Source organism: Mercenaria mercenaria, chromosome 16 (genome assembly GCF_021730395.1).
Source record: "Mercenaria mercenaria strain notata chromosome 16, MADL_Memer_1, whole genome shotgun sequence".
NCBI lineage: Eukaryota > Metazoa > Mollusca > Bivalvia > Venerida > Veneridae > Mercenaria > Mercenaria mercenaria.
In genome coordinates this window covers 18,680,313-18,824,491 of record NC_069376.1, presented here as the reverse complement: position 1 = coordinate 18,824,491, position 144,179 = coordinate 18,680,313, and the positions used below count along the sequence as shown (strand labels likewise).

The window sequence follows — 144,179 nt, the reverse complement described above, 5'->3', positions numbered from 1 at the left end:
CTTTTTGGAATTGGTGGTCTCTGACCTATACATAAATTCACAAACACTGAATAGCTTATAATGCGCGAAAAAAAGAACTCATTAAACGCCTACGCACTATATCAAATTATTCCTCACCCTTATTTTAACACTGTAAAACACAGTTACGTGCTGACGTCACATCGACCTGCTATATTTGGCGCCATACATGTGCCACGAAATAGTGCTTCCCTATTTTATCCACCTCTTTACATGTAAAACATATTAGAATCAAAATGATATAATAGCAGAAACAACGTTACACGCTTGCGGAATAATTTCACAAGGGCGTCGTTTTATATAATATTATTGTCAATTTATTTGTATAAGAAAAGGGTCACATGAAAATAGAACCTTGATTTGCAATAATGCATTCGGCTCTCGTTGATTTTGCTAGGCGGGATCACACTCGGCACGAGCGCCTCGTTGAATCCAGGTCTGTTTAAATCTACTCGAGCCGAATACAATATTGCAGCCGAAGTTACTGTTACTGCTAAAACGTAATCAACTGACCTTATAAACGGCCGAGGTAGGACTATTTTCTAACTTTAATTCATAATTAAATCCCTACATGATTTAATAACAGGTTGGGAGCAAAAATACCTCAACGGTAGAAATCTCAAACCAAGTTTTACAATTTCAAATCCGGTAAAAGCCCGGATAGATACACTGTTTTGGTAAAGAATGTACAGACTGTTTTGCGTTGTACTATATATTAGCACGTATAGTCCTACATTTAGAGCACGGTCGATAAACACAGTAACCCGGCACTGCAGACGTAAGAATTATCACGACAAAGAATGTATCTACCGTAACCTTGCTAGTTCTACAAATACGGAAGGTCGATACATAGCATGTGATTTGTATTTAACAAGTCAATAACCAATTTGAAAGATTCAAATGCGCAATTTATAACTGAGCCGCGCCATGAGAAGACCAACATAGTCCATTTGCGACCAGCATGGATCCAGACCAGCCTGCGCATCAGGACCCATGCTGTCCGCTAACGGTTTCTCTAATTGCAATAAGCTTTGAAAGCGAACAGCATGTACCCAGACCAGACTGCTTCTGGTCTGAATCCATGCTGGTCGCAAACGCACTATGTTGGTTTTCTCATGGTGCGGCTCAGTATTATTCTTCATCACTGTACGTGTTGCTTCCTTTTTTAGCAAACTTATTACTCCCTCATATCATTCATTTACTGCGGGTTGACCGTTAAAAGATAGTGTACTGTTTAACAACAGTCAAAGCTGGTACAAGACCTGAGCTGGACTTCCGATACGATTCTCTGCCCCTCCACCCCCTTGACTGGCCGACATGAGTATATATCTAATTTTACTGTTTGACTGCACGGCGTGAATCACTCGACTAGTGGACGGAACACTAAATTTTGAACTCCAACAATAACTTTTGAATAAGGTTTCGAAAATACGCAACTAGAAAAAAGTATCATAAAAGACTACTAAAATTTCTTATAATTTATTTACTAAAATCCTACCAGTTTAAAAGGTACATACAAAAAAACATTGCATAATGATATTACAAACTGTTGTGAAGACGCACAGTCGTGTAGCAACTTGGTATTTTAGTTTTGTCAATCATTTCATTCATCATTTCCTAAAATGTTTAACCCTTACTCTGCAAACTTTCTATAATGAACTTATCCATCTTCCAATTTGGACAGTACCATTAGTTGTTATAAGGGGCGCTTACCAATACTATACCGACTGAATAGCGAACAGTGCAGATCTTGATCAGACTGCACGGATCTGCAGGCTGATCATGATCTGCACAGGTCGCAAAGGCAGAATCAATGGTGTCCAGTATGCTAAGGGTTAAAATTGCCAAAGTGAAACAAATGAAAATTGTGCGCATCTTTAGAAATTCGATATCAAGATTAACTATAAAACAACAAACAAGTGTAAACTTCGAAGTTGGAGACCTCGACTGAAAACATGGGAGCCTATCTATGCTCTCACAGAAACAGCACATAACACGATGATGAACCAGTGCGAAAATGAACGTACTAAAGAAAAGTTCTGAGATTATCCACTATCAACAGGGTGAGACAGTAAAAAGAATGCTCCACAACAAAATGCGTTGAAATATAGAAATGCGTAACATAATAATTGTAGAATGGTAAACAGACATATTATGAACTATCTTTGACATATAAGAACAGGACGTCGTGAATAATACAGTCAAAACAGAGCCAAAAACGTCAGTGTTGCCGAACAATCGCTCACCGCGAAAATCAATATGGCATACATATCAAGTGTATTGTGTACAGTATCAAAAACATTACACTTACTATGATATACTATAAATCTTAGAATTTAGTTTGCAGAAATACTAAATATCTGATACATATGGTAACATCATATGAAATTTGGATTTACTAGAAGGAATAAGGGAACATTGAAGTATGTCGCGAAAACTGAATACATACACAAACTAAAGTGAACGATTGATAAAGATGGCATAATACTAGAACAAAATGTTGGGTTGTCGTCCTGTAAATATAACCAAATGCAATAGCAAACTTCCTGAGTTTTCGTCAGTAAAAGCTATAACAATGAAAGTAAACAACCCGAGTGAATAAAAATAACGAATGAAAAGCATTACAATATAGCAGGCAATTGTACATATAAGTCTTATTTATGATTCTTCCATTCAATGAGTTAAAACGAGTAATAAATTAAGTATATTTGATTTAAACGGCATGTAAACTTAAGCATGTAAATATCTGTATTCGTGTTGTTTGAATCGATAAAATCAGTGTTTTCTGATTTTCTATCTACCAGCTTAAAATATTATGTGTGCTTCCCTATTGCATACCCTATAGAAATCACTTTTCAAATATACTTCAAAACTTATCTGTGTTCGACTGTCGTAGTAAAATTGATGTCGTGGAAGCAACATTCATCAAATTTGAAACCGCTATGCTGGCATTTCGTTTCTATTACACATGTAGATTCATTATTAGTATTCTGAATTTGACACACTGGACAGACATCATACAATCTTTAAAGGCACATGTCTACAGATAATTATTCATTTTTTATAATAAACCTACAAAGTATCATAATTAAGTGTTTGTTTACATTCTTCACAGACACGATGTCTGATCACACACATGTTAATACTGAATTTCGTCTTATTTTGTAATTGCATGTCACTGTTAAGTTTCCATAAACTGGACACATATCTGGAACGGTTTGATTTTTATAATTTCATCACGTCTTCAGATCTCCTATTCTTGAGATTTTTCCTCAAGATTTGATATGTCCTCTTCGGTTAGGTACTTTTGAATAAACGGATACGTTTCTTTCCACAGCGTCGCCTGTTTTTGCTCGTCACGTGACGTGCTAGATGGCGTTGTGATCTTACAATCTACCCAGTAACGGCCTGACACCCCGGCATGTTTCGGATTCGTAGCAAGGTCAATGCCGGTTGTGGCCCCTTCTAAACAGGTTCTCATGCCACCTATAGTTTTGCAAAAGCAAAGACAACATTTCATAAAGCATGTATCTGCGGGCCGAAAAATCTCCGTGTCAACCAATCCAGGATGAAAGCTGTTGATGGTAATGTTGGAATTCTTAAGACTTCGTGACAAAGCAATTGTTTGCATAACTTGATACAACTTTGACCGTCCGTAATAATCGAACTCTGGAAATCTTTCGACGGTGCCAGTGTAATTCATCGTAGCAACATCAAACGTTCCGTTTTCATGAGCTTTGCTTGACGTGAGTACAATGCGACAGTCGGGTCCTGACTTTTTCATTATTGGTAGGAATTTTGCAAGTATGATGCAATGACTTAGATAGTTGACCTGTAGCATGATCTCCAGTCCGTCTGCACTTCGTTTGCCGTGACTTATAGCGAGACCTGCATTACAACACAACACGTGTAGCTGACGGCCACTTTTCTTAAATTCCTCACAAAATTCTACCACTGACTGAAACGATGCAAGGTCCAGTTTCATGAATTCAAGCGCTAGTGTTGGACTATCAGTTAAGCCCGTTGTTCCTTTTTCTTTTTCAGTTTTAAATTCCTCTTGCATTCTTTCCATGGCTTTTCTTGCTCTGTCCTCTGACCGACAAGCTAGGATCACTGTAGCTCCCATCATGGCTGACCATTTAGCCATCTCATATCCAATTCCGGCATTCGCTCCCGTGATTAAGAAAATGCGACTTTTCGGGATCTGCACGACCGGAAACGAGGCGCTACCACCCATATTCTTATTAATCTAGGTTATCTGAAAAAAAGGCAAAATAAAATTATTACGGAATCTTTAAATCTATGGACGTTGCAAAGTTCAATATCTAATACATTGCATATATATATATTACTGTATTTATACTGGACCATTCAATATGCCACATATACGTCCAAAAATAGTATTTGTGATGTATGACTCAATATTTTTTTGTGATATCAGGAAGGTCTAATCGTATCAGTTGTTCCAGGTGATATGAAGTTCAATATGCCACGTATACGTCTAAAAAATAGTATTTGTGACGTATGCCTCAATATTTTGTGTGATATATCGTAATACTGATTTCATCTGGTAACATTTTTATTGTATTTTTAAATATAATATACATATGTAGTCGGTAAATAGAATTATATTTTATTTTATAATGTTCATATATGTCCTACAAATAATATTTGTGTTTACATAAGACGATACTATGCGGATTTCTTTGTTTTGGGTTTTTAATGCCATATGCTCCAGCTGATATGATCATACGGTGACTTTCCAGATTTTGTGATGGAGGAAAACGTCACCCCCGTGTTGCTACAACAACAACAATTAGTACGGAAATCAACGAATCCGTCCGGTAGCGATGTTACTGGATCATTGGTTTTATTGATCTTTATGATAGGTCTGTCCCGCTCTATTGGTTTAGAGATGTTACTAAAAGTTGGTAATGCGTGCCTCTTCTAGCATTATTTCAAGCACGAACGACCAGCTGGATAGAACCAGCTGGCAGAATGGCTTCCTCACACGAAAGATACCATATCTTACGCACGGGATAGTATGCTAACTACAACTTGTAGCGAGGCATGCCATTTGGCTGTCAAAGACTGGTATGAATATGCCCTGGAGCAATGGTCAAACCTCACTTTTTTGCAGACATTGTTTTATTTGCTAGAGGTCAAATATAATTACAGTCACATGTGCATATTCAACAGTTTGTACAAAAATGTGACGTTTGATCATTCCAGGCGAACCAGTAGAAAACAAACTTTGTGTAGTTTACAATTCTAAAGCATAATATTATAGACCTACTGTATTAAAAAAAAAATGTGTAATAATGACTGAGCACAAAAAATAACTATTACTTAATTGAATTTGAAACACCTGACACGCCATACTAAATCTTGGATTATTTTAATCGACGTCCTTTGTTCCTAAAACACTACTTTTAATTTTTCTTATATACTTACTTAATAAATACTAATCCAAGTATATATACATACATACAAAATTCTTACAGATTATATATTATACTGATATAAATACATGACCATTAATTTCAAAAAAAACTAATTTAATGTACTGATATTAATAGAAAGAGAAAAATAATTACCCAAATGTTTAATAGTCTCCAAATAAATATTTCAGATCTAAAACTCATTAAATATTGTAGTGATAAAGCACGCACCTGCTTACTTCATAACAATGTCCTATATATTCACCAGGATAATCCTACATAAGTATTTATTTGATACAAAGAAAACAGAGAATGGCAGTCTACAGTAAATAGAAAGAAATAATGAAAACCTTATCTGTACATAATCGATATGCACGTATGAAAATAATGTTCACAAAATGAAAAACCTGTAAACTGGGTGCATAGATGTCCTATAATATATTTACCTGGGTAATCCAGCGTAAGTATTGTTTGATACAAAGTAAACAGAGAATGGCAGTCTACTAATAGAACGAGATCATGGACACTTTATCAGTACATAATCGATATATATAAATTTACTAAATAATTTTCATAAGGAGAATGTACTGTAAACTGGATGCATAGTACGTACAATGTTTTAACTCTTACCATGCTGGACAGAATTGGTTCAGCCTTTGCGACCAGTGTAGATCATGACCAGCCTGCACGTCCATCTGTACAGCTATACTAATTATATCCTGTATGGCAGGTCAAGAGCGTAAGTTGATTAAAGTACAACCACTATTTTGAGTTGTTTTTATCAACCATCAATCTTAGGACGATAGACAATAAATGTTCTTTGTATCTTCTCATGTATTCGTCATATCTAAACACAGCAATAGTCTTACCTAATCTTAAACTCCTTTGAACATTAATGCTATGTATAACAATTCTTTGAAATGAATCACTCCGTCTGGACGATTTTAATGGCAACAATATTTACAGGTATACACATATATTATTATAGTACATGTATTAGATTTATGATATAGGTCTTTGATCTCCTGTTTTTGATGGAGAAAGTCAAATGTACGGATAAAATTTCCATGACACTGTTTGATTTTAACGTTTCACTCCAACAGTAAGGTTTCTATTTCTAACAATGATGGACTTCTAGCGAATTCGGAAAATGTCCAACCATTTTGGAAGACCCCTGATTGCTGTCTAGAATGGCCGATTAATTTCTTTTAACTGTGTTTTCTGTCTTTCAGTGAAAGAAGTTGTTGGGGTTGTCTTGCTTTATAAGAATACGGTTTGTACTGCCTTCGTGTTTTATAGTGTTCGTAGCGTTTAACATTGTCAATCTCGCTTCATTTCGTCCATTTTTTTTTTAATAGTTTGTCTGTTTATTTTGGTAATCAAACAATAAATCAAGAATATCATTGCTGTTTTTTTTTTTTTGTTTTTTTTTTTTTTTGGGTTTCAAGTTGTTTATCTTCAAATTCTTACCAATGACAATTTTTATTTACAGTAAACGCTTGTAATAAATGTCTGAAATGTTCTATTAATTCTCGTATCTACTTGAGCAGCACATCTACGCGTAGCTATTTCACGTCCTGTCTGATCAAAGTGTGATTTGTTGTTGCAAAATATATTTAATTGATTGGATTACTGAATTCTGTTACGCGCTCTTTAAGTGTATATAGGTATTTTTCTAGACACAATAGGACGCTTTTGATCCATATCTTACTTGTTTCTGTTGTTGCTTTTATTTTTTTTGTTAACTTCAGAGTTTCGCTGACTCACAGTAAGCCCTTATGGCGACTTTTCACGGTTGTTAATGTTGGAGGAAGACCCAGAGGTCCTTCCGGTTATGATCGGCCATCTAGACAGAACCAAAAACCTTCCATGTCCATGAGCCAGGTGGATAATATTCTACTTCCAAAGAGGGTTTTGAACCAACATCGGTATTGGGCAAGTGGTTTGAAGTCTATGGGACCTTAACCACTTTGTTACGGATACCCTCTTTGACCCGTAACTATGTTTTAATAAAGAATCTATGATATGATCACGACTTGGTGGAAACTCGTAATGTGACTATTTATCCACATTTCGTTTCACATTTGGTCATGCACTTGTGAAAAGTCAATATCTTCACCTCTGTATCTTTATAAATGATATTTGCTCGTTTAGTGAAACACTACATTTTAAGTGTATATTTGTGACCTATCTAAAAGTGAAAAATGGCCGTAAACAGAATGAAATAAAGTCAGTCGATTTTGTTGATATGTTAAAGTTCATGTTAACAGAAACATGTTTGTCTAAGTGTGTAATAAATTTAACAAATGTACTTAATGAATACCGCCAAACATATCCTTGTGGCGTTAGAAGTTTCGAGTAGTTTATATCAGTATTATACATACCATTCTTTGTGTCAAGAGCGATTATTTTGCAATGTAATTTTCCACATTTGAATGAGTTGTACCCAGGCCACAAAATTTCGTTGCTTTACAAACGTAGCGGCACAATTCCCGCTTTTGAAGGTGGAGGAGGACACCGGGTGCCGCTCCGGACACTTACGTTAGACATCTCCGGACACCTGGGTAGAACAACCGACCTGCCGTAAGCCAGCCAGATGGCCTCTTCACGAATTTAACATCACATGCTAGATTTCGAGCCAAAATGTTAAGAGGGTCAAGTGGTTGTAGGTCAATGACCTTAACTACCCGGTCACGGCGGGCCTTTAAAATGCGTATGCGTAGAAAATCAACGTAATACTAGTATACTGAACACAGACAAACTCTTAAAATTATGTAGATATACATATGTACGTCAGAACATTATAAACATTGAACAAAATTTTCCGCATGAAAACTTACATTATTTATTGAAAATATTGCAAAAAGTATTAAAACAAACTATAGTAAATGTACACAATAGGTGGTAAAACCAGCCAAACAAACTATAAAAATTAATGTTAACACGGATTAGAGAAACACTTATAAAGTCCATAAAGAATGAAAGGAGTTAAATGTTTTAACATTTATTGTATAATTATAATTAAATGACTAAAGTAATATATAAAAGCTAATATTATAGCTAACATAAAACAGATATAATCAAATTACATTAACTACGGCATTTTTGTCTTGCAGTTTACATGTATATAATGAAATGATACAATTACTAGTGAAGAGTTGAGGTAGTGGACCTATGCCGATGGGCTTTTTATGTGTTCTCCATACGCTTGTTTCGCACTTTCATGCTTTGCACAGAGAGTCATACGAGCATTAAGCGATAGTGCCGAATAGCCGAACGATAAATAGCCATCCAAACAAAGCGTTAGCGTCAATCAACTGGCAAAGTGCAAGTAGATATGACAGTATCCTAAGTAAAATAAGATGCAAACATTATATCCATTATTAGATTCCAGTTAAAAGTGAATTGAATATAACTAAAACGTCAATCGTTACAACTGTTTTCAACCTTTAAAAACAATGACATATATGCGAAGATTGTTGACTATTTCGCGTCCCATTCTTCAAGACGCACATTACTAAATGCACGCCAGTCGTCCATTATTACGTTCAATATCAACGTTTATTTAGTAAAAAAAAGTATGAAATTTTACAATGTATCATAAAAGTGAATGATATAAAGAACAAGGAAATAAAGATTTGACAGCATGAAATTCATTTCATTTCCATTGCCATTTCAGTTACAAAACAATGAATGCACCTTTTCTATACTTTGAAAGGCTTGGCATTAATTCCGCTTGGTAAACCATGATTACTCTAAATAAATTTCTATATTTCAAATTACAAACGGTTTGGGGATTTTCCTTCCATATCTGCAATTTCCTCTTCCGTCAGGTACTTTTGAATGAAAGGGAATGTTTCTTTCCACAGCATCTCTTGTTTTTGCTCGTCACGTGACGTGCTAGATGGTGTTGTGATCTTACAATTCACCCAGTAATGCCCTGACACTCCGGCATGTTTCGGATTCGTAGCTAGGTCAATGCCGCAGGTTGCTCCTTCTAAAGTATTTTTCATAGCACCACAAGTTCGAAAACACGCGAAGCAACATTTTGCAATGCCTGTAACATCCCTGAAAAATTCCGAGTCCACAAAACCAGGATGCATGCTGTTGACGGCAACGTTTGAGTCTTTAAACCGGCGTGACATCGCAAAAGCTTGCATGACTTGATACAACTTCGATCGCCCGTAGTAATTTAGATCCGGAAAACTTCTGGCATTGCCAGTATAATTCATTGTTGTCAAGTCAAATGTCCCACCTTTATGAAAGCCACTTGATGTAAGTACAATACGACAATCTGGTCCAGACCGTCGCATTATCGATAATAACTTTGCAATGATGATGAAATGACTAAGGTAATTAACCTGCAACATTATTTCAAGTCCGTCCGAAGTTTGTTTATAAGAATTGGCACCGAGACCCGCATTACAACACAACACGTGAAGCTGACGGCCACTTTTCTTAAATTCCTCACAAAATTCTACCACTGACTGAAACGATGCAAGGTCCAGTTTCATGAATTCAATAGCTAGTGTTGGACTATCAGTTAAGCCCGTTGTTCCTTTTTCTTTTTCAGTTTTAAATTCCTCTTGCATCGTCTCCATAGCTTTTCTTGCTCGTTCTTCTGACCGACAAGCTAGGATCACAGTGGCTCCCATCATGGCAGACCATTTAGCAATTTCATAACCAATCCCGGTATTCGCTCCCGTTACTATAAAAATTCGATCCTTCGCGATCGGTACAATCGGAAACGAGGGACTACCACCCATATTTCTATGTCACTCTATAATCTGGAAAAAAACAAGTGTTTAACATCAATATAACTGAATCGAATAATAGGCTTTTACTAAGATGCATGACTACGTACAAAACATGAGAGTTATTGATACTGATTAGTGATTTGAAAAAAGAAATCTTCATTTCATTGACACTAATTAATATTCGGAAAAGAACTTGATTATTATGATAGTGGTCAATATGATATTTGTACCGAGTCAAATAAAGAATAATCGGACATTTTCTCATGAATATTTCATAATGTACAAAACATGAGAGTTATTGATACTGATTAGTGATCTGAAAAAAAAGAAATCTTCATTTCATTGACACTAATTAATATTCGGAAAAGAACTTGATTATTATGATAGTGGTCAATATGATATTTGTACTGAGTCAAATAAAGAATAATTGGACATATTTCATATTTTTCTTTCCTAATGTTTTCACTTAAAAATGCCAATTAAGATTAATTCTCACAAAGTTAATACTGTTAATTCGTATTGTATGTTTATATGGATCATAACTCATACTTAAAAAGTTCACATTGATCATAGGTCGTACTTATAAAGGTCAAATTGATCATAAAATTTCATTTCATTCAAATTCAAATCGATCATAATGCATACTGCATCATAATTCACATGTAAATATCAGTACATATTAATCGCAGAAAAAACAACAACAAAAAGACACACAAACACTCAAACTATGTTGAAATAGCCACTTTCCTACAACCTAAAACAACTAAAACCATTAGAGTAGCGTTGTATGTACATGTATGTGTAAACGATAGCGATATAAAACATAGATCAAACTAAATAAATAAACAACAAGGTGAAGTAAAAACCGCCTTGGGACGGTTTGCAATAAAAAAAAACAAAAAAAAAATAAAACCATACACAAGAAAGCTTAAACCAATAAAAAAAATTGTATAATTTGTGCTGAACGGAACCTACACTTGTACATGTTGTAACGTTCATACTAATTACAAGTTATATATTTCTAACCGTTCTTAAAGCATCTTTACATAATTTCTTTCTGCTCAATACATGCAAATATATACCTGTACAGATATTTGTTAAAGACCTGCTCCCGTCCAACCTTTTAACCTTAAACTGTCACTCAAAAAGCATAAAAATCCTGACTATGAATAGTGCCGCCTGTCAAAATAGAGTCTATTTTATATTAAATTCTATATAAAATACCTGTGGTTTTGCGTGCAGAAGTGTGGCACGTGGCCGTTAGCTGTTACCTATTGTAATCATGGGTTGCATACACACAATAGAATTTGAATAGCCGCGGAGCAGATCTTTAAAATCAAATGGAAATAGAATATTAGTGCAAGAATTAAGCTACCTGAACGTTATATAACCTCCAACTCAAAACCTCCCTTGACACCGAGCGTACTATATTTTAACCTGTGTTGTCTTATATAAATGTAAAGATATCCAGTAAAGTAGTTTATTTTTAGACACTAACAATCAATGTCACGGATAACTGGGCATCCACTATAGTTTGGATCCCGAAGTGTATAGACGCTTTGATACTCGCCAAGACAGATTAGTGTAACAGACTACTGAAGTGTACTAACAGAACATTATAAACGCCAACATTAAATTGGACGTACTAATAAACTTTGATAATGTGGCAGTTGACATCAATACAATCGATACTGTTTATTTTCCAATACAGGTAAAGCCAATACTTGCTTTACAATGGATCTATGACGGATTATCTTTGAACACCCCTGGACTTACTCGACTCAACTGCCACATTAATTATCAAAGCTTATTAGTACGCACGTTCTGAGTGTACCATGTACAGACTAAAGGTTAGGGTTAGGTTTAAAGACCTGCTCCAGTCCAACCTTTTAACTTAAAAAGCATGAAAATCCTGCGCGTGGTCGTTAACTGTTACCTATTGTAATCATGGGTTGCATGCACACAATAGAATTTGAATAGCCTTGGAGCAGGGCTTTAGCATAGATTTAATAGTTTACGTTCAATGTGTACGTACACTCAAGTGAAGCAGATAAGGGGAGGGTAATCCGAACTAAGCATACTCTAAATGACGTCCCGGTGAGCTTAGATTTTGATAAGGCTAGCAATGTTTTGCAACAGATGAACGTATATAAATATCTGTATTGATAAGTATGATAAAACCCACACGATAACACAAAAGATAACATGTTCGATAAATATGATTTTTTTTCATACATAATATTACAGTATGCACTTAACTTCTATCATTGACAATTAACCTTTCATACTTCAACGATGCATGACAACCATAACAATCTAACAATAATGTAAAAATGTTGTCGATAAATTATCGTGCGGGAGAAGTAACTGTAAAATGCCTCAACACCAGACAGTACAGAATAAGTATATTGCACTGAGTTCATTATTGTGTTTAACAGCACACATAATAACGGGATGCTTCTTTTTGATCTAAAGAATTTGTGTAATCTCATTGTTTAACCTGAATTATGAAGTTAGTGTTACTACTTTATACCGATTCAAAGGTCTTACATTTATGAAGAGTTCTGATAGAGTTCCTAATTGGGGGTGGGGGGTAGTCTGTATTCAGACCGTATGTTTGTTACAATGAGATAACTCCTGAGGCTATTCAAATTTTGTACAATTATTTCCCTTGTCTTCTCAAAACATACGTAGATAACCAGAGCCAGGACTGATGAAGTCAGAATTTTTACAGAATTACTTTTTTCTAAACAAAAAAAAAAAGATTATCTAGTCGGTAGCCAGACTAGGCGGGGGGGGGGGGGGGGGGGGGGGGGGGGGGGGGGGGGGGGGGGGAACTGGAAAAAAACTTTATTTTTTTGAGTTGCTTTATTTTCTTGTGTAATTTCTAAGGCACTCTTTATTGTTCTTTTTAACATTTACATTTACAAAAATATATTCTGTTTTCACAACACAATTAATGTTGTTCTTATTCCCAGCAATAGCAGATTTGTTTCCTTCAAATTCGATTTGGATCGGGTCCTTTATTAACACCACCAATTGATCTGTGATAATATCTAACCATTTTTGAAATGAATATTAAGACAACCTCTGACTGGTATCATGCATCACAAACTCAAAGCTGAAAAAAGTGAAATGTAACTTTTATATCCAATAATTCACTGGATTAATTCTATTTCAGTTACAAAATAAAAATGAAAGCGTGCTTTCTACACTTTCCAAAGCTTGACATTAATACAGCCATGTAACACATTATTATCTACATCCCAAATTACAAACGATTTTTTGCATTTTCCTTCCAGATCTGCAATTTCCTTTTCCTTCCGGTACTTTTGAATGAAATGGAAGTTTCTTTCCACAGCGTCTCATGTTTTTGCTCGATACATGACGTGCTACATGGCGTTGTGATCTTACAATCTACCCAGTAATGCCCTGACACCCCGGCATGTTTCGGATTTGTAGCTAGGTCAATACCGGTGGTGGCCCCTTCTAGCGTGCTTTTCATGACACCACAGGTTCGAAAATAACAGAAACAACATCTTGCGATGTCTGTGTCAAGATTCCTAAATCTGGTCCAGACCATCGAATTACTGATAACCGCTTTGCAATTATGATGAAATGGCTTAGGTAATTAAACTACAACATCATTTCAAGTCTGTCTCCTCTTTGTTTATATCGCCAAAATCCAAGACCAACATTACTAAACAACACATGAAGCTGACGACCACCTTTCTTAAATTCCTCACAAATTTCTACCACTGACTGCAACGATGCTAGGCCCAGTTTCATGAATTCAATAGCTACTGTCGGACTTTCAGTTAAACCGCTGTTATCCCCCGCCGAAGGCAGTGGGATATAGTTTTGGCGTCGTCCATCCTTCCGTCTGCCTTTCCGTAAGTCCGTTCGTCCGGAGCCATACCTAGGAAGTGGTTTGGAATATTCAAATAAAAGTTCATATACATGTTTACCACTATGGGGAAATGCAGCCTGTCAAGTTGCCCAAGTAACACATAAAGTTATGACCCTTAGTAGTTTCTACTATATAGGATACTCCTCCCCCCACCCACCCCTACCCCGCCCCCTCCACCACTCCACAATTTTTTCTTATCATTTTTCTTTTTTCAATCTGAAACCCTCTCCCTACCTCGCTACACCACCCAGTTTTTTTTCATGTTTTTCCATCAATATCTGTTATTATTATTTTTATACCCTCACCCGGTCACCGCCCGCCCTCTCCCTACACTACCCCCCCCCCCCCCCCCCCACACACACACACAAAAAGATTACTTTTATTATGGTTTAGAGTCACACTGACATATTATATGTCATATGGCGACTTTTCCAGCTTTTAATGGTGGAAGCAGACCCCATCAAAAGTGAGGTTTCGAACCAACATCGGTTAGGGGCAAGTGATTCAAAGTAAGTGATCTTAACCACTCAGCTATGGCGGTCCCTCAGAATTCGTAGAAAAAGAACGTAATGCACAGAAAAACTCGAAACAAATTCTCAAAACTACATTGCACTTTACAACGTAGGAAATATTTAGAACAAGTATTGTCCGCATGACACTTTTTATTATTGATTAAAAAATTTGTTAAAACCGCAAAAACAAATTGTAAAACAACTTGTACAGTGAAATCCGTTCATAATGTACAACAAATCTTCTACACAGCAGATGGTATAATCAGCGGAACAAGTTGCAAAATGTAAATACAAATTTGAACAACCCTTCCAAAATCTATAAAAAGGGAAGAAATAAAATGCCTTTAATAAATTTGTTGTATATTAATATATTAGGGCTATAGCATGTAAAGTGTAACATACATAGCTCATATAAATGAATCATAGGAAATAGTTAATATCAACGTAAATTATTTACTTTGTTTTCCAGTGTACATGTAATATCATAACTACTGTAACTGTTATTGTGTAGGTGGACGGATATTAGATTTGAGCGATATATGAAACTCAGAAATGAATATCCGTGTCTGAATGGATAAAACTGTATTTAAATACACGTTAAGGTACGTATGTCCATACCGTCTCGTGTATTTCAAAACCTCTGAATGTTGGATTGGCTCTGGGTTGGCTCTTGTAGACTGCGTGTGTGCGTGTGTGTGTGTGTGTTCGGATTTAGCGTCTTTTTCAACGGAATATTTTTCAGTCAAATATTCGACGGTGTTTGCTTGTAGCAGTGAGCACTATGCTTGGTTTTATAGGACTGCCTCACTGGAATACCATGTTTTAGACACGTGACACCATACCCCAGTCACATTATACTGATATTGGGCTGTCCATGCCTATAACTATCCTCTTAACGCACTTGAAGCGGGCGGTCCACCACTGGCCTACTGGGGACGGTCTTTATTTTGTATCCATGCCTAATGTTTTGAACATAGTAAATTGTTCTTGAAGCTGTTCATATTTTATAATAATGCCCATTTTCTATTCAAAACATAGATAACCTGGACTGAATTTTACTAGGATAATGAATGTGAAAAACTACAAATAAAAAAAAAATATATTAAAGCTGATAGCCAGGCAAAGATTTCTTAATACACAAGAACATACATTTATACAATTTGGAAAAACAGATTTCTTCATCTTTGCTAGTTACATTGGCTTTCTTTTTTCCTTCCGGTTTCATTGTATTTTGTATCTGCCATACAGTTCACATACAACATCCTTGAAGAAGCGTACCACTAAATGCACCTAAGTTTTGTATTTTTCAAAGCCGGTATCAATATAAAAAAGAACATATATAAAAATGAAAGTACATGTAAACTTTAAAAGGCTTGCCCGCAGTGTAACACATTAATATTCTCCAACAACATATTTCCATAGATTCCTAGATCTCCAAACGCAAATGGTCCTGAGATTTTTCCTCCAGATATGTAATCTCCTCTTCCGTCAGGTACTTTTGAATGAAGGGGAAAGTTTCTTTCCACAATTTCTCCTGTTTTTGCTCGTCCCGTGACGTACTAGATTGCGTTGTGACCTTACAGCTCGCCCAATAGTGGCCTGAAACCCCGGTGTGCTTAGGATTTGTAGCTAGGTCAATGCCGGTGGTGGCTCCTTCTAACGTATTTTTCATGACTCCACAAGTTCGAAAACACCTAAGACAACATTTCTCAATGCATGTGTCAGCATCCCTAAAAAGCTCCGAGTCTACAAAGCCAGGATGCATGCTGTTGATGGTAACGTTTGAGTCTTTGAGACGACGTGACATAGCAAAAGCTTGCATAATTTGATACAGTTTTGACCGTCCGTAGTAATTCAACCCTGGAAAGTTTCCGGCAGTGCCAGTATAATTCATTGTTGCCAAGTCAAATGTCCCACCTTTATGAGCGCTACTGGACGTAAGTACAATACGACAGTCCGATCCAGACCGTCGCATTATTGACAATAGTTTGGCAATGATGATAAAATGACTCAGGTAATTAACCTGCAACATTATTTCAAGTCCGTCTCCAGTTTGTTTATAAGAACCGAAACCGAGACCCGCATTACAAAACAACACATGAAGCTGACGACCACTTTTCTTAAATTCTTCGCAAAATTCTACCACTGACTGAAACGATGCAAGGTCCAGTTTCATGAATTCAATAGCAAGTATCGGACTATCAGTTAAACCCATTGTTCCTTTTGCTTTTTCAGTTTTAAATTCCTCTTGCATCGTCTCCATAGCTTTTCTTGCTCTGTCCTCTGACCGGCAAGCTAGGATCACAGTGGCTCCCATCATGGCAGACCATTTAGCAATCTCATACCCAATTCCGGTATTCGCTCCTGTTATTATAAAAATTCGATCTTTCGCGATCGGTGAAATTGGAAACGAGGGACTGCCACCCATATTTCTATGTCACTCTATAATCTGAAAAAAAAAAACAAGTGTTTAACATCAATTATTGACAGTATAAGTGAATCGAATTATAGGATTTTACTAAGATGTAAGACCATCATTGCCAAAGTTGACATTCTTACCTGGACCGATAAAACGAAAGACTACCTACAAAACAGGACAGTAATTGACACTGATTTGAAAAAAATCATTCCGACACTGGTTAGTAATTTGGAAAAAAAGCACTTCATTTTACTGACACTAATTAGGGTTACTGGTTAGTGATTTTGTTTTAAAGACGCACCACGACCTAGAGAACTACTTTTCCTCCCACATGAACTTCGTGCAAATCATTCTGATAATACTGGTATAATACAGCTATTCTACAAGATGACAGGTGGACAATTTAGGCCCTCCCTGAATTAATATGTTTTCATAACTTCATCTGCAAACTTATCCAGCCATTTTCTTTTCAGTATAGCTTTATAAACATAGAATACTACTTTACACTGCAGAAACAAAGTGTGGTCTAAACTCACCTTAATACATCAAGTACTGTGCATACTACTACATTGACTTAATAATGTATTTAGACATTAAACACATTCTCTTGGCCTTATATATTTCAGAGTCAATTTGTAACTTAATACTTTTATTTCTCATTTTCTTCATGCAAAGTATGTATAATTACCATCATGGAAATACAAAAGAATACAGTTACTTTTTGGCGCGTCTTTAGAAAAAAAATAACTTTAAACTTGATTATTGTGATAGTGGTATGTGTGCTTATGATATTTGTATTGAGTCAAATAAAAAAAATGATCGGCCAGTTTCTTATAAATATTTCATAATATTTTTCACTTAAACTTCAAGTCCCGCGAATACAAGAAATGCCAAATCTCACAAAGTAAATATTGATCTTAATTCGTAATGTATGTTTCTATATGTCATAATTCATATTTATAAAGGTTACACTGATCATAATTCATACTTATAAAGGTTACACTGATCATAATTCATACTTATAAAGTTCACACTGATCATAATTCATACTTATAAAGTTCACACTGATCACAATTCATACTTATAAAGTTCACAGTGACCATAATTCATACTTATAAAGGTTACACTTATCATAACTCATACTTATAAAGTTCACAGTGACCACAATTCATACTTATAAAGTTCACACTGATCATAAGTCATACTTATAATACTTATAAAGTTCACACTGATCATAATTCATACTTATAAAGAAACGGTCATACTTATAAAGTTCACACTGATCATAATTCATACTTATAAAGTTTACACTGATCATAATTCATACTTTAAAGTTCATTCTGATCATAATTCATATTTATAAAATTCATACTTATAAAGTTCATAATTCGTACTTAAAAAGTTCACACTGATCATAATTCGTACTTATAAAGTTCACACTGCTCATAATCGTACTTATAAAGGTCAAAATGATCATAATTCTATTCATTCAAATTTAAACTGATCATAAAGCATACTGCACCATAATTCACATGTAAATATAATTCATGCTTAAAGAGAACATATTAATCGCAAAAAACTACACACAACCACAATCACAAATATGTGTGTGTGTGGGGGGAGTGGGGTGCGTGCGTGCGTGCGTACGTGCGTGTGTGTGTGTTTTCTACATCCTAGCCACCTAAACAGAACTAAATTAAAACATACAGTAGCGTATGTAAGTATGTATATGTAAACGATTGCGATATGAAACATAGATAAAGTTAAATAAATAAACAACAAGGTGACGACAAAACAAACACATTAGTGGGGCACCGCCGTGAAATCAAATATATACACATAACTGTTAAAGTCAAATGAAGGTAGAATATTAGTATAAGAATTAAGATACCTGAATGTTACATAACCTCCAATTAAAAACCTCCACTGAATGAATGTGTACTATATCTTAACCTGTGTAGTCCTATATATATATATATATGTGTGTGTGTGTGTGTGGTAAAGATATCCAATAAAGTAGTTTATTTTTAGACACTAACAACAACATATGAATGCAGAGCTATACAAAAGCAAATGTCATGGATAACAGAGCATACCTAATAGTACACTGTGAAACAGATAAGGTAGCAGGGTACACTTAGGGTCGAAAATTTTGGGCACGACCGGGCTTACATGTAACGAGTCGCAATATTGCACTTCCCTAATAAGCAGATTCAGGGTGGCCACTTTATAAAGTGCGTGCATGTTTTGTGCTTTTAATTAATGGCAAGATCAGGACTCTCATACAAGAATACAGAAAGTTATCAACACGCAAGTTTTACATATTCCATTAAAAATAGCATGCCAAAATCATCAATTCTGCACTTTTTGAACAGCCTGCAATGATCCCGCTGCAAGAACAATGCCAAATTTTATTGCAATTCTCATTTTTATTGTCCCTACTGAACTACAGGATATAAACGAAATGGGGGCCCATCCAGCTCGTTTTTTTTTTTACAAAATAGCGAAAACGTTCCTGAGTATCAATCAACAAGCACGGAACCTTTCCGTGATTTGAATTCCCCGCGCCAAGGTGACTCACCGATTCATACAAAGCTAGCAGCAGTTAGTTTTACAACTTACATCAGAATTTTACATGTATCGGCTGTTTAAATTTTCTAAAGAATTAACAATCATTTTCTCATACTTTAATTTATAGACATCCAAAATCACGAAGTTCTAATTATAACAAATATTCAAAGTGTACCCTGCTATTTCCCAGGTATAGAAGTACTTCCGGGTCGTTGTATACCCCGGTATTGAAGTACTTCCGGGTCCTTGTATCCTAGGAAGTAGTTCGTTCCCAATTTGAAGCCACCCCTACAATTCTAAATGTATTTATTGACACTGTGTACATTTGGTGTCATTTTTGATGTATTTAACAGTTGTTTTGTCTGTGTTATTCAGGACTACATTTCTGTGCGGAAGGGTTAAAAAAAACTACCAGACTGGCTGCTGTTGACAAATGTGTGTGGGAAATTTGAACATTGACTGAATACTTTGATGTGTAGCATAACAGTTCATCGTTGATGATAGTCTTTTTCTATGCTATATTGACTGGGACAGTGTTAATTTTCAGACATACAGAGCTGTCAATGCTGTAATTTTGTTGTGAAATTCACAATCCATGTCCAAAAGTCCTGGTTTTACTATACGACAAAGAAGGGCGCAGGTAATCCGAACTAAGCATACTCTAAATGACGGTCTGGTGAGCTCAGTTTTTGATCAGGCAGGGCAAATTAACTTATATGAATATCTATAATGAAAATCATGATGACTGTAAAATACCTCAACACCAGAAAATACAGAATAACTGCAACAGTTCTGTTTGCATTTAACATATATTGCCCCTAGAGTTCCTTTTTGCTCACTGTACCTGTTCCTTATTGTGTTTGCCAATTATACTGCTGTTTCTTTTTTTTTGGGGGGGGGGGGGGGGGGGGGGGGGGGGGGGGCTGGGTTTGTAAACACCCATGATGACGGTATGTTTATTTTTTTATCTAAAGAATTTGTCTAACCTGATTTATGACTAAAGTTATGCTTCTACTTTGAAGCCAGTTTTACAGTGATACCAATTCAAAGGTCTTAAGATTGATGATAAGTTCTTTTAAATCTCCTGTTTAAGGGGAAGTAACTGGAAAAAAAACTTTCACTTTCTGATTTTATTGATTTTCTTGTACAATTTCTACGGCACTGTTTTTTGTTCCTTTTTTAACTTTTTTAACATTTACAAAACTAATATTCTTGTTTTCCACAACACAATTAATGTTGCTCTTATTCCCAGCAATGGGGATTTTTTTTCTCTTCGAATTCGACTTAGAAAGGGTCCTTTATAAACAACACCAACTGACCTGTGATCTCTAACCATTTCTGCAACGACTTTTTAAGACAACCTCCGACTGGTATCATGTATCACAAACTCAACGTAGAAAACTAATGAAATAGAACTTTTACAGCCTGGAATTCACTGGATCAATTCTATTTCAGTTACAAAAAAAAATGTTAAAGCGCTTTCTACACTTTCAAAAGCTTGATATTAATCCCGCCGTGTAACACATTATTAATCTCCAACAAAATATCTCAGTAAATCTCTACATCTCAAATTACAAACGATTTTTGGATTTTCCTTCCAGATCTGCCATTTCCTCATCTGTCAGGTACTTTCGAATGAAAGGGAAAGTTTCTTTCCACAGCATCTCTTGTTTTTGCTCGTCACGTGACGTGCTACATGGTGTTGTGATCTTACAATCTACCCAGTAATGCCCTGACACCCCAGCATGTTTCGGATTTGTAGCTAGGTCAATACCGGTGGTGGCCCCGTTTAGCGTGCTTTTCATAACACCACAAGTTCGAAAACAACAGAAACAACATCTTGCGATACCTCTGTCAAGATCCCTAAACAACTCCGAGTCTACAAAGCCAGGATGCATGCTGTTGATGGTAACGTTTGAGTCTTTAAGCCGGCGTGACATAGCAATAGCTTGCATGACTTGATACAACTTCGACCGTCCGTAGTAATTTCGATCCGGAAAATTTGCGGCATTACCAGTATAATTCATGGTAGCGACGTCAAATGTCCCCTTTTTATGAAAGCTACTGGATGTAAGCACAATACGACAATCCGGTCCAGACCGTCGCATTATTGATAACAATTTTGCAATGATGATGAAGTGACTGAGGTAATTAACCTGCAACATCATTTCAAGTCCGTCTCCACTTTTTTTATATGGACAAAATCCAAGACCAGCGTTACAAAACAACACGTGAAGCTGACGACCACTTTTCTTGAATTCCTCACAAAAGTCTACCACTGACTGAAACGAAGCCAGGTCAAGTTTCATGAATTCAATAGCAAGACTCGGACTTTCAGTTATACCCTTAGTTCCTTTCGCTTTTTCAGTTGTAAACTCCTCTTGCATAGTTTCCATGGCTTTTTTGGCACGATCCTCTGACCGACAAGCTAGGATCACCGTAGCGCCCATCATGGCACACCATTTAGCGATCTCATACCCAATCCCGGTATTCGCTCCTGTTATTATGAAAACACGATCACTTGCGATCGGTACAATCGGAATCGAGGTGCTACTCCCCATATTTGTATATCTTTAAATTAATCTGAAAAAAATATATATCATTATTTTGACATCTGCTCAGTGATTTTAAAAGCTTGATTGTTCTGGCACTGGTTAGTGACTTCCAAGTGTACAAAAAATCTTGATTATTGTGATATAATAATTCATGTTAAAAATCACTCTTTATTGAATTTTCGGCCACCTGGCCGTTATGAAAACATGAAAAGTCATTCTTGCATAAAACCTTTGTTTTTTGCCGATTTCGGGCATGCAAGAATAGCGATAACACACGTTTGTTTCGTGAAACAATATCTGCAGAATCCCTCGGGCTATGTTGATGCACTCGCCCTACAGGCTCGTGCACCAACCAATCCCTTGGGATTCTGCAGATGTTGTTACACAAAAAAGCGTGCGTTAGCCCTACATTGATACAGCTGTGTAACATCCATTTTATAATTAACAAATAATCAAGGCCTTCGAGTGGTTTATCGTCTGATTTACCACGGCTCAGAGTTCAGATGCGTAGGAATTGACCTCGAGGGCGTTAGCCCGAGTGGTTAAATGCTGAAGCATCTGAACGATGAACCGTGGTAAATAAGACGATAAATCACAAGAAGGCCTCGATTAATTTCATTCTGACATGGTCATTGATATATTTTCATAAATATTATGCTGGACTTCATTTATGCGAGGAGTAATGTATCGGACGTCATGCGGCATTTTGACGTCATAACTGACGTCATAATGCTCTCTTACCGGTCCGCGCGTCATCCGTTGTTTATCGCAGAATATACAGAGCTTGATCTACGTTCCATATGTTTGGAGAGAATGATTTTCGATATACAGTCGGGTACCAGGCTAAAAATCAAATCGAACCATGTTAGAATACTTGTTTTGTCTCAATGACGTGACGTCATTTCCTGTAAACACGACGTCAAACGACGTAACGTCACTTCCCGTATTATTTCACATGTGTCTGTCACTCAATTTATGTGTTATATTTAACATTGCAACCATGTGGAAAATTGGTTCTTCATCCATTTCTCCTCTATTATCTGTCTGTAAAGGCGGCCTTCATGGTATTACTTTTGCAGTACTACCACCTGCAAGTCCCTTTCAGTATGACCTATAAAATGTCGATTAATAATAGGCTTGTCAACCTGCAGTCATACGACATAAACTAAGGCCCTTTTAATGCGTATTTTTTACTCAGACAAGAAACATAACTCTGGGCCGATTGTGTGAGATCCAAATTAACACACCAGGTGTACAACTTCGCGTGCTGAATAATGTGAGGTTTGATGGTTCTACCTTATGTTTTACTTAACCCATCAGAAAATGATTTTTTCCTTCAGCTTGAGTTCTGGAACTCTTACCACCAACAATTAATGTACTAAAACAATGGAAATTCTTACATTACTTCATTGAGTTCAACAAAACAATTTCAAGCACTAATATTGACATGTAATATATTGTATTGTTACACACTATGAATGTCCTGCCAAGATACTTACAAGAACGACACATACGAAGAATGAAGCGACAAAAATAACTTTGACAGATCGTAAAAACTAATGACAAAATTTGACAGGTGGAAAATGACTCATGACCTAATAAATGTTTTCTTCCAGTTCGTTTTTCTTAATAAAGCTTTTCTATATTATAGCTTCCAACAATGAATTAACACTAAGAGAACCAACTGGTAACTTACGTTCGTTTTTCTTGTCCAAGTCCTGAAAAAAGTCCTACTTTTCCAGTCAACTGACACTTGTTATTGCCATTCAAAATGCTGAGAATAAATAAAACAGATACCTTATTTTCACATGTGTATTGAGCATTTATACAACGTTAAAAAAGGAGCACTTATATAACGTTAAAATTTGAATACCTATTGTGTATTGTATCTCAGCCGTGGCGTTTAAAGTATAAATTTGCGTCTCTGATTTCAGGTTATATAGTTCTAACCGACCTTAAAGCATGCTTTTATGGTTCATTTTCATAAATCATCTTTTCAAAATACAAAAATTTAAACATCCATGTAATTATCATAGTTAAGATAAGGTATTAGTTACCTAAACGTTTTTTGTACTATATTTTAACCTGTGTAGTAATGGCGAGTTATACAGTTTTATTTTGGATCATGGGGTGGGACGTTTTGTTTGTTTGTTTTGAGTTTAACAAACGCCGTTTTTCATCAGTATTTCAATTATGTTACGATTGGCAGTTAACCTAGCCAGTGTTCCTGGATTCAGTGCCAGTACAAACCTGTTCTCCGCAAGATACTGCCAACTTGCCCACATCATGAATCAGAGGTGGAAGACGAATGATTTCAGTGACAATGTCTCTTATCAAATCGTCACAGAAAACACGGCCCGCCCGAGGATCGAACTCACGGCCTCGCGTTCCGTAGATCGGCGCTCTCCCTATTAAGGGCGGGTCATTGGATCTGACGTGCACATTATCAATCGGTGGTTTAAGCGAGAGAAGAAATGTGTTCTTCGGTGCAAAATAATATTTTTCTGATAAACATTAAATTTTCTTTTTCATCTATATCTATAATGACATGTCCATGTTGTGACAAAATAATTAATATCACCGACTTCTAACCAAGAGGTCTATGTTTTATGAAGGGATACAGGAAAAAAAATACTGTTTCGGTTCTAACAAGACATCAAGGACTATTACCTACATCCTTAACGACGTCAACCAAATTGTTGCATGTTTTGTTCACAGACACCCGTAGGTCAATGCCCTTCCCCCGCCTTTTCTCTACCCCTGCAAATATTATCGGCCAATATCTTTAATCTTTTAAAATACACTGAGCATATGTCTCAAACATTAAATATTTTTTATGTTTTAGAGATTACCATTTACTATCAATGCAATAAAAAAATATATCATGATGTGGAACAACTCCTTTCAGTCTAATTAAATCAATTAAGTATTAACAAAGACATATAGTTACATAGAGAATGTGATTTCAATAAATCAGCTTCCAAAATAATTGAATTGTAGTTGCATTTTATATCCATGTGTTTAATGTATAACTTCCACAGCGGAATGAAGTAACCGTGCAAGCAAAAATACATGCAAATAATGACTTTTTAAACTTTATTCTGCTGGCTATTATCACATGTTAAGAGCCACATAAACTACAGAAATTTTGTATTAATATGTAAATTGTTTATTAAAAAATATAATCATTAAATGTTTCCATGTCAGTTACAATTACCATTTTCAATACTGTATTTCTTACCAAATACTGTCGCTAATGTTCAGACTTACGTCTTATGTTTTAAATATTTATACATGAAAGTATGTAACAAATAATATGTACAACATTTTTTGAGAAGCATGAAAAGAATAATGGTAATAAGATGAGTTCTTAGTTATTTTATGTCAATTTGCTAACTAAAATAGTCAAGTGTAAAATTTATCATCATGTACTCGTAATACAAATTTAGTGGCGTGTAACCTTCTAGCTAATAATTGAAATCTTAAATGTATGTTTTATGACTAGTATTTCGAAATATTCTAGTTATACAGCCTCGGCATATTTCAGTTTAATTTGTAAATGCACTGTACTAACTGTTGTTTATGGCTGTGACGTAAAGTAAACATGTCTAATTAACGCACATGTTGATTTTCGTGACCTCGCAGACTGGTGGATACCACTTCGAATTTACTGTAACTGTATCCTCCTACTAGCAGTGGACAGCCTTATTGATATTTAATATTGATATAATTGTTTTCTTTTAATAAAAAGTTTTTATATGGTGAAAAATCGAAAAGAGGATTAGATTGCAGATATTACACGCTTTTAATAATATTTTTGACAAAAAGGTGACCTTTAACCTTGGAATTGACTTTGACATTGCATATTTTTGATAGGTATGGATATGATTGTCAAGTGATGTTCAATATACACACATTTAAAACAAATTTATTTACAATATTCAGACAAATAAATAACTAGTTACGATACGTATATTTGACTACTTTCCTCATATTTTGGCGGCCATCTTGGACGCCATCTTGAATTTCCGGATTATCCGACCGATTTGATTGAAATGAAATTTTGTTTCGTATTCTCCAGACCCTGACAAACATTTTGGTATATAAAAGTTACTGTTTACAGACGTAGACCAGCTGACCCCCCAAAATAAGCGTGATATGCTGGTTCATTTCCTACACTAATAGTGTAAGTGCATGAAATTACCAAAATTTCTTAGTAAAAAAAGGGGGCATAATTCATGCAAAATTGGTGTGAGAGTTACGGCTTTTGGGTCGTGTGAGGGTTTATTATGTGGAACAAATCCATATAATAATAACAGAGATAGAGTGAAAATTCATCAATACTTCAACCTGAAGTTTTAGGTGAAAAGGGAGGAAAATTCATGAGATAATGGTGCAAGAGTAGTGACCCTTCTGTCCTATGATGTGTGTGATGATGTGAAATCCATTTTGTTTTAAAGGAGATACAGTGAAAATGCGTCAAAGTAAACCTAAAGTTCTAAGAACATAGGGGCATAATTCATGCAGTATTGATACCAGAGTGATAGCCCTCGTGTCATATGATCATATAAATCTGGTATAATAATAATATGATGTAGGTGGGTGCGGGATAACTGTTTTAAGTTTGAATCAAAGCCATAAAGTAATTGCACCAAAACTAACCTGAAATTCTAAATAAAAATGGGTATAATATTCATAAAATACTGGTGCAAGAGTTGTAGTCCTTGTGTCATATGATGTGCGTGATGTTGAGGTATAAGTATTTCAAGTTTGAAGCAAATCAGTCAAGTAATTACAGAGATAAACATATAAAGAGAAAGAGCATAGAAACTGAAACAAGGGTGCTGACGTGGAAAGGGCGTCGAAACGGACGCCGATTCCCGGCCGAGTAGAATAGCTCGCCATATACTTCGCATAGTAGAACTAAAAACGTCAAGACCTAGATCTAGTACGGAGAGAGAATTTAAAACAATTTTAAAGAATCCGCATCAACTTTTCAAAGGCGAAGTTTTCTCTTATACCCGGTCTGTTTTCCGAAGTTTATGTAACACATGGCCCGAGGGAGGCACTCGATAAAATGTGAACTTATGTCCCACCATTAATGCTAGAAAATCACTATATGGTAACCTTAATATTGTCGGCATGACAGGGAAGGAGCACAGTAAATACATTTTACATCATGTTAATCTAATCGATCTACTTGATCAAAGTATTTATATTTACCTACGTAATACAACCACTTACAAACAAGGCACATATAGGTTCATATCGTTTATTTACATGAAACATTTACATCCACAAAAATATAAGATATTTCACAATCATTTTTTCTAATTTATTTATTTCCTGTACTCTATATACATTATCTACAAATTTTTGATAAGATAAATATCTAAAACATTGAGTTTCATTAAAATATTTGCATATCCTATTTTTTAATAATAAAATATTCATATATTTTATTGTTTTAATAAGAAAATATTCATATCCTCGTATCTTCGTATATACAGTTATGTACATGTAGCACTATTTTGTAATACATTAAAACTTAATAAAATCGTTAACAATAAAAACAGACGTCTTAAAAAAGGTAAAACTTAAAAGTTTCTTTAACACTAAAACGATTTCATGCAAGCAGACTTGTACAGACTTTCCTTTCTCAGAATATTTCTGAAATCCCATTTTATATTGTCCAAAAAAAGAAAAAGAAATATTTTCTAAGGAAGTATTGGCATTATTTTCCTCTTGCCGAGACGAAATGCAAGAGAAATATACACCATACATTGAAAGGCAACCAAGACTGGTCGCGGTTGATAGCTAAGGCATACGTTTGTTCTGTCAATTAATATACAGTCGAGACTGTTTTAAGAGACCGACTTTGGGAAGCAGCAAAAAAGGTCACATATGACAGGGAGTCTCTTAAAACAGTCTCACTTAACTGGATGACGTTGGTTTCATATATTTTTCCAGTTAAAGTATATGTATATCGGATACTTATATATAGGCCTCTTTTAAGGTAGGAGTGAAAAATGATTAAATACTATTTCTTTAATTGCATATTGATAAAATATAAATTTCAAATAATTTGCATCATTCATATGATGTTGATAAAACAAATATAAGCTCATGATCAGGCGAGAAAATAAAGGGGAGCAGTAAAATATAAATGTTCCATTAGAACTATTTTACAAACTGAGGTTTATGATATTTATATTTTTGTGTATTACTGGTTCATTGACATTTATCCGTTTATTGACTGCATCTTTAATCCGTGTTTTCTTCGTCGTTTCCTGCTAAATACCGCCATCTTTTTGTTTCACGAGGAACATTGTTAATTTATGCACCGACTCCGAATTCTTCACCGCCTTTATACGCTGGTTTTCCCCAATCGAGCAATTCAAGTGCCTTAACACGCTGTTCTAATGTCAAAACAGTTCTTTTTTATGTTTTTCATCCGCCACTTTTTGTAAACAAATAAGTTCTCGTCACAAACAACTTCACGCGAGATAACGAACGGTAACTCTATCGTGTAAAATCTTGCGAGGGAGCGTCTCAAAGTCGCTGAAAACGGTCTGATAATCGATTCGGGAGCCTGATTTCACAGTCGCTTGTCGCGTAAGGCAAGGGATTGCTTAATTAAGACTCTTTTAATAGTAAATTGCGTCCGGAGCATAAAAAAGGGTCGCATATGACAGGGAGTCGCTAAATTCAGGGGGTCGTTAAGGCAGTCTCGACTGTATTAACGTCAACAGGTGAAATATTTTTTGTCTTGCTAATATTTCTTCCTTGCCGAAAACGTACGAAACACAAGGAAATTGATAAGAGCAAAACAGTTTTCCAAAATATATAGTCTACATTGAATGCCAATCCCAGCTTCGAAGTCCTTGCATAAATAAAATCAAAATTCATTGCAAGGAAATCTTTAGGATGGACTGAGAGAGAAAAATATCGACCATATTGAATAATTAATTATCTGCTTGTATATTCTGTTTAAATACGAGTAGGATTTGAGAAACCTTCTGAAAAATGTCAAGTCTAGAGCTGTTGCATTATTCCTTTTCCTCTAACAGAAAGACGCCCAGTGTGGTAATATGGCTGTTGAAAACATGCCGTCGCCATTTACAAACAATACTGGCGGTGTTGGTGTGATTCTCTGTCCGTAATTTTGTGTTTGTATCGAAGGTTGGTACATGTATCTACACTGTGAGGCCGGGGGCACCTGATCTGCGATCGGTGTGGAAACATACATACGTTGTCCAGCACAGTGTGGAGTTTGGGATAACACGTGACTTTTGGATGCCTTTTCCGGCGTAAAGTTTAGCTGTTCAACGCTTTCTCTTGAGTCTGAAAAATCACTGAGGCTGAAAGGTGACAGATCGAACTGATTGAAGTCGTATTGATTGTTACTTAACTGGTTGGCGGTGTATTGTTCATGGACATTTAACGGCGATGTCGAATATATGTCGTGGTTTTGCTTTTCACAGTTGTTTACAAAACTGCAAGAGTTATTGTTCGTTGAATCAGCATATCCACTGTCAGTACAACTATAGGATGTACATGGCGGCGTTCTCCTATCCTGTCCCGAACAAATGAAGCTTGGTTCAGGACTAGAAACAACGAATTCAGGAAGCCATGGGTCTGCAGCACGTGGCGGCGTGGTCCGGTGCCCAAACGATGATTGGATGTGCGGTTGTATTTCCGGTATGCGCATGATTGGTGAAGAGCTCCGCGTCTGTGTATGGTAAGAGTGCAGATTAGGTGATACCTGCGAATGCGCAGGGGGAAGTCCAGTGTCTGGCGAATGAGTCACATAATACCCCGTGGATGAGGCAGATGATTGTGTGAACTCACAATTTCTTGACTGTATGTTCAAAGTCACGTGTGGCTGGTTTTGCATTCTTTGGAATACTTCCCGGTGTTTTGGCGGTCGATTTTCGGACTGAGTATTTTCCTGTTTCCATGGAATCAAACATGTCTGAGATTCGAATATTTGTCCTGGAGTGTTCGATTCCTCAAGAGTTTTCCGGAAGTCCGCCATTTTGTTAGCTATGTAGTCACCTACAGAGTTCCAGAAAGGCTCAGAGTTCATTCTGAAAATAAAAATTGAAGCAATAAAAAACAGAACTGAAAAAAGCAAAACAGAACAGAACATAAGTTTTATTGTAGACTTAAACATTATGCCCCTTATTCATATAACATGAAACAATGAACTTCAATATCAACAATATCTTTACAAAATATTACTTACAGGTCCTAAAGAAGATAAAGGCATAATATTAATATTCAGTTGTCATAGTACAGAAGGTATAAGCAGGAATATCTTAAGTATAATTTTGGCTACATACCTCATCTAATTTTTAGTAAAATACGTAGATACCAAAGAAATGATTTAATTCAGAAATATACTCGATCTTAAAACAAGAGCTGTCCGTAAGACAGCCAATCTCGACTATTCGAAATATTGTCCCAGAAGCAGGAAAATATTACCCAAAATGTTAACTATCAAAAGAGTTTTAAGTTCAAAAGGGGACATTATTTGACCAAAATGCATATCAGAGTTATAGGACTTGCTGCTATCAACTAGTTTTATAACCCCGAAGGCACATTTGAAGTTTCAATTCAATATATGCATTAGTTTTGGAGATAGTATCTTGCATGTAAAACTTTTACCAGAATTTTCTAAGTCCAAAAGGGGGCATAACTTGCCCAAAATACATGTCAGAGTTATGGGACTTGACCAAGTGAGGTTGGTAATTGATCTAGAAAATAAAAAAAATAAGTTTCAAATCTATATGCCTTTAAGTAATAGCTGTAAGTAATTGCACACAAAACTTTAACCAGGATTTTCTAAGTCCAAAGGGGGAATAATTTGGCTAAAATGCAGGTCTGAGTTATGGGACTTGATACTATAACTAGTTTATAACCCCAAAGACGCATGTTAAGTTTCAATTCGATATCTGCATTAGTTTTGGAAATAGTAACTTCACTAACTTGCATGTAAAACTTTAATCAGAATTTTCTAAGTTCAAAAGGGTGCATAATTTGCTCAAAATACATGTCAGAGTTATGGAACTTGACCCAGTGAGATTGGTAATTGACCTAGAACAAGAAAAAATAAGTTTCAAAACTATATGCCTTTAAATGATAACTGTATGTACTTGCATGCAAAAACTTAACCAAGGTGTGACGCCGACGCCAACGCCGACGCCAGGGCGAGTAGAATAACTAGACTAGTCTTCGAATAGTCGAGCTAAAAATGATGAGAATGCAATAAAAAATAAATTAGATTGTCTATTGAGCCATTAAATTCCGAGTAAATATCGAAATGTACCAAACATTAATTGTATCAAAAATTACACGTGGTCGTTTGAAACAAAATACAATGTAGTCGACTTAGGTATAGCGGCATCATTGTTTTGTTAGTTTATACTAATTTATTTCAGTCGACTGCGACCAAAGCTTCAAGCTTGTATGTGCACTTCCAGTACTGATGTCACCGTGATGAGAAGATATGATCATGACCCCAGTGGGACTCGAGCCCACGACCCCCGGGTTGAGCCGCCGACCCTTAACCAATAGACAGCCGCTCCCATTTCTTAGTTGTTTAAAAGCTACATAATCACGTATACTAGAATTTTAGTGTTTGTTTGTTTCTTTCTTTGTTTGTTTTGGGTTTAACGCCGTTTTTCAACAGTATTTCAGTTATGTAACGGCGGGCAGATAACCTAGATTCTGTACCAGTACAAACCTGTTCTCCAAAAGTAACTGCCAACTTCTCCACATGAATCAGTGGTGGAGGACGAATGATTCAAGACCCAATGTCTTGAATTTTAGTGTTAATATGGTATCTAAACTGATGTAATCCCTAGAATGACTTAACTGAAACCAGCACAGCACATCTTCACAATGAATGGTGATTCTGAAATTTGGCCCCCTTTTAAGCCTAATTGAATGAAAATCACTGGAAAAAAATAATGGTGTAAATAAAAAATAGTCGACGCATTGTTAAATAACTTCTCATGTTTACCTGAAATACGCAGACCTCAAAGTGTTCGTTCCAGATTCTTTGTCTATTGTAGCCCGATAGTCCCCCCTTGCGAAGCACGCTATACTGTTTGGTAAGATGCACCATAGATATGTAGACCTCGCCAGTTTCTCATTGTTGCTGGCACCACGACCTGAAACACAACAGCAAAGTAAGCCGTGAGTATTGAGTTTGTTTGAAGATCGGTAGTCTTCCGGGAGAGTTTCGGCAAAAGTCGGACCCTGGGTAGTACTTACTATGCATGTCTGTAAAATCTGAGAAATGTCATTTCTACAATAACTTAAAAGCTTTTATATTTAAACCACATTTTTACCTTAATATCCCTTTAATTAAGTCAATAAACGTATATCCACTATTAAGGCTGATATTTAGATAGAAATAAGATATGATGTTTTGTGCACCATAACACATATCTTATATAACAAGAGTTGTCTAATGACAGCTCACTACTCTATTTGAAATCCTTCCACCTTATATGAGCTTACACAAAAGCTTTAGGCGTAAAAAATTGTTTGTTTCCGGTATCCCGACCTACCCTAAATTTTTGGCCCGACCCTAAATGTTTTTATTGCCTCGGTGAATATTTTTTTCAACTTTTTAACAAAAAGTTTTAAAACTTCACCTTTTATGCTTTAAACATGGTCAGTGATGTTAGCTATCAACTTACTGATGCTCTAAAGGCATAACTCTCTCATTTGTATTCATTTTTTTTACATAAAAATAATTTCCGAAAAGTCTCACTTAATAAAAAAATAATAAAAAAATTCCGACCTACCTACCCTAATTTTTTTGAGCTTTTTACCGGAAACAATTTTTTTAGGCCTTAGCAAAATTTTCTCAGTAGAGGAGGGAGTATATTTTTGACAAAGCAATAGCTAGAGTTATGTTATTTGTTCCATGAGGTCAGCTAATGATGCTTAATAGCTTGTGGAATTTTAACACATTTGGGCAATTAGTTTTGGAGAAAAATGCATACATGCAAAAGTTTAACTTGAAATTCTAAGTTAAATAGTGGCATAATCTGACAAAATAAAAGCTCATCCGATTCTTTTGTCTCTATATAATAGAAATATTGTCATACCCATGATTTTCTATGTCCAAAAGGGGCAATAATTCATGCAATGTAGAGTTACGGAAGTTGCTGCAAATAACTGCTCCAAGTTTTAAAGCAACACCTTTGATGAATTAGGAGAAAATTTGACCTAAACATAAAACTTAACCAAGAAATCTGATATATTCTTAAGTCCAAAAGGGGCCATAATTCTTGCAAAAAGCAGGATGGAGTTATGTGTCTTGCTGTACAGAGTCAGCTATTGATAGTGAATAAGTGTTGCAAGTTTAAAGCAATATCTTTGATAATTTAGGAAAAAAGCTGACCTTAACATAAAACTTAACCAGGGAACATCTACGCCGGCAACATCTACGCCGGCGCCGACGACGATCAAGTGGTGTCAATAACTCATTTTTTACCAAAAAAAATCAGATGAGCTATAAACAAAAAATGCTGAGATCGGGGACTACGGAATTGAGCGGAAAATGCCGATTATCGTTACGGTTTCCATTACCTTGAATAAATCTAAATAATAATGTGACTTACCAACTTGTATTTTGGAGAAACACAAAGTTTTCGCGAGGCTATGTCTCACTGCATTCTTCCAGTGTTTTCGAGTAGAGTTTTTGAAGAACTTGAACCGACTTTGTATGTAGCTGAAAATGAAAGTAATATGAAGAAAAAGATAGTTCGTGCATTTTGGGTAGTTTTTTGGTGATATTCAAATGCAAATATAAAAACAAATACATACAAAAAATACAACAGACTTTCTTCTCTTTAAAACTGTAACTAAACCGAAACATGATATAGAGTGACTATCATCTGAGGCAAAACTAACATGAGGTCGGACAGTGGTTCAATCCGGCTACCCGCCCGAATTTGAAAAAAATGCTCGAATGGTAAAAGCTAGAACGTTGTCGAAAGATCTCTATCTGTCGGTGTTACCTAAACACGGAAAAATTAGAAATGATGATTTTAATCGACACGTTTTACACATAAACAATATGTTTGACATTTTTTGTTTGTTTTGGGTTTAACGCCGTTTTTCAACAGTACTTCAGACATGTAACGGCGGAGTTTGACATTTTAGCTGATGTAAATGGACGTGGGTCGAAATCGTGGGCAGTTACATCAAATGCAAAATCTAATCAAAGGTTCTGACGTTAAAAGAAAATATTATAATAATGAGCGGTTCCATGAAAAAGAAATCTAAGTTAAGATATCAAAATATTTATTAACAAGAGCACCGCCTTGCGGGTGCTGACGCTCATCTGATTTTTTTGTGTAATAGAAATATTGTCCTACCCATGATTTTCTAAGTCTAAAAAGGGCCATCATTCTTGCAAAAAGCAGGATAGAGTTATGTTTCTTAATGTTCAGTGTCCACTTATGATGGTGAAAAACTGTTGCAAGTTTTAAAGCAATAGCTTTGATAGTTTATGAGAAAAGTTGACTTAAACATAATACTCAACCAAGAAAATGATTTTCTAAGTCCAAAAGGGGCAATAATTATTGCAAAAAGCCGGATGGAGTTATGTTGCTTGCTGTACAGGGTCAGCTTATGATGGTGAACAAGTGTTGCAAGTTTTAAAGCAATAGCTTTGATAGTTTAGGATAAAAGCTGACCTAAACATAAAACTTAACCATAAAAAAAAAAGTTTCTAAGTCCAAAAGGGGCAATAAATCTTGCAAAAAGCAAGATGGAGTTATGTTTCTTGATGTACAGGGTCTGCTTATGATGGTGAACAAGTATTCCAAGTTTCAAAGCAATAGCTTTGATAGTTTAGGAGAAAAGTTGACCTAAACATAAAACTTAACCAAGAAATCTGATATTTTCTAAGTCCAAAAGGGGCCATAAATCTTGCAAAAAGCAGGATGGAGTTATGTTTCTTGCTGTACAGGGTCAACTTATGATGGTGAACAAGTGTTGCAAGTTTCAAAGCAATAGCTTTGATAGTTTAGGATAAAAGCTGACCTAAACATAAAACTTAACCATAAAAAAAAAAGTTTCTAAGTCCAAAAGGGGCAATAAATCTTGCAAAAAGCAAGACGGAGTTATGTTTCTTGATGTACAGGGTCTGCTTATGATGGTGAACAAGTATTCCAAGTTTCAAAGCAATAGCTTTGATAGTTTAGGAGAAAAGTTGACCTAAACATAAAACTTAACCAAGAAATCTGATATTTTCTAAGTACAAAAGGGGCCATAAATCTTGCAAAAAGCAAGATGGAGTTATGTTTCTTGATGTACAGGGTCTGCTTATGATGGTGAACAAGTATTCCAAGTTTCAAAGCAATAGCTTTGATAGTTTAGGAGAAAAGTTGACCTAAACATAAAACTTAACCAAGAAATCTGGTATTTTCTAAGTACAAAAGGGGCCATAAATCTTGCAAAAGCGAGATGGAGTTCTGTTTCTTGCTATACAGGGTCAGCTTATGATGGTGAACAAGTATTCCAAGTTTCAAAGCAATAGCTTTGATAGTTTAGGAGAAAAGCTGACCTAAACATAAAACTTAACCAGGCAACGCCGACGCAGACGCCGACGCCGACGCCGACGCCGACAACCGCTCAAGTGATGACAATAACTCATCATTTTTTTTCAAAAAATCAGATGAGCTAAAAAAGAAAAACATTCTTTTGCCTTTCAATTGTTATCTTTACTTTTTCAAGTTGAATGACAATACATAAGTCATCGAACGTGTTTAGAAACATGATATGACGTCAAGAACGTCATGAAATCAGTATGACGCCGTCATGCATGACGTATACATTGCTTGACATTTATGCCACAAAATTACATTGTATCTATATCATTAAATTTTATCATGTGTTTGAATATTTAGAGACTGTTTGAAATTACCTTTTCCGAAAAATAACGTAACTGTGTATTTTTGGTTTCTTCACAAGTGTATTAATATTTTTAATTATAAACCATTGTCCTCTCATGGTTCATGAGTTGCTTTGAATTTCGGTTGCCATGAGAACATATATTACATTTATTTTTAAAATAGGGTAGAATTTGCTTTGTCTTGGATAACTAAATTACAACTAGTTTCTAGTTTCTGCATAACAATAACAAAAACAACGATTTTCCAGTATCTTAAACTATGTATGATTTATAATTAAAAAAGTTGAATCATGTCACTAATACTAGTTTTCTATGTAATGCGTAATGCGTGTTTAATGATTGTACATATATCAAGAGCAGTCCGCAAGACAACACGCTCGACTTTTCTCATTGCTTGACTCTGAATTAGAGCTTTGCCAGAAAAAAAAACTTTATGAAACTTTAACCAAAAAAAATATCTAATTTTAAAGGGGGATAACTCTGTAAAAATTCAATTCAGAGTTATTGGGATTGTTTCTCCTGGTGTAGACTTTGATAGTAAATAAATATTTTCAGTTTCAAGTCAAAAGCTTTGATAGTAACGGAAATATTTGACTTTATCAAAAACTTTTACCAAACAATTCTAAATTAAAAAGGGGCATAACTCTGTCAAAGTTCAAATCAGGGTTATGGTGATTGTTTCTCATGGTGTATACTTTGATGTTAAATAACTATTTTAAGTTTGAAGTCAATAGCTTTGATAGTAACATAGATACTTGACATTATCAAAGACTTTAACCAACAGGGACAGCGACGCCGACGCCGACGCTTGGGTGAGTGCAATAGCTCTCAGTGACTTTTTCTTCGAAAAGTCCCGCTTAAAAATGAAATAAGTATCAGTTACATTTGCACGATAAAACAACATATACTAACCTGTATATTTGTCCTATAGGCAGGCAGAAGTTTGGTGATCTTAGCATGGCAAGGTAAGCCAGTTCCGAATAACTGTAGTTGGGTTTTACATCCGGGTTATCGGTCATGTCAAGTTGTTCATAGACACTGACAAAGTTGTCAATCACGTGACGGAGTTCGTTGTCGGCTGCCGGATTCGACTGTAAGGTAGTCGTCGGAATTCTGAAATAAAAAAATACATGACACTGACATGACGCGTGACGGCAAAAGTTGCTATTTTACATTCGAATTAAAATTTTCCGTATATGAAGAATTATTTAACATGATTATAATTTTACTTTAAAATCTGGCTGTATATATATAGTGGGCCTACGTGTCCATGACTGTAAACGAAATTACAGAAGATTTAGAATTTTTCCCAATTTTTAATACAGTGCACAATATGCATACGGTTCCAAAACGTGATCCTAGGCTTCATTCAATTTCTATTTCATTAACGCTTCAATCTCATATGGCCTTATCGAAATGATAAATGAGCCGCGCAATGAGAAAACCAACATAGTGCATTTGCGACCAGCATGGATCAAGACCATCCTGCGCATCCGCGCAGTCTGGTCAGGATCCATGCTGTTCGTTAACGGTTTCTCTAATCATTGCAATAGGCTTTGAATGCGAACAACATGGATCCTGACCAGACTGCGTTGTTGGTTTGGTTTTCTCATAGTGCGGCTCAAATTTCAAGTAATTTACAAAACGTTAGATTCCTGGTATTATTCTATACTTGGCGTTCATTGAATACAACAAAAATGAAATACAAATGATTTATCTAGGTTTAAATTTAATGCTAATTATGTGTGCGGGTATATCCTGTATTGACACTATACCTCCACCGCCACAGCAACTGAAATAACTCATTGACTTATTTTAGTAATTTATTTTATTCTTAGGCTGAAACGGCTGGAGATATTTCGAAAGAGTACATCTAAAATCACTTTAGAGCAGTTAAACCTTTATCAAGCGGTTAGCCATTGGAGCGGTACAATCTGACTGCTTAAGCATGTTAAGGCAGGTAGTTCCTTAAAACATGTTAAAAGGCTAGAGAGATATTAAACATTTTGTCAAGAAAGAGGCAGTACCCTTTGTTCAGTTTCTCGACGAAATGTTGAATCTGTCTTTCGATCACTTTAATTTTTTATCACATTTTCGAAAATTCAAAGTCACCCATATCTGCCGTAAAGCACAAAGTGTCGTCATTTATACATACAGCCTGACATAAAGCCTACAGCCTGTAAATCGTATATTCTGAGTTAATTAAAGACACTTTCTTGTATGAGAGATGGGGAAAAATTTCCAAATAATAGAATTTGTTAAAGCTTTGTATATAGTTAAAAACAGAAATACACAAAAAATGGTAGATAACTCCTGATCAAGCATGGTGACCTTCGATTTTTCAAAATTCTGTTTCTAACATGACACTGTGTTCATATACAAAGATTACTGGGATTTTTTTACGTCTTTAGATTATAATTTCAAGAGATTTCATATATTTACAATTGGGAAATCTATGGGATGTCCAAATATTGAACTGACAGAATGTTTTAAAAGCATCGATACTCTAGACCTGCTGACTGATACGCCCAGTCTGCATATATTTACCAGTTATATCACAAACTTATATACTGTTATAGGTTATGCCGACAAAGCGACAATAACTCTCCGCCGAACGTTAAATTAAACATTTGACTGAAAAATATCACCGAAAGTTGTAAAAAAGGCAGACATCAAATTTAAAATTTCAGATCCCTAAATATAAAATACTGTTTCTTTGGCTACTTTAAGTTCTTGTACAATTTTAATGGTAAAACTAAGCAAAAGAAATGCTTCTCACCTGCGTGCTGTTGGTAATGTACATTGCCGTCTGCCAACGTCAGAAACTCCCTGCGGCGTGGATGCCAGTATCGGCCGTCCGATCTGTTCCGGCGACGTTCCGACAACCTGATAAACAATGTTCTTGGAACATGTTCCTGCAACCGTCGGCAACATTTTAGTTGGATTCTGGAGAAACACGTCGTTGGCGTCCTCCAACTTTCGTTTCATAGTTCACGTTTTTTGAATTTTCTCTGACACAAGAACTATATTCTAGAAATATCTCAAAACTCTTGCTTTAGTTAGTGTTCACTTCGAGCCAAGCTTTGTGTACATAAACGATTTAAATACATTAAAATATAGCACTAATTCGTAAAATATATATTTCTTTTCAGATCTCTCTAAATTTCTCCAAAAGCTCAAACAGCTTTACCAACCTTCTTTAGCAAAGAACTTCTCAATTCTGGTTCTCAACATTTGACATAATTCGCTCACTATTATTCAATATAGTAAAACGATTTGCCCGTGCATTTTTGTGAAATCTTTAACATTTCTTATTGTCATACTTGAATAAACGGTATTTTTGACATCCTTGAGCACATTTTGAGCAAATGTGTTTGCAGAGATTGTTTTCAAACCTATCAACTCGGAGATTATCCCATTAAAGTGTTAAAAAGTTGTTAATTGTTTGCAAATCGATTAATCAATTTATTGACTGGCTTTATCGATGGGAAAATAGATACACAAATCAGAATTTGATCTTGAAATTAAAATGACACGAGTGAACTATGTTTTAGACTTCATTAATATTAATGCCACCTAGCTGATATGCTAAAAATAGAAACGCAGAAGTCTATGTAGCTAATGTCGGGTAGTTTCAAGGTCTAATTATATCTGATGACAACGAAATATACACATTTTTCTAATGTGAGCTGTAATTGAAATAAAAAAAAAACTTTTTACATATTAATTTTTTTTTCTAGATCGAAAGTTGCATTTTTTTTTATTCCAGATATTTTTTAAATCTCTTTATTAACATATTTTTGATCAGGTAAACATATAATAACTAGTGCATAAACTTTTTTTTCTTTCGGCAGAATATAAGCTATAGAAGTTTTGCGCCGAAGTGCTTAAAAACTTGACAATTAGAAGATCTTACTTTGTCTCGACACGATACAGAAACTGCTCATCGTGTGAGTTATTTTTTGTTTGATTTCCTTCATTTCCATAGTAATATCTTTTTGTACAATATGACTACGAAATTGACATGTTGCTCAGATTTCCCCCCCCCCCCCCCCCCCCCCCCCTCCTTTTACGTGCACATTGTGCTATCTCGTTTATTTATCATTACTATTTTTACGCTCTCATGAATTGTGTTTTATTTTTATTTTCTATTATATTTTATCCTACACTTACTGAAGTATTTGTCGGTCAATAATCAAAACTATTGCCCAAAGTCCGAAAGTCCGAGGGCCAATAGTTATAACTATTGGCCGGCGAGCCATTCAGTAAGTGCTTTATTGTATAATATAATATAACAATATTAACACTTTTAATTTCAAAGTTTGGACGAGTTTAAATAGCTAAGTAAATATTTGTTGAAATATAGAGTTTTCTTACAGCAAAAACTATGGACAGGAATCGTGTAACAGTTGTAAATGTCTTATTATTATTATACCAGATTTGTTGAGCGCCCTTTTCATATGAAATATACGTTCAAGGGCGCTTTACAATTAAACATGTGGCATATCGCAGATATGTAGGAAAATCACACTGAAACATAACATATGGATATGCAATCATAAAACTGAAACTGACACTGAAATCTTATTCAAAACAATTTCAGAGATCGATGAATAAAAATAAATAATTATAAATAATAAATATAAATAAATAACACCGATAAAAAACTGTTTAATTGCTCGTGTAATTGCTTTATTCTTCCGTGAAATCGTTTTTAGGTGAGGCGCGGTGCACGTGAAACTTGTGCTGACTGGTAAGTAATAACTGTCTTTAAAATTACTAATTAATAGATTAAAAATATAAACGGTTAAATTAGTGAACATTTGAAGCAATTATTAGGAAAGTTGCCTGATATTATAAAATGGCGAAAATATTAATCCAGGAAAGAGCAAGAGCGATTGGTCTCATAGAAGGTGGTGCAAGTTACAATGTTGTAAGTGTTTATTTGTAGGGATAACGCATGTGTTTTGTATTATAACGTTTGCAGAATCCCGAGGGATTGGTTGGTGCCCGAGCCCGTAGGGCGAGGGTACCAACGATACAGAGGGATTCTGCAAATGTTATAACACGAAATAAAAATGCGCTAACGTTATTCTAGCATAAAACGCGGGAAAAAAACTAATAAATAAATACATTCTATCTCAACGTCATTAAATTTCCACGAAATGCGCGGAAATATCCGAGTTGTTATTTTTTCACGTTGACGGCATTTCCATTTCAGTTATCCGTTTTGGGGCCGTACGTATACAGGTCGTGTACGAATTTACCGAAAAAGATGAGTGATGTAGAGATATAATAGGGGCATGCGATTGATGCAGGATGGGGCACCTTGCCACACCGCACGTCGCACAGCGACTGTTCTAGCTACAAACAGGGTAAATGATCTGCCAATGTCATCCCGTTCACCGGACCTCATATCTGGGATGTAGTCAGTAAGGCTGTCAGAAGAAAAGCTCCACGGAATCTGAAGCAACTGGAACAGTTTGTCTTGGAGAAGTGGAACCATGTTACTCTGGTCATTTGTCAAAATTACGTCTTGCCCATGCGCAGCAAATACTGGGCATGTATCCAAGCAAATGGTGGCCATACCATGCAAGTATTATAGTTAAATTAATCCTGATAGTAGGTGATTGAAACACTGGATATTTTTAAATATTCAGTTATGCAACGTTTAGCTTTAAACAAGCTTTAAAGTTGTAACTTTAGTACACTTACTAAATTTAGTTTATTTAGGAAATAGATTTTAGTTTTGCGTGCATTGTTGGCAAATAAAACACGGTTTTGAGTTCAGATGCGTAGTAATCTAATCACGAAGACCGAAGGCATCTGGACGAAAACAAACGTGTTTTTATTTTTCAACAAAGCACGCAAAACTAGAATTTATTTCCATTCTAACACGTTCGGATTACACCAGGAAGGGGTACTAATCTGGAATCCGTAGACGCATTACCAAAAGTAGGTCATTTTGCGAAACGTGTTTTAATCGAGAAAACAATACACGATAAAATTCTTCTTTGTTTATTTAAAAAGAAAATCTTAAAAGTGTTACAATGTGTAATATACGACAGGCGGCGTGTTGTATCATTTCATTCGTCAGAATATCACGCGTCATATGGTTGAAAATTTTACATTTACATTGCCCAAAGATTATGATAACAATTTACATTAATATTATTCTTTGGGTCATCTATTTCATATATAATAGGGTTATTATAACAGTAGCTTGATCTGGGATGCAGTATTCGGCTCGAGTGGATTTTGCCAGATCGGATCTCACGAGGCGCGCAAGCGCCGAGTGTGATCCTACCTTGCAAAATCCACGAGAGCCGAATACAAAGTCCCAGATCCAGCTACTGTTATAATGACCCTTTTATTATATAACTATACCATTTTGATTCTTGTTTTGTTCTTGAACGAAATCTTCAATATGTATCGATATTAAATGAAACTTAATTAGTGAAGTTTATATGTGCGCTATTTATAGAACTGTGTCAGGTCATGCATATTAATGAAAATAGTCCGGCAGCATACAATACGGAATTTAAAAGGTACAATACGGAACTTTTGTCTGTCTGTTCATATTTAATTGTGAATACAAGCCGATTTTTTACAGAATTTATATAGGTATATAATAAAAGCTTGTTCAGTACATCCTTTGAGAATATCTCCGGCCTCAGCTTTATTTTCGAACTACAGTTTATGTGTACAGTTTAACTTATAAATAGTCTGTTTTATATAAAAATTGTTCTCTTTTTTATCTGTCATAACTGTTAGGTTTAATTTGACTGTTATTGGAAAATGTGCAGATTCTCCTCTTTCAGCTACACAGAAATTATTTATTAGGTTTCAATAACCCTTGAAAACATACAATAACCTATAACACTATAGCCATTTGTTGATGTGTATGTAAAGTTACCAATATCTTTATCTTTACCTATCCTACCATTCATGATATGTAATGAAAATATCTTACATAATTCTATCGATAGTCGGCCTTGTGCATTGAAGTTTATATCAGAACTAAAATACTTGCAGAGTGACATGTCTTATTGCATCTAACCAGGTTCCAGATCTAACATATTTTCCATCACAAATGATGAGAAATATTATTTTCGTGTATGATAAAACACATTATATAGATAGCACTCATAGCTATGTTTTAAACTTCATGATAAGATAACAGCAGGTGTTATATATATGTGTAATTAAGTTTCTAATTTTATGTGAGTTATAACAGTTTTAGGCTATTAATGTTTAATAATTTAGTGCTGTAAAATCTTTTTTCCTTCCATTATAACAATTAATAACCAAGATATATATACATTACGCCCAGTTCTCCCATTTACGCTTCATTACGTCACATTTTGCATCATTACTTGCATAAATTAGGCACCCGTGTCCGATACAGTAATCGGATACAGAACGTTGCGGCTACGGGATATAGCCGCACCAAAACGGGATTAACCTCCCCTTACAATCGTCATAGGTAGCGCTTTATCCGCCATATTGGGAAAACGAAAATTTTCAAGACAGAAGTTTACACATCAAATGGAAAATGTTTCCAATTCAACCAGGTAATAATGTGTTGCCTGTATGCCAACTAACTGTCCGTCTTCTTTTTGACATAATTCAAGAATAGCAGCGACAGCTAGGTTGACAGCGGGAGTTCGAAAACAAAGCCATCGCATGATGATAAAAAAAAATTGAGATTGGTTTCCGAGCGTCAGGGTTTGATATAGGCAGTTGAACATACAGTTATATATTCATACAGCAGCACATACGGTATTTAACACCTTTGGGCTGTAAAAATGTACTTGTATTACTGTTCTCCTTGATGAAATTGAAAAGATAGAAAGATAATCTTCTAGTTTTCCATGTCGTCAATTATTTTTTGATAAATTTATGATCATCATCAACAACAGTTCCAGCAACAGTCTGTTTCTTTGTAGAGCAAATTTGTCAGGTCTCGCTGTGAGTCACACCATCAGCTGCACACTTGCATGGAAAATTATTCTCAACACTAGTTGCAGTACGGTCAAGATCATTGCAGCCTTACTATTTGGCTTATTTTATGATTTGATATTTTATAGCTGTCATCCCTCTAAGCCTTATCCATATCTGTGTTTTGCAGTTAGGAAAAAGTAAACATTAAAAAAGACATGAAATACTTACTGATTACAATAAATTAAACATTAATATTCATATAGAATCTTCAAGCGCCAAACTTCAGATAGGTTGAATATAACATAATTTTGAATAAGAGACCTAAGTCTTTGGAAATATGAATGATGTGAACATGTGTGAAAAGATATTTACCCTGACACTGGTTTCAGTACACAGCAGACTGCCGATGACACGAAATTTCAAAAACAAAACACAAAATATACATTCAAAAAATGTCATCGAGATAATTTTATGCTTTTCCTAACAGAAATATGCAGAATAAATTTGGACATGACAGGACTGTGAATCGCAGCAACAGTCAAAAAATTATCACGCTGTCCCGAAACGTCCTGTGATTTGGACTAAGATCATTGAAGATAGCCAGCTAATGAGTTTTATAAATTTACTAAAGAGGGTATGAAAATGTTAATTTTGTGCTAAGCGATATTTAACTGACCTTGGTTGCCGGCAATGTAACTTGGCCATTTCAGTAAAGTGCCTGTTGTTAGTTTTGTAGATAGTGCACAATATTTGTATCAAGTGGTAATGTTTTCTCGGAAAACCAATTGGGTGCAAACCTTGCGTTAGACAGAGGTCTTCGTTGTGATTTGTCGAAAGAAGTATGTCTAAAGTTATTTGTCTTTATGGGTAATCTCAATAATTTGCAGACAGGTAGCCAGTACGTAGGAACAACGGTAAAGGTTAAATGAAAACCAATACATAGACTGATGTACTGTTAATAATAGAAACCCATATTAAACACTTGAACTAGCTGTCATAAGTTCAGTTCTGCAGGGTTACTCTACGCTTTTGGTCAGCTGCTTGTGTTCAGTGTGAAGCAAGTTTTAAACATTGTTTTTTCATTTGCAGATTTATGCTTACTGTAACATTATTTAGTTTAAGGAGAGTTCAGATATAAATTAACTTATGTTTTAATTTCTTGAATGTAATCTAGGAATCACTGTCAGCCAGCTGCTTTTGAATTGTTGTTCGCTGAATGTTTAGTTTGTATTAATTAGTTTATAAAGTCATATTTTGATATTGCTTTATCTACTTGAAGGTATAAGCTCAAGCTTGATGACCGGTCAGATGAATGGCTCGGTTGGTGGTACGTAAGTGACCAGCCAGGGGCTCTTGAAGGGACATTTGGCATTACGAACCCCTTTTTTACGCCAAACAGGCCTTTTGTGACAGGCATTTCAAATGAACTGATCCTCTTTTAAGACCTGTCTGAAAACATTTTTGTACTACATACCTTTTCATAAGAAATGGATTTTCAAAGGTGGAATATATTTTTGTGTTGCTTCTTTTATCAAATCAGAAAGTTTTTTGCTAGTTTAAGCATATACAGTTGCAATTTGACTGTTTTAGATATTTGGGCACACCAAAATCAAGCCTATTAACAGATGTAGGATAGATTGATTAATTTTCTAACACGGAAAAATCTTACTAAATTCTTAATCAAGTGCAACCAGTTGCTTTTCTCGATTCTGATTTTTTTCTTTTCTTAAAATAGACACTCAGACAGCCAAGCTTGTAAAGAGCAGTGTTATGTGTTAGGACTCTCTGTTATCAATAGTACAGCAGTATGGATAACTCGACCCTACCTGCAGACATCAGTCCTCTGTTGTATTTCTAACTGAATTTTTTGTGTAGACTCATCAGATGTCTAATGATAAGTTGCACTTTTGTTGCTCTTAAAATGTCCAACATTGTATGCATGTATTTTTTACTGGCATGTCTGTTCATTTTGATTTTCGCCTAAGACAATATCAGTTTCACGCATTCTCGTTAGCTGCGTATCAAAAATGATATTCTCTAGTCTAAGTTTATATTGTGAAAGTAAACTGCTGACTTCACAGTCAGATCTCATCCTTGTTTTCATCTAAAATCATTCATTTAGGAATATTTATCAGTCTTGACTGTTTAAATTGATTTTTTTGTAACAAAAAGGTACATTCTTTCTTTTTTACAGCAAATTTTTGCAGTGTGACTAACACAGTGGAGTCTCCGAGACAGCCTGCCGAGAGCTTCTCTTTGTATTTTATAGATTCCACAAGTGTTTTTATTAATACACACTGCCTTGAAGCACTACAGTATATGTTCTTGTGTTTCATTTACAATTTCCGCACAACAAAATGTACTTTCTAAGTTTCGAAAAGTCTGGAGGGGTGTTATTTCAAATATGCCAAACTCCAGGCATTAGGTGAATAGAGAAATTTCAAGAGTGCTTACTGACTGTTTGATAATTTTTCTGAATTACACTTCTCTGATGTCATACTGCATTGTGTACAATATGAGTGACAGATAATGTGTTTCAGTGCAGTTATCTGAAATATGTACACAAATATTTTACACATACTTGCGCACACCCTAGCTGGTGCGCATGCTGCTTGATAGCTGTACTAATCCACCATACTGCTGCATCATCTAGTAGAGTCTGCCATTTGCATGCCTCATTCAATTTAAACAATACACTGTCAAGGCTGCTGAATGTCTCCTGCTTATGTATATATATGGAATTTTATATACCAATGTTAACGGCAATGGAGTGCCTTTAGTGGTTGGTAGCATGATTAAATCTATATTTACATGAGGGCTTTGCCTGTGTGCCAATAAGGGCTTAAGAGTGCTAGTAAGCATGTAAGGCACGTCATTGACACTTAGTAAGTTGTTTATTACGTACCTAAAAACACAAGGTATTTTAAAACAAGAACTTGTTATTTAAATTATTTAAATCATGTTTAAAGTATTGAACAATGTTCATGAACTTCTTAATATGGCAACACAGAGTAAAACGATGTCAGAAATGACATCACACATTCACAGCAGTTATTAGCCAGGGTTACAAGATTCTGTACTATGCAGTTTTGTAACTTTTGAAAGTAAGGTATATAATTAACTTTGTTGATAATAGGTATTTTGTAACGAAAATATATAGTTTTACCGAAATTGATATATTTACAAGTAAGTGCTTGAAATTATCAGAACATTTTGAAGTTTGTAAAATACAAGTAATTTCTAGATAAAATATTCAGGAAAAACATGGATGTATTCTATTTATTTCTTGTTTAGAACTAAATAAAATTGGGTGAAAAACTGACTTAAAGTCATACCATGTTGACAAAAAAATGATACACCCATTTCTGTGAAAAGTGATCAATTTTTCTGCAGCAAAAATATAGTAGTTCCATTTTTGTAATGAAATTTTAGTATCATATATAGATCATTTAAATATTGTATAAAGGCGCTTTTTATAGGTATAAATTAAGAAGCTGGTTTGTTTCAAAAAATGTTAGTTGAAAAGAAACAAAAATAGATGAAGAAAGCCCTTCCAGAGCCCTGAGTTACTTGTATAGGGATCACCTCTTCAGAAAATGCAATATTTTGAATTCAAATCTGTTATTGTCAGCACTCCCATGTTATTGTCCTGTACTAACTCATGCAGTTATATTCTCTCTACTTTGATCATTTTCCACATGCGTTGACTTTCTGTTCCCGCTTTACAAGTTTCGCAAAGAATTTGCCAACATGGGCATGAAGGACAGGTTCATTTGGATAATATATACATTTGTATCAGCCTACTATCCGGGCCTCCCCAGAGTTTCATTCTGCAACAATGGCATACTGCAGATAAACAGAGGAAAATGCAAACATTTAAAAGAAGAATTTTGTCAGGAAATTTATATATACAGGCAGTATAAACTTAATTAGCATACTTCTGAAAACAAATTGGTACATTTTATTCACTTCATTTGAAATCGAGGCATGCTATGTTATGGCCTTGCCAATCAGTTGTTTTCTTTTCAGAACTCTTTTGTATAAAAGCTTTGGCTTTCAGACTCGTAACCCTAGAGAAGGGTCCCTTTTGATTTTTTCCCCCTACCCCAAACCTACATTTTTTCATCAAAAGGAAAGGATTTTTATATTCCAAGTGAGTTGTCCAAGACACCACAGGCCACAGCAATGTGTGTCAAGTGATTCATAGTCAGCGACCTTAACCACTCGGCTATGGAGGTCTCTGACCATAACCTTTCTTGTCAAAATTCAAGCCCTGTATTTTTAAAAGTATGTGTTAAATTTTAGATTTTAAAAATTTTCTGTATAGAAACAGTAAATCAGTAGAAATGTAATCATAGTTGATCATTCACTGGCTAATGTAATTTATCTTCAGTGAAAAGCAGCTCTTGTGGAAAATGCATTTTTAGGCTAATACTACATGGAAGACTAAAAAGCCCATTCTTGCCTTTTAAGTTTGTTTCTTTTAACAAGCCTTTTCCAGCAAGAATGGTATATAAACATGTTTACAACAAAAAAATACTGGTTCCTGGCAGAAATTGTATTTTCTGTACAAGAATCTAAAGTTGCTACAAAAATAGAACAAAGTGAATAAAGTCACTTGTCTGAATTTTCAAAATGTTGTATTAGTTATAATATAGCTTTAACACTCTGTCAGTAGAGATACATTGTCTGGCAATTCAGTGTTGTTATTATTTCTCATTAAATTTTAGCAGCTAGAATAGTTCTAGAGAATTATTACAGTGGATGTGTTCTTGTAATACATCTGTGAAAAATGAAAAGAATGTAACTAGACTGATACAAGAGTAGTTGTGATTTCATAAACACCATTCAGAACATAGCAAATTATTAGTACCACACGTTCAACTTTTAACACTTTGCTTTCTGTCAGTAAATTTTAAGTGAACACCCTTTGGAATGATAAATGGTATTGCCCAAATTGAATGATGGACAGGTCCATTTTAGAAATTAAGCAGGCTAAGGGTTAAACATATTGTTGTAGAGGGATTCCAAGTTAATTGGACAATTATTGGCAGACACTTGCCATATTTACTCGTTTATAAGACAAGGGTTTCCCCCTTGAAAGTCGGGCCTGATTTGTTGTTTCATCTTAATAGCTAGTCTATGTATTTGTAGAAAAGTTTGATACCCGCCCGCTTAGCTCAGTAGGTAGAGCGTTAGTCTACGGATCGCCGGGTCATGAGTTCATTCCTTGGGCGGGCGTATGTTCTCCGTGACTATATGATAAACGACATTGTGTCTGAAATCATTAGTTCTCCACCTGATTCATGTGGAGAAGTTGGCAGTTACTTGCGGAGAACATGTTTGTACTGGTACAGAATCCAGGAACACTAGTTAGGTTAACTGTCCACGGTTACATGACTGAAATACTGTTTAAAAACGGCGTTAAACCCAAAACAAACAAACAAGAAAAGTTTGCAAAATACAGCATATTTATGAGGAACCTGTTTAATAAAGGCATCATCTAATCTTATACTGTATAATCATTTAATTTCATGGGCATGAAATTTCGTGGTTTTGGTCAAAATGGCAATTTCGTGGAGATATGAATTCGTGAATTTCAACTTTTGATCACAGAATTATTGGGAATTTTACTTGTTCATTGGGATTTAATTTCGTGGATTGACTCAACCAAAAAATCCACGAAAAATAGTCCCTCACGAATATTAGTGATTTCACAGTATACTGATAAAGCAGTATTATATGAATCACAACTTCTCTGTACACAAGATTTAGATACACATGTACATGTAATAGCTTTTTTTTTTCAAACAATGCAATTGCCAGAAGATGTTTAGCTAGACTGTGTAGAACTTTCCATTTTGGTGCTGATTTTTCATATACTCTAGAGCTAAACCTTTGGCATTGGTGTTCACTGTGGTACACTTTTGTCTAGCATAACGGTACAAGGGTTTAAGAATGGTGAAATGTTTAATTGTAATTAAAACTTTGGTTTAAGTTCCATTGGCTGCTGCCTGAAAGCTACGCAGACTTGAACAAACTCTGTATAACAGCTTTATGAATTGCAGACAGGATTTTCAATGCAAGAAATTCAGTTAAAATCAATTATTGCAATGTGACATTAACAAATACAGTTTACAAAGTGTTTTTATTTAAAATTTCTATACCATGTATATAGGATTATGATATTTGTTCCTCTTTTGTTTTTGTGTTTCATGAAAATGGTAAGTTTGAGATAGGTTGCGTTTGAAAAGCTTTTTTCCCCTAATAATTCATCATTCTACGTGTATGTGTTTTGACATTGTTTCCATATATATACTCTTTTGATATAAAGAAAAACAGCAACAATTAATATTCTTGAATAACTGCTGTCTGCTGCTGCTCTGAAATTTATCTTAAGCTTAAGACAGGATGTTTTTTTTTATACCCCCACAAACAAAGTGTTTGGGTGGGTATATAGGAGTGAGCTTGATGGTTGGTCCATTGGTTTTCATGGTTTCCTGACAATTACTCATGAAAGGCTTGACAGATTTAAATATTTTTTTTGTACAATACAGGTCAAGTTCGACTTTGCCTACGAACCATGAATTTTTGACGTAGTTATGGCCCCTTTCCAACTTAAAATTTGTCAAACTCATGGTTTACACACTGTGACACAGGTACACCTTCTTGTGGCCATTACACACTGTGACACAGGTACACCTTCTTGTGGCCATTACACACTGACACCCAGGTACACCTTACTGTGGCCATTTCTCTAATAGTTGCCATGCAGTATTGTGGTGGTATTATTCCTCACTCTGTGACAGCTCTAGTTCCTTTTGTTTCAGTTATTACAATCATAGTAATTTCAATTCTATAACATTTCACAACCTCAGTACAGAAACTGCATAACTGTTTCTTTAAGTGAATGCAATAAACATTTTCTTGTGCAGACATGATAAATTAATCTCATGTAAATAATTTTAAGAAAGTTGAAATACAAAACAGTTCCAAGAAAAAACACTTGTTTTTAGATAGAATCTATATAAGTATTGTGTGTTGAACATTTCTAAGTATGTATCAAGTGACCAGAGTGAAAATGTTCAAAGACTTATAAATTTATACATTTATTAAAGAAGCACTTAGCAGAGTTTTGCTTGGTCATATCATGCATATACAAATACGATATTGTATGTTCATTGTAAATGTGAAATCTTGTCACTCTGTGGTTTACAGTCAGTGATGGTAGTTCTTTAATTTTATAAGTTTTCTTCCTTTTTCATGAGTTTTCATTTTCAGGAATGATCTAATCTATAAATTTCCTTGTTCAGAAAGATACTCCGGTGCATGCTATAGATTTAACTTACATGTATAACTGTAGCCTAGCTAGCTTAAACTAACTGTACAATTTTTAAAGATATATTATGCCCAAATCTGATACTATACTTAAAAATACGAATAATTATTATATGATGTGTAAACATGGAATAATAATGTTGTATTGTGTATAAACTTGAGTTACAAATACTACACTTGTATAATATTATGTATATATACTACAGAAATGTAATGCCACTATAAAAACTGGAAGTTCTTATAATGAAAGGCTGTAACTAAATAACATTTTTAGCTCATCTGATTTTTTGAAAAAAAATGATGAGTTATTGTCATCACTTGAGCGGTTGTCGGCGTCGGCGTTGCCTGGTTAAGTTTTATGTTTAGGTCAGCTTTTCTCCTAAACTATCAAAGCTATTGCTTTGAAACTTGGAAGACTTGTTCACCATCATAAGCTGACCCAGTATAGCAAGAAACATAACTCCATCTTGCTTTTTGCAAGATTTATGGCCCCTTTTGTACTTAGAAAATATCAGATTTCTTGGTTAAGTTTTATGTTTAGGTCAACTTTTCTCCTAAACTATCAAAGCTATTGCTTTGAAACTTGGAATACTTGTTCACCATCATAAGCAGACCCTGTACATCAAGAAACATAACTCCATCTTGCTTTTTGCAAGAATTATTGCCCCTTTTGGACTTAGAAAATCAGTTTTCTTGGTTAAGTTTTATGTTTAGGTCAGCTTTTATCCTAAACTATCAAAGCTATTGCTTTATAACTTGCAACACTTGTTCACCATCATAAGCTGACCCTGTACAGCAAGAAACATAACTCCATCCTGCTTTTTGCAAGATTTATGGCCCCTTTTGGACTTAGAAAATATCAGATTTCTTGGTTAAGTTTTATGTTTAGGTCAACTTTTTCTCTTAAACTATCAAAGCTATTGCTTTGAAACTTGCAACACTTGTTCACCATCATAAGCTGACCCTGTACAGCAAGCAACATAACTCCATCCTGCTTTTTGCAATAATTATTGCCCCTTTTGGACTTAGAAAATCATTTTCTTGGTTGAGTATTATGTTTAAGGCAACTTTTCTCATAAACTATCAAAGCTATTGCTTTAAAACTTGCAACAGTTTTTCACAATCATAAGTGGACACTGTACATCAAGAAACATAACTCTATCCTGCTTTTTGCAAGAATGATGGCCCTTTTTAGACTTAGAAAATCATGGGTAGGACAATATTTCTATTATACAAAAAAAATCAGATGAGCGTCAGCACCCGCAAGGCGGTGCTCTTGTATTATACTTGCAGCTCTTTAAGCATAATTCGTTTAGATATTTAGCCCAGTTAAATATATTTGATGAAGATTTTCTAGATATAAAACCAGGGCTTGAGCTAGGGAGCGACTTGAGCGAAATAGTCGCTTTGTAGCTCCCCACTTCGCTCTAATCCAACATCAAAGCGATATTCAAGTCGCCCGATTTTATTATCCACACTCCTCCAGTTATCCGCTATCGGCCTGTTGACACTTGACTGGAATACACGATGGCATAATTTAAGCTCCGCCTACTTCAGATTACGGAGAAGTGCGAAGGTGCCACTTGTTTTGTAAACTGACTGTTGATAAACAAAGCAGTAGGGATTTATATTACATAAGCTTACACATTCTTTTTGACCTTTAGAAAGTATCTTACCGTGTTTGGCTCGAATAATTTCCTTAAATCCACTTAATTTTACTCGTATTTTTCAAAACCCAAACTTTAGAAACATAATATTATCACTGACACTTTCTGTGACTAAAATATTAACCTAACTGAAATTTACACAAATTTTTGACACCTGCCATCAGAAACTGGGTTAAACCTGTTTGACAACTGTTTCTTTTAATGTGTGCCGACACCAGTTAGCCTATCAAAGAGACACCAGCAGATCAAAGAAGACGTGTATTCAGTGTGATGTCATAGTGATGTCACCGCTATTGACATGTATTTAATTCACATACTTGTTACTTTGAGTGCATTAGCACTGGGAGCTTGATTTATTTTTTTTTTTGCCGATATGGATTAAAAAAATTTTAATTGTATTCATATTTAAAGGGTTTTCTTGGTTTGGACAATCATTGCAAGAGTGAAAAAAAACTTGAATTTGCAGTTTATATAATCACATTAGATTCACAAGGTTAAAAATGATAAGAAAACACAATCACTGACATTTTCAGTGAATTTGTTATTTCCTTTAAATTAATAGACTTTGTAAAAAAGACAGGGAATAATAAAAATAGTAACATTATATTAAGCATATTTAGTTCCTTTTTAAGCTTGCATGTCATGGTGTTAAAATCTTTCCACGTTTTCCCTAAAATCCCGCCACTTCTCCCTAAAATCTCTCCACTTCTCCCTAATCTTACCTGAGGGAGAAGTGACTTCTCCCTAAAATCTTAGCCTAGCTTAAGCCCTGATAAAACAATATCCTATGATCATGATGACAAAATATCTTAGAGAAAGATGGGCATAATATATGTTTAATGGTAAAATTTGCGTGTACAATCATGTTAGGTAGGATGGAAAATTGAGTTTTCCATTGTTTGAACAGACAGATATATTCAGCCTTTCTTTAATTGGTTGACATACAAAGAAATAATGAATTGTAATATATAGCGTCACCTCGATGCAAAAAAGTGGATAACTCCATTGACATAAAGGGACACCTGGTCCAGTCCTGTCTTGTCCACTTTGTGCGATGTGATAACAAACCACATAAATGGGCTGAGTGCAGAAAAGAGGGTTTAATAGTTTGGGGCCTGAACTCTTCAATACAGCCTGCACATCTTCAGTTCCGCACTTATGATTGTACACACGTTTACATAATATAGATTTTTTTTCTCATCTTAAGTCTGTAAAAAACATTGTGCCCTTTTGCTGTTTGTAAAATACTTAGAACTTTTGCCTTGCCTCATAATCATGACAGATAATTTTTTTCTTAATTTTTAGAAATCATATTTTGATATGATTTACATTACAGAAGTATTTTTACACAGTTCCTAAGTCAAGATCTTGCTGTATACTAGTATTGGATTGTTAAAATTTAATTTGGGATTATTTACTAATTGCGTTGCTGTTGTTGTTGTTTTTCAGGCCAGTCACCATTTGTGTTTCCTCCAGTGCAATCAGATGGTATGTAGTTGGTTTTAAGTTGGAAATGTATGATTTTTAAAAACTTTCATTCTTGTCTCTTGTGATTGCTGAGAAAATATGTTTGAATGTCTTCTTTATAAATTATATGGGCAAAACAAAAACCTATTTGTGTTTAAGTTTAATCAAATGTAATACTGTTTAGTTACCTGAGAATGTTGAAAGTTTTAATGTAACCATCCCACTGGCTTGGCTCAGTAAGAAGACTGGAGATTTCTTATCATAGGGCCATGTGTTCTATATCAAGGCAAGTATTCTGTGACGATTTGTTAGAAGCCACTATGAAATCATTAAATTTTGTCCTCCACCTCTGATCGTGTAGAGAAGTTCGCAGTTGCTTACTGAGACCAGATTTGTACAGGTCACGATTCCCGGAACACTGGTTAGGTTAACCGTCCACCTTTATGTAATTGATACACTGTAGAAATAGAAAAACTGTGCAAAACAGAAAACAATCTTTGAGTGCCAGTGTTAGTTCTGTTTTTATGTAACTTGACGAAAATTAGTTTTATTGCTTCCGTTGAAATGTAAATTAGTTTGAGCCGCGCCGAAAACCAATATAGTACATTTGCGAACAGCATGGATCCAGACCAGCCTACGCATCCGCGCAGTCTGGTCAGGATCCATGCTGTTCGCTAACGGTTCCTCTAATTGCAATAGGCTTTGTTAGCGAACAGCATGGATCCTGACCAGACTGCGCATCAGTCTGGTCTGGATCAATGCTGGTAGCAAATGCACTATATTGGTTTGTTCATGGTGTGGCTCGTTTATTCTGTTGCAGTGCTTACAGTTTTACCTTATAACTTTGAGGCCACATGGTAAATAGGAGAACCCAGTGTGTAACATCTAGAAATAGTCATTACTTACTTATTTACGTAATAAATTAATTACTTTTTTTAACACATTTTGTCAGTAAGAAGACGATTTGAGCTTTCGTAGTATTGGTTTATGCTGTTTGTTATAATTTCAGTACCACCACCAAGTCTGCCATTCCCTGGGCTGCCGTCGGATATGCTTCCACCTCCGGCACCAGGCCCACCTGGACCACCAGTTCCTGCACCACCAGATTTTACCTGCCCACCAAGACCCAACACTGGGACTGATGGACGTCCAATCCTTCTACGTGCTAACCATTTTCAAGTGAGAATACCTAAAGGTGTCATTCACCACTATGACATCTCCATCACCCCAGACAAGTGTCCCCGTCGGGTCAACAGGTACCGTAATTACTCAAAATGTTGATGATCTTCAAAATATTCATGAGCTGTTTTTTGAACTGTGAAAAAAATCACTAAAGATTCATGCGGGCGAATTTTCCTTGAATTTGTGACGGTATCAGTCCAGAAAATTATACCGTTTTGAACACACAAATCCCTTTTAATTTAACACTGAAAACTTAAAATCCACAGATTCATTACCCTATTTGATAGCCATTTCAGCCAAAACTATAAAACTTCATGCCTACGAAATTAAATATTTTCATGATAATTACCTGTATTATTCCAATAATTGAAAAGAAAGTAGGGTGCTGTGCGATGAATCAAAATTTTGTTATTACATTTCAGAGAGATCATTGAGACAATGGTAAACGCATATGGAACAAAGATTTTTCAGGGAGCTAAACCTGTATTTGATGGAAGGAAAAACCTGTACAGTAGAGACCCACTGCCTATTGGCAAAGATAAGGTAAGAGGCAAATTACTGGCTCTCAAACTTTTCTCCATTGAGAAAAGGCTATTTTTCCTTTTCTCTCGTGAGGAAAGATAGTATAGAATTTCGAACTAAACAGAAATGGATCAGTCAATATAATGGACAGAAAAAGCCTTGGATTTCCAATGAGATATGAAAAAAAAAGATGCCCGAGTCGGGAATCAAACCTATGCCGCCGTGGTAATAGAAACTTTTTGGCTGTCTTGACCAATACACCATAGAGCAATATATTTAACGATCATTAAATATTTATAATTAAGGCAGTTTACATCCAAACAGCTTTTATTTCCTGATAGCTAAAAAATTTCTCCTTTTTGTTGCCATTAAGAAATTTGTCTGTTGTATATTGATATCAAGATAGTGTTTCTACAAGGGAAGAAAGTACATATTACAATTTTCATACACTTTCATGGCATTCAACATATTGTACATCTTACAAAAAGAAAATACTTGCCATATTTGTGTTGAGCCCTTTCATTTCATATTTTCCCAGTCGATGAATTTGAGCTTTTAAGATGCAATTTTTCGGGGAGCTTCCATCTGTTTTACCAGTATTTTCTTGTTTGTTTATATATTGGGATCAGTTCCTGAGGTCAATAACTAGGTTACAAGGTCAAATCTTAGAAAATAATTTTAATGAAATTCTTCCTGATTTTCATGAAATATGGTCGGATTGTTTTTGTGTGAAATTTTGGTCAGGTTTGAAAGCATGTTATCTAAAGAAAAGTGATTTTAAAGAAAAATCTAATGTACACTGGTCAGGCCACATTTTCTACCAGCTCTTCATCTACAAGTCTTTGTCAGAATATTTGTCTCTATGGCAGTTAGTTTAAAAATAGGTCACCTTAGGTCTGAAACTAGGTTATTTGGTCATATCACAGAAAAACCTTGTTAACACACTTGAGGCACATGTTATACCTAATCTTCATAAAACTTTTTTCAGAATGTGTGTCTTTATAAAATGTAGGTCAAGGTGAAATATTTTAAATATTTACAAAAAAATTGTTGGTCATCCCTCTTATAAATCTTTATATTTCAAAGGTGGCGGGTAAATGCTGAGAATATGGATTGGTTTGTATGCGATGTATGTATTTCATTTCTCCGGGTGTAGAAGAAAATTATACTGGACACGATTATAGGTTAATAGATTTGTAACGAGAAATATGCACAAGTTCTGCAGCAGAGATATTGCGCAACTTGAGAGTGTGGTATCGTTCCGCGAGAGAAATAGTGCATATTTCTCAATGCAAAGCTAATGATCTTTTTATTACATACGCATTTTCTCGTTTATGGTTATATCATAAAGAGGAATAAATCGTCCTATAGCCAAAGTTGAAATGAAAATTATCGCGGTAGATAAACAACTCAACGAGACGACACATAAAAACGACGTCACGCACCAAATATGAAATTCATCGTCAGTATGGAAAAATACTGACATCTCAAGTCCTATTGTGAATACACAGAGATTGAAAATACGTATGTAATAATTGCTGTTTCTCTGTTTTTCCTTAGATTGAGCTTGAGGTTACGTTACCCGGAGAAGGGAAAGACCGGGTGTTTACCATACAAATAAAATGGATGGCGCAAGTTTCCCTATACGCACTGGAGGAAGCCCTCGAGGGCAGAGGGCTTCCCATCCCTTTTGAATCTGTCCAAGCCCTTGATGTCATAATGCGACATTTGCCAAGTCTAACGTGAGTAACTTCCCTTGTTTGAAAACCTCACACACAAAACACTAACAGCTTGTGTTGTTTGTCGTTAAGTGGTTGTTTGTTTTATGTACATTTTCTCAGGTGGAACTTGAGTTAACTCTCCCGGGGGAAGGCAAGGATAGAATTTTTAAAGTAACAATACGATGGATTGGTCAGGTTAGTTTGAGTGCATTGGAGGACGCACTAAATGGGCGGTGTCAGAGCATCCCTATAGAGTCGACGCAGGCACTGGACGTTGTCATGCGACACCTCCCGAGCATGAAGTAAGTCAGGTGAAATACATATGAACCAAGAACACTGTAACTTTCTCATTTTTTGTATGTAAGTGCTTGTTTTTTGTCACAAATTGTAATGGAAACTACAATTTTCAAATGAAAGTTAGTGTTAAATAGCCTGCAGATATGGCTTAGTGGGTTAAAATATCTTGTGTTTGCCTTTTCTGCTTAGTATGTTAACCACAAGACCACCAGACAGCAGGTTGTGGGTTCAGATATATGTTTTTAGTGACAACTGTCTGACACCATGTCAAGTTCATTTGTTGGTGTGCAGCATTTGTATGTTACAGGAACAACAAAAGTACAGGGAAAGTTGCCTTGTAATAAAAAACTTTCTTGATTAATCTGTTTTTAAATGGAATTTTTGTCAACAATGGGCATAAAAAGTTTTTGGAGACAGAATTGGTGCCAAATTAGGCCTCGGTAGACTAAAATAAATACTGTTCGCTCATTTGAAAGTCTGGTTTCCAAAAGTGAATGTTAAGTATATATGTATGTTATGTTGCATGTTATATAGTGTTACACATTACTAACACAGCTGATTGTTTGTTCTCATATTTAACTATAATTAATTAATATGTTTCATTTTTACCCACTACTTGCTGCTGTAGTGAATTCCATACATATATTTACATGCATATCGAGGACTTAGAGCGAAACGGGTCTATCTGTAAATAGAAATAGTAGCAGATATCGCTCTAAGTCCTCTATATGCTAGTATGCATATCCTAGCATTGGCAAGTTCGGGAATTAGGATTTTGTCCACTTACTGATTGGAAACGTGTTTGTTAGAAAATTTATATTGAAGAAGAGGGAATGCCTCTGACTTGTCCAAAAGTTGGCACATACTAAGATCCCTCAAATACAGACATTACGGTCGAAGTCAAATTGAGGTCAGGATTGTCATAAGATTATATAATCCCATAACTTTGTCAAGCTGGGGGGGGGGGGGGGGGATTATTTTTAAATAATCAACCATACCGTATAGTGCTTGATTGCTCGAGGTTGTGTGGAAAAATGAGGAAAAGGATTGAGTAAGTCAGGGTTTTTTTTGGGATCTTAAGATAGACAGCTTTGGGCCACATGAACTGCCTGAGCCATCAATGCTGGAGCAAGCGGTATTTCACTGTACAGATGCACTATATGCTTTGCATGGCGGCCATTATTTTTTTATTCAAAATATATGTTATTGCTTTGGTGTAGATTTAATCATGTTTTTATTGCAGCATTCTGTCACGTGGAATGACTTATTTTAACAGCTAAATGTAACTTAGTTGAAAATCGTAAAGAAAAAAGATATCAAAATTTAGTTAGATGTTTGACACGGTTGGCTATTTCTTCTGACTGGTTCATTATTTCTGCTGACTGGTTCACTAGTATTCAAGATATATGTCCAGAATAAGGATTCCAGAATACACTTTTGACTTTTTGCTCTGAATGTGCAAACAAACCTCATAATAATGGGCACACCAAAAGGTGAAAATCACTCTTAATCAGTGGTTTGTGTAACAATATACGGCCGATCGCATTGATTAGAATAATTGACCGAGAGTTAAAGAAACTTTCAACTGTTTTAAATGCAATTTATTTATTAAAGTAGCCCCTGAAAGAAAACAATAATGATAATAATTAGAAACACTAAAATTTAAAACCAACATTTTATCACCGTAGGTCAGGTCCCTTTCGGTCCGGTACTTGCTTTTAGACCCAGCTGATGAAAATGCTCTTCAGTAGGAGGTAATCAAAAATATAAACACTACCGGCTGACCAAAATTTGTCTGGCGTTTGCGGTGTTTCAAAGCTGGGAAAAACTGTTTGACACCCTATATGACACACTCCTTAGTGGAAATGGGAAAATTGGTAAAAAATGTGTGTATTGTAATCGAAGGATTACGGTATATGTTTCAATGTTTGTATATTTTAGTTACACACCAGTTGGCCGTTCGTTTTTCTCACCGCCAGAGGGCTACGACCATCCCCTAGGAGGTGGCAGGGAGGTGTGGTTCGGTTTCCATCAGAGTGTACGGCCTTCACTGTGGAAAATGATGCTTAATATTGATGGTAAGGTTTCACCATTTATAATAACCAGTATTTTATTAAGCCAAACACAAAAATACTAGGGTTTACCCAAAATACCTTAAAATTGAGAGGAACCTTAGTGGTCAAGTGGTTAAGTTTGCTGACTTTAAATTATTTGCACCTTACCAATGTGGGTTTGAGTCTTGCATTAGGCATAGAATTTTTTGTGCGAGGAAGCCATCCAGCTGGCTACAGGTCGGTGTTTCTAAGCAGTTACTCTGAATGAAATAATGTCTGGAGGGGGCACCTGGTGTCTCCCTCCACCGTCAAAAGATGGAAAGTCAATATATAACCACTAAATATGTCAGTGTGATGTTAAATCCAACCAAACAAATTAATATTGAGCTCTGACCCTATTGTTGCTTTTTCTGTCATCTTGATTTATTTTTCTCAGAAGTGAATTTTAGATATGTTTTGGTATAATTTGTTAAAATCCATTCATAGAAGTTGATTTATAGCTCATCTATATTCACCTTTTATGACACTTTTTCCATGAAGTAAAAATTAGAATGAAAAAAAGGAGAAAAGAAAAAATTACATGCACACCTACCCAAATTTCAGTGGGTCAGGTAAAAGAACAGTACTTGGAAGGTTATTAACTTTGTGTGTTTTTGTGTTTTCCAGTGTCAGCAACAGCATTTTACAAAGCACAGCCGGTGATAGAGTTTATGTGTGAGGTATTAGACATGAAAGATATGTCAGAACAAAAACGTCCACTCACTGATTCACAAAGAGTGAAGTTCACTAAAGAAATAAGAGGTAAACCTATTTTGTTATCAACTTCCAGATTTTCAGTATTTTCCTGCTAATTGTTTGTTCCTGTTTTCTGCCCAGATTAACCAAAACACATATATTGAAAGGCCTGCAAGTGAATAGTCAAAACTATTGCCAAAGATCCAAAGGATTGAGGCCATTAGTTTGGATTCTCAACCGGAAATTTATACAAAAAAGAATGATAAGTGTTTGTTACATGACATAATAAATAAATTCAAGAGCATATTAGTTTTCAACTGTCCGTCAGTTCGTTAGTTTGTTTGTTCGTTCGTACGTTTGTCACAATGTTAACTTTTTGCATGAAGACACTTTACTAGCGAACCACTGCACTCAGGACCTTCAAACTTCACATGCTGATAGTACTTATTAAGTACACGATCCCTGGTGACTTTGGGGTCACCAGATCAAAGGTCAAGGTCGCAGGGGCAGTTAACTTTTTGCATGAAGGCTCTTTACTCGCGAACCGCTGCACCCAGGACCTTCGAATTTCACATGCTGATAGTACTTATTGAGTACACTACCCCTACTGACTTCGGGGTCACCTTGCAAACCACAGGACTTTCAAACTTCACATGCTGATAGTACTTATTAAGTACACGATCCGTACTGACTTTGGGGTCACTAGGTTAAAGGGCAAGGTCACAGGGGCCAATGTTAACTTTTTACATGAAGGCTCTTTACTCGCGAACCGCTGCACCCCGGACCTTCAAACTTCACATGCTGATAGTACTTATTAAGTACATGACCCCTACTGACTTTGGGATCACTGGGTCAAAGGTCAAGGTCACAGAGGCCAACATTATTTTTTTGCATGAAGGCACTTTACTCGCGAACCGCTGCACCCAGGACCTTCAAACTTCACATGCTGATAGTACTTATTGAGTACACGGCCCCTACTGACTTTGGGGTCAAAGGTCAAGGTCACAGGGGCCAACATTAACTTTTTGCATGAAGGCCTTTTACTTGCGAACCACCGCACCCAGGACCTTCAAACATCACATGCTGATAGTACTTATTGAGTACACAACCCCTACTGACTGGGGTCAAAAGTCAAGGTCACCAGGTCAAAGATCAAGGTGCTGCAGGGGCATTTGTCACCATTAGTGACAGCTGTTGTTTCTTCCAAATTTTGAGTTTAGCCAAGCAGAATTATGTATAGACCAGTCAACAACAGTGCTTATTGTCATGCATCTCTTAATTGACAATACATTGTCCCCTAAGTGTAGGAACTAGGTTAAGGAATAAAAATTTAGAAACAGTTTAACGGAAACACAAAAACGACCTGTTTTTGCTGGGATGTGATTCTCCGTCTTTTAAGCTGATTTCCACTTTAGGAAAGCAAAGATATAAAATAAATGTCAAGATTTGGTCAAGTATATGTAAAAATAGTAATTTTGTTAAAAGTTTGAGGTTTTTGGTTAATTTCATCCCTATGTCGGGAAATTGAAAAGTACTGTGAATATATTACAGGTTTGAAGGTGGAGATCACACACTGTGGAAACATGAAAAGAAAGTACAGGGTATGCAATGTAACACGTAGACCAGCACAGACACAGTCGTAAGTTCAGTTTTGGTTTTCAGAGTCTGATACATAGCGAAGATGCTGTCACAAATGTAGATTCAGATTTGTAAGCAGGTTATCCCCGTCAACTCGGTCGAAAATGCACAAGACTTCAGAGTGAGGTCACCAGTTGGATCCCCAAGCAAGGCAGTGTGAATGTTTCTTGTTTGGCATGGATAGTTGACTAAAGTCCCTATCTGGAATAATTGGAACAACTTGATTCCAGTCAAGACACATCCGTAGGTGTCATATATACCTCACCAGCATCCAGTCTAGGCTGAAACTACAACAAAAAAGTACAAGTTTAAATAAATCAGCTGCCAGTGAAGCTTGGATATCGGCAGCAACCACAAACCAAACCTTAATTGCTGGCATTTGTAGACCAGTCCAGGAACCACTGAACCTCCTACTAAGGCATACCTATGTTCCTTGTGGCCATTTGACAGAAGGCAAGATTTGTCTACCTCTGATTCTATTAGATCCAGAAATAGTAGTCGAGTTAAATACCAGCCATTCACAACTGAGATATCAGAGGAGATCAGATTTATACTTATACAAGAATGTATATTGTACAGGAGATTATTCTATTGCATTTTAATGAGCATCAAATTTGATGTGCCAAATTTTAGAATATCATCGTTTTTATCCAGTGTAGGTCTACATAAATGTAGGTAAAACTCTTACCAAACATTCTGTTCATACCCATGTATATTGAACGAGTAGGGAGAGACCTGATTAATTCACCTGACATTTTTTTAGCAGACACCAAAGTGACATATAATTATATTTAGAATATACTAATATACATATATTAAAAATACCAACTAGACTAAAGGAAGAATCTTGAATATAGAAATATGATACAGTTTTTTGTCAGCACTGAGAATGTTCGAAGGGCCAGTTAGAAGGGGAAAATCACAATTAAAAACAATTAAAAAACAGGCGAGAATTGCATTGTGATGATTTGAAATTTTTGTTTCAGTTTCCCACTGCAGCTGGATTCAGGGCAGACTGTGGAGTGTACAGTGGCCAGATATTTCCTAGAGAGGTACAAGATGAAGTTGAATTACCCACATCTACCATGTCTACAAGTAGGACAAGAACAAAAACATACATATCTACCCCTTGAAGTAAGCCATCTTAATCCTCTGTTCCTTGATTTTTGGTCAGTTACACTAATGAAGGGGTCTCCGTGGCCAAGTGGTTACGGTTGCTTAATTCAAATCACTTGCCCCGCATCGATGTGGATTCGAGCCTTACTCCGCGACGTTGAATTCTTCATGTGAGGTAGTCATCCAGCTGGCTTACGGAAGGTCGGTGGTTCTACCCAGGTGCCCACTGGTGATGAAATAATGCAGGGAGGGACACCTGGGGTCTTTCTTCACCAACAAAGGGTTGCTTCCTTTGCATCTGAACTCTGACCCATTGTAAATCAGATGAGAAATCACTTGGTGGCGATGATTGTTTAATAAGTAACAAACAGAGCCCAGTTGTTCGAAACTTTAACAGGCGATTAAGCTTACAGTCGATTAACTTTTAGAGTTATATTTGACATTTTAGAAAACTTAGAAAAACAAATGTACGAGTTAAGGATTATGAACACTAAAACGTCTTTACAGTAAAATGAAAACATACTAGTGTTTCCCACCAAGGTTAGCAGGGCTCCGGAAATTTTGGTAACTCAATCGGTCCGAAACGAAAATCCTGACCCCACCCATCGCATTCCCAATATTACATATTTTGTAAAACGTGATAGGGTAAAGAAATAAGCATGTCATGCATTAAAACTGAGTTACCAGTCACCGCGCTTTACCATACGATGAAGACAGTTATTCAGTGTTATGTGTGATCGTTACTTTGTTTAAATTTCGATGTTTTTCCGAGATAATACGAGGCATTGACACCGTGTGCGTAACTAGTCTAAAAGCCAACGCACGTGACTTCGATACCTTATACACGGCAGATACTTTGTGATGTTTCCTCATTCTTTGACGGAATTCTATAAAATACAATGTGTCAAAGTGAGTTACACGACACATATTCTCTGCTAAACAGCCTCAGTATTTAAAGAATACTCTGCCGCGGACCGAATGTGTACGTTATTTGAACGCTGAGATCAAATTTCCCGCATGTATAGTACCAACACGTCACGCGGGTTGGCCACGGATATTTCTTTTCACTTACGTTGTACTTCAGTAAGCAACTACATTTTGTTGTTATATGTGCTCTTCTGATGTAAACAAAATTTCATTTTGAAACGTTTTTTAAAAGACCGATTTGATAAACAGTGCCACTCCAGTTTTCTTTATCATTCGTGGTTGCCCGTCCATTTTTTTCTTTTTTGTACAGTTGGGTTGCAAAGACGATTTTCTGCATTTGTTTCAACAGGAGCCCCAACAAATGAATCATGTAATTTTTTCAAATCAAGTAATTATAAAAATTATTTTTATCGGTTTTCCGTGTGATGTCTCATTAAATCAAAGACCTATAATGTACAATTATAGCCCTTTGATTAAATGCAGCCACCATTTGTTTGTTACCGCAAAGAGCTATAAAAAATAATGTATTTTATACTTCTTTGATTACCGTGATCAAACATAGCCTTTTGAAATAAACCATCCGTCGGATTCTAAATAAAAGAAGTGGATCTCCGTCGAAATGATTTGGATCCAGTCAGAAACGTTAGGAAACCAGTCAAAAATGTTTAATACATCGCAGTCGGCTGTCTGCAAACATTAAAGGATGTGCCGCGCGAGCACTGATTGCGTCACGCGCTAATTACGGACCGATTATCAAAGTGACAATCAGACCGATTGACTTGTTTATTGATTATCTGAAGGTGCGACCAACAATTTCCTACTTGGCAGGTGATCGTGTATTGAGATATCAGACCGAAATTTATACTTTTCTCCATTTTTACGGGACCGATTTTTTTCGTTTTTTCACTTCACGAATCGGTCTGAAAAGTCAAAAATCGGTCCAAAACCGACAAACCGGCAAATTTCCGAAGCCCTGAAGGTTAGTATTTTGAACATATCGCCTCGGTAGCCTAGTGGTAGAGCGTCCGCTTCGAGTGCGGGAGGTCGTGGGTTCGATCCCCGGCCGCGTCATACCAAAGACGTAAAAAATGGTACTAGCAGCTTCCTCGATTGGTGCTCAGCATTAAGGGGATAGTGCTAGGACTGGTCAGCCCGGTGTCAGTATAATGTGACTGGGTGGGGTATCATGCCACGTGTCTACGGCGTGATATTCCAGTGAGGCAGCACTATAAAAATGGGCATTGTGCTCACTGCTACAAAAGTAGACACCGTCGTTTATATGACTGAAAAATTGTTGAAAAAGACGTTAAACCCAAACAAACACACACAGTATTTTGAACTGAAATTTAACAGGCGGTTAGTTTAACAGCCCGTTAATGTTTCGAACAACTGGACCCTGAGCTTTTTATAAGTTTATGAGGAAATAAATGTGAAGAGTTAAGTGTGATATGTAATAGTGGTTTTTGCAGTTGCTAAGTATGTCTTATTACTGTTTATAATAACTTAGCTAAAAGTGAAATGTTAGCCACTCAGTTTGTAGGGTACTAGTTCTGTTCAGAATCTGAATCATAAACATTCCCATACAAAAGATTTTGAGAATGATCCATAAACCTTGAAAATCTAGTACAATAAAATTTAGATTAATCAGTATAAAAACTTGTATAAAGCAGTCAGTCAAGGGAGCCGAGCAAACAGCCTGCTTAAATAAGGGCAGCTGCTTAAGTTGAAATTAAAACATATTGGGAAGTTAATTGACTTGCTGCTTAAGGCAAGTAGCTGCTTAACCCTTACCCTGCTAAATTTCTATAATGAACTTGTCCATCTTTCAATTCGGAGAGTTCCATTAACTGTTAAAAGGGGTCCTTGCCAAAAAGATACTGACTGAATAGCGAACAGTGCAGACTATGATCAGACTGCACGGATGTGCAGGCTGATCTTGGTCTGCACTGGTCGCAAAGGCAGAATCACTTGCTGCCAGCAGGCTAAGGGTTAATAAAGATGGCTGCTTAGACAAGTTCATCTGTTCACTAAAAGCAAAAAACAAAATTCTTTACAATTTTCAAGCATTAGCAGTGTCTGTAAATGTATTTCATTTGTATTTACAGGTGTGCAATGTTGTTGGAGGCCAAAGATGTATAAAGAAGTTAACAGACAACCAGACATCGACCATGATCAAGGTTTCTCAAATAAGTTACCCTTTAATCACAGCACACAAGTGATAGTATATTCCTATATTCTTTTAATTCTTTGATGTGGACACCCTCCGTCCAGTTAGAAAGGTTTTGTACTTCTTTTGGCATAATCTTGGTGTCTTTGGTTTGAAATCCTGATTCGAGATAAAATTCTTTCTCGACGTGTGGATACTTGGGACACTATCCGTCTGTCTTGAAAAATTGAGGTCGCGCTACACAGGTGCTTTACATATGTTCCTGCCCATGCTTAAAGATTTGATGCACATTGAATCTTCTTGCACATTGCTTGATGGCTGACAGAGTTCTGAACTTTGCCATAACCAATGTATATTGAAATGGCCTAAATATACACAATGTGAGTATAGTAACCTTCAGCCTGCTGGCAAGAAGTGATTTTGCCTTTGTGGCCAGTGCAGACCAGGATCAGTCTGCACATTCGTGCAGGCTGATCATGGTCTGCACTGTTCGCTATTCTGTCGGTAAATATTTAGTGAACACTCCTTTGAATAATAAATGCTGTTGCTTAAATTGAATGACAGAGCAGTCAATTGTACTAAATTATCAGGGTTAAGAGACTGTTCCTTTGAAATAATTTATATTTGCTTGGGTCACTTGAGTCATGAGCCTGTGCTTCTATTTACTTGGATTGCTGGGGACATGACTGTTTCAGTGAGTTACTGTATATTTACTTGGGTTGCCAGGCACATGACTTTTGTTTCTGAGAATGAATAGATAATAACTTGGTTCACCCTGGACATGACTTCTGCGTTTCTGTGGATTATTGGATATTAACTTGGGTTTGGGAGGTCCTGTTTCTGTGAGTTAATAGATATTTACTTGTATCACCCTCAACATTCTGCAATTTAATGGATATTAACTGGGTTTGGGCAAGTCAATACTCATTTTCTTTGAGTAAGTGCATATGCACTTGGGTTGCCAGGGTCATGACTGTTTTTCTGTGTGTTAATGGATATTTATTTTGGTTTCTTGGATCATGAATGTGTTTCTGTAATTTGAAAGATATTTTCTTGGGTTGCCAGCAACATAACTCTGTTTTTTTGTGAGTTAATACATATTCTATTGGGTCCCTTGGGACATTTCGTGTTTCTGTGAGTTAACGGATATTTACTTGGGTTGCCGGGGTCATGACTGTAATCTTCACTTACAGGTATAGTGTGACATAGACAGCTAGACGATAAATGCCAGCTAAGAGCTTAGAGTATTTTCTTTACCTTGGATTTTGTTGATTTGGCCAGGTTTTTCGTACTGTAAAAGTTTTACTTCTGAAGGCCTTGTATGTCTGAAGGGAGTTGGAGGGTCAAGGGTCAGAACCAGTTGGCCAGATGCTTGCATAGACACAGTGTCTTTAATACCATTCTCTCTCATTTGTTTCATCTTATGAGGTTTTGAGTTTCTAATACTTAGCAGGTGCTAGCTAGAGCTTCTTGGAATATAAGGAACATAGTGATTCTGCCTGTCAGATTGAAAACATCTCTGTAAACTCGCAGGCAGTTCAAGACAAAAAAAAAAAAGAAAAAAAAAGCAAGACCGATATTTATAACTAGTCATGTTCTCCAAGAAAGTTTTTGACTATTAACTTTGCAATTTAAACATCAAAGTTTAGGAAATCATACGAACAGTTTTTCATGTTGCCCATCAATCATCATATACGAGATAGACCTGTGATAATGCTAACTGATAGACCTGCGATAATGCTAACAGATAGACCTGTGATAATGCTAACGGATAGACCTGTGATAATGCTAATTAGATTGTGTGCTGTGATAATTTGCTTGTTTTTGCTTCTGTTTTTGTGTTGATTTAGTTGTATAGAGGTTCAACATAGCCAGCTGGCTTGCGGATAGTTGATGGTTCTACCCAGGTGCTTGATTCTGCCTGTAGTAATGCTCGGAGGGGAGCCCATTGTCTTCCTCCATCAAAAGCTGGAAAGTCACCATATAAACTTGTGTTTTAGTGATGTTAAGCAAAAAAAAAAAAAAAAACCCACAAGATATTCAACAAACGAAATGCTGAATCAATAATGTAATAAGAAAACAAACTAATTGATTATATATTTTTCTGTAATATTGCTTTGTTATAGAATATTTCGGGGCCTCCGTGGCCGAGTGGTTAGAGTCGTTGACTTCAAACCACTTGCCCCTCATCGATGAGGGTTCGAAACCTCATTTGAGGCGTAGAATTCTTCAAGTGAGGAAGCCATCCAGCTGGCTTACGGAAGGTTGGTGGTTCTACCCAGGTGCCCGCTCGTGATGAAATTATGTACGGAGGGGCACCTGGGGTCTTCCTCCACCATTAAAGCTGGAAAGTCGCCATATGACCTAAAATTGTGTCGGTGCGACGTTAAACCCAACAAAATAAATAAATAAAATATAGAATATTTCAACTTGTTTTTATTGCATCTTTTGAATGTGGTTTATTTTTCTTTTCTGAAACATTCTTCACAGAATATTATTTATAGTAACAAAATTGGTTTTTCTTTCATTGTTAAAAACTGTAGGAGTGGGTATTGTTTGCCTTTGAAATGACCTGTCAATGTAACATCTCTTTTCTTATCAACACTTCAGTAATTAACCAGTGAAAATACAGTTAAAATTTTGATACTTTTTTTCTTTGAAAAAATTCCATGTCTGTATTAAATTTTCAAATTTAACAGTATGTTGTGTTGCACCAAATGGACGTACGGTAGATATCCATGTAATATGTGCAAGCATGTCTGATACAGTTTATATGATAAATGTACTATATACTTTGTATTTTTCAAAAGCACAGTTTTGTGGAAAAAAAGCAACAACATATGACATACAAAATGTTTCTTCTTGTAATAATATAAGAAAGAAACACAAAGAGAAATAATTTTGATAAAATATCTCAGGAATGAGAGAGACACGTGCCTTTTACCTCATTAGTTTTGGTCATACTTTTAAAATTAAAACATGTTTGTTGAAAGAAGAAATCTGAATGTTCAAGTAAATGATGTTGCTTTATATAATATACCAATATTGTTGTAAATTAAACATTGAGCAAATATGCATGAACAAACTGATAAATAAAAGGCAAGGCAAATGAAGAGAATTTGTTTCCTTGCATTAGCCAGGGGAAAAAAAGCATCCCAGATTCGAGCCTGAACTATTGGGAGAAAACTTTTTTATCAGTCCAGAAGAAAAGAGAACCAAACTGAAAATAGTATAGATAATGTTTCTATCAATATATAAGATTTACCTCTGCATGCAAGAGTGCTCAGAAGTGTTAACCACCATAATGTATATGTTTATGTATAGCTAATTGTACGTTAATTAATTGTAGGCAACGGCCAGGTCGGCTCCAGACAGAGAGAAGGAAATCAATAATCTTGTAAGTTGTCTCTAAATCTCAATATTGTGCGGCTGACAAAACAGTCATTTTACGTTTAAATGAACAAAAAATTTCATGTTAGGAAATGAATTGGAGTGATGTTTTTGGATTGAGATTAATGATATCCAGTGCCCATCTTTCATTAGAATATTTTGTCTTTAAATATTTACTTCAAATGTAGAAAATTTTCATCAGATGTATTTAAATTTACTCCATATATAAATTAATGTATATAGAGCTACATAGCACTAGTTTCTTAGAATACTTCCTGTTGTTTAATGGTAGAACACATTTATACTGTATTTAGCTATACAGTTAACACATTTTTACTATCTTAAAACTGCTGCATTGTATTGATTATACACATGAACTTTCATATTTACACAAACTAGATGTAGTAATTGTCATATCTTCAGATATGAAATTTGGGTTTTTTATACCTTTAAATTTTGTGGAATGAGTAAGTGGCATCAAATTACACTGTCAGAGTGGTGAGTATACATAACCCTTTGGAGCTATCTTACAGGCTTTGACATGTATTATCTTATGGTGTCCTTTTGAAGATACATCTTACTGTATGTCTGTGGCCGAATCGTGAAGGTCACTGACATAGAATACTTGCTCCTGACTAATATCAGTTGGAAACCTCCTTGGGGTGTAAGATTCTTCATGTGAGGAAGTCAACCAACTGGCTTATGGAAGGTCAGTGGTTCTACTCAGGTGGCTTCTCGTGATGAAATAATGCACGGAGGTGCACCTGTGGTCTTCCTATACCATCAAAGCTGGAAAGTCACCGTATGAGCTATAATTGTGTAGGTGCGACGTTAAGCCCAACAGAATAACAAAATAATTGTTACTTGTTTCTTTGTGTAGGTACGTAAAGCAAACTTCAACTCAGACCCATACCTCCAGACGTTTGGCATCAGTATTATACCACAGATGGTGGACGTTCATGGCCGAGTCTTGAACCCACCAAAAATCCAGTACGGAGGAAGGGTAGGTTTAAATGTAAATATTGAAATAGTAACTTTATTAGCAGCTAAGGATTTTCTTTGATAATGAGATGGTAATTTTTATGTGAAACCAGAGCTTGAATTTAGCACTTGTATGCTAAAGTGGAAAATGAAAAAATGCAGGTAATATTTCCCTACATGTGCAGACTTTTGCAAGGGCAAAAATTGAAACGGAAATTCATTCCTTCAGCTTCAAGATTTCGATCTGCTTTTAATAGGAATTAATTGATGGTGTTTACAAAGTGGCAGTTCGATGACTTTTTTAACCAGTGTGCATACTGTTTGACTGGTTTGAAGATTTTAATCAAATGGTGATATCTAAAGTTTTTGATTACAGTCTTAATTTCTTTTTGACTTGGAAAAATGTCAGTGAAAAAAAATGACCAGGAGTATGAATTTCTGTCAAAAATGTTGGAACAATACTGCAGTAAAGTCGTTACCTTGCAGATTGAAATTTCTGGTACTAGCTAGACCGCAAGTAGAATATTCTAACCCTGTAAACCGGGGTTAAAGGTCATGCAGTGTTTCCTGTAGAAATTATGAAGGCATGTTGCAAAATGTTTGTAAATGTTACAGGTGGTGAATTTCATTTTTAGCTCATCTGATTTTTTGAAAAAAAATGATGAGTTATTGTCATCACTTGAGCGGTTGTCGGCGTCGGCGTTGCTTGGTTAAGTTTTATGTTTAGGTCAGCTTTTCTCCTAAACTATCAAAGCTATTGCTTTGAAACTTGGAATACTTGTTCACCATCATAAGCTGACCCTGTATAGCAAGAAACATAACTCCATCTTTTATTTTGCAAGATTTATGGCCCCTTTTGTACTTAGAAAATATCAGATTTCTTGGTTAAGTTTTATGTTTAGGTCAACTTTTCTCCTAAACTATCAAAGCTATTGCTTTGAAACTTGGAATACTTGTTCACCATCATAAGCAGACCCTGTACATCAAGAAACATAACTCCATCTTGCTTTTTGCAAGAATTATTGCCCCTTTTGGACTTAGAAAATCAGTTTTTTTGGTTAAATTTTATGTTTAGGTCAACTTTTATCCTAAACTATCAAAGCTATTGCTTTAAAACTTGCACCAGTTTTTCACCATCATAAGTGGACCCTGTACAGCAAGAAACATAACTCCATCCTGCTTTTTGCAAGAATGATGGCCCCTTTTGGACTTAGAAAATATCAGATTTCTTGGTTAAGTTTTATGTTTAGGTCAACTTTTTCTCTTAAACCATCAAAGCTATTGCTTTAAAACTTGCAACTGTTGTTCACCATCATAAGCTGACCCTGTAAAGCAAGCAACATAACTCCATCCTGCTTTTTGCAATAATTATTGCCCCTTTTGGACTTAGAAAAATCATTTTCTTGGTTGAATATTATGTTTAAGTCAACTTTTCTCATAAACTATCAAAGCTATTGCTTTAAAACTTGCAACAGTTTTTCACCATCATAAGTGGACACTGTACATCAAGAAACATAACTCTATCCTGCTTTTTGCAAGAATGATGGCCCTTTTTAGACTTAGAAAATCATGGGTAGGACAATATTTCTATTATACAAAAAAAATCAGATGAGCGTCAGCACCCGCAAGGCGGTGCTCTTGTTTATGCTGTAATGTCGGAAAATTTTGGTTACCAAAATTTATAAGATAAAGCTTAATGCAGAAAAATGTTCATTAAGAAGACCTGTTGCCTTCAACTTTTCCCCAAAAAACTATAGGAGCTACAGCTTTGAAAGTTTTCACACTTGTTTATCATCGTTAGAACAGTAAGTAAACCAAGAGCCATAAATGTAACATGCATTCTGTCAGAATTATGGCCCTTTTTTATCCCCCCGCCAAAGGCGAAGGGGATATTAGAAATGCTCTCCGTGCGTGCGTGCGTGCGTCCGCAACGATCTTTGTCCGGAGCATAACTCCAAAAGTACTGGAGGGATTTTCTTCAAACTTCATACACTGATAGAACACATTGGGAGGAAGTGCAGTGTGCAAGAACAATAACTCCACCTTGCCTATTTTTTGAGTTATTCCCCTTTATCATATTTTCTTAAACAATTTTGTCCGGAGCATAACTCCAAAAGTACTGGAGGGATTTTCTTCAGACTTCATACACTGATAGAACACATTGGGAGGAAGTGCAGTGTGCAAGAACAATAACTCTACCTTGCCTATTTTTTGAGTTATTCCCCTTCACATATTTTCTTAAAAAATTTTGTCTGGAGCATAACTCCAGAAGTACTGGAGGGATTTCCTTCAAACTTCATACACTGATAGAACACATTAGGAGGAAGTGCAGTGTGCAAGAACAATAACTCTACCCTGCCTATTTTTTGAGTTATTCCCCTTTATCATATTTTCTTTAAAAAATTTGTCCAGAGCATAACTCCAAAAGTACTGGAGGGATTTGCTTCAAACTTCATACACTGATAGAACACATTAGGAGGAAGTGCAGTGTGCAAGAACAATAACTCTACCTTGCCTACTTTTTGAGTTATTCCCCTTTATCATATTTTCTTAAAAAAAGATGTCTGCAGCATATCTTTTTCCTGCATGGAGGGATTTTGATATATCTTGGCACAAATGTTCACCACCACAAGATGGAGTGTCGTGCGCAAGAACCAAGTCCCTAGTTCCAAGGTCAAGGTCACACTGAGAGGTCAAAGGATACAAGAATGAAAACCTTGTCCGGAGCACTTCTTCTTCATGCATAGAGGGATTTTGATATAACTTGGCACAAATGTTCACCACCGCAAGACAGAGTGTCGTGCGCAAGATCCAGGTCCCTAGGTCTAAGGTCAAGGACACACTTAGAGGCCAAAGGTCAGATACAAGAATGACTTTGTCCGAAGCATTTCTTCTTCATGCATGGAGGGATTTTGATGTAACTTGGCACAATTATACACCATCATGAGACGAAGTGTCATGCGCAGTTCCCTTTTTAGCTCATCTGATTTTTTGAAAAAAAATGATGAGTTATTGTCATCACTTGAGCGGTTGTCGGCGTCTGCGTCGGCGTTGCCTGGTTAAGTTTTATGTTTAGGTCAGCTTTTCTCCTAAACTATCAAAGCTATTGCTTTGAAACTTGGAAGACTTGTTCACCATCATAAGCTGACCCTGTATAGCAAGAAACATAACTCCATCTTGCTTTTTGCAAGATTTATGGCCCCTTTTGTACTTAGAAAATATCAGATTTCTTGGTTAAGTTTTATGTTTAGGTCAACTTTTCTCCTAAACTATCAAAGCTATTGCTTTGAAACTTGGAATACTTGTTCACCATCATAAGCAGACCCTGTACATCAAGAAACATAACTCCATCTTGCTTTTTGCAAGAATTATTGCCCCTTTTGGACTTAGAAAATCAGTTTTCTTGGTTAAGTTTATGTTTAGGTCAACTTTTCTCCTAAACTATCAAAGCTATTGCTTTGAAACTTGCAACACTTGTTCACCATCATAAGCTGACCCTGTACAGCAAGAAACATAACTCCATCCTGCTTTTTGCAAGATTTATGGCCCCTTTTGGACTTAGAAAATATCAGATTTCTTGGTTAAGTTTTATGTTTAGGTCAACTTTTTCTCTTAAACTATCAAAGCTATTGCTTTGAAACTTGCAACACTTGTTCACCATCATAAGCTGACCCTGTACAGCAAGCAACATAACTCCATCCTGCTTTTTGCAATAATTATTGCCCCTTTTGGACTTAGAAAATCATTTTCTTGGTTGAGTATTATGTTTAAGTCAACTTTTCTCATAAACTATCAAAGCTATTGCTTTAAAACTTGCAACAGTTTTTCACAATCATAATTGGACACTGTACATCAAGAAACATAACTCTATCCTGCTTTTTGCAAGAATGATGATCCTTTTTAGACTTAGAAAATCATGGGTAGGACAATATTTCTATTATACAAAAAAAATCAGGTGAGCGTCAGCACCCGCAAGGCGGTGCTCTTGTTTAGAATTACTTCCCTTTGTTGTTACTTTAAATAGCTTTTATTGTAACTTTTTCATTACTAGTCGTAGGAAAAAATCGAGACCACTTTTCAGTAGTACAACATGCATGCTACATCCAATTTTGAGGTGTATTTTGACCAATCTCTACCTAGTAAAGATTTTTGTGTGGAGTTACAATTTTTTTTTGTTTTTTAAAGATTAACTTCCATTAGTTGTTACTATAAATAACTTATGTTGTAACATTTTTATAATTGACCACAGGGAAAAAACAAGACCACTTTTCTGTGGTACAACCTGGATGTTACTTTCCAATTTTAGGTGTATTTTAAGACATCTCTACCTGGTAAGGAGTTTTTTTGTGGACTTAGAAAAACAAAAGACTTACAATGATTACTAAACAACCACAAAATTAAAATTCCATTTGCAAATACAGCTGCTAGAGTAAAGAAATTTGCTGTGACGGGCATATATTGTGACATTCTGGCACTCTTTTTCCCTGTTAGCTTTCCATTCCTTCTTTTTACAGTAGCCATATAGAAAAACATCATACAGCTATACTGTTCATGAAAATTAATAAAATTTAGCAGTAAACCACTTCACCACTGAATAATTCTTTCCTCCACATCTTTAAAACCCGTGATGTGGACCACAACTAAACAGTTTTTCAAAGCTTCTCCCCAAAAAAAAAAAAATACTTTCAGACACAAACTTACCAGGAACTTTAGCCTTCAATTATTATATGCCCGGCGGGGGGATTGGCCATGTCTAACATGGCTCTTGTTGTACTTAGAAAGTCAGTATTTCTTGGTTGTTTTTTGTTTAAGTTCACTTTTCTGGAATACCTATACTATATCTCTTTTCTTAAATATTGTTGGCACCCGCAGGAGGTGCCTCTTGTCAGGCTTTCTAAGAAAGTAGTAGATGTTTCAGCGAAAACTTTGGTTGGAAAACCTGGGTTTTCATGGTCCAGCAGCACCCCCAGAAATGGGTAATACTGAACAGTATAACTTTGCAGGCTTTCCAAGACAGTAATAGATAATCAGGTTTCGGATTTTAGTGGGAAAAACCAGACTTTGCAAGTTCTAGATGAGATGCAATACACACTTAAAGTTTATGTAATACACATACATGATCCATGTTTCTGGTTTATGATGTTTAAGATGCATCCGCGCAGTCTGGTCAGGATCCATGCTGTTCGCTTACAGTTTCTCTAATTGCTATAGGCTCTGAAGGCGAACAGCATGGATCCTGACCAGACTGCGCAGATGCGCAGGCTGGTCTGGATCCATGCTGGTCGCAAAGCCACTATGTTGGTTTTCTCATGGCACAGCTCATATGTAAAAAAAGAAAAATGGTGCCATTCTCAAGAAGTTATGATATCATTAAGATTTTTGCATTCTACAAAGTAATGCTTTGCCATACAAATGTACTTGTATAAGCGTGTTTTTGGAGACATTATCATAATATATCCATTTATTGTGAAATTGCAGGCAGCAAAGAGTTGTGTGGACATGATTTCTATAAACAGTTGCATGGTATTATTTAAGTGTTTGTTGCCCGAAAGTTTGACCCTTCACTACAATACTTTCTTTAAATATTTGTACATTGTATTATTATAGTCCCAGATACAAAGTATAGTAGGGATATATTGTCTTTCGGTCTGTCCATTCGTAAGTCGTTTCCAGATTCATATGTCCTGAAAAATTTGATAGATTTTCAAGTAATTGCATGTAAACCTTCATCACTTATGATAATACAATCAAAATCAGGCATGACCCAGGTCACTACAACAAAGGTCAAGGTCACACTAGTCTTTGGCTTCAGAGGTGACATACATGTAGCTGCACCCTATCCTCTAAACCACAGGAAAGATTTTCATAAAACTAGTTGTAAATTGTTGATTGCATCAGTTTTGTACTGGTATAGAATCCAGGAACACTTGTTAGGTTAACTGCCCACCGTTACATAACTGAAATACTGTTGAAAAATGGCTTTAAACCCAAAACAAACAAACAAAGCTTCAGGATGAATCCGATGATGTGTAGTGCAGAGGGTGCAAACTTAATACACTAGATCCAAGGTCAAGGGGGCCTCCGTGGCCGAGTGGTTAGAGTCGTTGACTTCAAACCATTTGCCCCTCATCGATGTGGGTTCGAAACCTCATTTGAGGCGTAGAATTCTTCACGTGAGGAAGCCATCCAGCTGGCTTACGGAAGGTCGGTGGTTCTACCCAGGTGCCTGCTCGTGATGAAATTATATACGGAGGGGCACCTGGGGTCTTCCTCCACCATTAAAGCTGGAAAGTCGCCATATGACCTAAAATTGTGTCGGTGCGACGTTAAACCCAACAAAATAAATAAATAAGATCCAAGGTCAAGGTCTTACTTGGAGGTTAAAGGTCATGATGACAACATTTTACTTAACCTGAACAGAAGCAGCATCTAGGGGTATTACTCACCTTCAATAATAGCTCTAGTTGTGTGTGATAATCAAAATGGCAGCGTTATGATCCTTCAGCTGTCTGGTCATTGTGCACTTATACATGTGATTTCATGATGAGGGGACATTTAAGCATTTAAGCAATTTGTCTTATTTTAGATAGTTTAAGACTAATATCATATACAAGGACAAATGTTAACATAAAACATAGCATGTTGTATAAAATAGGGTTTTATATGATATTCATTGAGAAACAGTTTTACCAAAACAAAAAACACACAAAAGTGTGTTTTAAGTTCAACATGTACATTTTTGCAGCACTAACACAGGTATTATTCAAGCCTTTGGGTTTCGGCTTGGATTTATAGCTTTTAAACTTGCATGGGCTTTTACTTGGTGTCTTTTACTGTGTGGCTTTAGCGTCATCATTAGCTCTGAGAAGTCATACATAGCATATTTTTAAAATGCATTAACCGATAAAGCATTAGGTTGTTCTTTTTTTATCGTGCCAGTCATGATGGGAGGTAGTAGGGAATTGCCCTCAGTAGGAAATGTCTACAGAAATTGTCTTTTCTTTAATTTGAGCGTTTTTTAGCGAATTTTCTCAAAGCTCTGTCAGGATGTTTATAAGCATAATAATGTGACCTTGCTTGATAACCAGTCTCTCTGGAGTTACTGTGCTTGTTTAAAAATGGTTTGTTCTTTAATACATTCTGGAGAATGATAAGGGCTTTGCTCTGCTGAGTTATGGTTCATTGCAGTTGTATGGTATATATGGAGGTAATGCTACCATCCCTTTAGATCTGTGCCCCAAGTTATAAAACAAAGAGTTTGCAGATCAGTCTGAAAACTCCTACATCTGATTGGTTAATTCTGAGCTCTGTTTTGAAATTGACCAATGGCAAGGCTTCATTTTGAGACTGGTTTATAACCTTAGAATCAGGTTGAATGTTTAGGATGAAAAAGCACTGGAAATGAATTTTTCTTATATTTTCCAGTTAGAGATAAAGTAAAGATAAGATCAGATGTATTTATTTATATGAATCTTACCTCTAACCTCCAGTCAAATAGAAGACTACCACTTAGAAAATTAACAAGTCCACACCAAAATTTGATGTCACAGACTACCTATAGGATGCATCTGCTATTTTGGAACTAGTAACAAGAGAAAGATGCTCTGAGGGAACCAGCATTTATGTATTTTTATCATCTTTATTGTTCATTCATTGGCACATATATGCTACATGCTTCAAGTTGGTTTGGTTCATCATATATCACATAATCTGTATGCTACTATTTTTAGACCATATTTTTCATACTTTCAGTGGGTGTGGTACAGTATATCTCATGTGGTCTGTATTTTACTATTTTTAGACCATTTTCTACATACTTTTTTAGCCGATGCTCTACAGCTGATATCACTCACATGTTACTAACTTGAACCATATACTACCCTTAGAGTGGATGTGGTACAGCTTATAACACATGACCTATATGTTACTATTTTTGGACCATATCCTACATACTTTGAGTGGGTGTGTAACATCTGATATCACATGTTACTATTTTTAAAACCATAGATAGCTGTAGTACATACTACATGCTACTATTTTTAGACCATATCCTTCATACTTTGAGTGGGTGTGGTACAGCTGATATCACATGACCTATATGTTACTATTTTTAGACCAAGGCACAAGCCATTCCCAATCAAGGTGTGTGGGATATGAGAGGCAAGCAGTTCTACAGTGGTGTAGAGATACGTGTGTGGGCTATAGCATGCTTTGCACCGCAGAGAACCGTCCGAGAAGATGCTCTAAGGTGTGTGCTGGTTGGTAGGAGTAGATAGTAGTGCTGGATCTTTGAAGCTTACACTGTTGCAAAGTTCATTCCTGAATGTTTCTGTAAAACTACATTCAGATTTGACTTCGAAAACTTGCGAAAAATACAGTATTTAAGAAAGAATATTGCTATATCTTGTTGATTTCTGTGCACAAAATTTTGGCCATTTTTTCAGACTGATTTTATGCTTTATTGGCAAGGGAAGAAATCCGTATTATAGAAAGCTATAGGGAAAGAATTATTGCAACACTTTAAGCTTAGCAGACTATGTGTTGTAAGTATTACAGAGTAAAACTTGTACATTTTCTGTAGACAAAGTCACAAGTCCTACCGATGGACGGTGTGTGGGACATGCGTGGCAAACAGTTCTACAATGGTATAGAGATACGTGTATGGGCAATAGCCTGCTTCGCTCCTCAGCGAGCCGTGCGGGAAGACGCTCTCAGGTTGGTATAACCTAGCGTGCCCCCCGAATGCTTGCTTGGCACTGATTTGTTACATTGATTATAAAAATGTTTTGTGAACTTTTGTGCCTCCTAGTGTGGTTTCCTGTCAGGCATGTTATGACCCGTTGTTCAGTGAAAATTGTAACTGTGATAATTACATATTTTTAGGTGTTAACATATATTTTCCACAAAAAAAGTATGAGATCTTAAATGAAATAGAAATTTTTAAAAGCTTGGTTTGAAGAAAAGTTCAGTAGAATGTCTGTGGCAGTACTTGAAATTAAGGATTCCTTTCGTCTAAAAGCTTTTTTTAGCTCACCTGTCACATAGTGACAAGGTGAGCTTTTGTGATCACTCTTCGTCTGTCGTCCGTCTTCTGTGCGTCCGTGTGTGCGTCAACAATTTCTTGTCTGCACGATAGTGGTTTCATTTATGATTTAATTTTAACAAAACTTGTACACAACTTGTATCACCATAAGATCTTGGTTCCTTTCTTGAACTGGCCAGATCCCATTATGGGTTTCAGAGTTACGGCCCCTGAAAGGGCCAAAATTAGCTATTTGACCTTGTCTGCACAATAGCAGCTTTATTTATGATTTGATTTTTACCAAACTTGCACACAACTTGTATCACCATAAGATCTTGGGTCCTTCTTTGAACTGGCCAGATTCCATTATGGGTTCCAGAGTTATGGCCCCTGAAAGGGCCAAAATTAGCTATTTTGACCTTGTCTGCACAATAGCAGCTTTATTTATGATTTTATTTTAACCAAACTTGCACACAACTTGTATCACCATAAGATCTTGGTTCCTTTCTTGAACTGGCAAGATTCCTTTATATGTTCTAGAGTTTGGCCCCTTAAAGGGCCAAAATTAGCTATTTTGACCTTGTCTGCACAATAGCAGCTTCATTTATGATTTGAATTTAATCAAACTTGCACAAAACTTGTGTCACTATAAGATCTCAGTTCCTTTCTTGAACGGGCTAGATCCCATAACGGGTTCCAGAGTTATGGCCTCTGAAAGGGCCAAAATTAGCTATTTTGACCTTGTCTGCACAATAGCAGCTTCATTTATGATGTGATTTTAACCAAACTTGCACACAACTTGTATCACCACAAGGTCTTGGTTCCTTTCTTGAACTGGCCAAATTCCACCATGGGTTCCAGAGTTATGGCCCCTTAAAGGTCAAAATTGGCCATTTTGGCTTTTGCAACCTTATAGAGACTTCATTTATGGTTTTATTTGATACAAACTTCCAAAATATCTTCAACAACAATAAATCTTAGATTCCATGACAAATCAGATCCAATCGTAGGTTCCAGTTATTTTATATCTGATTACCTCCCCTGATTGTAATCAAAATGGATTTAAATCAGTAAGTACTTATAGGACTTATTTGAAATTTCATTATTGTCATTAGTTGGACTGAGACAATCAGGGTAGATAACTATGGACTGATTTCATGTCAAATTACCTCCCTTTATTTCAAATTAAAATGGGTATATCTCTGTAACTAATGAAGATACTGATCTGAAATTTCATTTATGTCAGCAGATGTATTTGGCAGTGCCTTCTTTTGTTCACTTACAATATTTATGTTTTTAATTACTTCCCTTTTACATTACTATAAATAGCTTATTTTTAGTAACTTTTTTATTATTGGCCGTAGGGAAAAACCGAGACCACTTTTCTGTGGTACAACATGGATGGTACCTCCAATTTTTAGGTGCATTTTGACATATCTGTACCTTGTAAGAATTGTTTTTTCATTTTGGTTAAATTTCTTCCCTTTGTTGTTCCTGTCCTTTGGACTTAAATATTTTTACTGAGGACCTTCTTGTCCTCAAGTGCAATGATAACAGGTGAGCGATATAGGGCCATCATGGCCCTCTTGTATATATTTATAAGTTTTTACTTGTTTTTAATTATTTACAAGGTTACAAATAATTTGTCAGTGTGTGGGGTGGGGGCTAAGTGAGTCTGAGTGGTTACGGTCACTGGCATAAAATCACTTACCCCGCACCAATATGTGTTTGAAACCTTGCTCTGGGCGTTGAATTCTTCATGTAAGGAAGCCATCCAGCTGGCTTATGGAAGGTTGGTGGTTCTACCCAGGTGCCCGCCCATGATGTAATCATGCACAAAGGGGCACCTGGGGTCATCAAAAGCTGGAAAATCACCGTATGACCTGTAATTGTGTCAGTATGATGTGAAACCCAACAAAAAAAAAGTGAGAGCTGACTAAAGAGGTAAAACAAATAAAACAGTATATGAGACGCGTCATGAAAAAACAAACATAGGGCGTTTGCGACCAGCTTGGATCCAGACCAGCCTGCGCATCCGCACAGTCTGGTCAGGATCCATGCTGTTCGCTGACGGTTTCTCTAATTGCTATAGGCATTGAAAGCAAACAGCATGGATCCTGACCAGACTGTGCGGATGCGCAGGCTGGTATGGGTCCATGCTGGTCGCATATACACTATGTTGGTTTTCTCATGGTGCGGCTCATATTATTGATGTTGTAAATGGTGTAATGTGTAAATAAAGTTGCTGTGAATCTAAAATTGTCATTGTTATGGTCCAAGTTTGTGATTGAATGTTAAAATTTTAGCAAACCATGAATCTTTTGACAAATGTTTTTTTTTTTTCTTACATGTATCTAAGGGTGTTTACAATACTCCCTTTTTATGTAGAAAGAAATCTCTGCCATAATAAGTTTCTTGTTCTTGTTTAACCATACTCAGATTCTAAATAGACAATAAAAACAATTGGAAAAACATTTTTTAAAGAATTTTTATTTTGGACAAAGTTAACTTTCAGTTCTTTTTACCTGTTGCATGCTACATGAGTCAAGAGTTACATTTAAATAATATTTGCATTCAGTTAATACATACATGTCCAGTGCTGAACTCAGTAGCTGGATAATATTCACATTCTTTATAGGTTATACCCAGCTCAGCTCTTGTACGAGAACTACAATTCCACAAGATCCATGCCATGGCCTCAAGAAGGTTGATGAACATTGTATGACAATTTAATCAAAAACTGTCTGAATTAAAGTTTACTCCTTAGTTTTATATGAGGAAATCTTCAGTTTCTTTTGGGAAGTCCTCAGGGTCTTGTGGGAAATCTTCAGCTTCATTTGGGATATCCTCATTGTCATGTGGGAAATCCTCAATTTCATGGGAATGTATGTGGGGAAATCCTCTATTTCGTGTAGAAAATCCTCAATTTCATGAGGATATATGTGGGAAATCCGCTATTTCATAGGGATATATGTGGGAAATCCTCAGTTTTCTGTGGGAAATCCTCAATTTCATGAGGATATATGGGGGAAATTCTCAGTTTCATGTAGAAGATCCTCAATTGCATGATATATATGGGAAATCCTCAGTTTCATAGGGATATATGTTGGAAATCCTCAGTTTCATGTAGAAAATCCTTAATTTTCATTAGGATATGTGGGAAATCCTCAATTTCATGAGGATATATGTGGGAAAATTCTCAGTTTCATATAGAAGCTCCTCAATTTTATGAGGATATATATGGGAAATCCTCAGTTTCATAGGGATATATGTGGGAAATCTTCAGTTTCATGTAGAAAATCCTCAATTTCTTTAGGATATTATGTGGGAAATCCTCAGTTTCATAGGGATGTATGTGGAAAATCCTCAGTTTCATGTGGAAAATCCTCAATTTCATGAGGATATATGTGGAAAATCCTCAATTTCTTGTAGAAAATTGTTAATTTCATGATGATATATGGGGGAAAATCTTCAATTTCATGAGGATATATATGGGAAATCCTCAGCTTCATTTGGGAAATCCTCAGTTTCATGTGGGAAATTCTCAGTTTCATGAAGATATATTTGGGAAATCCTTATTTTCATGTATGACAGTTGTATGGTGCTTGTTGAGAAGCAGGTATTACTTCAACGCCATTTGCCTTTGACATGACACTGTTGGTGCATCTTCATTTATTTTTGTGGCAAATTAGAGAGCCAAATACTCTTTTTTTATTCAGCCATTGATACATTCATAAGTATAAGAAACTTTTCTTTCATGATGAAACACTTGATGTCTGTTCAATGTTTTAAGTTTGTTCTGTTTGTATGACCAGGAATTTCACACAGCAGTTACAAAGGATATCCAATGATGCAGGAATGCCGATCCTTGGTCAGCCGTGTTTCTGCAAGTACGCCACTGGACCGGACCAGGTGGAACCGATGTTCCGGTATCTGAAGAACACTTACCAAGGTCTTCAGGTTATAGTGGTGGTACTGCCTGGCAAAACTCCAGTATATGGTAAGTGTTTCTGAACTTGTGTGAATAAACATACTATTATGCAAGTTTTTTTTAGCTCACCTGTCACGAAGTGACAAGGTGAGCTATTGTGACCGCTTGATGTCCGTAGTCTGTCGTGCGTAGTCAGTTGTGCATTGTCTTGTCAACAATTTCTAAAAAAAATCTTCTTCTTGAAAACCACTGGGCAGAATTACACCAAACTTTGATATTTGGTGTGTAGCATCATCTAGTGGTCCTCTACTGAAATTGTTCAGATTATCCCCCTAGGGTCAAATATGGCCCCGGGGTCACATGGTTTATATAGATTTATATAGGGAAAACTTTGAAAATCTTCTTGTACAAAACCACATGGCTTAGTGCTTTGATATTTGGTATATAGCATCATCTAGTGGTCCTCAATCAAGATTGTTCAAATTATCCCCCTAGGGTCAAATATGGCTCCGCCCCGGGGGTCACATGGTTTATACAGACTTATATAGGGAAAACTTTGAAAATCTTTTTGTACAAAACCACATGGCCTAGGGCTTTGATATTTTGTATGTATCATTATCTACTGTTCCTCAAATTATCCCCCTAGGGCCAAATATGGCCCCACCCCGGGGGTCCCAAGTTTTACATAGACTTGTATAGGAAAAAAAGTTTAAAAATCTTCTTTTCTGAAACAACAACACTTAGACCTTTGATATTTGGTTTGTAGCATTGTCTTATGGTCCTCAACCAAAATTGTTCAAATTGTACCCCTTTGGTGAAAAGAGGCCCTGCCCTGGGGGTCCCAAGTTTTATATAGACATATAGGAAAAAGCTTTAAAAATCTTCTTGTCTGAAACCATACGACCTAGGCTTTTGATATTTGGTATGATGCATTGTCTAGTAGTCCTCTACCAAAATTGTTCAAATTATGCCCCTTGGGTTAAAAGAGGCCCCGCCCTGGTGTCACTTAGTTATTATGTGAGTTATATAGGAAAAATACTTAAAAAATCATCTGATCTTATTTCCAAGACTGTTTAATTTTAATTACCTGACTGTTTAATTTTAATTACCTGATGACCCCAAGTAATATGATGTCACTTGACTTTGACCTTGACCTACTGACCTACTTTCTTGTTTTTTAAGATACAGCCTTGAAATTTTGATGACATACACAGTTTTGCACACAAATCTAAAACTGAATTTCATTGACCATGAATGTGACCTACTGACTTTCTTAATATTTTATCATCATTTTGACATTTGAAACATGTAGCTCATATTACTCAGGTGAGCAATCCAGGGTCATCATGACCCTCTTGTTTTATTTTTCCCGGCAAGAATACAGAGGCTGTGATTTTGTTAAGTTTATGTAATGCATAGGTGAAGTAAATTCCTATACATAACAGTGTGCTTAAGTTTTCTGGTAACTTTAATCAAGTCGCTCACTACAGGTTTGAAGTACAGAAATATGCTTTTATGGGACAGTTGACTATATATGGCTATATTTTGTGAAGGGCCAACCACGGCCAAGTCGCTGATTTTGAATCAGTTGCCTGGCTCTGCTATAGGTTTCAAAACTCTCTTGTGGTGCGGAATTCTTCATGTGAGGAAGTTATTCCGCTGACTTTTGAAAGGCCAGGGATTCTACCCAGCCAGGTGCCCACCCATACCTGAAGTAATGCATACAGAATTACCTGAGGTTCTTCCTGCACTACCAAAAGCTGCAAAGCTGATGTTTTATCCATAATTTTGTCATAGTGACATTAAACCAAAGTAAAGAAAAACAGAGGGGGCCTCCGTGGCCGAGTGGTTAAGGTCGCTGACTTCAAATCACTTGCCCCTCATCGATGTGGGTTCGAGCCTCACTCGGGGCGTTTAATTCTTCATGTGAGGAAGCCATCCAGCTGGCTTACGGAAGGTCGGTGGTTCTACCCAGGTGCCTGCTCGTGATGAAATAATGCACGTAGGGGCACCTGGGGTCTCCTTCCTCCACCATTAAAGCTGGAAAGTCGCCATATGACCTATCATGTGTCGGTGCGACGTTAAATCCAACAAAAAAAAAGAAAAACAGAAAAATAGCTATATTTTGTGAATAGCTCAATTTCTGAAATTTGCTGCCTCTTATACAGATATCTTATATGTAGGAGTAAGTTTGTTATCGCAACAGTCTCTGATTTTGGGAAATGTGGTTAGTGTACAACAGAAACATGTAAATAAAAAACCTGTTGCGAGGTGTAGTTCTTACAAAATACAAAAGAGAAAGCATACAAATAATTGAATTTGATTTAAAAGCTGAGAATGGGACATTCAAAATTTTGAATTTTATGACCTGTGCCATAAATGTAATCTGATTGCTTATTTTATTAATACTTATATTTGTAGCCGAAGTAAAACGTGTAGGAGACATCATGTTTGGTTTGGCCACACAGTGTGTGCAGGCAAAGAATGTGAACAAAACAACTCCCCAGACTCTCTCAAACTTGTGCCTGAAGATAAATGTGAAACTGGGTGGCATCAATAATATACTCTTGCCAAGTATACGGTAAGTGAGATATACTCATACCAAATAAATGGAAATAGAAATATATTATACATTAAGTGAAATAATACCTCTTCGAAGAGCAAGAAATAGAATTCAGCTAGTGGCTAGAATACTGAACCAGTATGGAGAATATTGCCATAATTAAAAGGGAAAAGAGAAAATACAGTTAGACCACTCTTGAGAAATCAGAAGTTCACACTAAATTGGTCTCTACTCTGGGGGGTGGGGGGGGGGGGGGGGTAAATTGATACAACTTTAAAATCATTAATATTCTTGAGTGAATATGTATCATGAATTTCAGGGTTGAGTCGCTAAATTTGAATTCAAACGAGTAAAATTCCCTTTTAAATACAGGTTCACACAAAATGGCGCTGGCCAAAACCACTAAATTTTGTGCCCATAAAATTTGATCATGATTTTCATCATGTATGGTTAAATGCAAAGAGAAAGTATGGCCGTTAAAAGCTTGTTCAGTAGTGGCCTTCATTCTGAGGTGGTCTTTAGAACAGGTTTGTCTGTATTTGATATGTGGTGTGTTACAGAAAAACAGTGGCAGATAATTTTTTAGTTCAGTAGAGTATCTTATTGAGAATACAAAAAAATAATAAGCAAAACCAGTCGAATTCCATTTGCTCAAACTCAGATTCGAACACCACTCTGAACTCGTTGCTCATTAAGGTCTTGGCAGAATCCTTAGTAAATGTATATTATTTGATGACTTGAACTTTGATTCCTCAAACAACTTTTGCCGGTCCCATCGCATTCAAGCGAACATAATTCGATTGCAGGAGAAACTTACTTTCTTGGACCTGGCCGGAAAAGTCAGTCATGTTATTGGTTTTAAACTGATTATGATATTGTTTATTATAGTCCCCCTATGTTCCGACTACCAGTTATATTTATGGGTGCCGATGTCACCCATCCACCAGCAGGAGATAAGTCGAGGCCTTCCATTGCTGCAGTAAGTCAGGAATGTGAGAATGAAACAACTCGGCATATACATTCATGTATTTCTTGTAGTTGTGACCTTACTCTTCAGCCTTCAAGGGCATTGCAACTCATGTTTGAAAAAAAGTTTAATTCATTTACTCTTTCTGTCTGAAATGCACCCACCTTTTCTGAATTCCAGCCGCACCATGAGAAAACCATAAGTGGGTTTGTGACCAATATGGATCCAGACCAGCCAGCGCATCTGCGCAGTCTGGTCAGGATCCATGCTGTTCGCTTTCAAAGCCTATTGCAATTAGAGAAACCATTAGCGAACAGCATGGATCCGAACAAGACTGCGCGGATGCGCAGGCTGGTCTGGATACATGCTGATTGCAAACACACTGTGTTGGTTTTCTCATGGCACGACTCATTTCTAAATTCTCTCTCCTTTGTTTGTTGCATCTCCTAAACTACCATTCTTATATTGCATCCAATTCTTTGTGGAACTCTTTGAAAAAATTTCATTTCTTATCAACTGTATGATATAATTGATACTGCTCCTTGATAGTGCTAGTGATATCTGAAGATTCTTTTCACAATCTTTACTTGCTGTCAGCTGTTATATTGACTTGTTAAGAGAATAGCACTGTCCAATGTCCATGCATTATACGAATATATATGCTTTCTTTGACGATGCATAATGTTATAATATCACTGTTTGACAACCCTATTTTGCATGTATATATACAACTGTGTGTATCTCGTGCTTGCAGACCTACAGTATTCCGAGAGCCTGTCATATTCCTAGGTGCTGATGTAACACATCCACCTGCTGGAGACGCTAGTAAACCTTCTATAGCAGCTGTAAGTATGAACCGAAGTCCCTGTCCATCATCCACCAACATTCGAATCTAAACATTAGACATAAATATTTTCTGAGCTTGCCCGTCTGGCTGAATAAGGAGAGTATAGATCTATAGGTCACAGGTTCATGAGTTAAATCCCCAGGTGAGATGTATGTTCTTCATGACAATTTGATGAAACACATTATGTCTGAAATCAGTTCTTTCTCCACCTCTGATACATGTGGAGAAGTTGGTAGTTACTTTCAGAGAACGATTAGTTCTAGCACAGAATCCAGAAACACTGGTTGAGTTTACTGCACACTGTAAACGTAACTGAAATACCTTTGAAGAAAATGGTGCATAGACAAAAACAATTTAACAAGCAAATAAATACATGTTAATGATAACCCTTCATCATATACTGCCATTATTAAGTTAGCCTAGATTGAAATGAAACTTTGTATGAATGTACCTTCTGCAGCTACAAATTGCTTAGCTACATTTCAGGTATAATAAACAAATAAATACTAAGTAAATACTTGGCACTCTTTTGTCAGAAAAATAGAGCTTTTTTGTTGAGGAAAAAAAAATTATTGACATGTCCTCACTGTTTTTAGTTTCCGCTATTTATGAAATAAATGGGAGTGTGGCAGTTTTTGTAAAAAAAAAAAACAAAACATGTTAACAAGTGATTTACATTTTTAACTTACAACACAGATGACTTTTTTTCAAAACATAAAGGTAGAGATGGAACCACTTAAAAACAGAAGTCATGTAATATTTTTGCATTGAACAGGTTGTAGCTAGTATGGATGCCCACCCTAGTCGGTACTCGGCCACTGTGCGGGTACAGCAACACAGACAGGAGATCATTCAGGAACTCGCTTCAATGGTGAAAGAGCTACTAATACAGTTCTACAAATCTACGAGATTCAAACCCACACGTATCATATTCTACAGGGATGGCGTGTCTGAAGGCCAATTTCAGTCTGTAAGATTATTTGTAGTGTTGTTGTTGTTAGAAAATTGCAGTTACAAATACAAGGAAGAATTGATCCATTTTTAGGCAACAAAAGCGTTATCTACTATTGCTTTTAAAAGATTTGGAGTTTTTTTATGTTGAATCATACATGTTTTCCATGCTATATGGTTTCAATTTTTGCATGAAAAATTGAAGTGCAAGCAAAACACACTAAACAAAAGTCCACAATGAAGACTATTTTATCAGTTCTATTTATGAAAATTTGATGGAATCAAGAGTCTATTTACAGAACTTTATTTTGCCTTGTATGCAGATTTTGTTCAATTTGTACTTGTTTAAGAGTGGCTAGTCATGCTAATTACGAAAATAAAATCCATTACATAAAGTTGCCCACCCATCAGTTCAGAACATCTTCAGGACTTGCTGAATAGCCTGAATGAAGCATCATGGGGCATCTCAGTATACTGATCATGTGATCGGGATAGCCCAGTGTTGTACGAATCAAGCCCACAATATTTTTATGAATCTCTCATTCAGGTACTGTCTCATGAGCTACGTGCTGTACGTGAAGCCTGTATGAAGCTCGAGGCTGACTACCAGCCAGGTATTACGTTTATTGTCGTACAGAAGCGCCACCACACGCGTCTGTTCTGTGCCGACAGGAAGGACCAGATAGGACGGAGCGGTAACATTCCCGCCGGGACCACAGTAGATGTAGGAATCACCCATCCAACAGAGTTTGATTTCTACTTGTGTAGTCATGCTGGTATTCAGGTATTTAATGGATATATCTTATTCTGTGTTTAAGTTGATAAGTTTATCAAGGTTTCTTTTCAGTAAGACAGATTTCCTGTAAAAAAATATTCGTTATGTGGTATAAATTATTAACTTTCAAACTTCCTTCCAAAACTAGCCTGCCCTCTTAGCTCAATAGGGAGAGCGCAGATCATTGTATCGCGGGGTCATGAGTTCGAGCCCTGGGCGAGGTGTATGTTCTCCGTGACGATTTGATAAAAAACATTTTGTCTGGTATCATTCGTCCTCCACCTCTGATTCATGTGGGGAAGTTGGCAGTTACTTGAGAACAGGTTTGTACTGGTACAGAATCCAGGAACACTGGTTAGGTTAAGTGCCCACCATTACATAACTGAAATACTGTTGAAAAACGGCGTTAAACCCAGAACAAACAAAATCCTTCCAAAACTTCGTCATGGTATACTTGGAGCTGTGTAAGTGTTTTGTTCTTTGTATATGTAAAACTGCTTAATTTGAAAAATGGAATTATAGTAGATAGTAAGTTAGATAAATTTAGTATTCTTGAGGAAAAATGTCCCTGTGATTGATATATTTACAGTTTATATCATGCCATCAGTAGGTGATTTGATTCCTTACAAGTGTAATATATGTTATATAGATCTAAAATTCAGTTTCATCACTGAACATTGTTATGTCTAAATGCTGGAAATGTGCATACTGTGGCATCAATGATAAAAATGTGTACTGGGAATCAATCCCCAAACATTTACTGCAGTTATAATAATTGTGAAATCATTGATGTATGTATAGCATTCATTTTTAGCTCATCTGATTTTTTGAAAAAAAATGATGAGTTATTGTCATCACTTGAGCGGTTGTCGGCGTCGGCGTCGGCGTCGGTGTCGGCGTCGGCGTCGGCGTCTGCGTCGGCGTTGCCTGGTTAAGTTTTATGTTTAGGTCAGCTTTTCTCCTAAACTATCAAAGCTATTGCTTTGAAACTTGGAAGACTTGTTCACCATCATAAGCTGACCCTGTATAGCAAGAAACATAACTCCATCTTGCTTTTTGCAAGATTTATGGCCCCTTTTGTACTTAGAAAATATCAGATTTCTTGGTTAAGTTTTATGTTTAGGTCAACTTTTCTCCTAAACTATCAAAGCTATTGCTTTGAAACTTGGAATACTTGTTCACCATCATAAGCAGACCCTGTACATCAAGAAACATAACTCCATCTTGCTTTTTGCAAGAATTATTGCCCCTTTTGGACTTAGAAAATCAGTTTTCTTGGTTAAGTTTTATGTTTAGGTCAGCTTTTATCCTAAACTATCAAAGCTATTGCTTTAAAACTTGCAACACTTGTTCACCATCATAAGCTGACCCTGTACAGCAAGCAACATAACTCCATCCTGCTTTTTGCAATAATTATTGCCCCTTTTGGACTTAGAAAATCATTTTCTTGGTTGAGTATTATGTTTAAGTCAACTTTTCTCATAAACTATCAAAGCTATTGCTTTAAAACTTGCAACAGTTTTTCACAATCATAAGTGGACACTGTACATCAAGAAACATAACTCTATCCTGCTTTTTGCAAGAATGATGGCCCTTTTTAGACTTAGAAAATCATGGGTAGGACAATATTTCTATTATGCAAAAAAAATCAGATGAGCGTCAGCACCCGCAAGGCGGTGCTCTTGTTCATGGATGTTGCAGTAGTGTCGGTCCATGAAATTAAGTTTCAATGAACAGGTACAATGCCAGTTCATTTTATGTTCCAACAGTCAAATTCCATGAATTCATTTCTCCCACAGAAAAACTGTTTGATCAGAAACCACAGAATTTCTTGCCAAAGAAATTAAATGATTCTTCAATTGATTGTTAATATGTCCGAATGTACATGTACATCTGTTGCACATTTTTTATGTGAATATTGTGCTAATTGTTATTCACAGCTTTTTTTGATTCGATAAATGCACTTTCTGAGAAAATTATTGAATATAAAACCATTGTGAATATGATTGTGTTATTTCAATATTTCAGGGTACAAGCAGACCGTCACACTACCATGTACTCTGGGATGATAACAGATTCTCAGCTGATGAGTTACAGATGCTCACGTATCAGTTGTGCCATACATATGTCCGATGTACCCGAAGTGTCTCCATTCCAGCTCCAGCATATTATGCTCATCTTGTGGCGTTCCGAGCTAGGTACCATCTTGTGGAGAAAGAACACGACAGGTTTGTTTGGATGACTGTTCTTCTGTCTTCCAGAAGCTGAAACTAAATCTGGAAACCAGTCTTGATACGCAGCATCTGATTGGTTGTTCCTGAACACAAAATTGAAATTGACCAATGGCAAAGCTGCATTCTGAGACTGGTTTTCAAACTCAGTTTTATAATAATGCTGATACCATTATATGCTTTCTAGCTTGAATATACAAAGTTTAAAAGTAGGTACTGTGAAATCATTTAAATTCGCTGGCATGAATTTTCGCGCAAACTTAAAGGACTGTTTCGTGCGGGCTTTCATTCGCACAATTTCAATTTTAGAAATGAAGAAATAAAATAAAAAAATAATAGCGCGGTCTTAAATTCGCGCATTGGTCCTAGCGCGAAATACGTGAAAATTTGTCCTACGCGAAAATAAAAAGGATTTCACTGTATTCCTAATCAGTTTAATTAACAATATTCGTCTTGTGAAGGTAGAAACTTCATACATGAAATGTTTAGTTTCCTCTGACGAAGCAGTATTGAGGAGGTATGAATCACTGATATGATATCATATCTCAAGTTTCCTGGGGTATTCCATATTTCAATATCCACCATCGAAATAGTTGAAAGTGCTGTCTCCTCTTGACAGCTCCTGTTCTTCTCCTCGCTATTTGCTGTATAAGTGGAAACGTTCTGTGGGGAAAATGTTTGTGAATTCAAGAAATTTGCTAAAATATCAGCCAGTGTAAATGCCCACAGGAACCAGGATATAACACTTAAGGAAAGATAAACAAGTTTGACTTCGGAAATTCAGTTTTTGGGGTTTAGTGAATATTTCCGCTCACAAAATGTCTGGCATTGGCAATTCATGAACTTTTTTTATCCGTGTATATATCCACTTATACAGTAGTAGAGTTAAAATTATCAAAGAAGCTTGCTTTAAGTAAAACATTATTAAAATTAAAAACTGACTAGTTGAACATAATGTTCCTTTGTTCTAAAACAGATGTTATGAGGGGTTTTAGGAGTACTTCCCACTTTCCATGTCTGAGTCTGCCTACCAGGGGACAAACACAAACAAGTTTGGAGGCTGAGCAGGACACAAGTGTTCTCTGTGACTGTGACAGTAGACAACATGTCTAAAGTAGCTTAAGTCATTGATCTTCGGATTACTGTGGAGAAATAAAGTTTTCATGGCCGAATGGTTTAGGTTGCTGATTTCAAATTACCTGCCCTTCACCATATTATGAAGCCTCTCCTGGGGTGTACAGTTCTTCATGTGAGGAAGCATCCAGGCCCCAATTTCACGAAAAAACTTAAGTAATTGCTTAGCTAAGTTTGTTATTTTAAAATCGTGTTATTACTTAAGCTATTGTTATTTCATGTTGATTTTTTTCTATACCACTGTATTTAAAGCTAAATTAAACTATAGTTAGTAGTATTTGTCTGCAGTACTTATTTCAGTCACGCATATATGATATTTCTATTTAAGCACGATATAACGAACTTAAGTATTTGCTTAAGTATATTTCTAATTTTTATAATTCATTTTCAGTAAAATTCAGAACTGTTGTGCTTTGTTCTATGAAATAGTCATGTACGGGTCTGATATAGGTCTGATATAGATGAAAAAAATCAACATTGAAGATGCATAAAGGGCAAAAACAAGCATTTGAAATAACAGACTTAGCTAAGCAATTACTTAAGTTTTTTTGTGAAATTGGGGCCAGCTGTCTTATTGAATGTTAGTGAATACCAAGGTGCCCACAGACACCTGAAATAATGCACCATTAAAAGCTAGACAGTTACTATATAGCCTAAATTGTGTTGGTATGACTTAAACTCAACAAAAATCAAACTAATTCGCTGTAGTTAAATGTGGTTTCACTATAAAAAATACAGGAATACTAATTAATTTAACCTTCCACTTTTACATAACTGAAAAATACACTAATCCAAAGTAACAAAGCACTGGTGTAAGCTTTTTTAATGTTAAAAGAAAACTGCTTCATTTGTTTGAGTCACTTTATCGGGAAAAAAAAAAAGTTTGGTAAAAATGAGCTCATTGAGCCATATAATTAGCAAGCTTCTTTGACACTTCTAGTATTGTGATTGAAAATCTGGCTGCAACTGAAACAGTCTTCATTCTGTTTTTGCACTGCCATACCATCTTTCTTGTGCTGTTACTTCTGTATTTCTTACTGTCAGTATTGTAAAATTCTTCATTTGTAAGACAGCTACTGTTTCTACTGTTTGAAAACTATTTATCATCTCTGAGACTTCATGGCATGTTTTTTCCTGTAATGAAGAAAATGAATGTAGCGAATGACAATTTTAGGATTGAATGCAAACTTGTATAAGTTTGAGAATGCAGTCAGAAAACAGCTGTTTAGTCAGTGTCATGTTGGATAGCTATAGTGTGAAGTTGATTATTTTACCAAAGCTGATGTTGTTTTCAGCATGATTTATATGTAATTGTTTTAGGTATAAAGGCTAAATAGGTGCAGAATACTTCAGTAAAACCAAGGCTCTTTAAGAGACTTTTCATGTCATATAAAGTGTCTTTAAGATTTAATGTGGTTGCAAATTTAGGGAATATGCTCCAGAAGATGAATTGAATCGACTAATTTTGTCATAAAACATATTGTGAAATCATTAATACTCATTTTCGTGGATATCTGCACATTTATATCCCAACAAAATTGCTATTTTGGGCATAACGGTAAAAACTTACGCATTTAATATACAAAAATCTGATTGAACAACATGACACAGGTTGAAAACCAATATACACATGCCTATCACCTTTATCTCTTTACTTAACCTGTTTCACCTGCATTCTATTACAGTGGAGAAGGCAGTCGTTACTCGGACAACAGTGATGAGAGAGCCCCGTCTGTGATGGCACGTGCTGTCACCGTGCATCCTGACACTGTCAAGTTCATGTACTTTGCATGAGATCCCCGTGCAATCTTAGCAAATCCTAGGAAAAAAAGAGGACTTTGTAGATTCTCACTATGTGCATTGTGTGATATGAAATACTACTTTGCTACCTTTCTTGTGATGGTTTATGCATTATACAAACTGTTCTCTGCATGTCAGATGGCGGAAAAACCATATAGTACAAGTTGGATCTAGGGTAATCCTGTTTCAGAGATAACAGTATTTTGTCGACATTGCTTATTGTACAAAACAGTCAGCCAAATAGTTGCACAATTTTTTGAAGAACAGCTGTAAACAAGAATATGTACTGTGAAGAGTTAGTGTCTTGATTTGTTCAAATAATCGTCAGTAACTGATAAAACTGCTGTAGAGATCAAATGACAGACCAGAAAATAGTCCTTGAGGAGACTGATGTGTCCGCCCTTAATTGGAAGTTGCAATAAAGGATATTTTTCTGAAATGGATTTGAAATTCATAAGTTTTTAAGTCAGATATTTAGTTACCGTGGAGATATGACAGTAAAAGAGATATATTGAGAAAGGCATGTTTTAAAGTGGAAACAAGTGTGATATGAGGAAATAAAATGGACAATGTTGTGACATGTTCATGACCAGGCGGTTTATTTGATGGTTAGTGCCCCCCGTATATGTTTGTGATAAAAGTACAAGTGATAATTTGTGTGTATATATGAGAAATTTTATATGTTTTGTATAAATGTTGCTAACTGAAATTGTAAATTGTGCATTACCTTCTGTAAGTATATGTGGGTGTATGTTTGATCTTGTGTGATAGGCAGTTATAGATTATATTTTCTTGGTGCTTAGGTTATTGGACACATTAAGTTTTACATTTGTGGAAATGCAGTAAAATTGATATATCATAGCTTTGACCAAGTTGGTTGTGGTCATCTATTGCTGAAATGCATAATGTTCATTTAGAGCCAGACAGGCTGATCAAAATCTTTACCCATATACTGATGAGCCATTCTGGCTTAAAGAGGAAATTTTGGAGGATGTTTCTTTTTCCAGATATATCACTTCTTACATTTATTTCTGATTAAGTGAAAGTTTGAACATGTTAATAGTACGAAGGATGTTGTGATCTGTATTTCAGTAGTGAAGGGAGTAGTCGACATTCGTCAGACCACAGCGACGACAGGACCAGCAGTATAATAGCCCGCACTGTTACTCTCCATCCAGATACCGTAAATGTTATGTACTTCGCATGAGTTTCAGTACCAGTTTTAAGGGACATTCCTCCAGATAAACATTAAAATTTGAAAACAGATATACAGGCAACATATATTAGAATTAAAAATCATTAATATTATCTAAACTTTGGCAGTTCCTATGCAACAACATCTACTTGAATGCTATTTCGGCATCCATAAGTCGTAACAGAAAACGGCTTTTTCATAATAACTGGAGAATGCTGAAAAAGGCATACGTACTTAATTGAACAGAAATTTTCAGTCTAGGTTCTAAGTTGCTAGATTAAGAGTCAGTTACAAAGTATATCCCGACTTGTATTTTACATCATATTTCTGCTACTTGAGAGTTTTCTGCAGATTATGCAGTCTAAACAATTGTTTTATGAGTAAATACTGCACAGAATTCACTGCATCATTTTAATTTTACATTTTCTAATGCAAAAACTTTAAAAAAAGGAGATAAATTTGGAGTTGTGCCCCTTCAGTGTACAGAACATTAGATGAGATAAAAAAAAATGTTCAGTTATTTAAGCAATTGGGACTCCGGGCATGTAATAGAACTTTACAGTTCAAACACGTGGTTTAAAAAGATTCTGTTCAATGAAACAGAACAGAACCCTGTGAAAGGAACATTTTTTACTGACATCCAATTGAAAAAAGTGTCACATACCAATGATTTAAATGATGAACTCAAAGTTGTTTCTTCCTGAATTATGGGTGCTTGCGCTGTCATTCACAAGGGCTTACCAGTTCGGATTTTATTTTGCTATGAGAGAAAGAGATGCTTTAGAAATCAGAAAATTTTAACTTTACAAAATGATACCTTCTAGATACCTGCTAAAAAGAAACATGTAGCAACTAAATAGCCAGTTTAAATGAAAATTGGATGTTCATTTTAGTTTATTTTATAAAATCGTTTGAAAACAGTATCTCAATATTTTTTTAATGGTTCAGAATGTAAGTTTTGAAAACAGAATGTGTGAATGTTCGAATGATATACACAAAATATGAATTAACTTGTAGAAATGTTTTTAAATATATTGTTTTGTTGTGTTTTAATATTTACCAAAATGGCGGGATAATTTTTAAAACATTGTAAATAGTATTATTATATATCTGACTGACTTATTAGTTATGTTCACTTGCCACAGATAAATCAATCATGCAAAACTAAATCATCCTTTATATATTTAACTTCTGTTTAATCATAGGTGTTTGTTGCAAAATTTTGATATATTATGTCTTTGTATGAACTTTAAAAAATTGGCTTTTATTGAGAATTTGTTTGGTACATTTTTTTTAAGTGAAAATATTCTTTTGTACCTCTCCCTTCATTTTATGTCTTTACGTTGTTGTTTTTTTTTTGCATATTTATTTTTTATTTTTGACGTAACGAAGCTCCTGTTTTTTTATTATGACAGTCGGTCCTGATAAACATTTTTTTACAATGTTGAAAAGTTTGTTTAGAAGTGTTGAATAGCATATCCTTTATTTATTGTATTGTGTCATATTTACTCGTCTATAAGATGATCTGTTTATAAGATGGGGTCCTTAAAACTAATTCAGAATTGACATTTATTTTGCAGACTGTTCTCTAAATACTTAAGGTGAATGACACTGACTTGCTTATTACAGGAGGCAACACATTGGAGAGGACAACCGTAAGCTGATATAGTTTTCTGTCCAATTCCTTAATTAATTGTTCTGTAAATGTTTCATGTACTACTGAAATAAAATATGTTTAAACTAACACATTGGGTCTGATTTTTAAGGGGAAAACATTGTCTTATGGACGAGTGAATATGGTAGATAGTATTTTTATATATGATAACGGCATTTAGCATCTCACCATTTATCATGAAGGTTGAGTTAATTTCAGATGTAAATGTATTTATTTTGGTAAAGGTTGCATAGACTTAAATATGCTTGGTGAAAGGTTGCATTATATTGTGAGGGTGGAACTGAAAACTGTCATAATTCACTGAATATAAAAGAACAAGTTACGACAATTTTCTGTTCAACTGTCGCTTTGTTCCCTGCAGTTGAAACTGCAAAATTATCAAAATTTGTCTTTGTGCTATATACATTGATCAATCATGAATCAGTGTTAACAATATAAATTATCGTACTTATTATAGTCATTTGTAATGGTACAAAGTTATGAAATTGTTGATTTGCATTATAGCCTGCAAATCATGAAATTGTGAAATTTTGTCATTTTTTGTAAATCATGTGTAAATGTTAACTTGGATCATATTTTATAAACCATGTTGCAGAACTGATTACTTGATGTTACTTGATGTCCCTTTCGTCAGTGTTCCTCCGGTTGTTAAGGAAAAACAATTCTGTTACAGTGGGAGGCTGCCAAAGGGCCATCAGGGAAAATTACACTATTGTAGGAAAAATGCTGTTTGTTGATTCAGGTCCATTACCTTAAAGTTTATCAGTATTGTCATGGTGTCATAAACAGCAACCTATTTATACTGTAGATAAACCAAAACATGAAATATCAAGTAAATGTTATGGTTTACTAGTATAAAACATTGTCATAATCATGTCTGCTAAACTAATGATATTTGTAAATGTCATGAAGATAGTTACAAATGTCATAGTTTATAAAATAGTGTCATGAAAATGTCTATTAATGTCATAGTTTATTTATTATGTTAAGAAAATGTAAACTTATAGTTCATAAACTATGTCATGATAATGTAGACTTTTGTCAAAGTTTATGAAGTTTGAAGGAAAATTAGATAATTTCTCAGTTTGTAAATCATGTCTTCTTTATGTACAAAAAACATTCATGAATTTCTTGGAAATGTTCACAACATTGTCAAGTATTTATTAATCTAAAATTTTATTGCAGATATATATGTCACATAAACAGAACTTGATATAGTATTTTGCAGATAGTCAATATTTACAGATGTCGTATTTTATTTCATTTTGTCTATACAACAATCATTACCAAAGAAGGAATATCAATGGAACAAAACTGAAGCAAAAACAAAAATAAGTTGTTTACCTTTTTACTCTTTTGTAAGACGATTCTTCTATAAGTTACTGCAAAGTAGGCAATATTTCAGTACATTAGGTCAATAACATTGACTCTCGAAACAAGGCAATTCATTAGGTCTGATTTCTGAGGAGAAAAACTTAAGTCTTATAGGCGAGTAAATGTGGTATATCTTTTTTTAAAACTTTGAAGTTAAAAACAAAGAGAATATAAGGATCAAACATTCTATGATCAAATTGCCCAATGAGTGCATTTTCATATATATATTTTGTTATTGTATTACTTACAGTTAAGGGATCAAATGGGTTAACAACGAAAACACATTGATCAAATAGAAATAAAAACCTAAACATGATCAAAAGTTGCTCAAAGCTTGTATCACTACATGTCAGATTCATGTATCATCATTTCCAGTTGTCATGTACAAATAATGCTGCACTGCAAGCGAATTGCCTCATGATGATCATTATAGAGCCCTCATTATTTTCGTCATGTTCAGACATCACAGAAGCCAAAATATATAGAAAATTGGAGCCGCTAACATTTGCTTTGAATTTCGACCAATTGGTTGAATTTTTATGTTATGAAGCACAAAGATATATTATTTTTCAGCCATTCTTTTTAAGAAGGGAATAGACTGTCGGTGATCTCACTTCTTCAACAGCTTCTATTTACATTTTACTCACGAATAGATCATTGAACCGCACCATGAGAAAACCAGTATAGTGCATTTGCGACCAGCATGGATCCAATGGTTGCAAACGCACTGTTGGCTTTCTCATGGTGCGGCTTATATTAGATTTTGAAGCCATATTGTCAGATATAAAAGTCCTTTGACACATAATTCTGAAGCAGTGAATCTAAGGAACAGGAACATAGCTATGTTTACCACATGATACGAGTACACTGAAAATGTGTAACACTGTTTCAGGTTATAGATAGGTTTTTTGACAAAACTTCTTGAATGTAATTGATTTTTTGTTGTGGTTGGAGATGGGGGAGGGGGTGAAGAATATGAATTATGTGTCCCACCATACAGTAGTGTGGTAGACATTGATTTACGCCTGTCTGTGTATCACAAAGCTTGTCCGCACTCTAAGTCGAACATTTCTTATACAATCTTCACCAAACTTGAACAAAAAGTGTTTGCCAATAAGTCCTCGGCAAGTTCGATAACTAACCAAATCGGCCCAGGCACTTGAGAATTATGGCCCTTGAAACTTGTTTTTGATAATCAAAGCACTGAAAGTCTGATAAGGCAGTTGTGGGAGACATTTGCTTTTATCAAAAGCAGCTCTATAGTTTCCTGTTGAATCTTGTAACACTGGAGTGTTTTCAACTGTGTGATACTTTTTAGGAATAACATTTTTTCTGTAAAATTATGTGACGAAGACATTGAACATTGACCTTGGATCATGTTGAACATTGACCTTGGATCATGTAACATTGACCTTGGATCATGTAACATTGACCTTGGATCATGTAACACCAAGGAAGGTTTTACACCAACCTAACCATACAAATGCACTACAGTACCAACCATGGAGGGTGTAGTGAGTATTTTTAGACTGCATGTATTTAACCAGACCAAAAAGTACATAATGTTATTTCCACGTCAACCGGTTTTGCTTTAGTGAACCAGTTTAGGCAATATTCATGATGGTCATTTTGTCTTCTTAGGTCTATCATTTCAAATATTTTTTTTATTAAATAAATACTGGTTTTTGTGTCAAAAACCGTGTGACACATTTTTTCTCTCTGTGTCTTTTTGTTTTTTCTTCATTATTTCATCAGATAGTTTCATTTCATTTTAATTTAGTTGAGTTAGATCTTGTTACTAATGATTATTTACTTGTACATTTTTTTTTACTCGTTTCGATCTGCATCAAGTGGAATACAATCTGAAATAGAACATAAAAGATCTGCTGTTTGAAGCACGGCGTATAAATCCATTTATTTTCAATATTTCCCACTTAGCACACAAGCTACTTAATGATTATGAAGAATTTCAACACTGACATGCTTTGAACCATGTTTTAATGAAATATATTTTACGCATAAAGGTAGTTACACCACAAAATTTCGAGGGTTCAGTGCAATAAGGGAGTATCTACATATGATTATTATATGTAGATACACCCTTATTGCATTGAACCCTCGAAATGAGGTCAAATAAGGCCTTTTTAAGTAAGTAACAAATGTTATTTTTAGTCAAGACGTAAGTTATGTGAAAGGAGACTTTTTACGAGTTTGAACAGTTAAAAAATCTCACTGCTTATGACAATGACAGAAACTCCTACTGGAGTGAGTAAATCAGAGATAGGTTACGACCATATTGAGTAAATCAGAGATAGGTTATGACCATATTGAGTAAGTCAGAGATAGGTTACCACCATATTGAGTATATGAGAGATAGGTTACCACCATATTGAGTAAATCAGAGATAGATTACCATCAAATTTAGGTTACCACCATATTGAGAAAATCAGAGATCGGTTACCACCATATTGAGAAAATCAGAGATGGGGTACCACCAAATTGAGAAAATCAGAGATCGGTTACCACCATATTGAGAAAATCAGAGATCGGTTACCACCATATTGAGAAAATCAGAGATGGGTTACCACCAAATTGAGACAATCAGAGATAGGTTACCACCAAATTGAGAAAATCAGAGATAGATTACCAACAAACTGAGCGATTCAGAGATGGGCTATAATGTGGGTCAGTGTTGTTCTCAGCGATCTGCATAAATCGGATTATCTCGAAGTTTCCATCATAATTATACTTTCCATTGCAATAATGCATGTTTATTTATTTTTATCTGGTGCAATTTGCTATGATGAATGTTGTTTTTTTTCCACCTAATTATGAAACTAATGCTAGTCTTTCTTAGATTTAAGGGATAAGATTTGTCTCACAGAAGGTACATTCAAAAGCGAAACTGTTGTTAAACAAAAATGAAATGGGTTTAAGTATGTTGTTGACATTATTTTAGTTTTACAACAGCATAAATTTGTAAAGACAATAGTTTACATACTTGGTCATTCTAAAGTAATTATTAGGGGAGACAGTTTTATAGTGCTCTACCTATTAAGTGAACCAGTCAAACTTTTTCTATGCAGTTGTCTTCCCTTTTCATGTCTTTTTTTTTTCCTTTTCTTCTTTTTATTTGATATGAAGATCTTAGCAAATTTTGGGGGATTTAATTTTAATATAGGTGATAAAACTAAAAATAATGAAATTAAAAATGAGATAATAATACTTGAATTTCTTTTCAAATATTGTATGATATTCAGTCATTTGTTTATTCTCTAACTTAGAACATAAAAAATAACTGGCCCCACTGTTCTCTGGCCGATAAACTCAACGATTTTTTAATTTTTTTTGGACATTTCATATTTTTGTAGACATATTTCACTGAAATAATGATATACCAGGATGGATATATTTGTGCAGTGAAGTTTTAATATGTTAGTTTTATTTATATTGTACAGTGTTTTGTGCTAGGTGACACGATACGATACGCGGGCAATATTTGTGTATTTAATGTTGATATCAAGATTCCAGTGTCGACTCCTAGTCTATGAAATTATGTCTTAAGGCAAGCTTATGTGTTTGGGTAGTGCCTAGTATATGCCATATGTTGTATCTTTGTCAGAATGACTTTTATTTTGATTTTAAAAGCTATATAATTATATGAATATAAAAAAAACATTTGAATAAATATGTAAATATACCTATATGAGGTCTTGTTATTACGTTTCAAATCCAACAGATGTTATCAAGGGGTTATAAAAAATCCAAGTTGGAACATGCTGACAGTAAGCACAGGTGCATATCATACCAGTTATTGTTGTGAGGTTTTCGTCCAGCGGTTAAGGAGATGCTGACAATGTTTTTTTTTACTCCAAACTTTTTTGTATCATCCAAAAAAAACTGTAAAAATATGTGCCGCTAGGCTTGGTACTGAAGACTATGAAGTTCATTTAAATCTTCGAGTACAGGCACATTTTATTCAGACAAAATTGAGTGATATGCACACCCACATAGTTACAGTTTAGGAGATGTGCTGACAAGATTTTGTTATATATATAGGACAACATTTAGCAATAGCAGCAATTGTGCGCGCATTTATTTTCTTAAATATGGTCTGCAAATAGAGCGAAAATAAATTTTTCACAAAAAAATCTTATTTCATGGTAATTTCCTAAGCTTATACCATACTATGAAGTCATTGATATTCAAGGGGGACTTATTTTCATGGATTTCATAGTTGCATTGTTCAGGGAAAATTAATCAAAACATAATTTTCTCATTCATGTAACCTGCAAATATTGAAATCCATAAATTCATGTCTCCAGGAATTCATTGTTTTGGCCAAAACCACACACTTCCATGCCCCTGAAATTAACTGATTTTACAGTAGTCAAATTAAAATGCCCTGATACAAAAATATGATAAAGGACATTTTTTAATCCGCCACCACAAGTGGTGAGGGGTTATAGGAATGAATGGTCTCCATTCTTCCGTAACACTTTTGTGTCTGCTCCATATCTCCTAAATCCCTTGAAGGATTTTCATAAAACTTTGGTCAAATGATCACCTCATCAAGACGATGTGCAATACTCATGAGTCAGCCATGTTGGCTTAAGGTCAAGGTCAAAGGTTTTAGTCTTCCATTTCATGTCCGCTCTGTATCTCCTAAACCCCTTGAAGGAATTTTATAAAACTTGGGTCAAATGATCACTTCATCAAGAGGATGTGCAGAACTCACGAGTCAGCCATGCCGGCTCAAGGTCACAACTTAGGGTTAAAAGGTTTGACCCTTCCATTTTGTGTCTGCTCTGTATCTCCTAAACCCCTTGAAGGATTTTCATGAAACTTTGGTCAAAGGTTTTAGTCTTCCATTTCGTGTCTGCTCTGTATCTCCTAAACCCCTTAAAGGAATTTTATAAAACTTGATTCAAATGATCACCTCATCAAGAGGATGTGCAGAACTCATGAGTTAGCCATGTTGGCTCAAGGTCATGGTCATAACTCTGGGTCAAAGGTTTGAGCCTTCCATTTTGTGTTCTATCTGAAGGATTTTCATGAAACTTGGGTCAAAGGTTTTAGTCTTCCATTTTGTGTCCGCTCTGTATCTCCTAAACCCTTGAAGGAATTTTATTAACTTTGGTCAAATGATCACCTCATCAAGACAATGTGCAGAACTCGTGAGTCAGCCATGCCAGCTCAAGGTCAAGGTCACAAAGGTTTGAGCCTTCCATTTTGTGTCCACTCTATCTCCTAAACAACTTGAAGGATTTTCATTTAACCTCATGATTCAGCTATGTCAACTCAAGGTTAAGGTCAAAGGTTTGAGCTCTGTATCTCCTAAACCCCTTGAAGGATTTTCATGAAACTTTGGTCAAAATAATCACCTCATCAAGATGATGTGCAGAATTCATGAGTCAGTCATGTCAGTTCAAGGTCAAGGTCACAGCTCAAGGTCAAATGTTTACCCTTCACTATCCATAACAGTGGCGGGGGATTTAGCTGTCTTTCAGACTGCCTTGTAGTCATTGCTATGATCCAATAAGTAGACAAAAATCAAATTCAAGTTACAACATATTTATTAAAACAAAATTCAAGAAGTAATGGATTTTACAAAATCTAAACTAGTCTCCAGATACTAAAACATTATATCCGTTACACCAATATTTTTTTTCAGTGAATTACTGAAATGTAGCAGTAAAATATACCTGATAATTTCACTGTGAAATGTCGTTTACTGGAATGAAATTTCATAATGGATAAAATTTTGTTAAACCATGAAGTAAAAAGAACGTATGTATTTTCTACATGCTGGATCAAAATATCTGACACTAATTAACATCAAGACCTTACGTTTTTCACTCGATAAATTACATCTGGTGTTTACTCGGTGAAAGATTTTTCAATTTTTCACTGAAACAAAGAAAAATCCTCTATCAATATCTATTTCCTTACTCGTGAAAAAAATATAAATGCAGTATTCATACAAAACAATCCTCTCTTGGAAAGTATCGAGGACAGCTATAACAGAAAGCTGACTTTATTCACATATTATTCTGTCAATTTAAGGACAAATCACAAAAAAATGAATCATTTTCACAAGACGGATAACCAGCAGGTTTTAAGTGTAACATTACCAAAATACAAATATATATATATACAAGAATTAAAGGTATGTGTATAAAATACATGCTTTAAAAAGGGTCACAGTTGAAACAAAATGGCAGTGGTGAACCACAAAACATATATCACATGTGCTCGGCTAACAACAAAATGATGATACAAAGTACAACAAACCACAAGAATGTTTGATCACTTCAGTATAGAAAATATTATTGTCCATTGTTTTCTACTGTCATAAAGCAAGCTTCAAGGTAGCGGACCTGAACTGACAATCAGTGATTTCTGTTCTATTACGTTTTCACTGTATGTCACACATATTTCAGTACTCTACGGTTGTTACATGGATCATTGCTCAAATGAGCTAAATTTACATCCAAAGAATGCTGAAATAACAGACAAGAATAAGCATTAGCACAGGAATTGCTGAGGGGTCATTATAACCAGTCAACTACTTCAAGGTAGCTCTGCATGTTCAGATCAATTTTTTTTCTGCAATGCAAACTTCATTTAAAGTTGATTTTTCATTTATATATACTAGGTACATACTTAAAAAAATTCACCTAAAAGAATCTGGGGTAATGTGCTGATTAGTTATCCAAATAAATGATGTCATTAGACATGAAATGTGTGTATGTTTTCAAACTTTACAAAACTACCCTAAACATGCTGTCAATAGCATGTCTATCAGGCAGTACTAAAACTGTACTTTGAATAAGCCACTATTTTGTTCTTGCTTTTTTTAACCTTTAGCCTGTTGGTGGCAAGTGATTCTGCCTTTGCGACCAGTGCAGACCAAGATCAGCCTACACATTTGTGCAGTCTGATCATGGTCTGCACTGTTCGCTATTCAGTCAGTAAATTTGCATTGAACACCCTTCAAATGATAAATGGTACTGTCCAAATTGAATGATGGAACAGTCCATTTGAGAAATTTAGCAGGTTAAAGGTGTCACATGGAAGAGAATCAAACAGTAAGTATACAACGTAAGTAGTACACTGTTTAGAACCTGAAGAATCAAACAACTTAGAAAACACTGCACAGGGGCCTGCCTGTTGCACATGCCCAACATATACATAAAGAAACATAATAATATAGCATAAAATACAGATCACTCAGTTGACAAAATGCTCAAGTTCTCCAGGGTTTCGAGTAATCCAACAATAGAAGATAACAGGAACCGGGTTACTGCATCACATGAACTGCTCGACTTAAGCCTAGTACTTGAGCCATTGATGCTCGAATGAACAGTGTTTCACTGTAATTAGTTTTTCTGAAAACTTCATATAAAATGAAAAAAAAAATGTTTTCAAAACAATGAATTTAATAAAACAATGATTTATTTTTTTAAATTAAATAAAAAAGTATCACAGAACTATATCTATATTTACATAAGAGACAGTACATATGGGTACCATTTATCTACAATCAAGCCAAACTAGAGATTATCTGTGAACAGAGGCCACATTTGTGACTCCAACCTTTCACTATATACCAACCTGCAAGTAATAACCACTTCTGGCTCCCCATCCCCCACTCATTCCTCCAAGGGTAGTGTTAATAGTACTGTAAAATCCATATTCATAAGGGACTAATTTTTGTGGATTCGTAGGTGCACCAATCTAAGAAATTAAATCCAAAAGAACGACCAAAGTTCTTTTATTTTGATAAGTAAAGATCCATAAACTCATATCCCAACAAAATAGTCGTTCTGGGCAAAACCACAAAATTTAATATCCATTAAATTGAATGACTTCACAGTATATAAAATTTACTTAAATTTTCTTTTTTAATTCCTTCTTGTCAAATCTCAATCTATGTCCTGTTTAAAAATGAAAATAAACCCAAGAATAAAAGTTGTAATTATTTCATACACTAAAAAATTTTGTCATTGCTAAATTTATTCCTAATATGTCTTGCAAAAAAAAAAAAAAACATTTTGAAAATAAAAAAAATTGTGATAAACAAAGAACCATCAAAGAGAGTATTCTAGAGCAGATGTGCCAGCTCTAACGCAGAAGATCAATAGTCCTGTATTTATGAAGTAAACTGCAGACAGTACAGCCTGTATTCACGATCAATGGTATTATTCTCACTAATATCTGTGAATGCCACTCAGGAATTCAAAAACTTCATGAATATCAACTTACATCATGTCCTAAAACGCAATTATATTAATATATATGAAATCACTTGATAAAGTCAATTCAAAATTAGCCAATCTTTAGTACATCCCACATACAGCATAACTTTTGAAAATGCCACCTGTGAAGAGCTTTTATCTCCATTCAGTTGTTACTTTCCTACTTTACAAGTTTCTCTGTAAATTTACCTTTCCAGTGTAGAGGCTTCTGTATACGAACAACTTGATTTTCCAAGGGGTGTCTCTCTGGATGGGTTGTGCTGTTTTTAACATTCCAACAAGTCCCTTAAAGAATTGTGTTAACATGTTTGTTTGATCTGATATTCAATTTAATATTTACACAACCACGACAAACAAACAAAAAAATGGTGACCATGAAAAAACATAAATCTGTGAACCAGTCCACAAATATCAATGATGAAAATGGTGATGGCAGAGGAAGTTTCAGACACAGTCAATTAATTCTGTTCACTAATAGACCCTGTGCATCCTCCAACAGGTTTTCAACTCTTTCTCGCTGCAAAAGAAGTAAAGTTCTTTGAATGTATGTAAAATATATCCATACAATTTACATTTACAAGAGCATGGCAATGTGGAGCAATATACGCCCGAAGGTATGACCTTTGACCCTTAAGTGTGACCTTGACCTTAAAGCAAGCCATCCGAAACATATGCTCTGCATGTCCTCTCAATGTGGTGAACATTTGTGCCAAGTTTCTTTAAAACCCTTCAAGCAGTTCAAGAGTTAGAGAGGACACGAAACAAAGTCGTATGACTTTTGACCCCTAAGTGTGACCTTGACCTTGAAGCAAGACATTCAAAACATGCACTCTGCAGGTCGTCTCGATGTGGCGAACATTTGTGTCAAGTTTCTTCGAAATCTTTCAAGGGGTTCAAGAGTTACAGTGGACACGAAATTGCTAACGGACGGACAGACGGGTGGCGTCATAACATAATACGTCCCTTTCTTTTCTTTCGGGCGTACAAAAAGGACACAGAAATTGCAATATATGTATAAATATATTTTGTTTTTTAGTTTGTTTTTTTTTCTGTTTCGAGGCCCCATGGGGAGACCCTTTTAGTTATTCCTGAATCTAGTATAACTAGGTTCAGGGAGCCATTTACTTATAAACCATACTATATCATTATCATAACATTTTCAAAATTCTTTTATATCGCCAATAGCATCAAATACATGCATACCCACATACATAGATACACATAGTATTATGTACATGACTGTAATCACACAATTTCAACAATTTGTGGATTTTCAAATATATACAAGGTTAAAACATTTAATATTAAGGGAAAGACAGCAAACAGCTGGCAAAACAACTTAGCTGGGAAAAAATGGAAAGCTTTATGTTACTTACATCAAGCTTATCTAAAGCATCTCCCTTGTCTTTAGTGTCTGGGTACGAAGGAACGAGTGCCTGCAATCTTACTGCTTTTAGGGCCGTCGGTTGACATGCTATCAAGTGACTGATTTCTTGAGCCTGAAAATACGAAACAAATTGAATTATCATCTAAGAATCTGAATTTTTCTTCTGGTGTTCTGCGAATTTTTGTTGGGGACTAATTTAACTTTTCCATCTGCAGTGCTTGTGTCTTACACTCTTTAAAGGGCTTGTGTATAATTTTTAGTGCAAGACTGCTACCCTCTACTAAACTGGACTGTTAGTCTGTTACCCTCTACTAGCTTGGTCTCCTATATATGACTGTTACCCTCTACTTGGTTCATCTCCTATATATGACTTTACATGACTGTTACCCTCTACTAGGTTGGTCTCCTGTACATGACTGTTACCCTCTACTTGGTTGATCTTATATATACGACTACATGTATACATGACTGTTACCCTCTACTAGGTTGGTCTCCTGTACATTACTGTTACCCTCTACTTGGTTGATCTCCTATATATGACTATACTCGACTGTTTCCCTCTACTTGGTTGATCTCATATATATGACTATATATGACTGTTGCCCTCTACTTGGTTGATCTCCTCTTAAGGATTTACAGCACATACTATTGCCCTCTAAAAGCTCTACAGATTAGTTACCCTATACTAGACTGGTATCTTCTACACATCAGTTACCTTTTGCTGGTCTTGAACTTTTTGCAGCATTACCCCTTAAAGAGCTGGTAATTCTTTGTCTTAAGAATTTGATTAAACTTAAAAGAGTGACACCTTTGACATTACTATTTTAGACAAGTGTTATTGTTTATTATAAAGTAATACTTTTACTTTATAACCCAATGTCTTTACTAGGTAAGTGTATTTCACCTAGCCTATTGGGCTAATATTTTAACTAACAAGAGCTGTTGGAGGACAGCAACGCTCGACTATTCAACAGCCTTATCAATTGAATGAATACAAAAGTTGAAAAAGGAGCATAATTTTGTAAAATGCAAAGTAGAGGTATTGAACCTCTGTACTGCATGTCATATCATGGCAGTGAACAAGTGTGTGAAGTTTCAATCCTTTCCAATTTGTGGATACTGAGATACCAGCTTACATACAAAAACTTAACCAAAAACTGCTAAGTCGAAAAAGGGGCATATTTTTGTAAAAATGCAAAGTAGAGTTATGAGACCTTCACAGTGCATGTTAGATCATGACAGTGAACAAGTGTGTGAAGTTTCAATCCATTTCAATTAGTGGATACTGAGATATCAGATTACATACAAAAATTTAACCAAAAACTGCTAAGTCGAAAAAGGGGCATAATTTTGAAAAAAGAGAGTAGAGTTATGGAACTTGCTTAGTGCATGTCAAATCATGACAGTGAACAAGTATGTGAAGTTTCAATCCATTCCCATTAGTAAGTACTGAGATAACAGCTTACATACAAAACCTTAACCAAAAATTTCTAAGTCGAAAAAGGGGCATAATTTTGTGAAAAAGCAAAATAGAGTTATGGAACCTGTGCAATGTAAGTCAGTTTATCCAAAGAAGTATAAAATACACAGAATGGCAACTGGCTGTAATCTCGCGTGAGCTCGTGTCAGAGCGTGATTCGGCGTTATCTTATTAAAAACAAACATCGGCGAGCATGGAGTTACAATCTGTACCTTTAAAACTACATTTAAAATACATGTTAGCTTCTAAAACAAAACTAGTTTAATGTGAAATGGTCTTAAGACACGAAGTACACGTTTCTTTTGCAATCGAAAGAAGCGTGGTCATACGGTGATAATTATTTTACCGATGAATAATTGCTTTCGCATACAAAATGGCGCGTGGAAAAAGCGCCACTTCCGGTAAACGAGATCTCGTTTTTTTGTCACGGGAGGTTGGCGAGATTTGCTCTATATGCCTTTCAAGTTGCCAATCTATTTATTTTTATAGCTCTTTGGTTTATCACAGTTAATAAGTGTGTGAAGTTTCAATCCGTTCCCACAAGCAGTTACTGAGATACCAGCTTACATACAAAACCTTAACCAAATCGGGACGCGGACGCAGACGCCGACGCATGGGTGAGTCCAATAGCTCTACTATTCTATGGAAAGTCGAGCTAAAAACTGAGTATTTCACTTCCTCTACTGGAATGGTAACTTTAACTACCGTAAACATGTGTATTTCACATACCTTGCTGGACTGGTATCTTTAACTAGACTGGTGGATTTCACTTACCCTACTAGACTGGTATCTTTAACAAGACTGGTGTATTTCACTTACCCTACTAGACTGGTATCTTTAACAAGACTGGTGTATTTCACTTACCCTATCGGACTGGTATCTTTAACAAGACTGGTGTATTTCACTTACCTTATTGGACTGATATCTTTAACAAGACTGGTGTATTTCACTTACCCTACTAGACTGGTATCTTAAACAAGACTGGTGTATTTCACTTACCCTTCTAGACTGGTATCTTTAACAAGACTGGTGTATTTCACTAACCCTACTAGACTGATATCTTAAACAAGACTGGTGTATTTCACTTACTCTAGCTACTAGACTGGTATCTTTAACAAGACTGGTGCATTTCACTTACCCTACTAGACTGGTATCTTTAACAAGACTGGTGTATTTCACTTACCCTACTGGACTGGTATCTTTAACAAGACTGGTGTATTTCACTTACCCTACTAGACTGGTATCTTAGTCTCATAATTCTTAATCTATTTCTGGCCTCAGCTGCCCTGTTATAAAAGACAAAACCTTATTCTTTATTTCAAAACAACGATACTACCACTTTCACATATTAGTTTATCAGATCATTCCTGTTCCCACATTTGAAGACTTTTTAAAAAGCTTTTCTAGATTTAATAATCAAGTCTAAAAAGGACTATGTACGAAGTTTAAAATAATTACATCAAAACTGTACTGAATTAGATACATATTCAGCTAATCTATAAGAGCTATAAAGACAAATGAAGGAATATTATATCTTAAAACTAAAAAACTGATTGCCAACACGATTTTATCAAACAAATCTCTTTAATGCAAGAAAAAAATTTCACCATTGTGCAGTCAGCAGAAAAGTTAACTATATCTGGCCTACCTTTCAAAATTTTGGAATGCTTAACAATGACTACTGTAAAACCAGGCAGTTTTGCAAGGCTGGAAGTTTGTGAATTCCGTAATTTGCATTGTTCCCTTAGTCGTGTATTTAATAGTTTTACATGGACGACTTGCTAAACGTTTAGGGCAATTTATAACAATGATTGTATTTTCGTGCAAAAAAAAGACAGTAAGCTAATATAGCGAAAATAAATTTCTAATTTTATAATACTATTAACAAGAGCTGTCTCCATAGGATGACATATGCCCCCGATGGCACTTTGAATGAGTAGTTATGGCCGATGTTAGAGTTTAGGACCTTTGACCTACGGAGCTGGGTCTTGCGCGCGACACGTCGTCTATCTGTGCCACACATTCATGCGTAGTTATTTTAAAATCCATGCATGAATGACAAAGATATGGACCGGACACGCCCATCAATGCACTATCATGAAAAATGACCTTTAACGTCTAAGTGTGACCTTGACCTTTGAGCTATGGACCTGGGTCTTGCGCGTGACACGTCGTCTTACTGTGGTACACATTCATGCCAAGTTATTTGAAAATCCATCCATGGTTGACAAAGATATGGACCGGACACGCCCATCAATGCACTATCCTTTAATGTCTAAGTGTGACCTTGACCTTTGAGCTACGGACCTGGGTCTTGCGCGCGACATGTCGTCTTACTGTGGTACACATTCATGCCAAGTTATTTGAAAATCCATCCATCGATGACAAAGATATGGACCGGACACGCCCATCAATGCACTATCCTTTAATGTCTAAGTGTGACCTTGACCTTTGAGCTACGGACCTGGGTCTTGCGCAGGACACGTCGTCTTACTGTGGTACACATTCATGCCAAGTTATTTGAAAATCCATCCATAGATGACAAAGATATGGACCGGACATGCCCATCAATGCACTGTCCTTTAATGTCTAAGTGTGACCTTGACCTTTGAGCTACGGACCTGGGTCTTGCGCGCAACACGTCGTCTTACTGTGGTACACATTCATGCCAAGTTATTTGAAAATCCATCCATCGATGACAAAGATATGGACCGGACACGAAAATTGCGGACAGACTGACAGACTGGCAGACCGACAGACGGACAGACGGTTCAAAAACTATATGCCTCCCTTCGGGGGCATAAAAACAAATTGAAAGGTACCTTCTCTAAATGTCACCAATTAATATGCTTACTTACTTTAGTTGTCCAATAAGTTTTTCATGTTTATCTTTCTCTTGCATTTCTTCATCTGAGGGTGGAGCATTATCCCTGTAATAGACAATATAATAATACATGTAGCCTGGGGCATTATGCCTGTAATAGACAATAAAATAATACATGTATCCCTGTAACAGACAATAGAATAATACATGTAGACTGGGATATTATCCCTGTAACAGACAATAAAATAATACATGTAGACTGGGGTATTATCCCTGTAACAGACAATAAAATAATATATGTAGACTGGGGCATTATCCCTGTAACAGACAATAAAATAATACATGTATCCCTGTAACAGACAATAAAATAATACATGTAGACTGGGGTATTATCCCTGTAACAGACAATAAAATAATATATGTAGACTGGGGCATTATCCCTGTAACAGACAATAAAATAATACATGTATCCCTGTAACAGACAATAAAATAATACATGTAGACTGGGGTATTATCCCTGTAACAGACAATAGAATAATATATGTAGTCTGGGGCATTATCCCTGTATCAGACAATAAAATAATACATGTATCCCTGTAACAGACAATAGAATAATACAATGTAGACTGGGGTAGTATCCCTGTAACAGACAATAAAATAATATATGTAGACTGGGGCATTATCCCTGTAACAGACAATAAAATAATACATGTATCCCTGTAACAGACAATAAAATAATACATGTAGACTGGGGTATTATCCCTGTAACAGACAATAAAATAATATATGTAGACTGGGGCATTATCCCTGTAGCAGACAATAAAATAATACATGTATCCCTGGGGTATTATCCCTGTAACAGACAATAGAATAATATATGTAGTCTGGGGCATTATCCCTGTAACAGACAATAAAATAATACATGTATCCCTGTAACAGACAATAAAATAATACATGTAGACTGGGTATTATCCCTGTAACAGACAATAGAATATATATGTAGTCTGGGGCATTATCCCTGTAACAGACAATAAAATAATACATGTATTCCTGTAACAGACAATAGAATAATACAATGTAGACTGGGGTATTATCCCTGTAACAGACAATAAAATAATATATGTAGACTGGGGCATTATCCCTGTAACAGACAATAGAATAATACAATGTAGACTGGGGTATTATCCCTGTAACAGACAATAAAATAATATATGTAGACTGGGGTATTATCCCTGTAACAGACAATAGAATAATACAATGTAGACTGGGGTATTATCCCTGTAACAGACAATAAAATAATATATGTAGACTGGGGCATTATCCCTGTAGCAGACAATAAAATAATACATGTATCCCTGGGGTATTATCCCTGTAACAGACAATAGAATAATATATGTAGTCTGGGGCATTATCCCTGTAACAGACAATAAAATAATACATGTATCCCTGTAACAGACAATAAAATAATACATGTAGACTGGGGTATTATCCCTGTAACAGACAATAGAATAATATATGTAGTCTGGGGCATTATCCCTGTAACAGACAATAAAATAATACATGTATCCCTGTAACAGACAATAGAATAATACAATGTAGACTGGGGCATTATCCCTGTAACAGACAATAAAATAATACATGTATCCCTGTAACAGACAATAAAATAATACATGTAGTCTGGGGCATTATCCCTGTAACAGACAATAAAATGATACATGTATCCCTGTAACAGACAATAGAATAATATATGTAGTCTGGGGCATTATCCCTGTAACAGACAATAAAATAATACATGTATCCCTGTAACAGACAATAAAATAATACATGTATCCCTGTAACAGACAATAAAATAATACATATATCCCTGTAACAGACAATGTATAAGGTGGGTATTATCCCTGTAACTGAAAATACAGTAATACCTATAGATTGTGTATTATCCCAATAAATGACAATGCAATAATACAGATGGCATGAGTATCAACCCAGTAATAGACAATCTGATAACAAGAGCTGTCATAGGAGACAGCATGCTTGACTATTTCGATGCTTAATAATGAAACTGGGCACATCTGAGGAAACTGGAGCTGTCACTGGACTGTTATTAACTCCAATGTTGAATAAATATATTATTATATAATATATATAATAAGAGAGGTAAAGAAAAAGTGTATAAAAACACTATATAAGTATAGTCTAAGCGAAAAGGGGGTATAATTCATTAAATATTTGTGCAAGAGTTATGCATCTTGTGCCATATGATGTTGGCGATGATGTGGAACAACTACTTCAAGTTTGAATCAAATGCATTTCATAATAACTGAGATATAGCGAAAATGCATCAAAATAAACCTTTAATTCTATGTAGAAGGGGGCATAATCCATGAAAAATTGGTGCCAGACTTAGGCTCCTTGTGTTATATGATGTGAGTAATGATGTTGAACAACTATTTTAAGTCTGAATCAGATCCATTCAGTAATAACAGAGATGGAAATTGCATCAATACTTTAACCTGAAATTCTAAGTAAAAAGGGAGAATAATTCATGAAAAATTGGTGCAAGAGTTATGCACCTTATGTCATATGGTGTGGGTGATGATGTTGAACAACAATTTTAAGTATGAATCAAATCCATTCAGTAATAACAGAGATAGAGTGAAACTGCATCAAAACTTTAACATGAAATTCTAAGTAAAAAGGGAGAATAATACATGAAAAGTTGGTGCAAGAGTTATGCACCTTATGTCATATAGTGTGGGTGATGATGCTGAACAACTATTTTAAGTATGAATCAAATCCATTCAGTAATAACAGTCAGATAGAGTGAAACTGCATTAAAACTTTAACATGAAATTCTAAGTAAAAAGGGGGAATAATTCATGAAACATTGGTGCAAGAGTTATGCATCTTGTGTCATATGATGTAGGTGATGATGTTGAACAACTGTTTTAAGTTTGAATCAAATCCATTCAGTAATAACAGAGATAGAGAGAAAGTGCATCAAAACTTAAACCTTTAAATCTAAGTGAAAAGGGGGGATAAATTATGAAATATTGGTGCCAGAGTTATGACCCTTATGTCAAATGATGTGGGTGATGATGAGGAATAACTGTTTTAAGTTTGAATCAAATCCATCAAGGAATTACAGAGATAAGTTGATAAAAGAGAAAGTGTAAAAAAATCTTTAACCAAGGTGGGGACGCAGAAAGACGCCAACATCGGGTCAAGTAGGATAGCTCTCCTTATACTTTGTGTAGTCAAACTAAAAACTGTAGAATGTCAAAATGGCATACAGAGAATACAACTAGAATGCAGATTGTCATATGTATAAACTGGTCCACAACCTTAATAATGAAATATAAACTGTTACATACAATTGATATTTCTTTTTCTTCTCTTTGAGGCGTTTGGCAGCATTGGCTTGTTGCTCAGCTACATCTTTTGGTGGTTCTTCATACTGTTGATACAATGTTTATTTCAACGAACATCATCATATAAAAGACTATTTAGTCACCGAACTCATAAGCAATGTTATATAGAAAGGCTGAAATTTAAGAATGTGTACCCATACACTAAATGACATGAATGTAGAAATCATTACACTTGAGTAGCAGAACTACCAGATCTGATATTTTATAGTTGTCATCCCTCTATAAAAAGAACAGCTAAATGAGTGTCATCCTAGTAAAAAATATCTGAGTGATATAAAGTATTGACTTAAAAATAAATTTCAAATGAACAACACAGGTTTTATAAATTTTCAAAACTTTGACATTCTGACTTAATTTATTATGGAGACCAATCCCGTTTAAGTCTGGGGTATAAGAAGGAGAGGCTATAGCAAAATCTTACCGCAAGGTATTTGCTCCTAAGCTGAGGTGCCATCTTTCTTAAATCCCTTTCTTCAATTTTCTTCTTATTTCGAGGTTTAAATTTTCCATCATCTTCATGTTCCTGTAAACAATTAATTAAACATATAATGATTAATTATATAAGTTACTAAAAATAGTTACAAAAAGGCCGCTTAAAACGGTCATTACTACCTCAATTGATGAAGCCATTATAAATGGCCCTGCGCGCCTCACACGCCATAATCATAATGGCCCCAGGTTAAACCAGAACGTCAGCATATTCTGACGTTGACATGATGTGGCAACGTCATTATGGCAAAACTGAAAGGGTGCTGAATCATTTTCAGATCGATTGTCAAATACTGATCCCACTTTTGATGAAAAAATCAATACAAATGATGCCTAGGCCTCATAAGTTTGTAGAAAAACAAGAGATGTCCGTAAGACAGCCAAGCTCGACTATTCGAAATATTGTCATAGAAGCAGGAAAATATTACCAAAAAAGTTAAATATCAAAAGAGTTTTAAGTTCGAAAGGGGACATAATTTGACCAAAATGCATATCAAAGTTATGGGACTTGATGCTATCAACTAGTTTTATAATCCCAAAGAAACATGTTAAGTTTCAATTCCATTTCTGCATTAGTTTTGGAGATAGTAACTTGCATGTAAAACTTTAACCAGAATTTTTTAAATCCAAAAGGGGGCATAATTTGCCAAAAATACATGTTACAGTTAAGAGACTTGACCCAGTGAGCTTGATGATTGATCTATTAAATGAAAAAAATAAGTTTCAAATCTATATGCCTTTAAGTAATACCTGTATGTACTTGCACACAAAACTTTAACCAGGATTTTCTAAGTCCAAAGGGGGCATAATTTGGCCAAAATGAAGGTCAGAGTTATGGGACTGGGTGCTATTAACTAGTTTTATAACCCCGAAGACACATGTGAAGTTCCAATTCAATATCTGCATTAGTTTTGGAGATAGTAACTTGCATGTAAAACTTAACCAGAATTTTCTCAGTCCAAAAGGGGGCATAATTTGCTGAAAATACATGTCAGAGTTATGGAACTTGACTCAGTGAGGTTGGTAATTGACCTAGAAAAAGAATAAATAAGTTTCAAAGCTATAATTATGCCTATAAATGATAGCTGTATGTACTTGCATGCAAAAACATAACCAAGGTGTGACGCCGACGCCTGAGGGTGAGTAGAATAGCTAGACTTTCCTGTACGAAATTTTACAACTGTAAAAGACCTGTATTTTTGTTCAAAATAACAGTCATGCTTATTCCAAATTTATACCTGTAGATTTTACATAACAACATTGATTTTACAGCTGTAGATTTCAATTTACAGCTGTCAAACGACTGTAAAACAGTTCGAAATATGCAAATGAGCTACACCTGTAAAAAGGTTACAGCTGAAAAAATGAAAAAGTTACAGCTGTAAAAATGCCCAAAAGTTACAGCTGTAGAAATATTATAGATGTTGAAAAAGAGAGCATTATTTTAAGGGACGAAAGTAGAGGTGCAAAAAGTTTTAGGATGAATTGCAATTCTCTAGATAAGGTAGCAATTACTATGAAAATGGCAAAATAAATGATCTAGTATGTAAAGGTAGCAGGGTACACTTTCGAATTTTGGCCCCCGTCAATATTTGTTATAAAGAGAACATCGTGATTTTGGATGTCTGTAAATTAAGGTGAGAGATAATGATTATTAATTCTTTAGAAAATTTATACAGCCGATATATGTAAAATTCTGATGTCAGTTGGAAAACTAACTGCTGGTAGCTTTGTATGATCAATGAGACACCATTTCGCGGAAAAATTCAATTCACGGAAGGGTTCTGTGCTTGTTGATTGATACTCAGGAACATTTTCGTTATTTTCCGAAAAAACGAGCTGGATGGGCCCCCATTCCGTTTATGTCCTGACGTTCAGTAAGGACTATTAAGTTAAGAAATGCAATAAAATTGGACAGTGTTCTTGCAGCGGGATCATTGTAGACTGTTCAAAAGGTGCAAAATTGATGATTTTGGCACGCTATTTTTCATGGATGATGTAAACCTTTCGCTTTGATAACTTTCTTTATTCTTGTATGAGAATCCCGATCTTGCCATTAATTAAAAGCACAAAACATGCACGCAATTTATAAAATAGCCACCCAAATTTTGCTCAGAGGGGAAGTGCAATATTGCGACGCGCTACATGTAAGACCGTCCGTGCCCAAAATTTTCGCATCTAAGTGTACCTTGCTACCTTAAGGAAAATCTGCCAAAATTAAATTTTGAAAGAACTCTTAAATTTGTGCGGTTTCAAATAGTTTAGAACCTCTTCTTCGATATTCTAAACTTTCTGGGCACTTAAAACGCTACCTGACGGAACAGCAGCTCAAAAATGTTACGGTGAGGACACATAAAAGCATAAAAGTCAATATACATGCATACGATTTTTTTTGGATTCTAGCTCCAGTAACAAGGTTCTGGTACAGTAAAAACATCATTTTTGTCGTTATTAACCCACAGAGCGCATATCTGGCCCACCAGCTATGCAGTTCGTCAATCAGGGGGATAGTCGGACGGTGGGGACCCCATGAAATAGGAAAATAAAGGGTGGAGACATTTTATTTTCGCAAAATGGTGCAGAATTGCCCTTATATCATTCCTAATGACAAAATACGTAAAATCATGTCAGAAAATGGTAAAAACGGATGTATTGTACGTTCTTTGTCTCGTAGCGACGATTTGTAAATTTTGGCTAAATTTGTGCATTAGGGGTGGGCAAGTTTAGAGTCTCTCATACAGACTTCTTTTCATGCTATTGAAAACATTTTTATTTGGTTGAATTGGCGAAAGACATATAAAGTTCAGAACAAGTAAAACCCTCTTTTGTTCATTAACTGAAAAATCTTAAGGTAGCAGGGTACACTTTCGAATTTTGGCCCCCGTCAATATTTGTTATAAAGAGAACATCGTGATTTTGGATGTCTGTAAATTAAGGTGAGAGATAATGATTATTAATTCTTTAGAAAATTTATACAGCCGATACATGTAAAATTCTGATGTCAGTTGGAAAACTAACTGCTGGTAGCTTTGTATGATCAATGAGACACCATTTCGCGGAAAAATTCAATTCACGGAAGGGTTCTGTGCTTGTTGATTGATACTCAGGAACATTTTCGTTATTTTCCGAAAAAAACGAGCTGGATGGGCCCCCATTCCGTTTATGTCCTGACGTTCAGTAAGGACTATTAAATTAAGAAATGCAATAAAATTGGACAGTGTTCTTGCAGCGGGATCATTGTAGACTGTTCAAAAGGTGCAAAATTGATGATTTTGGCACGCTATTTTTCATGGATGATGTAAACCTTTCGCTTTGATAACTTTCTTTATTCTTGTATGAGAATCCCGATCTTGCCATTAATCAAAAGCACAAAACATGCACGCAATTTATAAAATAGCCACCCAAATTTTGCTCAGCGGGGAAGTGCAATATTGCGACGTGCTACATGTAAGACCGTCCGTGCCCAAAATTTTCGCATCTAAGTGTACCTTGCTACCTTAAAGTATATGTGGTATGATTACAGTATAGCAACTGCAAAATTCAAGAGAATTTTGTTTGTTTGTTTTGTTGGATTTAACGTCGCACCGACACATGATAGGTCATATGGCGACTTTCCAGCTTTAATGGTGGAGGAAGACCCCAGGTGCCCCTCCGTGCATTATTTCATCACGAGCGGGCACCTGGGTAGAACCAAAATTCAAGAGAAGGATACAAAGTAGGACATATGCAGATCTTGTTTATAAAACTTGTCAGTCATGAAAACATATGACAATCTTGTAATTATTTCTTTTAAACTTATCGGCTTCAAGTATAGAGTAAATTGTTAATGTATGTATTTATACATATCCTTTTACAATTATAATAGACAAGTAAACATCTGTACTTACTCTATACTGCTTTAAATTCCAAAATTTTACAAGATGTGATGTCTGTGTGAATTTCAGTTATATCCCGCCAAAATGCATTAAAGATGGCCGACAATACTCATGTTTCCCTCCAAAAATGTTACAACTGTAATTTTGAGTCATGACCATTTTACAGCTGTAAGTTTCAACTGTAAAATTTTTACAGCTGTAAATTGAGACCTTCGTATTTTTCACCTGAAAATTTCAACTGTATTTCTGATCATTTTTCCACAGGTCTTTTACAGTTGTAATTTCAAAATACAGGTCTTTTACAGACGTTTTACAACTGTAAAACAGGTCCTTTTTTCGTACAGGCTTCTTTGAATAGTCGAGCTAAAAATGTATTATTATGTTTTTTTTAAAAGCATGAATGTTTTGACCTTATCTTTCTGGTGTCAAGAACAAGAGACTCCCACTCAGAAAAAGAGATTGTTGGGTAGTACACTGTAAATAGATGTATATTTTTTTTTTTGTCTATATGATATATTCATTTGGATCTAAAGCTTCCATAAGGTCACCCATAATTCCAAAACTCTTAGCCCATTTTTATTTCTTGAACGGGTAAAGTGGAACTCTACAATAAAGATATTTGAATGGAATCTATGATCCCAAAGTATTAAGAATAAAAAATTAAGGAACAGAGTCATTATGAATGAAAGAAATTTATCCATTGAGCGTATCAAAAGCTGAAATTTATGTTACTGTTAACAACCCTACTATAATTAGTTGCCTAAATTATTGCACTTGGTAATGGCAGCAGATTTTCAGAAGGTCACTGAAACAGGTCAGTCACTGAAACAGGTCCTCCTACGATAGCTTCCATGTACCATCTCTCGACCCAGTTTTACACTATTTTGTGGTAATTATATAGGTTAAAAAATAATCAAATATAAGATATTGACATTGATTGGTAGACTGATTCTTTTCAAAGCTGTGTATTCTATTTTAGGATGTTCACTTCTACTACATGACGTAATACAGGTATGTACATGTAGGTAAGTTTGATCCATAATCACATTCTACAAAGAACCAATTCTCGACCTTTCACCAGTACTGCCTTTACGGTGTCATGACCCAAATCAGACAAATATTTCAGCAATAAAATTTAATGCATTTATTTAAATAGTCCCATAAGTTTATATATAGTCTCATCAAAATGAGAAAATTTGTACACATGTATGTGTTAGATCTGACAGACGGGAAACATATCAAAACATAAATAATAAGATTTTCTTGTAAATTTTATGAGGTCAGTGTACTTTGTCAGTTAGAAAAAGATATGAATGAAATATTCTGTAAAACACTTACCAATACTTTGCTCAAAACTGGCAAAAAAAAATAATGAAAATGCCAATAGATAAGTTAAAAAAGTACACCTTTGCAAAGAGCGGTAATTCGATGATATATTGAAATCAATCGAGAGATGGTAGCGTTCGCTAATTAGTATGCCCTTTTCTCGTTATTTCGAGCCCCTTAACCGGTATTTCAGTGCTGGTCAGTAACAGTTTTAAGTTTCAAAAGTGTTTTTGCTATAGTTTGATATTCCAACATCTAAACTTAAAAAATCCCCATGAAGAAAAATTCTAAAGATTGTTGTTAATGAATAATCCAGGCTTTCACATGATGACCCTAACCCTCTGAAACAGCCAGATTCTTTCTCGTTGAACCGAGACTTACGATCATTTGTACTACCGGTAGCTCTGAAAAAATAAGGCTTTTTTTTGAAAAAGTTCTTTTTTAAAATCAAGAACAGATATATTATTGTGTTTGCGGACAAAAAAGTTTTACAGTAAGTGGTTCCTGTTTTCTGTAAGAAAGTTATATATTACCCCTGCGATTTTAGATAAGCAAATTTTGTGCCAAAATTTTCTGTTGTGTATATTTCTATTTTAATGCAAGTAATACTATTTTCTTTTTATTTTTGTTTAACTGTCATATGATTTGCCAAAACATACATAAAATTTAGAAACAGGAAATAGCTGCAAGTGCAAATTTTCCAAAGGCTCGGATCAATGAGAAGGCTCGGAATTACGAGAAAGAGGCATACAAGGAGGCTATATGTTTTAAGAACAGAGGGTGGGACGTAATATATAAGAAGGCACCATTTCTTTATAAATTGAAAAATAATGCATATATTTATGAAAATAGGCCACTCAAAGCTAAATTTGCGGTTCTAACCAGTGCAGAATCTCTGCTTTCAAAAAATATGAAAAGCATTGAAAATAAAACAATAAAAAGTTCAAATCAAATCAAGCTTTTTTATACCGAAAATTATGCCTAAATCAGCAAATATATTTACAGTTTTGTACGCGACTGTAATACCTACAGGCATTATGTTGTTTGTGAAATAATAAAGCGTAGGCGGCTCTTCAGGAAATAAATAAATCAAATAAATTTTAAAAATGAAAAGTTACAAGGGGGCCGCCATTTGTAATCAACTTTGCATAGCAACTTGTATGCACAAACGACGCAGTAAATGGTATGCGGACCCGCTAAGATGTAGGCTATTATAGGCTGAAAACCACTAAATCCAGCTGTTCTTTATTTCATATAAAATCCACTTACTTCATAACGGTTTTTCGACATTTTCTAGCATATCAAATTTTCAGAGACTTATTATCCGATAAAGAACTAGATCGCTACTGTAGAAAAACAAAAACGAAAAGGGGGTGTTAACTTTTATATAAGAAAACTACAGTTCGTTTAATACAACCTGCTGAATTTACTACTTTTCGGTTCCACACCCTATAAACGACTGTATTCCCCCTCTTCCTCTTGCGAGTGATCAAAACAATAAACTGACAGCAAAAAGTTGAAAAACAGCATTTTAAAGTGACTGACTTGCTTTGAAGGTATGTATGTTTACATTTTATTGGAAAAACATAATTTGTTTCTGTATATAATGTGTTAGTCTGATGACAGGTAGAATTATAGCAAAAAAAACTCGATTGATCACTGATTTTGTCCAGAAATTGTACATTGTCGGCGTCAAAAGTACTTATTTTCTTGCTTGAAGAATGACCTACATGTAAATTCCACTGTTTCGTGGATAAAGAAACAATACTAGTTTGGTAAAATAAAATAAAATCATTGATAAATTCTCCAATTTGTTTATAACCGTAAATGAAAGAAGATTCGGTGTTATTTCCTGACTGTATGCACGCTTGCTTAATTACTGTACAAGTGCTTGCTAGTTTGGTAAAAATACTGTATGCCTGTTTGTGAGTGACTTCTTTATAAAATATCGGCGTTTCCTATGCTCCTGAAGTATTTCTTCATATTTAGAACCCGCAAACAATGTTTGAAGGAGGGTGGTATAAAGCAGTCACCATGCGGTCTGTCTGTTCGATCTGTTTGTATATGTGTCCTCATATATTTGGTTGTGCAATTACTTCAGTGCTATTGCACCTACCTCTCTCAAAGTTTACATACAAGCATCGGTCATATGTAATTAATGTCCATCTTATTATTTTCCTTTTTTCTTTTTAAAGTGACACTTAAAGGTGAAACATGGTCTGTTTTTGTTGTGCCAGTGCCATAACTTCTTTATGCATTAAGGGATTTTGAAATAACTTGGCACAAATGTTCACCATCATGAGACGGTAATGCGACGATGTGTCGCATACAAGACTTTATTTTCTAGAATTTCAAACCATTGAAACCAATACATAATCGCAACTGCAATTAATAAGGTGTGAAAATATGAACAGTAAATGGGGTGATTTGGAGTGAAACGGCGCCAGATTGAAACCACTAATCCTTTGTTGATCGCTTTCTTGACAGCGTCGCACAGTAAACAGCTCTATTTTAGTTTTGTCTTCGTATTTGCCATAAACACATGAACTTTAACATGAAACTTGTCTTATTTTACTGAAAATACATTCTGCGAATGAAATAAGTCCCTATTTTACAAGCAGAAGTGCCATTAGAGGAAAAATGAGGGTTTATTACCTCACCTTAGCAAGAAGTGCTCAAGGTGAGCTTTTGTGATCACCCTGTGTCCGTCGTTGTCGTCCGTCGTCAAAATTTAACTGTTAACACTGAGAGGTCACACTTTTGGTCCAGTCTTAATGAAACTTGGTCAGAATGTTACCCTCAATAGCATCTTGGAATAGTTCGATATTGGGTCATCTGTGCTCAAAAAGTAGGTCACCAGGTCAAATCAAAGGAAAAGGTTGTTAACAGTCTAAAAAGCACAATTAGGTCCAATCTTAATGTAACTTGGTCTGAATATTACCCTCAATAAAATCTTGGACCAGTTCGACATTGGGTCATCTGGGTTCAAAAACTAGGCCACCAGGTCAAATCAAAGGAAAACCTAGTTAACGCTCTAGAGGCCAAATTTGTAACCATTTATTAATGAAACTTTGATGATATTTAGGTCGAGTTCAAATCTGGGTCAGATGGGTCAAAAACTTGGTCACCAAGTCAAATCAAAGGAAAAGCAAGTTAACACTCCAGCGGCCACATCTATGACCATATCGTAATGAAACTTTGTCAGAATATTAATCTTGATAATATATAGGTGACGTTTAAATCTGAGTCAAGTGGGGTCAAAAACTAGGTCACCAGATAAAATCAAAGGAAAAGCTTGTTAACTCTCTATCGGCCATAAATATGGCAATATCTCTAATGCCTACCCACGACTACCCGCTATGATTTGATAATCATTTCTCATACATTTATACTTACCAAATAACCTACAGCTTTCGATATAAATGTCGGAATTTGCCGATCATACTGAAACAAAGACGAGGTACAACCCACGCCATTTTTAAAACAACGGAAGTGGATTGAGCAAGGCCTAGCAATGAAAACGACCAAATCCGCAAGGACAGATTCCCAGCATGTGTGCGTTATCACTATCAAATGTAAATTATTTCTAACATGAGAAATAGTGGTAAATCTTGACAGGTAGTAAACACGACGGCTGTACTATTCCTGCACGGTATTTGTAACGATAACATGTTTATGTTATTATAGAGGAAGATGGAATCGGATACTTAAACCATTAGGCCATTCGTGACAAAATAGTTGTACTACTTTTGAATCTTGTTGACTGATTTACCACGAAGTAAACTCTGAATTACAATTAAGGACTGAATCGACTTTTCCGATAATGTTTTCGTTATCTTTTTCTATTTATACGTCCATTCGCAGGATCTTTGCGGGTGAAATAGTTTGTTTTAATCAGAGGATAATTTTGTTGCAGACGGACAGACAGACGGGGATCAACCTATAGTCCTCTCCTGTCTCATCTCATCGATATTTTGAAATCGTAAGGTAACATTTCTTCGTGTGATTTCCATAGGGAATCGACGGTTAATTTCTTGCATGCCATAGTTGGGACCCTTTGTATACATTCAGTTTCTAATTTCGTATTTTATGATAGAATATGTGTGTAAAACCAACACTGAATACTTGCATGTAAACGACGCTGAAGCATTCAATTAATTATTTAATTAAGTAGGATAGCGAGTCACAGACACTCCATCCCGCCCCCAATGGATTAGTACAAACATCGCACTGGGGGTTCGACATTAAAAACAAGACGACTGATCAAAAGAAACTATTTTATATGCATATTTTTTTTTTTCATTTACGCCTTTTAAGGACAAAAATCGCCTATTGTACTAACAAGATGGAATACAGTATCACTCGCAAATACGCGTTCAGATCAAATATCAAAATTGGTAAGTCGGCATACAGTAAATGTTTTTTCACCGACCAGATAAAAATTAATTTCATTCAAAAACGCAAACAGAAACGAAACATTTTATTTACATATATTTATGGAGTATGCATACTCATTACAGAAAACATCATGGATAATTGGATAACAAATCAATTTTGCGTGATATTCATCAGTTTCGTGACTTGGTCGAGTGAATTTTCATGCAATGAGTGTGATCAGTCAACATTTTTAAAACATTACCTGTCAGTTTCATCTATTATAACACCATATACATATATTTATGTTATACTTATCGTTTAACTTAAATACACATACAGTGTAACGCCATATAATGAATTTGAAGACGATTCTTACCTTTTGCGTGTCTGTTTATTGTTTTGATCACTCGCAAAAGGAAGAGGGGGAATACAGTCGTTTATAGGGTGTGGGTTCTTTCAATATCTCTGGCTACTCCCATTGCGGTTTGTCCTTGGGCAAGGCACTAAATCACGATTGCCTCAGTCGACCAAACTGTAAATGGGTACCAGCAAATTGTTGGGGGTTAGGTATAATTGGTTTTAACTGTTCTTAAAATAGGGTCGCTCAAAAGCACTACAGAGCTTAAATCAATTGTTACACAAAGCGACGGTAAATAAATTACCTTTTTCTCTTTCCGAAACATTAAATTCTTATGCCGCCATTTTTACCTAGCATGAGATAGAAACAGCCGATTTCAACAGAAAACAGAATACAAAGTGATACATATTGAAACGTGGTAGGATAAAAGCTTTGTAAGCACGTTGCTGTTGAGAAAATGCTCTAGGAAAGGAGAAAAAAATCAGTACTATTTATATATGGACTACTTGTGGACTACTATCTGGTAGTGATCAGCCTTATTAAACAACAGTCAAGGCAAAGCCGCAATAAGTCGTGTTAACACCTAGCCTTTCCAGGGCCCTTTTCATTTACCTTTTTTTACTCAGATGTTTTAAGTTGTCATCTTCAATGTCCCTCTGTGAAGGACAACAACACTCCGAAAGTTTTACCGTCCTGAACGCCTAAAAAGTTGAGGCTAGTGAACAGTATTTAAAAGTGAGACAGATCTCACGAATTAAAGCGACTAACCCACACATTGAGAATTGTATCTTTAAAAATAATTTATCACCGAAAGGCAAATTACCGCTACTGTTTCCTATATTTACATGAAAAATATGGGTTGACCAGTTTATAGTTTCAATAGGTATTCTGCGGCTTGAAATATAGCTGCTGTATTGACAACCCGCCGTAATTTGACCTTTATTTATTCTATTTGAAATTCATGTATTTATAGTCACCAAATAGCCCACAACTTTCGAATTGAATGCGTCTTTAAAATGGTACGAATTTGTCAGTGATATTAAAAATGTTGAATATTTTAGAAAAGCATTTAAATTGAACGTTGTTGGTTATTAGGTGACTGGGTATGTAAAGAATTTCAAATAGGAGAAATAACATCAAATCACGGAGGCAAGTCAAAATGGTGGCTGTATTTCCAAGCACAAGGTACCTAGTTTCCAGAATTACGGGAACATTAGAAAATTTGCAGTTTTTCTCATATACTTCTATAAACCGTTACAAAGCTTTCTTGTAAAAATTGATAGATATAGAACGAGACGCAACAGTATTTTTAGCCGCTATCATCACGTGGGCAGCAAGTCAAAAGTGCGCATACATGTAGTTCGATATAGATCTAATATGGGTCATTTTATATACTCGTCTACCAACCACTAAATCGTACCATATGGGAGAGATCGCCGTGACGTCACGCATTAACATCTGTTTACCTGGTGTTGGGCAAAACAAATGTTTTAGTTGTTTTATTTCATTTCCCTCATTAATGCCCTGTATGGTGTTCCGTACGTTTTCGTGTCAGTTGTAAAACAAACTGCTGCTAGCTCTGTATGAATCGATGAATCATCTTGGCGCGGGAAATTCAAATCACAGAATGGATGGGCCACATTTCGTTTATATCCTGTAGTTCAGTAGGGTTAACTAAATTGAGAAATGCAATAAAATTTGACGTCGACGTTGTTCCTGCAGCGGGATCATTGCAGGCTGTTCAAAATGTACAAAATAGATGATTTTGGCATGCTATTTTTAATGGATGGTGTAAAACTTTCGTTTAGATGACTTTCTGTATTCTTGTATGAGAGTCCTGATCTTATCATTATTTTTTTTGGATTCAACGTCGCACCGACACATGATAGGTCATATGGCGACTTTTCAGCTTTTTAATGGTAGAGGAAGACCCCAGGTGCCCCTCCGTGCATTATTTCATCACGAGCGGGCACCTGGGTAGAACCACCGACCTTCCGTAAGCCAGCTGGATGGCTTCCTCACATGAAGAATTCAACGACCCGAGTGAGGTTCGAACCCACATCGATGAGGGGCAAGTGATTTGAAGTCAGCGACCTCAACCAATTAAAAGCACAAAACATTCACGCAATAAAATGACCTCCCTGATTCTGCTCCTTAGGGAAGTGCAATGTTGTGACTCGCTACATGTAAGCCTGGCCGTGCCCAAAATTTTCGAATATATATATAAGTGTACCCCAGCCAGTCAGTGTAACTATTTCGTACGTCAGATTTACATCGGCCCGATATGGGATCCTCTAAAATAACTATATTTTTCAAAATATTATTGATATACGTGAAAAAGTAATCTTATTGTTTATATGTGCTAATTTATTAAGCAAATATGATGTATGCCAGAATTAATCAAACTAGGTTCCAAACAAAATTTGTAGACCGTATTTATCAAAATTTTATTTGTGATAAAAGGAGGTAATGATTAAAATGCATTTTTATGTTAAATGCCGCCATAGAAATACTTATATTTACAAAAATTGAAAATATAAATATGTTTAAAGTTCTAATTGAACAATTTTAATAGTGTTTAAGAATATACAGAAAACTTATGTAACTGTATAAAACATGCAGTATATAGTTGTGAAAAATATTACACCAATATAATCAAATAAGCGTCATACACATAATGTGAGACACTTCAGTTCTCAAGAAAATTACTTTGAGAATTTATAAAGTGTATATTTTAATAAAACTTTGATAAAGCACTGCGTGTCACACTATTTCTCGACCACGATATGATCTGCCAATATCGAGCCGATATCATTTTAATGTTGGCCAAATATCGTCTGCCAATATCGGACAAATGTCATTATGATGTTGGCCCGATATCGCAATCCGGCCTCCGGCCGACATCATTCCTATTTGCAGCCGATATCGGGCCGTTAAAGACAACGACGTCGGTTTGATATCGGTCCGATATAGAACGCTGGCTGGGACCATGCTACCTTATATATAGTCTAAGGGAAGTAAATCATTGCCTTCTTTACTAAACTGATATTTAGGCTGACCACAACCAAAACAAACGTAAGCATCCGCAGGTCCAGTAGTCCAAATTTAAATTAATATAGTGCTAATCAGTTTTTTTTTCTTTCCTAGTGCCTTTTCTCAACAGCAACGTGTTTACTTTTATTTTACCGTGTTTCAGTATGTATAATTTTGCATTCTATTGAAATCGGCATGTTCCTATCGCATGATAGGTAAAATTGGCGGCGTAAGAATTTAACATCTCGAAAAGAGAAATTAAAAGAAGCGAAAAGGAGTAAATTCAGCGCGTTGTATTTAATGAACTGTAGTTTTCTTATATAAAACTGAACACCCATTTTCGTTTTGTTTTTCTAAAGTAGCTATATAGTTCTTTATGGGGATTAAAGTGTTTGAAAGCATGATATGCTAGAAAAGAAGGAAAACCGTTCTGAAGTCAGTGTATTTTATATGAAGTAAAGAACAGCCTATTTATGCACGTGACTTATTTCAACCAATCTCAAGCTGATCACTCATAAAAGTCAATGCTATGAAAAATTTTATCTTTTGATACTGTGCTAAATAGAACCAAATATTTTATTTTTATATATTCTACAAATATTCAGGTAATTTACATTTTTGTGCTTTGTAATCATATTTCTTGTTACACCTGAAATTCTGTATGGATATTTCACGTATAACGAGTTTCAATTTCTGTGTTGAGAGCGCTCAGTTGTTTGCCGCCACACCTATTGTGATGCTCGTTTGTTTACGTTTTTGACAGCTGTCATCTGTCAACTGGTGTTTGTTATTTCTTGTTTATATTTACCATTCGTTGTTTTATATTTTCTTCAGAGTATATCTATGATAGTAATGAAATCATATTGATCATTATTATTAAACCCATAAATGAATAACATAAATTATTTTGTCATCCGACCCACACCCTCATACAGTAATGTAGCTAAGTCGTCTGTAATATTCTTGAGCTAGCTAGGAGCGAATGATTTTGATCGGGACATTTCAGATGTTCATGTACATGTACTGACCACAACTGTCTTGGATTTTTTTTCTGTAAATACTTGATACATAGGAATTTCTCTTTGGGTTTGACCCTTCTTCTTTATATAGTGATACCAGTCTGTTAAAATGTTTATGTGCCTTGTATCAGCGCATTGTCGGTTTCTTGAGTTTGCATCTACCGAAGGATGGGTGCATCTACCAATTGAACCAAATTTTGTGTCAACTGTTGATTTTATGTCTGCCCACATCATATTTATTGTCGAGAATGTTTGGCTGAGAAAGGACTTGGTTTTCACATGGAACAGTCCTATTTTTTCTTGCAGGCAGAAATTAATCACTTTCTATCATTTGCCTCAACAGAAACACGTACTTACCATTGCACATTACACCACTGCCAGATAAATCTGGGTTACAAGTGCATGTGAACCTTCCCTCAGTGACAACGCACGATGTGCACATTCGAATCACAAATGGCTGCCCCTGTTGTACACTCGTCAATGTCTTAAAATAATTGACCGATCATGTTTCATTCAGGTTAGAGACCACCAATTGTTTTCCCATAGACTTACATTGTAACATTATGGCGTGTACGGCCTTCCATACATCGAAACATATATATCTAGTTACAAGTTTTTCAAGAACTGTCTTAGTTCTACCAAAATATCGGACGAAAAACATATGAATAGTGATACTTTATTTAAGTAATTTTCGTGTGAATGAGATGACCCCCTGTCTACATCATTGACATGGCGGGAGAAATTCGTTTGATAAAACTTTTTTTTCAATACACATAAAATGTAGCAAAATTTGTCAAAATATATAATAAGATACTGTAAATGCAGTGAAAAATATCAGTTTTGAAAAATATCACTTCCTGGGTTTTTTACATGTCTGATCAATCAGAGCGCACAGACGTTACCTTATTTTCAGGTATACACTTACCTCATTCCCAGTAAGTTCCCTGTACTTTTTTGGATTGTGGTCTCTGACCTATAGAAGAATGTTTCGTATCACATTTTCCAATTTCACAGTGATATTGTTAAACATGATCCAATACCGAATGTCTTACAAAGTTTCATCTAGAAATGTTCAGTTTTAAGGAAAATATGGACAGTTTACTGGGGTCACTCCCTGTCGATTTATGTACCCAGACTCAGTCCATGTCGTCGTCAGATTGCAATTTTCGTGAAAATTTCAGTTATCTGCATTTGATTTGACTTGGAAGCTTAAATACGATTCATTCCGTAAAAAAATAGAAATAAGGTCTAATAGTTTTGATCATTCTCTAACATTATAGAGATAAAAATGATCCTTTTGGGCCCAAAAGCACAGAGTAGAATGGGCACACCTATTAAAAAAAGTGGCCACAATTTAAAAAAAAAATCAAATTCCACGCTTATTTTTGCACGAAAACTTCTTTCTACATCATTTACAACAGATTTGTGGCCATTTACATTACCCGTGATGGCGTCCGACGAAAGTCATGTTTTAGCTCTATTATAGGTTAGAGACCACCAATTGTTTTCCCATAGACTTACATTGTAACATTATGGCGTGTACGGTCTTCCATACATCGAAACATGTATATCTAATTACAAGTTTTTCAAGAACTGTCTTTGTTCTACCAAAATATCGGACGAAAAACATATGAATAGTGATACTTTATTTAAGTAATTTTCGTGTGAATGAGATGACCCCCTGTTTACATCATTGACATGGCAGGAGAAATTCGTTTGACAAAACTTTTTTCAATACACATAAAATGTAGCAAAATTTGTCAACATGTATAATAAGATACTGTAAATGCAGTGAAAAATATCAATTTTGAAAAAATAACCACTTCCTGGGTTTGTTTACATGACTGACCAATCAGAGCCCACAGACGTTACCTTATTCCCAGGTATACACTTACCTCATCCCCAGTAAGTTCCCTGTACTTTTTTGAATTGGTGGTCTCTGACCTTTAGGTTATGTAAATGTTCCTATAAACAATACAAATTAAAATGTCTAAAAATTCATCGTTGTCTGAAACATAAGTTATCAGCAGCTGTAATCCAATTTCCTTCATGAGGCAGATTGTTATGCGCAAGAACCAGGTCCCTATGTCTAAGGTCAAGGTCTCACTTAGTGGTCAAAGGTCAAATTCAAGATTGACATCGTCCGGAGGATTTTGATGTAACTTGGCACACACAAATGTTCAACACCATCAGGCACCTTTTTAGAATTATGTTACTATAAATAGATTATATTGTAATTTTTTCATTACTGGCAGTAGTGAAAAATCGAGACCAGTTTTCTGTAGTACAACATGCAACAGATGTTATAATTTAGTAGAGAAAATTAGGTGCCTTCCATGGCAGTACTTCATTCACTTGTTTTAGCATGTTAATTGTTGTGTCAGTTTACGACAGGGCACGAGGTTTTCGTGTTTCGACAAGTAATTTTGTGTATTTGCTTCTCTGTCGATTCAAGAATATATGTATTTACATATAATCTAAACAATTTAACAATGAATGAGCAACACCAGCCTTTAATCTAATCTCCTGAATCAGCCGTAACTGTGTTAACTCAGAACTTAGAAAAAGGAAGAAGGAATAGCCTGCATCTGAGCCAAACAATATTTTACATATGAAAATATGAACCCGAAATCCCGTGGAAGTCCACGTTTCAACTAATCGGCACATTCACAACATGTGTTTTACTGGCCTTCCTGCACATTATTTCCATAGACAAGAAGGCGAGTTTTCATTGGTCCAGGGAGACATTCTTAATATGCATACTAGTATTCAATGAAAACAAACGGCGACGCCTAAAACTCTGCCTACCTTCCAGTGGATGAAAACTTTTTACGTTATTGCATTGACTATTTAGCAAAGCGTAATCTAACAATGGCCATATAACACTTGCGCCGTGATATAATTTAGCAAAGTTAATTTGCAAGTTGTAACTTTTGTGACACTGACAATAATTTGCACGCAAAAGATAATAGGTAACGGTAGATTTCTCCGAAGCACAGAATACTACAAACACAGCCCAGAGCCACGCATTTATAAAGTAGGCTCACAACAAAAAGAAGCTGTAACGGAAAATATTACAGACGGGTTGTTTCAAAATTTCAAGAAGTACATCTAAATTTCATGCAAAATATAGATAGAGGATGAGGAAAGCGTAAGGCGTAGAAAGGGGGTGGGGGAGAGGGTTGAAGGGGAAAGTAGAACAAGGATGAAAATACAAAGGGAATGAGCATTACGTTCAAAGTCACACTATGAACAATGTAAACCAAAATAGCACAGACATTCATGTACCAAAAAACAACCACACACAACCACACTCAACTAACTTACATAGATAAACAGACAAGTAAGATACAACAACACTGTCGGGCACTGCCCAAGACACACAAGCACACATACATATACAAATAAGCTGGGAAAACAATTGGGTACAGCCTTAGGATTCCGACAGCAAAGATAGCATGGACACAAAAACTAACTTACTCATAGTAAAGGAAGATGGGATGTCAAAAAAATGAAATGCAATTGCAAGGGGAAAAGATCGGGGCGACAAGGGGAGTGAGAAGAAAGAGGATAAAAAGGCCAACAACTAACAAGACAACATTCGCAACAATAAATACAACACATACAGAAAACCAGTTGAAAATAGGGACACCGCCTTGGAACGGTCAGTAACCTATATAAAGGAATCTGTGGTAGGGCAAGCCAACCTCGCACTAACCGTATATCCGATAAGTTAGGCAAGACAATGTTAATAAAATGCCAACAGCAAACAAGACTAAATACGCAACACAAAATACGAGATGGATAATCAATAAAATGCCAACAACAATCAAAATTACATATGCAACACAAAATACGGGACAGAAAATGAGTTGAAAACAGTGGCATCGCTTTGGAAGGCCAGTAACCTATATAGAGGAAACTGGGGTTTAAACGCGTTTAGGGCACTGACCTTATTCTCAACAAGTTAGTTTTAAGGACGCGACAAAGAAAGCTGCAAGACAAAATTCCTATCCCTCCGTCCGTGTTATGTAGGATTTAGGAGAAATGCATCATGGATTCTAACACATTATTAGCATCGCACCATCAAATAGGAAAGCATAGCGATTAACGGTAGAGGGGTCAATCTGTGCTTCACGATTTTTCGCATCATATCGTCTTTATTTTTTTAGGATATATTACAAATACATTTTGTATACTTAGATAAGGACTATGTTCGATTTTTCAATATTTATAAACTGCATCTCCATTGTATTCCAGGTGTGTAAGTGCATGTTTTAAAAGTGTTTTTAGGTTAGTATTATATTTCTTCGCTAACAATATGGACGATTTGTAGTAAAAGCTTTCCGTAGCTTATGAAAACGTTAACCCTGTTGTAATAGTTTTCTGGTGATAAGCAGATTTTCATTATTTAAATCATCTATCTTTGAGCAAGTTCTTGCAAAACGACAAAGTTGCAAAATATAAACACCGTATGATGTTGCTCGAGGGACATCAGTGTAGAGGAAGTTAATAATTTCAAAAATAAAATCGTCTATTTTATCATTTATTTTCGTTTTTAGATTGTTATTCACAGTTGTTAAATTACAATCCAAAATATGACGCTTCTAAATCTGAAGTCGTATTGCTGCTCATACGAAATGAACGTCATAATTATACCCGCACAAAACGAAGTTTGGGTGGGGGAATGGGTATATAGGAGTGAGCTTGGCGGTTGTTCGGACGGTCCGTCCGTTGGTTTTCATGGTTTGCGAATGAAAATGCATGAAAGGCGTGACCCGATTTAAATATTTTTTGGAACATAAGTTCGAATTTGGGGTCAGTAGGTCAAAGGTCAAGGTTACAGTGACCCTGAAGAGTTTAACGGTTTCCGAATGATAACTTGAGAACGCTTAGACCTAGGATCATATATTTTGGTACACAGGTGTAACATCATGAAATACAAGTCAGTTTCAACTTTAAGTTCTGTAGGTCAAATTGACTCGGAACAGTTGAATGGTTTGCGGATGATACCTGAGAACGCTTGGGCCTAGGATCATAAATTTTGGTACACAGGTGTAACATCGTTAAATACAGGTTAAGTTCGATTTTGAGGCCAGAAGGTCTAAGATTAAGGTCACAGTGTCTCGAAACAGTTAAACGGTTACCGGATGGTAGCTTGAGAATGCTTCAGCCTAGGATCATAAATTTTGGTACACAGGTGTAACATCATGAAATACAGGTCATGTTAGACTTTTAAGTCAGTAGGTCAAAGGTCGTGATCACATTGACTCGGAACAGTTAAACGGTTTCCGGATGACAACTTTAGAACGCATGGGTAAAGGATCATAAACTTTTGCACAGAGTTGTAACATGATAAAATACAGGTTAAGTTCGACTTTGAGGCAAGTAGGTCAAAGGTTAAGGTCAAAATAACACGAAACAGTTAAACGGTTTCCGGATGATAACTTGAGAACGCTTGAGTCTAGGTTCAAGAAAATTGATAGGGAGGTTGGTTATGACTAACAAATGACCCCTTATGATTTTGAGGTCAGTAGGTCGCAGGTCAAGGTCATTTAAACGGTTTTCGGACAATAACTTCAAAACGCTTGGCACTAGGATCACAAAACTTTATAGGGGGATTGGTCATGACCAGCAGATGACCTGTATTGATTTCCAAAGGTCAGAGGTCAGAATGACCCGGAACATTTAAACCTTTTTCGAACAAAAACGCATGGGCCGAGGATGATGAAATTTCATGGGGAGGTTGATAATGATCAGCAGATGACCTTTATTGATTCTGAGTTCAATAGGTCAAAGATCAAGCATGTTCAGCTTTGACACTGACTTAGTTCTGTGACAAGGCCATATTGTGAGGCATTCTTCACTCCTGTGACAACTCTAGTTTTCAATGAAAATAATAAGGCGGATGTAAATATAAAAAATAGCACTTTTTTAGTTTCAATGCTCATTCCAATACAAGTATTTGATTAAAGTTCGTGTAGTATAAGCAAACCGAATAAATCATTAATTAATCCACAAGCCCATCCGTGCCACTGTGATTCTAGCTTTAGCACGTATACTAGTATTAATGGACGGATTCACATCAATTCTTTTAAACGACGTCCGTCAACTGTACACACCGTTTTGCCTCGATACAACAATTCGCATCGTTTCTATCAGATATGTTGCATGCCATCTGCGAAACAAACTGGAAAGCATGATCGAATGCTGCACTACGCATTCCAAGTTAGCATAGTGGATCCAGTTGTATTGATTCGTCTGAAAACCCTAACTTTTTACAAAGTAAATAGATATAATGGACTGGAAAACAAACTGTTAACAGAACGAATATCCTAACAAAATTTGATATATAATGTTTATGATATGTACTGTGTACCGTATCAAAGAGGTCCGAACAGGTTCGATAATAATATTAAAATGGCCGGGATAGCTCAAAGGGGATAAATCGACGTATACAATCGTACCCGATTGCTTGTTCCCAACAAGAATTAACCACATGCTCAATTTGTTGTAGACAGAGCTTTTATAGTAAAAATGAGTTTATTAAATACTGAAATCGGAAAGAAAATCTGCCTTTTAATGGTAACATATCTTCAATTCGTATGATATCGACTGTTTTCTTTAAGATTTTAAGTAGGAAAAATACTTAATTACCACCTCCGCTGCTTCCGGTGGTCGTATCCACGAAAGAAAATATTTCCCATTATTACAATAACCGTCCATAAAATATTAGTAAACAATAAAACAATAACAATAACCATTAGACATATGTTACAGATTTATTTTAGCTCAGAATATTTACAATTGTATTTTTGTGACAGAGATAACAATTTGCATCCAAAACATATGTATAATGAGTTGAAAAAATATTTTCAGTAAAATTTCAATCCAATATAAATAGCTGTTACTGAGACACATATTGATATATAACTGTATGCTAATATTCCAACAGGCAAAAAGATCACTCAATTTCAAACAAGAGTTATTTAAAATGATTATTTCAGCTGGTAGAATGACTGAATAACCTTGTTTGAATTTTCATCGCGATTCAGTTTACTGACATACAGCTTTTAGTTAGTTACATAAAAACTCATAATAATTGTTCTATGTCGAAGACGTGTTATAATTGAAATGTTAAACTCAATCCACAGTTATTATTCTCTGTTACTTAAGCAGGCTTCGTTGGAAAACTTCCTGTGAAGTTTCAGTCAATCGCTGCTTCCAGCGGATGTATCTTTAAAAAGAAAGCAGTTTACATTAATTGCATTGGCTATTCAACAAAGTGTAAATCTTACACGGACCATAATAATTGTGTGACCGATTCATTTTCATTTTTAAACAGTGATTTTAAAAATTGAAAGTTAGTGTAGTAATAATAACAATTATTTTGAAGCAGTAATAACAATTTGCATACCAAATTTTAATCAATTTTTTTAACTAAGGAAAAGGCAGAAGTTGAACAATGTTATAACCAAAAAAAAATGTTTTGCAATAGCATCTGATGGGAGGTCCTTCTAAATTGTTGCGCTAACTTCGTTGCACTCAAGTCGTAATTTAATCTATAATTTTAACTGACTCCAACCAAACATTAAACATCTTTCTTATAATAACGATGAGAAAGATGTTTATTTAAAGTTTCACTCCAATATATATAGAGAGTTATAACTGAGACACATATCGATATTTAACTGCATGCAGACATTTCATCGAATTATAACACACAAAATGGGTCACAATACATATCAGTTTCAACCGAGAGTTATCTAACATGTTTGTTCAGCAGGTCAGATGATTTGAAAACCGTGTATGAATTTTCAATCCGATTCATTTGTCTGTTACTGAGATACAGTTTGACCGTTAGTTGCACAGAAAACTTCAACGAATTTTTCTACGTTGAAACATTGCAAATATTTACATTAAATTCATTTACGACTAAGACCTCGCTGTTTCAACGACTAGAAAGCTTTGTGTGAAGTTTTAATCCAAAGCGTATAGTTGTTGAAGACGTTATAGATAGCTAAACTGAATTTATTTATCTAAACTGAACAAGAGTTATGATATATCTTACTCAATCAAGAGTTATTATACGATGTAAGAAGGGAAAGAAATAGATCTTAATGAAGATCATGTCTATGATAATTCGGCAGTTCAAAATTTGATATAACTAAAAGTTTAAGACAAATGTCAGTGTGATAAATTTAGTTCAGACACTTCAAAATATTAAACCAAATGACTGAGATAAATTACGAAAGCATGAATAGCCGTTTCAAAGATAAAAACAATATGTATCTGGAGCCTTAATCCTTCCATCGCCCTTCTAGCTTCCAGTCACTGTTTCAGCATGTTTTAACAGACTAAACATAGGTTGCGTTCACATGGAACGTGCTCGTAACATGTTAAGCATACTTTAAAAATGACGCAACACTTAATACTTTCAATACTCTATCCAATACAAGATGACCGTTTGTGAAATATAAGCAAACTGAGGAAATATGATAGGGTTATAATAACAGTAGCTTGATCTGGGATGCAGTATTCGGCTCGAGTGGATTTTGCCAGATGGGATCTCACGAGGCGCGCAAGCGCCGAGTGTGATCCGACCTTGCAAAAGCCACGAGAGCCGAATACAAAGTCCCAAATCCAGCTACTGTTATAATGACCTTTTTATTATATACCTTTACCATTTTGATTCTTATTTGTTCTTGAACGAAATCTTCAATGTTTATCGATGTTAAATGGAACTTAGTGAAGTTTTTATGTGTGCTTTTTATAGAACTGTGTCAGGTCATGCATATTAATGAAAATAGTCAGGCAGCATACAATACGAAAAGTACAATACGGAATTTAAAAGATACAATACGGAATTTTTGTCTGTCTGTTCATATTTAATTGTGAAATACGATTTTTTACAGAATTTATATAGGTATATAATAAATAGTTTTATCATTTACTTAGCATCTATTTGTCCATTCATGGAATTAATCACGCGTTCGTGTCCATTTCTTCTTGACAAGGGACATTCTGTTTCGACGAGAAATTATTTTTTCAAAATCACTCATTTATTCCTTGCTTGAAACAATTAACTTAAATGGTTATCTGTTCAGTGTTGTGAGTTACGTAGGCCAGTGGAGTTAGTACAAAAATTGACACTCTTTAAACTCAATTGAATAAATTAATGCCATTCCGTCATTCGTTATAAGAGGTCTCTTTAATTAGTTAAAATCTCTGCCGTTTCTTCCGGCCTATGGAAATGCAATAAAGGGTGTATTGTAATTCGTAAACAATTGGTTGGCTCTATTGTTAACATCGATTTGCCTCGATACAACACTATCCATCGCGTCAATTGTTTAAGTTGCAAACACGTCTATTTGGTACATCTGTGAGATAGTAGATAACCCAATCGAAACAGCGATGTTTCTGTATCTAATAGACACTCAAAGGGGTTTGAACAGATACATAACTATGATCATAAATGAAGAAAAATATCACTTTGGAAATTACTATACAAAATGTAGTTACAAAATATTTTATAAAGGTCGATTAACATATTCCAAGAGGGTTAACATGTAACATTGTCGTAATAGCCAGACGGGGTAAATTGGTGGTCACAATCTTGCATGCCTCACAAGTTGTCATCTTGTATAGATAAGAGCATAAATGGTAAAAGGTATATTTCTAAGCAATGTCTTGTGATGGCGATATATCCTCAGTTCGTATGATATTATATGTTTTATTCGAATAAATTTTATTATAAATATTCGAAGAGGAAAATTATCTTCAAATTTGTATATGACTTACCACGATAAATAATTCGTGGTGGAATTTTACATTGTGTCTGTAATCATTCGTCCTCTATCTCTGATTCATGTGGGTAAGTTGGCAGTTACTTGCTGAGAACAGGTTTGTACTGGTACAGAATACAGGAACATTGGTTAGGTTAACTGCCAGTCGTTACATGACTGAAATACTGTTGAAAAACGGCGTTAAACCCAAAACAAAACAAATAAACAAAAGGATTTCTATTTATGTCAAATTCCACCAAGAATTATTTATCATGGTAAATTATATACAAATCTGAAGAAGGCAGAGATATAGGTGTTTATATAGAATATATGTTGACACGGTAGTTTGAAATTTGAAACAAACAAAAAATATTTATAGCAAAAGGTGCACTTTTGATATGCTGCAATTGTACCGAATCCATGTTCTAAATTGATGACATATGTGTTTGTATGATATCGACTGTTTCCTTAAACCCTTAGCCTGTTCAATTTCTAAAATTAAATGCTTCTCGATTCAAATTGGGCAATGCTACTTACCATTTAAAGGGGTTTTCTCTGAAAATTAACTGAATGAATAGCGAAGAGTGTAGACCATGATCAGCCTGCACGGGTCTTGGTCTGTACTGTTCGCAAATGCAGAATCACTTGTCACCAGTAGGCTTAAGGTCATTGTTAAATAAACAACTACTTACCACCGCCACTGCTTCCAGTGGATGTATCTTTAAAAGAAAGCAGTTTACATAAATTGCATTAATTTTGCTATTCAACAAATTGTAAGTCTTGCACGAGATATAACACTTTTGTGACCGATTTGCAAAAAAGCGACTCAGATTTAAAAAAGATCAAACTTTTGCTTTATTAACTTATATACTGCATAATTCATGTTCTTGCAATGTATTTTTCACCAAATTCTGTTGAAAATCGTTGTTTTCTTAATACATTTAAAGTAAAACCAGTTGTCTACAATTTCTAATAAGGCTTTCCCGGTTTATGAAGAAACGGGATTCCTCTCAGCAAACTTCACATAATTTTTTAAAGAGCGCACACGTATAGGTATCGCACACTATTTTGGCGTTTTAAAATAAAATAGTAAGAAAAAACAACAACATCACAATGAAGTCAGTATACCGAGTATGTTAACAAAGCAATGAGTGATTTCTCGTTGTCCTTGTGCGATTACGGCATTCGTATTATACTTGTTTGTCATGAGTTCGATCCCTAAATCAGTTAGATATTGTCTTTAATTTTTGCTTCACTTCAATTCAATGAAGACAAGACGAGTTAGTAAATCTAGTATTAATTTGTACACATCGATTTGCCTCGATACACCAATATCCATCGCTTCAATCGGTTAGTTGCAAGCACATCTATTTGGTACATCCTCGGGACAGTAAAAGGCTTAATCGAAACAGCGATGTTTCTGTATCTAATAGGCACTCAAAGGGGTTTGGACAGATACATAAGTATGATGATGAATGAAGAAAAATACCACTTCGGAAATCACTATACAAAATGTGGTTATAAAACATTTTTTAAAGGTCGAATAACATATTCCGTGATGGTTTACATGTAACATGGTCGGGATAGCCTGACGGGGTAAATTGGCGCACACAATCTTGCACGCTTCACAAATGTTCATCTTGTATAGATGACCATTTGTTGTAAAAGGTTTATTTCTAAGCTTAATGAAAACATGTTTTGTGATGGCGATATATGCTTAGTTCGCATGATATTCAATGTTTTATTCAAAGACATTGTTTATGAATATTTTACTTACCATCGTCACTGCTTCCGCTGGTTGAATCTTTAAAATAAAAATAGATAGATTAGTGCATTGCTGCCTAGATCATGGTCAGTGCTCTGTGTTGATAAAATGTGTGAAAAAGTTATTTACGGGCTGGTGCTCGGAAGACGTTTCTTCAAGATAGACAAAGGATTCTTTCAGAGAATGTATTTTGGAATGAGACATTGGAGTATGTTAACAATTATATGTAGACAAAGGTTGTCACATAATCATGTATTCGGAGTTTCGACTTTACATCGCAACCAAGCAAGCAGTTTAAGAGAAAATTACAATAATTTATAAATCAAAATTTAAAGTCAGGTAGATCGGACAAACATAATAAGTCTCCTCTTGGAGTTGGGGTCAATATGCATGTGTATTATATGTAGGAATCAAAACAATACCCGATATTTTTTGGATACCTGAACTAAACTTATGTTCCTTGCAAATGAATCTGAGCGGTCCTCCTTTTGAATTCATCATCTTTTCCTTTAAATGAATTCAATGTTTATACTGAATGCAATATTTACGTAGGGATATAGGTTTTATAACGAGTTGCGCAAGCTATTTTTATTCGAGTCATTTTTTATCTATGAAAACAAATTAATATCAAAGAGAATCGCAGATCAATTACATTAATCCCCAAGGCGTGATTGACTTCCACACTCAAACACACGTAAGTCAAACCGGCAATGGTAACATGTTAAACAAATAAAAGGACACCGAAGTCCATCCCCTTGCATATGTCAGAAAAAAGAGGTAACGCTGATTAACTACGCATATACCGTCATTCTTATTTCCATGTGTTTGTGGGGATAGAAGAAACAATATGGGTTATTTTATAAAAATTCACTCACAAATTTCAAGATCACTTAATGATATTTACATGGCCGGGATAGTTCAACGAGGTAAATCGACGTATACAAGCGAGCCCGCTTGCTTGTTCAAACAAGAATTACACAAACGCTCATTTTGTTGTAGACAGAGCATTTATAGTAGAAAGTAAGTTTATTAT

At 35.5% G+C, this 144,179-nt stretch overlaps 7 protein-coding genes across 21 annotated transcripts; 1 reads left to right on the top strand and 6 right to left on the bottom strand.

Annotated features, from left to right (window-relative positions):
* Positions 1–1,481: 1,481 nt before the first annotated feature.
* Positions 1,482–5,915, bottom strand: LOC128549509 (retinol dehydrogenase 14-like). 5 transcript variants are annotated; one of them, XM_053526266.1, is made up of 2 exons: positions 5,810–5,915; positions 1,482–4,276 (listed from the first exon to the last, which is right to left on the bottom strand). In XM_053526266.1, exon 2 carries the CDS (start codon positions 4,253–4,255, stop codon positions 3,272–3,274), a length of 984 nt encoding a protein of 327 aa, XP_053382241.1. In that variant the 5' UTR covers positions 4,256–4,276; positions 5,810–5,915; the 3' UTR covers positions 1,482–3,271. The 5 variants fall into 5 exon arrangements, with proteins under 5 accessions (XP_053382241.1, XP_053382244.1, XP_053382242.1 ...); XM_053526269.1 differs by having other exon boundaries at positions 5,867–5,886; XM_053526267.1 differs by having other exon boundaries at positions 5,691–5,829.
* A 3,251-nt stretch (positions 5,916–9,166) lies between these two features.
* LOC123540099 (WW domain-containing oxidoreductase-like) lies at positions 9,167–11,796 on the bottom strand. Its single transcript, XM_045324894.2, has 2 exons — positions 11,592–11,796; positions 9,167–10,246 (listed from the first exon to the last, which is right to left on the bottom strand). Exon 2 carries the CDS (start codon positions 10,223–10,225, stop codon positions 9,239–9,241), a length of 987 nt encoding a protein of 328 aa, XP_045180829.2. The 5' UTR covers positions 10,226–10,246; positions 11,592–11,796; the 3' UTR covers positions 9,167–9,238.
* A 3,940-nt stretch (positions 11,797–15,736) lies between these two features.
* LOC123541226 (retinol dehydrogenase 14-like) lies at positions 15,737–19,043 on the bottom strand. Its single transcript, XM_045326642.2, has 2 exons — positions 18,949–19,043; positions 15,737–17,087 (listed from the first exon to the last, which is right to left on the bottom strand). Exon 2 carries the CDS (start codon positions 17,064–17,066, stop codon positions 16,065–16,067), a length of 1,002 nt encoding a protein of 333 aa, XP_045182577.2. The 5' UTR covers positions 17,067–17,087; positions 18,949–19,043; the 3' UTR covers positions 15,737–16,064.
* Positions 19,044–20,789: 1,746 nt separating this feature from the next.
* Positions 20,790–24,048, bottom strand: LOC123541238 (retinol dehydrogenase 14-like). The gene is made up of 2 exons (XM_045326654.2): positions 23,880–24,048; positions 20,790–22,211 (listed from the first exon to the last, which is right to left on the bottom strand). The coding sequence occupies exon 2, from the start codon at positions 22,187–22,189 to the stop codon at positions 21,200–21,202; it is 990 nt and encodes a 329-aa protein (XP_045182589.2). The 5' UTR covers positions 22,190–22,211; positions 23,880–24,048; the 3' UTR covers positions 20,790–21,199.
* A 4,878-nt stretch (positions 24,049–28,926) lies between these two features.
* Positions 28,927–39,351, bottom strand: LOC123541496 (uncharacterized). The gene is made up of 5 exons (XM_045327028.2): positions 38,905–39,351; positions 37,038–37,238; positions 33,826–33,935; positions 32,211–32,361; positions 28,927–30,273 (listed from the first exon to the last, which is right to left on the bottom strand). The coding sequence occupies exons 1-5, from the start codon at positions 39,111–39,113 to the stop codon at positions 29,247–29,249; spliced, it is 1,698 nt and encodes a 565-aa protein (XP_045182963.2). The 5' UTR covers positions 39,114–39,351; the 3' UTR covers positions 28,927–29,246.
* A 4,232-nt stretch (positions 39,352–43,583) lies between these two features.
* On the top strand, positions 43,584–98,971 carry LOC123540098 (protein argonaute-2-like). Of its 11 annotated transcripts, none has more exons than XM_053526260.1 (21): positions 43,615–43,699; positions 45,349–45,396; positions 54,524–54,562; positions 55,551–55,797; positions 56,146–56,266; positions 58,087–58,268; positions 60,205–60,341; positions 60,984–61,118; positions 62,604–62,691; positions 63,677–63,824; positions 66,839–66,910; positions 70,250–70,297; positions 71,171–71,293; positions 79,386–79,519; positions 84,109–84,293; positions 86,646–86,805; positions 88,509–88,599; positions 89,377–89,571; positions 90,100–90,336; positions 92,356–92,555; positions 96,585–98,971. In XM_053526260.1, exons 1-21 carry the CDS (start codon positions 43,681–43,683, stop codon positions 96,697–96,699), a joined length of 2,724 nt encoding a protein of 907 aa, XP_053382235.1. In that variant the 5' UTR covers positions 43,615–43,680; the 3' UTR covers positions 96,700–98,971. The 11 variants fall into 11 exon arrangements, with proteins under 11 accessions (XP_053382239.1, XP_053382235.1, XP_053382230.1 ...); XM_053526255.1 differs by lacking the exon at positions 79,386–79,519 and adding an exon at positions 79,853–79,986 and having other exon boundaries at positions 71,171–71,305; XM_053526261.1 differs by lacking the exons at positions 58,087–58,268; positions 79,386–79,519 and adding exons at positions 57,806–57,987; positions 79,853–79,986.
* A 6,323-nt stretch (positions 98,972–105,294) lies between these two features.
* Positions 105,295–123,973, bottom strand: LOC123540799 (protein LKAAEAR1-like). The gene is made up of 7 exons (XM_053526253.1): positions 123,840–123,973; positions 117,541–117,642; positions 117,063–117,145; positions 113,723–113,794; positions 112,093–112,150; positions 109,374–109,496; positions 105,295–108,514 (listed from the first exon to the last, which is right to left on the bottom strand). Exons 1-7 carry the CDS (start codon positions 123,843–123,845, stop codon positions 108,452–108,454), a joined length of 507 nt encoding a protein of 168 aa, XP_053382228.1. The 5' UTR covers positions 123,846–123,973; the 3' UTR covers positions 105,295–108,451.
* Positions 123,974–144,179: the final 20,206 nt, after the last annotated feature.

What these genes read in the sequence shown, in the direction of transcription:
- LOC123540799 (XM_053526253.1), bottom strand. An exon ending in AAGAAAAAGAAATATCAATT is followed by an intron (nt 113,795 to 117,062) that starts GTATGTAACAGT and finishes TGTCTATTACAG; the next exon opens with GGATAATGCTCCACCCTCAG. An exon ending in AAACTTATTGGACAACTAAA is followed by an intron (nt 112,151 to 113,722) that starts GTAAGTAAGCAT and finishes CTTTTATAACAG; the next exon opens with GGCAGCTGAGGCCAGAAATA.
- LOC123541226 (XM_045326642.2), bottom strand. Translation starts at nt 17,066, where the DNA reads ATGGGTGGCAGTCCCTCGTTTCCAATTTCACCGATCGCGAAAGATCGA.
- LOC128549509 (XM_053526266.1), bottom strand. Translation starts at nt 4,255, where the DNA reads ATGGGTGGTAGCGCCTCGTTTCCGGTCGTGCAGATCCCGAAAAGTCGC.
- LOC123540099 (XM_045324894.2), bottom strand. Translation starts at nt 10,225, where the DNA reads ATGGGTGGTAGTCCCTCGTTTCCGATTGTACCGATCGCGAAGGATCGA.
- LOC123541238 (XM_045326654.2), bottom strand. Translation starts at nt 22,189, where the DNA reads ATGGGGAGTAGCACCTCGATTCCGATTGTACCGATCGCAAGTGATCGT.
- LOC123540098 (XM_053526255.1), top strand. An exon ending in TGCCTATTGGCAAAGATAAG is followed by an intron (nt 56,267 to 58,086) that starts GTAAGAGGCAAA and finishes ACATTTTCTCAG; the next exon opens with GTGGAACTTGAGTTAACTCT. An exon ending in AGACCAGCACAGACACAGTC is followed by an intron (nt 62,692 to 63,676) that starts GTAAGTTCAGTT and finishes TTTTTGTTTCAG; the next exon opens with TTTCCCACTGCAGCTGGATT.
- LOC123541496 (XM_045327028.2), bottom strand. Translation starts at nt 39,113, where the DNA reads ATGAAACGAAAGTTGGAGGACGCCAACGACGTGTTTCTCCAGAATCCA. An exon ending in CCTATAGGACAAATATACAG is followed by an intron (nt 33,936 to 37,037) that starts GTTAGTATATGT and finishes TTTCATTTTCAG; the next exon opens with CTACATACAAAGTCGGTTCA. An exon ending in TTGAGGTCTGCGTATTTCAG is followed by an intron (nt 30,274 to 32,210) that starts GTAAACATGAGA and finishes TTTTATTTTCAG; the next exon opens with AATGAACTCTGAGCCTTTCT.